Source organism: Strix uralensis, chromosome Z, assembly GCF_047716275.1.
Source record: "Strix uralensis isolate ZFMK-TIS-50842 chromosome Z, bStrUra1, whole genome shotgun sequence".
Taxonomy (NCBI): Eukaryota; Metazoa; Chordata; class Aves; order Strigiformes; family Strigidae; genus Strix; species Strix uralensis.
The window spans coordinates 62,116,258-62,260,436 of record NC_134012.1 but is presented as its reverse complement, the minus strand read 5'-3'; the positions used below and the strand labels follow the sequence as shown (position 1 = coordinate 62,260,436).

Sequence of the window (144,179 nt, the reverse complement as noted above, 5' to 3'; positions counted from 1 at the left end):
CCCTGCCCAAATACAGACCCTTTGAGCTTGCATAGAAAGTTAACAAACCCACTGTATCTTACTGACCAATAAGGGATGGTAGTGATAAGCAACAACCAATAATCGCTATAGAAAATATGTAATCACGTAGTTTGGAGTGTATAAATACTTTGAAGTTCTTTGGTGTGGTGACCTTGAGTTGTGAATGCTTTCCACCTAGCACCCTGCACAGAATAAAGCTATATCTCCTCTCTAAACTAATTTCTGGTTTCAAGAGTCTTTCTTTCAGGTAACAGAGATGGTCCAGAGGAGGGCCAGAAAGTTAAGCAAAGTACTGGGAAGCCTGACATATGAGAAAAGGCTAACAGAATTGTGTTTGTTCAGCCTTGAGAAGAGAAGGCTTAGGGGAGATGTTATCAGCGTGTTCCAGTATTTAAAGGGTGGCTACAAAGAAGATGGAGACTCCCTTTTAACAAGGAGTCACATGGAAAAGACGAGGGGTAATGGGTACAAGTTACTTCCAGGGAGAATTCAATTGAACACAAAAAGAAAATTTTTCACAATGAGGACAATCAGCCACTGGAATAATCTCCCCAGGGAAGTGGTGGATTTCCCAACATTGGACACTTTTAAGATTCAGCTGGACAGGGTGCTGGGCTACCTTGTCTAGACTGTGTGTTGAGCCACCTTAATCTTAGCAGCTTGATCCACCTGTTGGTTGTTCTGACGTTCTTCACTGACCTGGCTCTTGGGTACATGAGCGTCTACATGGCATACTTTCACAACAAGGTTCTCTACCCAAGCAGCAATATCTTGCCATAATTCATCAGCCTAGACGGGTTTGCCTCTGCACTGCCAGTTGCTCCATTTCCACTGCTGTAACCACCCCCAGAACGCATTTGCCACCATCCATGAGTCAGTATAGAGGTAGAGCACTGGCCACTTTTCTCGCTCAGTGATATTCAAGGCCAGCTGGACGGCTTTCACCTCTGCGAACTGACTTGATTCACCTTCTCCTTCAGCAGCTTCATCAACCCATCGTGTGGGGCTCCACACAGCTGCTTTCCACCTTCTATGTTTCCCCACAATACAACAGGACCCGTCGGTAAACAGGGCATATCCCTTCTCATTATCTGGTAGCTCAGTATATGGTGGGGCCTCTTCAGCACGTGCTACCTCTTCCTCTGGCATCATTCCAAAATCTTTGCTTTCTGGCCAATTTGTGATCACTTCCAATATTTCTGGATGGCTGGGGCTTCCTATTCGAGCCCGCTGTGTGATTAATGCAACCCATTTACTCCATGTGGCATCAGTTGCATGGTGTGTAGAGGGGACTCTCCCTTTGAACATCCAGCCCAGCACTGGCAATCGGGGAGCCAGGAGGAGCTGTGCTTCAGTCCCAATCACCTCTGAAGTAGCTTGGACCTCTTCATATGCTGTCAATATCTCCTTTTCAGTTGGAGTATAGTGGTCTACAGATCGTCTGTATCCCCGACTCCAAAACCCCAGGGGTCGACCCCGAGTCTCCCCAGGAGCTCTCTGCTGGAGACTCCAGGTAGGGCCATTCTTCCCGGCTGCAGTGTAGAGCACATTTTTAACATCTTGCCCTGTCCGAACTGGTCTGAGGGCTACTGCATGAACTATTTCCTTTTTAATTTGTTCAAAAACCTGTTGCTGCTTCAGGCCCCATATAAAATAATTATTTTTCCGGGTCAATTGGTAGAGAGTATAATCTGACTGTAACTTGGAATATGCAGTCTCCAGAAACCCACAACACCCAAGAAAGCTTGCATTTCCTTTCTGTTAGTCAGTGGGGACATAGCTGTTATTTTATTAATCACCTCCATTGGAATCTGACGATGTCCATCTTGCAATTTTACTCCTAAAAACTGGATCTCTTGTGCAGGTCCCTTGACTTTACCACACTTTATGGCAAAACCAGCTCTCAGAAGGATTTGGATTATTTTCCCCCCTTTCTCAAAAACTTCTTCTGCTCTATTACCCCATATGATGATGTCATCCATGCACTGTAAGTGTTCTGGGGCTTCACCCTGTTCCAGTGGAGTCTGGATCAGTCCATGGCAAATGGTGGGGCTGTGTTTCCACCCCTGGGGCAGTCAATTCCGGGTGTATTGGGCACTCCTCCAGGTAAAACCAAACTGTGGCCTGCATTCTGCTGCCAGAGAGAAGGATGGAGAAAAATGCATTGGCAGTATCAATCATGGGATACCACTTGGCTGCCTTTGACTCTAGTTCATACTGAAGTTCTAACATGTCTGGCACGGCACTCCGCAGTGGCGTCACTTCATTCAGGCCACGATAGTCCACTGTCAATCTCCACTCTCCATTAGACTTTTGCACTGGCCATACGGGGCTGTTAAAGGGAGAGCACGTCTTGCTGATGACTCCTTGGCTCTCTAGTTGACGAATCAGTTTATGGATAGGGATTACAGAGTCTCGATTGGTGTGGTATTGCCATCAGTGCACTGTTGTAGCAGCAATTGGCACCCATTGATCTTCGACCCTCAGCAATCCCACAACAGAAAGATCCTCTGATAGACCAGGTAACACAGACAGCTGTTTAATTCCTTCTGTTTCCAAGGCAGCTATACCAAAAGCTCATTGATACACTTTTGGATCCTTAAAACACACTCTCCTGAGGTAATCTATACCAAGAATACATGGAGCATCTGGGCCAGTCACAATGGGGTGTTTTTCCCACTCTTTTCCACTTAGGGTCACCTCTGCCTCCAATACAGTCAGCTGTTGAGACTCTCCTGTCACTCCTGAAATACAAACGGGTTCTGCCCCTTTAAAATTTGATGGCATTAGGGTGCATTGAGCACCAGTGTTCACTACAGCCTTATACTGCTGGGGGTCAGATGTGCCAGGCCATCGAATCCACAAGGTCCAGTAAACTCGGTTGTCCCTGTCCTCTGCCCGGCTGGAGGCAGGGCCCCTCTAATGTTGGTCATAATACCCGTTAACGACAACTGGTTAGTGTGGTGTGCACGGGTTTCAGTCTCATCTTGACCACTCACTTCTTGTGAATACAAGTCAGAAGTTCTTCTCATAGGATCGTGAGCAAAGTTGACATTTCTGCTCTGTTTGGGCACTTGATTACTGGAAAACGGAGGAGCATTTTTCCTAAAAGAACCCTGTTTTGTACTTGTTCTTCCTTCCAGTTCACATAGCCATCTTCTAGGCAGTAGGTAGGTTTTCCATCCCATTTCTTCATGTCTTCTCCATAGTCACACAGACAATGCCACAGATTACCCTGTGGTGTGTACTGGTTCTCTCAATCTTCCTAATAGCGAGATTCTGGTCTGTGCAGGTGGGGTGTAGGCCATGTCCTCCTTAAATTGCTGGAATTCTTGAGATAATTTCTTCACAGCCATGATGTGAGGGGAAGAGAGACTTTCTTCATATTGTCATAGTCGGCAAGCCAATTCATCAACTGCTGGTCCCTCTTTGTCTCTCCAGTCCATTATTGCTAATTCATTGGCATATGATGAGGGTGTGCTCCATACAAACTTCCTTCACATAGGCCGGGTGCATTGGACTTCATCTGGATCTGTGGGTAGCCGTGCATTATCCGGGTCATAGTAAACTGTCTCCTGCATGGCTAGTTCCCTCAAGTATTGAATTCCTCTCTCCATAGTGGTCCACTTACTTGGATGACATACTAAATCTTCCTTGAAGGGATACCTCTCCCTCACACTTGTCAGAAGTCACCTCCAGAGACTGAGATTTTGTGTCTTCTTTCCAATGACTTTGTCAATGCCCCTTCCCTAGACAGGCATCCTAGCTGCCTGGCCTTCCTACCCTCTAATCCCACACTGCTGGCTCTGCTATCCCAGCATCTGAGCAGTCCCAGAACCCTTCTTTTCCTCTTGAGGGTGCTGAACAATGTTTAATAGCACTAGGTAAACGTGGGCTATGCCCCAGCATGTTGCGGTGAGCTGTGCCTCTCTGGAATTACCCGGGTGACAACATGGTTTTTCCACATATTTTATTAGTTCTTCAGGATTCTGCACCTGTGTAGGAGTGAAGTTCCAATACACCTGAGATGCCCACTCTTCTAGATGTTTGCACATGGTACTCCACACCCGCAGCCACTCATAATTCTCCAACCTCGGAGTAGATTTCCAGATGATACTCTTAAATAATTGCTTAACCCTGAACAAAACCTGAACCACATGCAGAAACACACTAGCTCCTAGCAGTAAGATGACCATGCTAATGTCAACATTCCAAGGATATTTGAAATTCCTGAAGTTCTCAAACACAATTGTAAAGATCCTCAGGGCTGATGACTGCACCCTATCATAGATAAGCATCACATAGTACAGCAAAAACAAAATCTTAACCCAACTCTCACTCTCACGGACTGTGAACAACAGCATGGGAAATACATATTGCAAATGAGGTGATAAAATCTTAAGGAGCCAAGCAATAAACATTATTTCCCGTTCTGTCCTTATCTCAAACCTCAGGCCCCACATTGAGCCCCAAGAACTGTTCCGGTTTGAACTCGGCTGGTAGGCAATTGCCATGTGGCCAGCTGTTTACTTAACCCCCCCACCCCCCCCCCCACCCCCACCTGGTGAAATAAGGGAGGGACAAAAGAAGAAATCTGTAGGTTGAAAAAAAAAAAAAAATTTAGTAATAGTAAGAAAAAGAACAGTAACAATAGAAAGTCCAAAATGGGTAAAAATGCAGCAGTGGCTTACTGAGCATAGCAACAAGTATGTAGCCCACCCCCAGCCACAGCAGCAATCCAACTACACAAGAAAATCCTGCCACACTGATCTGGAAACAGAAATGGGGTGTCAAAAAGCACATGTGCACCCATATACTGAGCATGATGTCACATGATATGAAATATTCCAATGATCGATCTGAACCCGGCGCTCTAGCAGTGCTCCATCTCAGCCCAAGGAAAGTTAACTCTATCCTGACTGGAACCAGGACACTGTGATTTTGCCAAAAATTTTGGACTAGATGATCCTTGAGGTCCCTTCTTACCTAGTATTTTATGATTCTATGAATAGGATGTTTTTGTATGCTTTTTGAATAAACTTTGTAGTCTGCAAAAGGGCCAAGACTTTTTACAGGTTTGCTGATTTACCAGAGAATAATAAGTCATATTCAAAATACTGACTGGGGTTATAGGTTAAACTGTAGGTCTTTCCAACAGGCAAAATTTGCAGCCTTGAGAAGAAAGTTCTGGGGAAAGTGGCAAATTGAGCAGGGTACCTTGGAGTGTCTCACTTTCAGCTGCTGCCTGAAAAGGTGAGGTAAATGCTGGTGACAGAAAAAGTCAGAGGAAGTGTTCAATATACCTTGATTCCCCTGTTACCAGCAAGAACAAAACAGTAATAGGGTTAAAGGCAAACTGTGAGACCATGGTAGTTTATTGCTTTCCTACAGCCTACTTCCCTAGTTAGGGTCTAGGTCCAAGTCTGACCAGATGCTGGTTCCAACACAGGAAAGGGACTTCAGTTACTCTAGTCTGCATTTGTATAGTTCACTGATTGCTCTTTAAGTTTGCTCAATTGCCTGTCTGCCTGCTTTCAAGAAGCTGGAAGCTCTTTGTTGGCATGAACATATACATGCATTCATACATTTTATATGCATATGCAGGCTATCATGATTAAAATGTTACCTAAAATAAAAGCTCAAAACCAAGATTAGTTTAGAGAGGAGATATTGCTTTATTCTGCACAGGGTGCTAGGTGGAAAACATCTGCAAGTCAGCACCCCCTAAAAAAGAACTTCAAAGTATTTATACACCCCAAACTACATGATTACATATTTACTATAATGATTATTGGTTACTTACTTATCACCTCTATCCCTCATTGGTTAGTAACATGCTCACTCCAATTTAAAGTTACAGTGGGTTTTTAATTTTCTGCACAATCTCAAAGGGTGAGGGTCTTTATTCCGGCAGGGATCTTCAAAGCAGTGGGTGTGATTTTTACTATTATAATGCAGATAGTTCTTCCAAAGGACACTTTAACATCTAATTAAACTGATTTATGTTAAACAATTTTAACAAGCTTCCATGTCACAGGATGTTTCACTTCTTCAAGAACGGTAAGTCCTGATTAGAAATTCCTTATTAATTATTGCTGACAGTGTGAAGAACAGACTGACCTAGTTGATGCATCTAATCTATCCTTGTATTTGATGAGAAACATTTGCATTATGTACTATGTGTCCTTGTGTGTGATAAGAAACATTTGTGCGGCCTACAGTTCCCCAGTAAACAATACGTTCTTTCTCATGGATAGTAAGCACATAAAATTTAAGCAACTCCGAACAAGGCCTCTTGTTCAGGGTAACAAAAAGGCCAACATTTTGTTTTGTTCTGGGATGATCTTTTTAATGTCTAAATATGGGATTGTGAGAAACGCTCAGTTGTCAATTATCAATGGCTCAGACAGGATGCGGTGTGAAGCACTCTTTATTACGTTCTTGCAAGACCGGGCGCCCCATCAAGTGGACGCACCTAACAGCCGTCGTGCAATAGTTTATAACCCTTTCTCCCAACCGCCAGTTCCCTCCCCTGATTCCTCATTGGCTGAGTACTACAGGGTGTACAGACTTCCCGAACTGCCTACCGATACGCCCCTTCATGTATGTGTTCATACATCGCATGTTCATGGAAATGAACCCTGGTTTTCTCCAGGGCAGAGAAGTTAATATGCATGAGCTCATCACGCAAGCGTACTAAGATGGAAAAGTTCGAAATTCAGGTTCCCCAAGTCTTTCTGTATCTGCATCCATCTAAAGCCAGTTCCAAGTACTGGGTCATTACGGTTGACAAAATGACCACTTGTCTTCTAGTCCTAGGCCAGGGATTTCAATGGTTATGAATTGCTCTTGTTGATTGCTTTGGTGAATTGCTCATGCCATTCCCATCAGGCTTAATATGCGAAAACATCATTCTTTCCCTTAAAGGATCTTCCTTCTTGGGACACCGGGATATCTGGAAATCCAAGACAGCTGGATACAATATCCCTCTGGCCCTAGGCCATAACTAGGTTGAGAGTGATGCTGTAAGGGATCTGGGTGAACATGTTTTAACAGGTAGACATGAACAACAGTATTAATCTTGGGAGCATAAAGAAGCTGCAGATCAGACATGACCTTACTCACCCAGACCATGATTTTCTGTGAGCCCAAGTAGTTGTAGTCCAACTTAGAAGATGGGTTGTCCCAATCCAATGTCAGGGGAGGTTTCTATATGATCCCAAGAGCAAGATTAAGACACAAATGAGGTCAAATGCCGTATACCCAAAACAGGTTTTTATTATTAAAAAAGTGAAGAGGGGTAGTGATAGGACAGAATGGAAGGAAAAGATAGAAATAAAGCAAGGATGTGGGATAGGACTGCAAGAATAGTCACCACCATGGATCCAGCGGCATCCCGTTGGTCCTCAGTCTTCAGTTCTTCGGTGGTGGGTGCACAGAGATCTTGTTACCAAAAAAGCCGGCTGGAGAGAACTCTTTAAAACTCAAAAGTCAGAGTGTTAGAAAGCAGGCATTCTTTATTATGGCGCCGGGTGCACGGGGGATCTCTCCACCAAACATGCCCACCTAGGCCAGCAAATTCAGGACTTAAATGCAGGTGGCTTATACATATTCATGAGGTCTTACAATACAAAGATACATATTCACAACAAAATGTAATTAGTCCTAAAGTCCTTGTGTCAACAGTTCTTTCCGCCTTATCTTGAAACATGATGCTATCCCTGAAATAGTAGTCATCCGTTAAGTCATAAATGTATCAATATTGTCGTGCTTTCTCCCATCTTATTGGAAACATGATGGGATGTGTATCCTTGAGTGGAGCCATCTTTCCTAGTTCTTGCATTTGATGTGTGATGCACATCCTCTTGGTAATTGGTCCCCAAGTTTGATATGTGGTGCGAAACCTTGAATGGGGAGTCATCCTCTTGAATTTACAGTTCACAGATGTCCTTCATCTCTGGGGGTACACACAGATGTCCTCCATCTTCAGGGGTACAGATGTCCACTATCTTTGGGTACACACAGATGTTCTTCATCTCCGCGTGTCAGAGGCCCCAGTCTCACTTCACTGAGTCATAAAATGCCCGTATATCTCTTGTCACCCTAATGCTACATTCTACCACATCCTCTGTCCTTGGGGCCCCTATCTTTATTTACGTATGCTTGTGTTCTTTGTTTTCACAGTTCCGAAATGCCTTGCTCTTACAGCTCAGAAAGGATTTTTAGTTTAAATGAACAGCTTGTTTAATATGGATAACTATTCTATAGTTATATTTGATTTTCTCTATATTCCTATATCAATCTGGCTTCAATGGTAGATGCACACTGAGCAAAATTTTCTGCTGCCTTTTTAAGTTCATAGTATCTGGTGATTAGCATATCTGCCCACCTTCAGGTTTTTTCCTCTCTGGTCCCACAGGTTTTGTTGCATCTGGCTTCAGGGCAGGAACATTTGCCTCTTCACAGTTCATTAGCAATGCATGCATGGGGTCTGACCTACACAATAGAGCCACAAGTGACTACAGGATGGGGCCAACTCAGCACACCTCTGCCCCTTTGAGGCTTGTCTAAAGAGTCCGGACAATGCAACTGCAAAGAGGTGGGGGGGTGAATCCTTCAATACACTCCTGCTTCTCTGAGCGACATCCCCCAGACGAATTCACAGGCCACAGCTGCTTCTCTTGGAGGTTTGCACAGACCCAAGCAAGCTTTGAGACAGTCATATGACATTTCAGTCTCTCATGTGGCTGCACTGACTGAACACGTTTACTGGACAAGCAGCATCTTCTTTTCACAGCTGATCTTGCATAAACAAATGTACGTGCAACAACCACTCAAGGAATTCCACAGGGGAAAATCCTCCAGACAAAAGCTGGAGTAGCTGGGTGGTCATGGAAGTTAAATCCACACTATACATTCCAAAGGGTCTGCTGCATTGACTTGCGGAAAACAGACTCTACAACTCAGAGAGAGTTATAAAGCAGGTATGTTTACTCTGGCCCTGGGGTGCAAGGGGATTTCTCCACAAAGCTTGCACACCCACCGCACATTTTACCAAAAACTTATAGAGTCTGGATACACATATTCATTGGATTACATAACACAAACATACATACGCATGAGTAAGGCTGGGTTAGTTCAAAAGGCTGGTGTCAGCAGTTTGATATCTTTGCACCTGCGCATTGCCTCCTGGTGGCATCTTTGGGGGTCTTTGGGAGGAAGACTCGTAGTCTTTCTCACCTTGTTTTTTCCCAGAGCATGCGCAGATTCTCTTGGCCAATTTCTTGAACAACAAGAGTGTTTTTCAGCCGGTTTACTCATTCTATTCTATCTTATCTAAAAGTACACGTGGAACTTCTACCATCCATATATGGCTATCTTTACTCATTACCAAGACCCAACTAGTTAGAGCACATCTGTTTCCCAAGGAAAAAAACATGATATTTTGCTGAACACTGCATTTGTTGGTAGATTTTCACAGTAAACTGCTTTGTTTTGATGAACACAGTAGTCCTTGGTAACATTCCACAGAGCAGTCTGGGCAAGCAGGATTCTTAGCAATATTCAAAAATACTATAAGTAATACCATAAATTGCTATAAGTAAATAAGTTGCTAAGCAGTTTGCTATAAGTAAATAAGTAAATAAGTCTCAAAACAAGTAATCATTTCTCTGTATCAGCATGAAAGAGTGGACACTACTGTTGCAGGCAAATTTTGCCAGCAGGAAGAGATTCCCAGTCATTCTGATGGTAACTAATACAACAATAGAGATACTGCTTCAGGATCTCATTCATCCACTCTGATCATCAGACGGGGATGCTATAGGGTGGAAATGCAAAGTTGCACCTCTAGAGTTGGGCAGAAAACTGGTGCCCTCGATTCATAACCATGCTGTCATGCAGGCCATGGCAATGACACACGTGCTGCAGCAATAAATGTGCTTTCTGAGGAGCTGTGTCCTGCTTCTTCAATGGAATAAAAACAGCCACCTTTTGTAAACACCAGCATCACCAGCACTGCTGTGAGGAGGGCCACACCCCCATGTAACCCACAGTAAGGCATCCCGGATTGAGCTGGGCTAACTAAGGCATGCCCGAGAGGACTGGATAAAGGGCAGAAAAAGAAATTAACTCCCCACACCCAGGTCGATGAGGAGCTGTGGAAGCAGTATCTGCTCATCCAGAGGACCCTGACAGGTGTCCACTCAATGGCAAATATACGACAAGATACAGATCATCTCTACATTGGCACAGGAGTCTTCTTCTACAAACTTTGTGTGGAGTCTTTTGCAGTCTCTGGCATAGCTGAGCAGGGGGCAAAAAGGAGTGGTTGAAGCCTGAGATCCCTCCAAAACACTTCCATCCTCACAAGTGAGGAGGTGTGGTCATCCCAAAACCCATATCCTCCAGTGCTTTGGGGACTGAACCTGCTCAAAGGACTTGACCTCTAATGGGACAAAAGAAAACTGACTTTCATGTGACCACTGGGAGAAGAACTACCCAAGCCCTCCAAGAAAACTTCCATAAAAGATGCAGAAAGAGAGTATGCCCAGTAAATCAGGGAGAATGGAGAGGACGAGCAGTGTGGGACCTTGCTGGACTCTGCACTATACAAGAGCTGCTCTTCCATGGCTTGAGTCTTTTCCCATGTCTCACAAAACTCTTTGTAGTGGTTTAGACCCTGCTGGGGTCTGAGACCATGGGGCCGCTGCCCCTCCCCCACAAAGGGAGTGAAATACAAACCCCAGGGCTGAGATAAGGAGAGGTTTAATACAACAGTGCAACAGCAACCAACCAAACAGCAACAATAATAATAAGAATAACAGTAATAACAATGAACAGAGCAAGATATCTACCAATACAGCAGTGAGAGCAGAGGAATCGCATAACACATGCGATAACCGACTGTCCTGCGCTGCCACGCTTTGGCGCCAGGATGTGACGTCAGCATGGTATTGAATAACCTGGCTAGAGCTTCCCCCCCACTGCTGGAGAAACTTAACCCTATCCTGGCTGAACCAGGACACTCTTGCAACTCGAGCTGCTCTGTGTGCATCCCTGCAGAGCTCTCAGAGCATCCTCTGTGGACACACCTGCAGGGGTGTGGGTACCAGACACCTTTGACCAAGGTTCCAAGGAGGCTAGTTGTCAGGGAAGGCCCAAAATGAGAGACAAGGATGTTAGGATACAAAGGCTGTAGCAGGCAAAGAGGCTGAGATCTGCCTGCTAGTCAGTTTTGTTAACTCTCCTGATAACACATGAAGGGCAGCCATTGGTATAATATTTACAAAACACTATCTCCTTTGAGCAAATTGCTGCATAACCCTGACAGAGATCATGGACAAAATGGGAAACAGGTTAAGGAAGTTCAGGAACAAGAAGTAATGCTTATGAGTCTGATAAGTACTGTGTTATTACAGATATAGACCTAACAGTGCTTTCAATTTATTCAAACTCTTGTCACAAACCTGGGTTCTTCACCTGGTGTACAAAACACTAGTCAACACATTGAGTTGAGATATTTGTCTTTTGCTGGGCAGAATAGGGTGCCAGGCATTTAATGCAGCCAGCACACACTCTGGGGTACAAATGGGGTCTTTTATACAAAATGACAACAATGGAAAATTTGCAGGGGAATACATAATTGTTTACTGGTGTTTATTTCTTCAGTGCATGCTCAAACATTCATTCATCTTATTGTACCAAGGTGTTCCTGTATTTACATGTAAGGTCCCCTCCTAGAGGTGTGCTTTTCAGTATTATAATTATCTAAGATAACTAGAGGTTATGCTTTCATCCTATCAGCTACGTTACTGTTTAATCTTATATCTTGCTGCAGTTCCCACTTGAACAGTAGCTAGCTTTAAGGAATGTACTTACAGAAATTAATTTTAAGAACTATCTATTCTCATCATCGTGATCTCAGAACAGGCACATCATGGTTGTCCAATTCTCCAAATTTTTAACTTTTTGACATCAAACTAACAGAAATGCAAGATAGTAAGCATTCAGAGAGATAACCCGAAACCTCAACAAGATGGATTTGGTGTCTTGTTGTTACAGGCTTCCTTTTGTGACCTTCAGCAAGTAATTTAAGGGTAGATTCACAATGGCACTAACTCCTGAAATGAGTTACTCAAAATTTTGCATTGGCAACTGCTTGCTTCTGTCAGGACTCAGTCTTTATACACTTACATTTTCACTTCAAAATACTCATATGGCTTAAAAAAAAAAAAAAAAAAAAAAAAAAAGTCAAGAGTATATTTACTTGTCCCTATTTATTCTCTTGATCGATACAAGGTTTACCTTCTATCAGATGTACATTTATTTGATGAGGGTGATGGGAGTTTGTACCTAACCACTCGACTACTATCTGTTGTAGAAGTCTTAGTCTTTTACTGGAGCTTGTTTGCTTTCAAAATGATTCTTTAGAATAGAGTGTTTAACCTGATTCTCCCATGTTTAAGCCTGAAATGTCCCTAGGTACTATGGAATCACTAATTTTTACAGTTTCTAAGTCTTTGTAGGAAAGAGTATTCAAACTGATTATCGAACTGATATTGCTAGAAATTAAAGGGGAAAGTGAAAATCTGTTAATTGTAACACCTATATTTAGTTCTTTTGCAGAATATATATCCCCTCTAGCTGAAGAATGTCCTGATAAATTATTTTATGCAATACAAAACAGTATCAACAAATAGATAGATAAACCCAGCTCATTTCATTAGCATTTGGTAGGAATTTGCATTTCTCAGTCCACATATTTCAGTCAGGATTTGTGAGCTCACTTGCTTTCCGCTATTGAGAGTGAATACAGTTCATCATAAAGCACATATTGAAATGAAGATGTACACTGCATGCTCTAAATCTTAGTCTTACTGCAGAGCACTTTATGTGAAAAGGGAATATGCTTACAGGGCATGTATCTTACAAATTAACATCAGCTCCCACTGTACTGCCGTCTGAATTCTAAGGATACTGATGGGCTATCTAAACTGTTGCTTGGATCATTGCATCACTAACAACACTTTGTGTTCCCAAAACCTCCAAACATCCACCCTGGAAACCAAATAAAGACCAAGACAAGAAATCAGATAGTTCAGCTACAAAGAGATTGTAAGTGATGGAAGTGTAGCAGCATTTTTATTGGACAAGTACACCGATTTTAACAGCCTCAGGAATACATAATTAGAATTCTAAAAAGTAATTCAATAAAGATGAAATAATTAATTTTTTAAATTATTAAAATGAACCATCAGTGTCACTAAAATAAGTTATTAACTGTGTAGATAACTTATATACATAATGGTAGATAACTCTTATTAACTCTCTGAAATGTTTTTCCTCCAGCTTGGCTGTCTTGCTTCACGAAAATCAAATTATTATGGGATGGCCAGAAACCAGAAATACTAATTAAAATAATTAATCAATATAAACTATGAAATCAGACATGATTCAGGACTATTTAGTTAGTCTGTTGATTTACACTTCAGTTGTACTACAGTATGGTATAATTTGGTGTTAAAAAGAACAATTGACAATAGAAGGCTTTATTACTCTCTGGTGTAATAGGGAGGTATTAATAGTTATAAAGCAACATTAGCAATCATGTGTAAGAACAAGAAGTTAAAAGTGCTTTCTTCATTTTATAAGAGGATATAGCCACAATCAGAACCTCCTCTTGACCAGCTTTGATTTTGGCATCCTTGTATTAAAAAAAAATAAATAAAATATGAGAGGACAGGAAAAAAGGTAGAGTACTTCAGTGTCTTTGGTATGATTCTCAGGGCTGTTTTGTTGTTGAATTTGATGGCAGAAGAACAAGGCTCAATGTGATTCAGCTCAGTGTGAACTACTGAATGCAGGAAGTCTAGCTATGAAATAATCATTCCAGAACCAAAGTTTCAGTTTTTCTGTAGAATGGCTAGACTGGTAAGAAGAGTGAAATGTAAGAACAGCACAATTTTCAACTCACAATGTGAAAAGTGACCTATGAGCATTCCCAGCTTTGTCAGAAAGATTAAATTTTTAGGCTTTTTTTGCACCGTTGTGGTAGTCCCTGTGGTAACTGTGAATATAGTGATAATAACCTATTTAAACATGACATATGGGTTAGAACTTTGCAAAAATTACATGATAATTTAAACAGCAAGACCATAGTGTTATATAATTTAAAACATGCCTTCCCTGAAAAAAAGAGAGTATTCAGTGATTTTCACAGAATCATAGAAATATAGAATGGTTTGGGTTGGAAGGGACTTTCAAGATCATCTAGTTCCAACGCCCCTGCCATGAGCAGGGACACCTTCCACTAGACCAGGTTGCTCACAGCCCCATCCAACCTGGCCTTGAACACTTCCGGGAAGGGGGCATTTACAACTTTGCTGGGCAATCTGTTACAGTGTCTCACCACCCTCACAGTAAAGAACTTCTTTATATATAATCATAATCTGTCCTCTTTCAGTTTAAAACTGTTACCCCTCATCTTCCCTGAGGAAGGCTCCTCAGGGAAGATCAGGATACTGCCTGAGAAAGAGTCCCTCCCCATCTTTCCTGTAGGCCCCATTTAAGTGTCCAAAGGCTGCTGTAAGGTCTCCCTGGAGCCTTCTCTTCTCTATGCTGAACAACCCCAACTCTCTCAGCCTGTCATCATAAGGGAGGTCCTCCAGCCCCTTGATCATCCTCATGGCCCTCCTGTGGACCCGCTCGAGCAGAGCCATGTCTGTCTTATATTGGGGGCCTCAGAGCTGAACACAGTACTCCATGTGTGGTTTCATGAGAGAGATGGAGAAGGGGAGAATCACCTCCCTTGACCTGCAAGCCACACTTCTCTTGATGCAGCCCAGGATATCGTTGGCCTTCTGGACTGAGAGTGCACATTGCTGGTTCATATTCAGTTTTCCATCCACTAATACCCGCAAGTCCTTCGCTGCAGGGCTGCTCTCAATCCACTCATCACCCAGCCTGTTCTTGGGATTGCCCCACCCCATGTACAGGACCTTGCACTTGGCCTTGTTGAAATTCATGATGTTTGCACAGGCCCACGTCTCAAGCCTGTCAAGGTCAGTCTGGATGGCATCCCTTCCCTCCAGTGCGTCAACTGCACCACACAGCTCAGTGTCATCAGCAAACTTTTGGCATTATTTTCAAAAGAATGACAAATATAATGGCTATATTATATTACATTAATTCTATTCTATTCTATTCTATTCTATTCTATTCTATTCTATTCTATTCTATTCTATTCTATTCTATTCTATTCTATTCTATTCTATTCTATTCTATTCTATTCTATTCCTATTCTATTCTATTCTATTCTATTCTATTCTTCATTATATATGAAAGGCAGATTAGAACTCCATGTGGAGCCTTTGAAAGCTGAAAATTCTGCTCCCAGTTGTACAATACTTTTTATTTTTATCAGACTCTTATAAGTAGGTGGAATATTTGGTCAAATAACGATTTTAGGACTGTCACCATATTGTTTATCAAAGGAGGATAGCAGATTAATGCATTAAAAAGCATATTCGTTTAATGAATGTCAGTGGGAATGTTTTCTAAAGTGGAATGTTTGCCGGTATGGCATTCTGCCCATATTTTGCAGCTATACAGCATGTGAAATGTGCCTCATAGCCCTGCTCAAATCATGGCACAAAATGTTTCAAATACTAAAAGTCAAGGGTGTACCTGCTCTGCTTTTTGTGAATTGCATTAATGTTGTTGAAATCAGGGTTGTTTCATTTAAGGATACATATCTATGTATCTTAAACCACTTTGTAATCTTGTAATATTTCTCAGTAGCAATCCAAACATAAACAAGACGTCACTTTGGTACATGTGCTCACTGACTTTCTCAAAAAAATTATAGCATAAAGCTTATAACATGAGAAATAGAAGTCACTCTATCAAGAATGACACTGTAATTACAGAGAATACCTTATTAAGAAGCCTCAATTAACTCCTATCTATTGGGTCCATTCTGTCCACAGTTTTATGATTTGTCAAACTGGCAGCTGTTACGTACCTTCATGGATTTTGAGATTCAGGCTGTGCTAAATGAATATAAGCCTGATGGCATTTTCAGTGAAAGCAGCAATGCAAGATTGCAGTCTGAGAAGTTTAATCTTTTGGGTACTGAGTTACCTGGCCCTTTGGTGGCAAAAGGTGCACAGTTAAGTCCTGTATAGATGCTTGATTCATGAAATGTTTGCCAGCAAAGAAAGCAGGTATTTTGATATATTTATCAAATATGGTGCACAAGACAGACTTTCCTGTGTAATAAATACATACTATAACTTTAAGAAGCAGACCACACATTATAATATCCCTGACTTCTAGCATTATCTCATCTGCGATTGGCCATGGGCTAGACATATGAAAAAAAGGAAGATTTTGGAGAAGTAAAACCAGCTGCTTGTATCATATATCAAGGGTATCTTAAAGAGCCAAGGAACTTGACAAAGAGACACTTTTTATTTTAAACATTTGTTATACTCCTAACATATATGGAAGCACTCTTGAGAGGGGAAGTAAAGAGAAAATCAGGCAGGCATGTTGGGAATATGGCAAACAAAGTAATAAGAGTAATAAAAACCATGGCTACATTTATGACCTGGATTGTGTAGAGCACGTGACTGTGCTTTCTGTTCCTACTCTACTGATTATCCATGCTGTATGAGTTCTGAACCACTAGCCCAACTGATTTAAGAGTCAGGGTTTGTTCCCGAAACTGAAGCACAAAGCCTGTGTAGTCACAAATGTTATTTGGCAAGGTTCATTTCTGAGACTTGATTAGATTGTAGTGCTTAACCTGCTGCAGATTGGTGATGCCGGATAAGCCACTTGGTTTCTCTCTTGTGGCAAGAGTATGTCTTTGTGAATATAAGTTCTAATATTATCTTTGCTTGGTTAGAAGTTCTAGGCATTATTGTGGTTTACATTTTATTAAGTACATGTTGGCCTGTTGTTCACTGTGGGAAAGACTAATGCAGATATTTGGCACACTTGACTTAAACATCTGATGTTTTCCTGGTGACTTGACACTAATAAGAATATGACACATTTTTTTCCTTTAAACAATGAGAAAGACCTTGCTCAATGAATGTGAAGTAAAATGCAGATAAAAAATGTACAACATGATTTCATGAAACAGCTATCTTTGCAAGGTGACTAAGTGCAAACTGCCCTTAATGGATTATACTGTAATACTCGTGCTGCACAGGCTTGAAAAAAAGCTTTTGCATGAAACATAAATGCTAAAGGAACTCTTCTCCATATTGGTCTGCAGTCTCAAGTAAGTGGCCATATGGATGAATGTGCATAAAAAGACTTGAAAAACTTATTCTTCTAAGATTTATTAATCAAACATGCAAGTTAATATATTCTGGTGAATTAGAAATCTTGTCTCCTGTGTGCTTTCAGAGGAAATAGTCACATTTTGTTTTGAGAAAAGAAATAGAACTGTAACCACTGCACCTCTGCATAGCCTAGGATCAGGTGCTTGGTAGAGTAAGCACTAGAGAGCTAGACCTCTGACTTCAACAGGGAACAGGTAAGCCCTCTTTCTCACTATGCAAGCAGAGTACAATAGGAGTAAGTTTAAAGATGCAGTCTGAAGATTAAAGCAATTCTGCTACAGCTGTGAGTGTTTTAGGTGGACTCCAGACTGCCCTGTGTTCTTGTGTTTTATAACTTATATGCTACAGAGATCAATACTGCAGGGAAACCTACACAGATAATTTTTATTTTAAAGTACACTGATGAACTTCCAGCTGAGGCCACCGTCTTTGACACTGAGAAGAGCACATTTACATTTAATAGCCCTAAGACATTTCATGCAGGTGCTGACACAAGTGTTGCGCTTCCTTGGAGCAACTCTTAATCTTCGCTAAACTGAAGGTTGAGCCATAATTTTCAGTCTATTCAATTTTACCAAGTTTAATTGTATATTCTATGCTGCTCCCCTGGGGCATAATATCACAGAATCACAGAATCACAGAATCATCAAGGTTGGAAAAGACCTTGAAGATCATCTAGTCCAACCATTGTTGCCAAGTTTATTGTGAGAATCTGGTGAAAAAACAAAGTCAAACATTTACCTAGGGTTCAAATGCGTTTGACAGCTTTTATGTTTTGGAAAATTTGCATTTGCATTCCATTCATGAATACACAACTACATGGGACTTCAAAGTACAGGTGTTTGATTTACTACGAACCAAAAACTTATCCTCTCTTCCATGAAACATCCTTAGTCCTTTCTTGTTGTGTATCACAGCATGAAGGTGTTTTACTGTGAAAAATCTGAGAGTTTGAAATGTGATTTATTAATTTAAGGCATCTGCTGGACTATATGGCAACTTGCTCTCAACATTCACTCTTCTCAGGAAAGAGTCTGGTTATGATATTAGAATTCTCAGACAGCTGCAAGTCTCTCCCTTACAAGGAATCCCTACATTGTTTAGACTCTGGCATCCATGTTTCCTAATTATACTCTCATCATGAGGAATCTCTGGGATGCTGTAACTAAGTGATCCCCAGATAACCTGCTCGAAAAATAATTATCTTTTTAAAAATACTTTTCTATAACTCAAGATTACAACACTTGCAAAAAATGAGTGAAAAATAAAAATTAGCATGGCTTCTCTTAATAGACTAAAAGTCATTGCTCACGAGGTGATGAACTTCTTTAACACTCACAGGAGTCAATGGAAATTCAGATAGTTACTAATTGCTAATTTGAAAGCAGTTGGGCTTCTGTAATTGAGCTTCAGTCTGAATTCTGTTTTTCGATTACTATAGACCTAAAAATAGAGAAAATATTGGACTTGAATGGAAAAAAAAAGTTTTTCTGATTTTTGTCTCTTTTTTTTATGGGTTGATTCAGTATATGTTGGGAGCAACCCAGCTGGAAAGAAACTTGTCAGAAAAGGACCTGGGTGTCCTGGTGGACACCAGGTTGAACATGAGCCAGCAATATGCCCTTGCGGTAAAGGCAGTGAATGGTATCCTTGTCTGCAGTAGACAAACCATTGCAAGCAGATGGAGGCAGGAGATCTTTTCCCTCTGCTCAGGACTGGTGAGGCCACACCTGGAGTACTGAGTCCAGTTCTGGGCTCTCTAGTGCAAAAGAGACATGAACATATTAGAGAGAGTTCAACAGAGAGCCACAAGGATGATTAAGGGACTGGAGCACCTCACATCTGAGGAAAGGCTGAGAGATCTGGGACTGTCCAGCCTGGAGAAGAGAAGGCTCAGGGGAGTCTTATCATTATATGTAAACACCTACAGGGAGGGTTTAGAGAGGATGGAGTCAGGCTCTTTTTAGTGGTGTCAACTGACAGGACCAGAGTCAATAGTCACAAACTGAAACACAGGAGCTTCGGTCTAAACACAAGAAAACACTTTTTCACTGTGAGGGTGACTGAGCAATGGGGCAGGTTGCCCAGGGAGATTGTAGAGTCTCCATCCTTGAAGATATTAAAAAACATCTAAACACTGTCCTGGGCAACAGACTTTATGTGGCTCTGCTTGAGCAAGGGGATTGGACAAGATGACCTCCAAGAGGTCCCTTCCCACCTCAACTATTCTGTGATTCTGTGATTAAAAAAGTGTAGGTCAGTATCAGTGTCATCAACTACACCATATTAATGCCCACCTCTGCTCATCATTATCAAAGTGACTTCTCTTTCCAGAATATGACATCATTCCAAGAGGAGAAAATCTGGTCATAAAAACTGCTGATATGCTTACATTAGCTATGGCTGAGTTGCAGTCAGTCATGGATGTGGACTGAATACTTTGGAGTCGATGACATATATGTTTACTTGATGTTGAATCACAAATCTTTTATATAAATACTTTATCTCATTGAATTCTGGCAAGATTCCACAGACAGTAAAATCCAAAATCAGATTGGACTGTTCTGTGCTATTAAACCATCATATTTTTATTTGGAAATTTTAAAAGTGTTAGGAAGGGAATTTAATGTTTCTGTGTGTAACTTCAGTGTCTGAGACATTTCACAGATGAGGTGTGGGGTACAGCTTCCTGAAATCTGCAAGATTTATCATTTGGTAGGTTTTTTTACTTTTTCACTGGAAAAGTGTCTGCTTATCCTTGCTTCTAAAACCTCTCTTCTAGAATCTGGCACACTGTTTGAAGTATAGTGAGGTACCAAATGCATTTAACTCCTGAATTCTTTTGGAGTATATCCTGGGAAGTTACACCAGCTCTGATACTTTTAGCTGACAAATTGCGTGAAATGATAACTATAATTTGTTTTTTTTTCAGAAATCCCCATTGTAGCTATATCCTGTTTTATAAGGATCTTAATGGAGTCTTATTTTTATCTGTTAGAGTATCTGCCCTGTGCCTGTCACCCCCTTTACCTTGGCATAACAGGTGAAAAAGGCAGAAACATATAATTCTTTTTGCTAAGGTAGCTAATGATATACATATATAGATATATATGATATATCTATATAAAGATATATAGAAATATATTCATATGTATCACTTCAATAAAATTAGAACAATATTTTAATCACTAATTGCTGGAGTTTTTTGATATTAAACATGAGAATAATAAGTTTTTATTTTTTGAGTGGTTTTGCAAAATTTAATTTCAGTATGCATGCGTGGTGCTCTCTTCTTAATGATTGGAGAATTCTTGAATAAGACTTATTTTGACATTATGTGTAAAGTAACCACTCAGGTCCATTAGTTTGGCAGAAAACATCACAGATCTTCAAAGATGGGATATTCAAGGCTTGGTAAGTTTTTCATTACCACGCAGTGCATTTGCATTTAATTATATTTTTTAATAACTTGTTTACTATTTGTTGTTTTGTAGTCTAGTGATATTTTATCCTGCCACTGCAAAAACATTAGCTGCTTTGCTAGTTGATATTGCCTGAGACAGCATTCAGGGCTTTTACTGCTTATCCAGGATTTACTGACTTCTGTTGACAATGTACCATACAGTAACTCCTAAAGTATTTTGTTGTCATATGGTGGTTCCGTTCTCAGAGGTTCTGCATCTTTCATTGTCCCATTTTGTCCAGAGCTTTGGAACAGTACATTTAAAAATGTTAAAATGCTTGTCCAGATGTTTTTTTATTAAAGCTGGAAATACTCTTGAAGTTCTGTGAACAGTCTTGAAAAACTGATTTTTGTTTTTGCGGTTTCTACTGAGCTTTTTACAAGATAATGTCCATTCTCTACATCATATTTAAGCACAAATGTTTTTTAAGGGTACTATGAGGAGGCAATCTCACCCTTCACATCATATCAAAGTGTAAGCTTGTTGACACAGAGTCACCTCAGATTCTGTCCTAATAACTCTAATACTTCAAGGACAGACTTTTTTTTGACCTACAGTCTAGGCATTTTCAGCGCCTAAGAATATTGAAGTTTACCTTCTGTTAGAAGTAATAGCTTCTTTGTAACAAAGCTATGAGATCCAAAGTAGTGCTGTCAGAAAAGTGGTCCCTTAATTTCCCCATGGCATACAGTAACACTGTGCTATCTAAACATGATAAAACACTTGGAAATTAAAAGAACAGCCCATAGGTTAGTTACTTTTATGAGATCAGCACACAGCTGGAGATACTGATTTTATATTTTTGTTGAACTTGAGAATGAATTGTGGTTAGGTGGCTTACTTTATTCAGACTATCCCACCCTATCAAAATGTTTTTTGCTGCTTTACAGTATTTTATAATTTTCGTATGACTTCTTGTTTTATCACGAAACCTCCTCTTTCAATTTTAGGTAGATATGTTTACTCAGACACTGTCTTTCTGGAATGTTTTCCTGCATGATACTAGGAAATAGATTTAACACTAAAAGATGGAAGGATTCTTGTTTGAAACCTACATACACATTTAATGGTACTCATATTTTGATGCCCCTAGCTATATAATTTACATTATATATTATTATATTAGATTTTATATTATATATATAATAATTATTATTTATCCAGTTATTTTCTGTTTTCCACAGTAAATGAACATAGCTCTGAAGGAATTCACATATGAATAGCACAGATATTACATGTGAAGGTAGAATCCTTTAAATGTTTACTGGTTACCATATGTTGGATATTTCTGCATCCAGTATTTCTTTTCTGCAGTAGGTAAAAATTCAGCCTTTAAACTGTGATATTTAGCTTTTCTTCCAGTGGATCTGCAGTATAGATTTTGAACTTTACTTTTAGAAGTTTGTCCTTTACCATCTACATGTGAAATTTTGACCACAATAAGTGTAATAAGTGATTGTGCCTTTGACTGCATTAAAAACCTTCACCAAGTTTTTCAGGAAAGTTTGCAATGTTTGACTGAAAGAAAAATTAAAGAAACTTCACATAACATTATGGAAATAATTTTTATGTCAGCTCAACCAAGAGAAACTTACAATGACTTTTCTAGTATGTACTTTATGTTATTTGTGGAATTAGAGACATTATCATAGCCTAATGAAATGATCAAGAGGTGGTTTGAGGTTATTTACAATTAGCGACAACACACATGCATAAGCTTATTTTTGAGTATGTGGATGACACCATGTATCCAGGAAACATTTGTCTGCCTACCTAAAATATTTTTTTATGTCTATCATGGTTTAACCCCAGCTGGCATGTCACCAAATGGGGTAAAAGAACTTATCGACACCAATGTGATGTAGATAAGCAGACACTCCTTTATTAACAGTCGGGTGCGTAGGGGAGTTGTATCACCAACAATGCATACCTAACTCGTGTAGCATGCTGATTATAAAGGATACAGTAATGTTTAATAAACAAGTTCTAATACTTAAACGTGATAATTCCTATAACTCATTTTCTTATTCTCACCTTTTTTTCGGTCATGCTCATTTGAGTCCTGAAATGAGTCGGGGGGCTGCTTTTGTGACCACCACAGACTACTGACTCAAAAGAAAGAGCCTCTAATGTCCTTGACTCAAGGACTTTGGCTCACATTACAATTTTGACATGCTTCAAAGCCTTTTCACAATGTATCTTTTAAAACACCTGGTGTATCCTTTTAGAACATCTGGTCTACAGGGCAATAAATCATCCTTACTGAACAGCCTAACAATAGTACCTGGTCATGAATCTTATTCTTTGAATAGAAATCTGGTTAATGATTATTACTGGCCTATGTGGCCTTAGCCTGGGACTTTACAAAGGACTTTGTAGCAGCATAACTGGTTGTATGGTTACTCTAAATAATTCCTTATTTAAATCCAAATCACCAAAAATCATTAAAATCATCTCAAATTAATAACAAATCAGTGACAGGCAACTAAGTACCACACAGCTACTTGCAAACTCCCCACCAGTGGGATGGAGGAAAGAATCTAAAAATAAGAAAACTTGTGGTTGAGATAAAGACAGTTTAATAGGTAAATCAAATCTCGCATGTGCAAGCAAAGGACTTAATTCACTACTTTCTGTTGGCAGGCAGGTGTTCAGACATCTCCAGGAAAGCAGGGCTCCATCACATTACCTGGGAAGACAAAATACCGTAACTCTGAACATCCTTCCTTCCTTCCTTCTTCCCCCAGCTTTATATACTGAACATGATGTCATATGGTATGGAATATCTCTTTGGTCAGTTGGGATCAGAAGTCCCGGCTGTGTCCCCTTCCAGCTTCTTGTGCACCCACAGCCTACTCACTGGTGGAGTGTGGTGAGAAGCAGAAAAGGCCTTACTCTGTGTAAGCACCACTCAGCAGTAACTAAAACATCTCTGAATTATCAACATTTTTTCCAGTGCAAATCCAAAACATAGCCCCATACTAATTACTATGAAATAAATTAACTCTACCTCAGCCAAAATCAGTACAATGTCTGCAACCAGAGTGTTCAGAGAAATATTTGTATATATTGAGAAGGTCAAACATGTGAGCAGGCTACAGACAAAGTACCTGCAAATCTAAGCAGCTGTTTTGGTGTTTTATCTGACAAATACAAGGTTAAAACATAGCACCCATATTATTAATTTCCATTTAGTTGACTTTGAGAGGAAAAAGTATTGAATCACTAACCTTAGGACAAAATTTCTTTTTCTTATTGTTTTATTTAGATTTTTGCCAAGATACATCTGTGGTCAGGGTTTTTGTTTGTTTTTGTTTGTTCTGGATGGTTTATAGAGCTTGAGAAAATCCCATAATCTTTGTAATGGGTTCCTTGGGCATGTATTTGACAGGTATAAGAAACTAGCAACCACTGAATATTCTCTACACTTCACATGGCAATCCTCTGAAACTTATCTTCTGAAATGCCATCTGCTACAGGAGACATGAAATGCAGTAATTTCTGATGGAATCTTAAATAAAGTCTTTAATAATGAAGCTTGACTTAGTTCAGTTGACTATTGCATCAGCTTTGATAAAACTTAATTTTGTAATTTAGTTATACTACTACAGGCAGCTGGTTTCCAAAAAAATATTTAGTGCTTATGGAGGTTTCTAACTGGACAGCCTGGCGTGCAAAAGGGCAACATCTGCCTGCTATAGCAGTGCCTGTCAAAGGTGATTCCATTGGCACTGACATGACCAAACTGCTTTTAACCATTGCCTTTTAATAGCCACAGTCCTTCCCTTGCATATTCCCTTGTGTGTGATTGGCACTCAAACACCTGAACATGTATATTAGCTCTTTATGAATGTGTTATTGTGAAGGTCCTCACATAAGGCTCTTTCCTAGAAATACATCTTACTTTTCACATTTTCAGCACTACCAGTGTGACAGCACAGGATATTGCACTCCCTGGTGTATTAATTTGACTTTGGAATGTGTTGAGTGGGGATGAAGTTACAATGTTTCTGAAGAACAAATGGGTGAAAAGCCAAGCCATGGAAGAACTGAGACAAGTACTAACCTGCTTGTCTTCCATAGGTAATGCCTGGTTCCTTCAAGGCAATGGTAAATGCAGGGTGGCACTCTGCCTTTTTGGGGATAGGACTACAGACTGAATTGGTCTTTCCCATTATCTTCTGAAGTCAAAGGAGAGGAAAGTATAAACTCAATGTATTTGTGCAAAGTGAGGGAATTTATTATGACCTAAATCTCCTATCTGTAATATTTTTAAGATTATATTGGCAGAAGGGTAGCAACTTGATGGGAGCCTGTATGTACTGTATATACAGGAAGAAAAGCTATTGATTAACAGCGTTATGTGATCCACTGTCTGAAGAATGCTACATCTGTGGCCTGGAGTGGCAGGCACTCTAGATTGAACCTGCACAGACTTTCATGACAGCTTGTCTTTTTTGTTTGGTGGAGCAGAGAAATCCTAATGGAAGAATAATATTTGTCAATTTAATAAATGTCATTAAAAACAGTCTGTAAAGCTAGATAAACTTTATGCTTTTAATAAGTAGACATATTTTGATTGTTGTTTTGTTCATCTATTTAATAAGTTTGCTGTTCTTTAACATCTTTAACATGTGAGACATCAAATCTCACTGAGTTAGTATTAGTATCTCATGTTATTAGACTGCTTTTTACTCTTATACAGACTCATATGACAGGGTTTTCACTTTTTAGTTGGAATGCACTGAATATTTGATTCTGTTGTTTTTTGGGGTTTTTTTTGGCTGAGTGGGCACAGAAGAATTTCTGAGTATAACAGTAACGTGTAAATTACTTGATGAAAATGGATGATAGTGATATTTCCTGCATCTTTATTTGGGCTTTTTCTTTTATTTTTTTTTTAAGTTTTTGTTGTAGCATTGATGACCACTATTGTAGGGAGTAACCCTACACTGGCAAAGTATGACCTATAACACTTGATGCTTAGGCTTTTTTTTTTTTTTTTTTAATTTCTAACTTGTAGGTCTATGTTAAACCTTGGAGACTGTCAACAGAAAATGATAGTGAAGTCATAAAATGGGTCAGTGACTTTGGTTTTAAAATGAACCTGTAACTTTTTGGAAGAGGCAGTGCACAATATTGAGGATATGACTCAATGCTATCACTGATCTGAAAGGGGACTTGCTTCCTCTTCTCTTTCTTCTCTTGGATTTCATGCTGCTTTCCCCACACCTGTGATGTTTGTTGGACTGTTTGATGTGCCATTTAAGCTTGCGAGTTCAGTATTTTTATATTGGGTCAGCAAGCTGAATTAGTTCAGCTATAGTTCTGGTAAGCATCAGAGAAAATAGGATGGAGGGAGAGAATATTCTCCTCCCAGCAGCAGCAAGCAAATAGGTCAGCACCCAGTTATTTCATTACACTGTACGTGAGATAATCTATCAATGACCCAAGGGTGTGGTTCACATTTTATGGCACACATATTGTATTATGATCCATGGGTTAGAACCTGGGATGTAAGCAATGCCATAATCTTCAAACTAGCAAGGTTCAGTCTCCAGCAATCTTGATCCAGGTGTTTTGAACACAGTACTTTCCTAGAACATTGTAGTGCACTCTCACAATTGGAAAAGACCAGCCTTAGATTTGTCTGCTTCAAGTACATAAGTTCTCAGGTCCCTGTATGCTGATTTTCCTGTGAACACTTCCTACTATTTAGAAACAGGCTTTAAGTAGTTCCTCTGCTGGTTTACTCTGGAAGGGCACCTGATTCTTAAGCATGGCATTAGTCATCTCTCACTATGCCAACCATCTCAAGCACCTTAAAAGGACTTTATAGGGTTTTAAGTTATATGTTAGCAAGTAGTTGAAAATTAGATATTGCTGTATGTTTGAAACTGTTTGAAAACACAAAATAAATCAAACAATGTAAACTAGTAAAAGTGGCTGGCTAAAGAGTTTTGAGAGCTGCCTTTTTCCTGGTATACAGTACCAGGAAATCCCACCCACTCTCTTAATTAACTGATTAACTGTTTGCTAACTTTAATCAGCTGCAGAACAACCAATAACACATTCAGTTTCTTTCTTAATGGCGTTTTTCTGTATGTAAGTGCAAATTCCTAGCAACAGTACAATAAAACATGCCCATCGTTTCTCTGTTTTAGTGTGGAAAGCTAGGTGATAAACGCAGTTTGAATGCAGCTATCTCAATCTCCTAATTATGTGTCAGAGTTCATGGGTCTGGAGTTAACAGTCTGAAGTATTTTAGATAGCCCAAGTGGACTCTTTTTTGGGGTTTTTTAGTTTTGTTTTTGTTTTTGGCTGGAATGTGGTCATAGCTGAGGTAGCTAAGATTACAGAAAAGTTTATTTTCTTTTATTATTTAGTTGAAATGCTTTTCAAACAACAACTGCATTAAGGTCAGTTACAAAAATTAAAGAACCAATCCTTCTGGCTAGTGGTATCGAAGTAAAATGGTCACAAATTGTATCTTGGACATTAGGACAAAAATTCACTAGAGGAAAAGCTCTGCTTATGATTAAACCTTCACATGCCTTTTGCTTGATCTCTGTTGAAATTTATATGGGTGATCTTTTTTTTTAGTAAATCTTAAACCTAAATATCTGAAAACTAATACTTTTAATATACCAAGACAACATTCCTTGGCTGAAATCTGTGGTTAAAATATTTACCTATATTGTGTCAGATAGGTATTTTTCAAAGTATAAAGTAGTTTCAATAATTAATAGATTCATAAATTATTCTCCTCATCATTCATTCCTTCTCTTCTCCCAAACATTGCATCTTGCAAGTGGGAAAGAATAGACTAGTGTTGACTTCATCCTACATAAAATTCAGATAGATCTAGGTGCTTTGCCTTCATTCCAAGGATTGTTGTTTCTTCTTTATATACATTGTATGGGTCTAAGGTCACTAATTAGTTCATTTTATCACTAAAGATATGTCTACCCTTTTTAATTTTGAATGATATAATAAATATGTGTATCCCAATGTTACCTGAAATAAAGACTCTTGAAACCAGAAATTAGTTTAGAGAGGAGATGTAGCTTTATTCTGCGCAGGGTGCTAGGTGGAAAGCATTCACAACTCAAGGTCACCACACCAAAGAACTTCAAAGTATTTATATACTCCAAACTATGTGATTACATATCTTCTATAGTGATTATTGCTTATCACTTCTATCCCTTATTGGTCAGTAAGATACAGCAGGTTTGTTAACTTTCTATGCAAGCTCAAACGGTCTGTATTTGGGCAGGGATCTTAATCTGATTTATGTAAAGCAATTTTAACAAGCTTCCATGTCCCAGATGTTTCTCTTCTTCAAGGACTGTAGCTCCTGATTAGAAGTTCCTTACTAATTATTGTTGACAGTTTGAAGAACACGCTGACCTATCTGGTGCAGCCAATTTGCCCTTGTATTTGATGAGAAACACTTCACAGAATCAAAGAATCATCTAGGTAGGGAAAGACCTTGAAGATCACCCAGTCCAACCATTAACCTAACACTGACAGTTCCCAACTACAACATATCCCTAAGCGCTATGTCAACGCAACTCTTAAACACCTCCAGGGATGGGGCCTCCACCACTGCCCTGGGCAGCCCATTCCAATGCCTAACAACCTGTTCTGTAAAGAAATGCTTCCTAACATCCAGTCTAAACCTCCCTGGCGCAACTTGAGGCCATTGCCTCTTGTCCTATCACTTGTTACTTCGTTAAAGAGACTCATCCCCAGCTCTCTGCAACTTTCTTTCAGGAAGTTGTGGAGGGCAATGAGGTTTCCCCTCAGCCTTCTCTTCTCTAGACTAAACAACCCCGGTTCTCTCAGCCACTCCTCATAAGACCTGTCCTCCAGACCCTTCACCAGTTTCGTTGCCCTTCTTTGGACATGAGTAATTCAATGTCTTTTTGGTAGTAGGGGCCCAAAACCGAACACAGTCATCGAGGTGCGGCCTCACCAGTGCCAAGTACAGGGGTAAGATCACTTCCCTGTCCCTGCTGGCCACGCTATTTCTCATGCAAGCCAGGATACCATTGGCCTTCTTGGCCACCTGGGCACACTGCTGGCTCATGTTCAGCCGGCTGTCAATCAACACCCCCAGGTCCCTCTCTGACTGGCAGCTCTCCAGCCACTCCTCCCCAAGCCAGTAAGGCTGCTGGGGGTTGTTGTGGTCAAAGTGAGGCACCTGGCATTTGGCCTTATTGAAACTCATACAGTTGGCCTTAGCCCATCGCTCCAGCCTGTCCAACAGGTCTCTCTGCAGAGTCTCCCTACCCTCGAGCAGATCAACACTCCCACCCAACTTGGTGTCATCTGCAAACTTACTGAGGGTGCACTTGATCCCCTCATCTAGGTCATCAATAAAGATGTTAAACAGGAGTGGCCCCAAAACCGAGCCCTGGGGGACACCACTCGTGACCGGCCACCAACTGGATTTAACTCCATTCACCACCACTCTTTGGGCCCAGCCATCCAGCCAGTTTTTTACCCAGCGAAACATATGCACATCCAAGCCATGAGCAGCCAGTTTTGCCAGGAGAATGCTGTGGGAAACGGTGTCAAAGGCCTTCCCAAAGTCCACATAGACAACATCCACAGATTTTCCCTCATCCAATAAGCAGGTCACCCTGTCGTAGAAGGAGATCAGGTTTGTCAAGCAAGACCTGCCTTTCATAAACCCATGCTGACTGGGCCTGATCATCTGGTTGTCCCACATGTATTGTATGATGGTACTCAGGATGAGCTGCTCCATCAGCTTCCTGGGCACCAAAGTCAAGCTGACAGGCCTGTAATTTCCTGGATCATCCTTCAGACCCTTCTTATGTACAGGTGTCACATTGGCAAATTTCCAATCTGTTGGGACCTCCCCGGTCAGCCAGGACTGCTGGTAAATGATGGAAAGTGGTTTCGCGAGCACCTCAGCCAGTTCGTTCAGCACCCTCAGGTGTATCCCATCTGGTCCTATAGACTTGTGTGTGTCTATGTGATGCAGCAGGTCACTGAGTGTCTCCTCTGGAATGCAGGAGGGTCGTTCTCCCAGTCTGTCTTCTGGCTGAGGAGGCTGGATTCCCTCAGTACAACTAGTCTTGTTATTAAAGACTGAGGCAAAGAAGGCGTTAAGGACCTCAGCCTTTTCCTCATCACTTGTTACCACGTTTCCTCCTGCATCTAGCAGGGGATGGAGGCTCTCCCTGGTCTTTCTTTTGCTGTTAATGTTCTTACAGAAACATTTCTTGTTATCCTTGATTGTTGAAGCCAGATTAATTTCCAGCTGGGCTTTAGACCTCCTGATTTCCACCCTGCATAGCCTCACAGCATCTTTGTAATCACTGTGAGTGGCTAGCCCCTTCTTCCAAAGGCCGTAAACTCTCCTTTTTCCCCTGAGTTGCTGCCAAAGCTTCCTGTTTAGCCAGGTCTTCTCTGTCACCTGTTTCTCTTACAGCACCTGGGGACAGCTGCCTTCTGTGCCATAAAGAATTTATTCTTAAAGAGTGCCCAGCCTTCCTGGACCCCTATATCCTTCAGGATCATCTCCCAAGGGATCCTGCCAAGCAGTTGCCTAAACAAGTAAATGTCAGCCCTTTGGAAGTCCAGGATGTCAGTTCTGCTGCCCCCCTCCTGGCCTTTCTAAGAATAGAGAACTCTACTATTTCATAAGCACTGTGCCCTAGTTGGTCTCCAACCACCACATCACCCACCAGTCCTTCTCTGTTCACAAAGAGGAGGTCCAGCAGGACACCTTCTCTGGTTGGTTCTCTCACTAGCTGTGTCAGGAAGTTATCTGCCACACATTCCAGGAATCTCCAGGACTGGTCCCGCTCTGCTGTGTTGTATTTCCAGCAGATGTCTGGGAAGTTAAGGTCTCCCACAAGAACAAGGGCAAGCGATCGTGAGATTTCTCCTAAATGCCTATAGAATATTTCATCCACTTCTCTGTCCTGGGTGGGTGGCTTATAGTAGACTCCTACTACAACATCTGCCCTGTTTGCCTTCCCCCTGATTCTAACGCAAAGACACTCCACCCTGTCTTCATTATACTTGCTCTCAAAGCAATCATAACAGTCCCTAACATACAGCCCCACCGCACCACCTCTCCTTCCTTGTCTATCCCTCCTAAAGAGCTTGTAGCCATCAGTTGGCACACTCCAGTCATGGAAGACATCCCACCATGTTTCTTTAATAGCCATGACATCATAATTTTCCTGTTTCATCATGGCTTCAAGCTCCTCCTGTTTGTTACCCATGTTGTGTGCATTGGTATACATGCACTTCAAATGGGCTGATGTTTTGCCCCCTTCCCCCTTCATATCTAGTTTAAAGCTCCGTCAACGAGCCCAGTTAACTCCTGCCCCACTATCCTTTTCCCCCTCTGGGACAGTGCATCCTATCTGATGTCAACAGTTCTGGCGTCCTGTGTACTAACTCGTGACTGAAAAATCCGAATCTGTAATGGTAACACCAGTCTTGGAGCCACAAGTTCATCTGCTGAGTTCTCCTGTATTCTTCTTCATCCATCCCCACAACTGAAGGGATTGAAGAGAACACAATTTGTGCACCCAACCCCTTAACCAATTTCCCCAAGGCCCTGAAATCTCTCTTCATTGCTTTAGGACTTCTCCTGGTAATGTCAACGCTACCCACCTGAAAAACCAAGAGAGGGTAGTAGTCCTTGGGTCTCACTAGAGTGGGGATTTTTGCCATGAGGTCCTTCACCTGGGCCCCAGGAAGGCAGCAGACTTCCCTATGAAGCAGGTCAGGTCTGCATATTGGGCCTTCGACACCTCTCAGAATGGAGTCACCCACTACAATGACTCTTCTGGGGTTCTTTTTAGAACTGGTTTTAATACCTGGTCTAGAGTGACACAGCCTTGGTGGATCTTAGTCTTCCTCCTTGTTTGACTCATTTTTGTCTCCTTCTCTACTTCATTCAAAAGTTCCATGGCCCCAAATCTATTGTGAAGGGACACCATGGAGGGTGAGGGAGGTCGAGAGGGGATTTTCCTACCTCCCTGAGCAGGGACCTGTTTCCAGCCTCCCCATCTCTTAGGTCCTCTCCTTCTGCCTGGTAGCAAGAGGGTGAGGGATCACCTGCTGTTGCGGGAGGATATCGGACCTGCACAACTCTATGAGAGTTACAACAAGCAAAGCCGTTTATTTTTCCAATAGTACATACTTATGCTCTGGCCAAAGCCCTTACTTCATAATTAGCAAATCAGCAATTAGACAGCTATCAACCTTTTCTCCTGTCAGCATAAGACCACTTTAACACGCACTGTGCAGACCAATCAACTTCTTGTTCATGCGCTGTTCACACGGCAGTAACTTCTCACAGCTCAGTACTTTTCCACAGTTCAGTGTTGCAGCTGTTCCGTTGTTTTCCTCTGCCACCTTGACACAACTCAGCAGTTTCTTATCTTTCTCCCAAGGCTTGTTTCTCATCAAAGCCTAGCTGCTGATTCAGAGGCTGTGCAAGGCTGACAGGCTGATGCCTCCCACAACCTGCCTCTTTTGGAACCTCCATTTGCTCCTGTTGCTTCATGGGTGCCAAGGTGCTACTCCACCAATCAATTTCCCTTTTGCACTCCCTAATACTTCTTAATCTTTCAACCTCTTCTTTGAGTTCCTCCACCAGGCTGAGCAGCTCATCCAGCTGATCACAGCTCACACAGGTGCTGTCACTGCTGCCCACTGGCAGGACTGACAGGCTCAGGCACTCCCTGCAGTCTGGGACCTGGACCGCTGCATGTTTGTGTGGCAGCTCCATCTGGGTCACCACATTCTTTCTGGTGGTGGTTTTGACACGAGTGGAGACCATGGTTCAGTCTACTTGTGGAGGATGATAAGATGACAACTAGCTCAGATAAGGTCTAGACCCAGGAGAGGGACTATGTCCTGTCCACTTGCCCTGCCTCTGCGAACTGCCATGCAAATTGAGGCGCCACGCCCTTCTGAAGTGCCATGCCCTGTTTGCCGGTCCTGTTCACTGCGCTTCTGGTCGCTTATGCTCCCTGGGGGCTGGTCTTGTATGTGAGGGGCATGGGGCGTCATCACTCCAGGCTTCGCCCACTCTGAGTCCCCGCTGCCCTCGTTTGCAGCTCACTCTTCCCGCTCAGGAGGGAGGTGACTTTAGGCACTCCGTCTTCCCTGGGCTTCTACCTTCTCGGCTTGTGGTTTTGCTATGGGTTTTTGATGCTTTCAGAAGGGTTCCCTGCCGCGATCCTCCTCTTTGGAGCCCCTCTCCTCAACTTGTATGGATAACAATACATACTATGTGGCCTTGGGTGCCATGAGAAACATTTGTGGGGAGAAGCAATGTGCGCTGAGAAATGGTTTTGCAGCCTCCCATTCCCAGTAAACAATGCATTCTCTCCCATGGCTAGCAAGCACATACAGTTTAAACAAGTCTGAACAAGGTCTCTTGTCCAGGGTAACACCAAGTTTGACAAGATGTATTTCAGTAGTGATGCACAGAAACAAATATCAGTAGCTACTTTGTCAAAGCAGTTGAATGTCCTGCTAAGCCAAATTTTTCTATTTAATACTGCTGTTATAATTAGATCCTTTAAATACTTTTATGTTGATGGGAGTATTTTGCCAATATAATGAAATTAGAGATGTGGTTATGTTATCGATTTACCAATAAGTAGAAGAAATTGTGTTTGATTTAATAGAAATATAAAATCATAAGAAATATTTAGTAAAATTTTTATTTGTTGTGGTTTGTATTAGCAACCGATTGCTGCTTTAGAGTCACCTATACAGTCCCATACCAAGGCCGAAGAGATTGGTCATAATCATTTAGTAGAAATGTTTGGAACCTAGGTAACCAAATACAAACTGATCTGTAAGTTGATTTATAATATATAGATAGGACCAGGAGAATACAAGGAGTTGTCAAAGTCTAGGATTAATAGAAACTTGGGGAAACAACCGTAACAGCTTACAAGTACTTGCCAAGGAAACTGTGTTTGTGTATGAAGCTGTGTCCTTGGGAATTGTGTTTGTGTATGAAACTGTGTCCTTGGGAATTGTGTTTGTGTATGAGACTGTGTCCTTGGAAATTGTATATGAAAAAGTTCTATATTAGATGTGTGATTTTAGTGCTTGGCGCGCGTTGTTGGTGAGAATACTCCCTTGCGTGCCCGGCCGTCAATAAAGAAGTGTCTGCTTATCTGCATCAAATTGGTGTTGATAAGTTCTTTATTCCGGATTTTCGGTAACAGTTTCTGGCGACCCAGATGGGACCTCGCTGAGAGAGACCGGAGGAATCGGGGACCTGATCGGTTCCAGCCGGCACCGAGGATTTCTCGGGGATACCCATCAATCCCCGATCCGTAAGGCTCTTCGCGACATTCCCTGGATTTTGGTAAGACACTTCTTTTTGTATTAGGAGTGGGTTAGAGTCCCACTTAGGAGTGGGTTAGAGTCCCACCCTTGGAAAGTGGGTTAGAGTCCCACTTAGGAGTGGGTTAGAGTCCCACTGTATAAGCCTGCCTGTCAGACGCGGCGAAAGCTGCGCAGGGTTGGGCTAGAGGATCCTCGTGTATTGGAAGCCTAGGCGTCTGCCTGTAAGACATAAGCGAAAGCTATTGCAGGGTTGGACAATTGTGGATTGGGAAACAAGAGAACCTATATGCTATAGTATTCTCAAAGGAAGTGTCTCTAACAAGAAGTTAGAAGTTTTACATGTGTTATATTGTAAAATTGTTTATTTTTTTTTTGGAGAGTATTGTATAAGAATTTAGGAATTGTATAATATTGCGTTATATACCTTTGTATATAGTAACAGTTGTGGAAAGGTGTCAGTGTGAGTGTGTTTGTAAGTGTGAGACGTGCAATTGAGCACGAAGCGAGTGCAGAGTTCGGATCCGCGTTTCTGTTACTCCGCGAGGGGTGCAGCCAGAGAAGAACAAAGCGACAGATTTGAGTGATAGATTGTATATTGTACTGTAAAGTGATTTATTATGGCATCTAAGTTGACTCATTTGTTTAAAAGTAAAAGTATGGGTAATCTGGCTGCAAATGACAAAGTTCCGAAAACTTCTCCATTAGGATGTTTGTTAGCACATTGGGGAGATTTGCATGATGATTTGCGAAAGAGTCAGATGACTGAATATTGCAATCAGTGGTGGCCTCTGTATATTTTGGAAGATCAGGAAAAATGGCCTGTGAATGGGACACTGAATTATAACACCATTCTGCAGTTAATGCTGTTCTGTAGGAGAGAAGGGAAATGGAGTGAAGTGCCATATGTTGATTTATTTTTCTATTTAAGACAGAGGAAATATTGGCAGAAAGAATGTAAGTTGATTAGTAGGGATAATTTAGTAATGGCTATGACTTCTGACGATAAAAAGGTGAAAAAGTGTTGTTCAACATGTGAGTTGGGAAAAGATTGTTTAAAGAAAAGAATTGCTTCTGTTGAAAAGGATGAAGGGCCAGAATTAGTTATATCCCCTCCGTGGAGAGAAAGACATCGGGGTCAAGAATATAGGGAACAGGTAGAGGAACCAGAGAGTAGTGGAATAGAGGATGTGGAGGAAGGGCCGTCTGAGATTGTAATTCATACTCCTGTCTCCCGAAGAACTCAGCAGCAGGTGCAAACAATAGCTCCTCTACAGCAGGGCGTTGGTAATGATGGGCCAGTGTATGTAAAAGTGCCTTTTTCAGTTACGGATTTGATGGCTTGGAAGCAGGCAGCAGGTATATATAGAGAAGATCCTGAAAGAGTAGGCAGAGTGGTAGATACTATAATCAGAACACAGAATCCGGACTGGAGTGATTTACAGGTGATCTTGGATAATTTACTGGATGATACAGAAAAGCAGATGGTATTAAAGGCTGGCAAAGCACAGGTAGAAGTGGCTGTATTGAGTGGGACAACAGGTGGAACAGTAGAGCAGAATTTTCTCCATCTGGGGATCCGCAGTGGGATCCAAATAATGTAGAGCACAGAGAAAGACTGCATCGATACCAGAAATGGATTTTGCATGGAGTTAAACATGCCATGCCTAAGTCTCTGAATTGGTCTAAATTATATGAGGTGAGACAAGATAAGAATGAATCTCCCTCAGCGTTTCTGGAGAGATTGAAGGAAGCAGCCCGAAAATATACTGACTTAAGAGTAGAAACAGAGGCGGCTCAGATACAATTGGCTTTGATTTTTATGGGACAATTGGCACCAGATATAAGAAAGAAACTCCAGAAACTTGAAGGAGAGGATTCAAGGAGAATAAAATGCTAGAAGCAGGATGGAAAGTATATAACAACAGGGAAATAGAGGAAAAGAAGACCAGAGAAAGTAGATTGTTGGCTGTAATGACAGGGACAGCAGGCAGAGGAAGGGGCAGAGGAAGAGGACGAGGAATTGGTGGAAGGGGAGGATTTATGAACTATAGTAATCAAAACTTTAATACCCCCTTAGGAGTGAATCAGTGTGCCTTTTGTAAACAAGAAGGGCATTGGAAGAGAGACTGCCCAAGAAACGGGAGTGCTCAGCAAGAAATAGCCAAATTGATGGTTTTAGATGACTGAAGGGGACCGGAGGGGAACCCAGCTGAGCCTCTGGTTGTAATTAAGCTGGGAGATAAAGAAGTTAAATTTTTAGTGGATATGGGAGCAACATTTTCGGTATTGAATACTTGTAAAGGAAAAATTGGAACAAAACCAGCAAACATAATAGAAGCAACAGGGAAGGAGGAAAATAGGCCATTCCTGCAACCCCTGGATTTAAAATTTGGAAATAAAATAATTACACATGAATTTTTGTATGTACCAGAGTGTCCGATACCCTTGTTAGGAAGGGATTTGTTATCCAAATTAAATGCACAGATTGTTTTTGAAGAAGGAGAACTTTTCTTGAAAATACCTGAATCAAAAACAGGAGAAATCCTGATGATACAGGAAAAAGTGAAAGAGCAAGAAATTCCGCCAGAGGTGGATTCTCCAGTGATTCCTACAGTATGGGAAACAGATATTCCTGGCAAATCAAAATTGGCAGAGCCTGTGAAAATAGATTTAAAAGAAGGTGCAGGGACAGTAAAAATTAAGCAATATCCAATCAAACCATAAGTTAGACAGGGGCTGAAGAAATTAATTGATAAATTTTTGGAGTACAAAATTTTAGAAGAATGTGAATCTGAGTATAATACTCCTATTCTACCAGTTAGAAAACCCTCAGGTGAATATAGATTGGTGCAAGACTTGAGAGCAGTAAATCAAATAGTCAAGGACATGTATCCTGTGGTGGCAAATCCTTATACATTGTTAACAGCGTTAAAGGAGACTCATCAGTCGTTTACAGTGCTTGATTTAAAAGATGCTTTCTTTTGTATACCTTTGGAGAAAGAAAGCAGAAAATTGTTTGCTCAAACAGGACGAAAAATGCAGTTGACATGGACAAGACTACCCCAAGGATTTAAAAATAGCCCAACGATTTTTGGAAATCAGCTGGCAAAAGAGCTTGAAATCTGGAAACGGGATAAACCAAAGCTTGGACATTTACTTTTACAATATGTGGATGACATACTGATTGCCACAGAAGAAAGATTTACCTGCATACAGGTAACAATAGACCTTTTAAATTTTCTGGGACTGAATGGGTACAAGGTATCTCGGAAGAAAGCCCAAATAGCCTGCCAGACTGTGATTTATCTGGGCTTTGAAATTTCAAAAGGGCAGCGACAATTAGGAAAAGATCGCAAAGAAACTATTTGTAGTATACCTGAGCCGAAAAATATTCATGAACTCAGAGCGTTTTTGGGAATGGCAGGGTGGTGTCGCCTTTGGATCATGAACTATGGTCTGATAGCTAAACCATTGTATGAGGCCCAGAAAAACTTTCCTTTTGTATGGGGCCCACAACAGCAAAAGGCTTTTATGGAATTAAAACGCACCTTAATGTCTGCACCTGCTTTAGGACTTCCGGATTTAACCAAAGATTTTCAGTTGTTTGTCCATGAGAAACAGCGTCTGGCATTGGGTGTGCTGACTCAGCGGATAGGAAGCTGGAAACGACCGGTCGGATACTTTTCCAAACAACTGGACACAGTGAGTAAAGGGTGGCCGAACTGCCTTCGAGCAGTGGCTGCAACAGTGATGTTCATACAAGAAGCTCGGAAATTGACTTTGGGAAGAACAATAACAGTCTATGTCCCACACATGGTGATAACTGTTTTAGAACAAAAGGGGAGACATTGGCTGTCTCCGAGCCGAATGATGAAGTACCAGGTAATACTGACTGAACAAGATGATGTGATTCTAAAAACAACTAATCTGGTAAATCCTGCAGTGTTTTTAAGTTCTATACAGGAAGAAGGACAACTGGAACATGACTGCTTGGCTACCATTGAGTATGTTTATTCCAGTCGAGACGATTTGAAGGACATACCATTGGAGCGACCAGACTGGGAACTGTATACAGATGGTAGCAGCTTTATGGAGCAAGGGGTCCGATACGCTGGATATGCGGTAACAACAGACACCACAGTTATAGAAGCAAAGGCATTGACGGGTACCACATCAGCTCAGAAAGCAGAACTTATTGCTTTAATTCGAGCCTTAGAACTAAGTGAAAGGAAGAAAGTAAATATTTGGACAGACTCAAAGTATGCTTTTGGGGTAGTACATGTCCATGGAGCTTTGTGGAAAGAAAGAGGATTATTGTCCTCCCAGGGATCAAATATTAAGCATCAAAATGAAATTTTACAATTATTACAAGCAGTTCAAAAACCAGATTAAGTAACAATCATGCACTGTAAAGCACATCAAATTGGGAACACAAAAGAAATTGTTGGAAATAATTTGGCTGACTGAATGGCAAAGAAAATAGCAAAGGAATGAGCATTCCAAATGGCATTAATTCCCTCCAAGACAGTAACCCTTCCTAGAGAAAAGCCAAAATACTCGGTGGAAGATGAGAAACTAGGTCAATTTCTGAATGCCAAGAAAAAATTAGCTGGATGGTGGATAACTCCTCATGGACGAGTAGTAGTTCCACCTTTATTAATGAGAGAAATAATGCAAACCAAACATCAAGAATGTCATTGGGGAACAGAAGCTCTAGTAACATCTTTACAAAAACAAGTTATATCAGTGACGATGATGGACATGGCTAAATTAATAACTGCAAAATGCGAAGTATGTTTGAAAAATAATCCAGTGATCAAGAAAAGAGTTCAAATGGGTAGGTTAAAATCTGGTACGGAACCCGGCGATTATTGGCAAGTAGATTTTTTAGAATTACCTAAACAAAATGGGTATCGATACATCCTGGTGGGGGTTGATACTTTTACAGGATGGCCAGAAGCTTTTCCCTGTCGCACCACACAAGCAAAAGAAGTAGTAAAGTGGTTACTACGAGAAATAATTCCAAGATTTGGAGTTCCTATTGGAATTTCCTCTGACAGAGGTCCACACTTTGTTGCAGAAGTAGTCCAAAATATTAGCAAAATTTTGGGCATCACTTGGGACTTACATACTTCATGGAGGCCACAATCCAGTGGAAAAGTAGAAAGAATGAATCAAACCTTAAAGAGACAAATAAGCAAAATCTGTCGAGAAACTAATTTAAAATGGCCTCAAGCGCTTCCATTGGCATTGTTACGAATTAGAGTACAACCAAAGAGTGGAACCTCAGTCAGTCCTTATGAATTATTGTATGGGAAACCTTATGAATCCCCAGAACCAAATCCAAACATGCATGTGAAAGGGAAACAAGATGTGTATAACTATTTACTTTCTTTAGGAAAAACTTTGACTGCAATTCAGAGCGCAATACTGTGGAACAGACCATTATCCCTTGAAAATCCTGTGCATGACTTTCAACCAGAAGACTATGTCTATGTGAATACGTGGACTTCCGAACCTCTGCAAGAACGCTGGAAGGGACCTTTCCAGATACTGTTAACCACCTTTACGGCTATCAAGATTGCAGAATCAGATGCTTGGATACACTATACCCGGGTGAAGAAGGCGCCCACTCCATGGAAGATTACTAGCCGTGACCCAAAGACTTTAAAACTGACTCTGAAACATGTCTAATTTCTCATATCAGTTTGTGATTATTCTCCTTGTGTTAGCTAAGCAGGTGATACTGGTGTGGACTGATTCGGTGGTGAGAAACAAAAGACAACAAGACACAGAACAATTGATCAACATTCCCAAAGAAATGTCTGAGGAAAACGTGATGTTAGGATTGATTAAGGGATTTGCCAACTTGCAGAATGTTACACAGATTACTGCTTGTTTGCCAATACCAAGAGCAGTAGGTGAATCTATTCCTTGGGGAATTTTAACTATGAATTTGACCAACCTGGAACATAAAAATGAATCCACTTATTGTGAGCAAAGGCCAGTGACTCAATGGAAAGAACAGGTGAAAGTTATCAGAAAACAATGGAAATCGGTGGGCAGAGAGGCAGATTGTCTAAAACTATTGAATCATCAGTTTACACCAATGACTCATCTAGGTTTAGGGCTAGAAGCAGGTCCAGAACAGGGATTGTTAGGGTGGTGTTCATACGATGACCAGATTAAAAACAATGTGAGTAGAAACATTATGGAATGGCAATGTAACAAAACTGGTCAAAGTACACAAACACAAGCAGAGTGGAATTCTGTATGGTCGATGTCCATATTTTCTCAGTTTCAGTACATGGCTAAAACTCCCTGGTGTTTTACTTGGGACGGTACTTGGATTAAAGGTGTACTTGCAATTCTTCCTTCAGTAGTAGATAAAGGTACTACACGAATAGAAAAGGAACATGTAGTACCATGGTGGAAGTGTGAAAAGGTATATGATTGCAGCAATGCAGACTCAATAATTCAGAGAATTCCTCCCTTAGCAGCTGCTCTGAAGTTTGGTTGTTACTTTCGAGGTTTTCATAATAACCTCACTTTGACAAGCATATTTACGCCCAGGAGAGGATACTTTTTCAGTTGTAAGAAATTTACCATTCAAAGTCCAGGACATCTGGTTTGGGCATTCAGTGATGGAACCTGGACAACTCACTTGCCAGTAGATGGTAAGGTGAAACAAGTTACTTTAGGCATGCCGACATTGTGTCCAATTTGGAAGAAATCGCCATTCAAAGGACCTTTAGAAGATTTAAGATTAAAACGAACCAAGAGGTCTGAAACAGATGATGACACATGGAATGAACCATCAACAGGAGTGAAAATTGGCTGGGCTTTAGAGTCCCTTTTGAACCCAATAGCTTCATATAGAAACAGAGAATGGCTCTATCAGTTAACAGGACAAGTAGAAAAATTGGCCAACGTCACAAGGAAAGGATTTAAAGAATTAAACATTCAATTACAGGCAACTTCCCGAATGACACTTCAGAATAGGATGGCATTGGACATGCTTCTGCTAAAGGAGCATGGAGTGTGTGGATATCTCAAGGATAGCCCAGATCATTGCTGCATTCATATTCCTAATGTGACTCAGGATGTAGAACACGATCTGGATCTCTTAGGCAAAATTGAAAAAGAAACAGAAACTATTCAAGAAGATATGTCCGAAGATTGGTTGGGAAAGATTTTTAGTGGATTAGGACGGAACCTGAGCTCTTGGCTGAAATCCCTAATCAAGACCTTGTTTTTGCTGTTAATTGTCTTTGTGATGATCATGTTAATTTATGCCTGTCTTAAAAGACAGTTTATTAATAGACTTGCAGCACACCGAAGGATTATGAGAGAAGTACCACATATGCCACCTGGATAGAGTCCACCACCAAAAATATGGTGAAACAAATACTAACTTTGAAAATTAAAATGAATAAAATGTGAAAGTATTGAAATAATATTCAACACTTTCAAAGGGGGGAAATGTTATCGATTTACCAATAAGTAGAAGAAATTGTGTTTGATTTAATAGAAATATAAAATCATAAGAAATATTTAGTAAAATTTTTATTTGTTGTGGTTTGTATTAGCAACCGATTGCTGCTTTAGAGTCACCTATACAGTCCCATACCAAGGCCGAAGAGATTGGTCATAATCATTTAGTAGAAACGTTTGGAACCTAGGTAACAAAATACAAACTGATCTGTAAGTTGATTTATAATATATAGATAGGACCAGGAGAATACAAGTAGTTGTCAAAGTCTAGGATTAATAGAAACTTGGGGAAACAACCGTAACAGCTTACAAGTACTTGCCAAGGAAACTGTGTTTGTGTATGAAGCTGTGTCCTTGGGAATTGTGTTTGTGTATGAAACTGTGTCCTTGGAAATTGTATATGAAAAGTTCTATATAAGATGAGTGATTTTAGTGCTTGGCGCGCGTTGTTGGTGAGAATACTCCCCTGCGCGCCCGGCCGTCAATAAAGAAGTGTCTGCTTATCTGCATCAAATTGGTGTTGATAAGTTCTTTATTCCAGATTTTCGGTAACAGTTACACTGTTCAAATCCAATTAAATTTTTAATTTAATTTGAGCGCATGCAAGGGACGTAGCAAAGTGACAAAGCCTCTGTCCTGATCCAATCTCAGGGGAGTTTTTGATATGATCCCAAGAGAAAGATTAGTCACAAATGAGGTCAAATGATGTACAACCAGAACAGTTTTTTATTATTACAAAGTGAAGAGTGGTAGTGATTGGACAGAATGGAAGAAAAAGACAGAAATAAAGCAGGAATAGTCAGCACCATGGATCCAACTGTGTCCCGTTGGTCCTCAGTCTTCAGTTCTTCGGTGGTGGGTGCACACGGATCTGGCTTCGATTGTGGATGCACACTGAGCAGTTTTCTGTTGCCTTTTTAAGTTAATTCTATCTGCTGATTAGCATATCTGCCCACCTTTAGTTTTTTCCTCCGGTCCTAAAGGTTTTTGCTGCATCCAGCTTCTGGGGCAGAAACGCTTGCCTCTTATCAGTTCATTAGCAATGCATGCATGGTGTCTGGCTTACAATAGAGCCACAAATGGCTACAGGATGGGGCCAGCTCAGTACACCTCTACCCCTTTAAGGCTTATCTAAGGAGTTTGACAATGGAACTGCAAAGGAATGGGCAGGTGCATCCTTCAACACATTCCCGCTTCCCTGGGTGACATTCTCCAGACCAATTCACAGGCTGCAGCAGCTTGTCCTTGAGGTTTGCACAGACACAAGCGAGCTTTGAGACAGAACTATGACATTTCAGTCTCTCACAGCCTCTTGGTCCCAACCAAAATACTCTAACCACAGGATAATAACAAGAAAACAAATCGTGTTGGTAACATTCACACAAGAGATAAGTGAAATGCCTGTTTTACAGAGAAGGAAGTTTCTAAAAACCAAACTGTCACAATTTTTGTGGGAAGCCTTACACTTGAATTGTACTTAGACATGTTGCATGTATAGTTTCTTTCAAACAATAATCATATTAATGCCTTACCTCTGAGGGGTCACAGTGTAAATTTCCTGAATCAGTTCTATGCTTATATTACACACTATCTTTGCTGCAAGATATGGTTATCAAAACCAACTTCTACTAATTTTATGTATTGATTTCATTGCAACAGCTCTTGCATCATGGCTGAGTTAACTTCATTGTTATAAGAAAGTCAAGCTGGTAGTAAAAGCTTTATGTTCATTTGTCCAAAACTTTCTTGTATTCTCTGATAGTGTTTTAGAAGAAATAGCTGTTGACAACATATTAATGTTTTTCTCTGGCAAAAGAGGCAAGTTTAAAGAAAATATGTCATTCAGTATTCTGGCAGCAGTGCAGTTATCTCAGAAAATCTATTTAGTGTCATCTGTTTATTTCTCTATCCTATACTTAAAAGAAAACCAAGTTTATTTAAAGGAAATACAATCTGTGCATCTACTGAAAGAAAGAATGACCTGAGTAACCATCATGTTTAAGAAATATGGCAAATGCAAAAGTGTTATAGGAAGGCTCAGAATCCCTATCAAGATTTGAATTGACAGCAACTCAGTTGATAGCTTCATGATATAAAGTTACAAGAAGTTACTAGGTTAATTGCTTCATACAAAATGACATTCTGGGTTGAGAACTGCTTACATTATGTTTGCATTCATTTTCCTGTAATAGCAATGTGTAGGAATGCTTTCTCTTACAAAATCTATTGTATTGTTTCTAAGGATTTTTAAATTCCAGAAAGAACAATTTTGATAGTTTAAAAAGCAAGAGGTAAGTGCAAAGTCAACTCGTCTGCTATAAGTAGCCTGAAGTTGTAATTATATAAAGTTAAGAAGTGGTGCTGTCTGTTCAGAAGAACATAGAAAACTATTTCCTTTTTTACGTAGTTTTAGTAGATGTGTATAAACACAAATCAGGAGAGGTTCTGCATTCAAATGCAGAAGACAAAAAATAAAATCTGGAAATGCAAGAATGATTTATCTGACTACCAATCATATAAACTCACTAAGTATGCATAAGTACATAACACTTCTACTGTGCTGTCAGTGTTGTTTTCTGTTGTATTCATGTCTGTACTGGACAAAGGTGTACAGCCTCTGTGCTCTTATATATAAAGAACAAAACTGAAATAGGTTCTTCTGGGTTCTGTTAATATCCGTTGCCTCTGAACACTTAGTTTCACAAGGTCTGATGCACTAACAGCATCCATGGATGTATATATTTGAATAGCTTCTTGTTGGACTACACAGAGACAACATATTTAAACAGAAATACATACTTTGTGGGTTTAAAAAATGGTAGAAACATTTTATAGATAATATTCTCCAGTGCGCATCTTGAGCTACTGTTTCTTGATCTATAGGAAAGAGAATATTCTACAAACATGTTTTTAAAGAACATGCGTGTTGCAATGATACTTTTTTCGACAATATGGTGGCTTTTCTGCCATTTCTTAATACTAAAATTAATCATTTCATTTTAGGCCATAATACTTCATGATTTAAGAACTCAAGTCATAGCTGGTGCTTAAAGAAAATATTGAAGGAAAGAAGAACATGAATAACTTTGTATGCAGCATCACTGTATTCATTTCAAATTTTCATATTAAATCTTGTAATAGTTCCTTAAAAGAAACACCATATGGCTGTCAAAATGCCTCTGAAGGAGCAATAAATCATTAGGTAAAAAAGCACTTGAGCACATTTAATCTTGATGGTTACATATATCTTGTAGTATTTTTAACTACAGACTCCATTAACATTTCAGGCCACCAATATAATACTGACTGCAAAAGAAACTCTAAAAGCCACATTAATTGAATAACAATTTATAAATGTCTGTCACTTGATATTTAGAAAATAGGTATATTTATGGGTGGCATTTAATAGCTCTGGTATTTTGTTGATTGCATACTGGAGAGGAAAAAGCATTGTAGAAATTGAAAACATTTTAAAAGCTTGAGGCTGGTATTTTCCTCAGTGATTTTTTTGACGCAAAAGTTTCCACAAGGTTTTGATAGCTGCTGAGTTAAAGAAAAAGCAAACAAGCACCAAGCAGCCACAAAACCTCCTCCCAGCAATACAGGAATAAGCAACAGCAACAACCAGATTCCTGTGGAAAACACTGAAATAAAATTGGCATCGAAAATGTCTTTAAGTAAAAACTCCAGCTGAAGAATGGGAGAGAACTTCCATTTGAGTTCAATGCTTTTGTGGGGATAGCTATACAATTTGCTCCTTAAAGAAATACCTCAGCATTTATTTTAATACAAGGGATTGTCATTATACAGAACAATTGTTCTTTGTTTCATCTAGTGAACAGTCATACCTATTTGAATCTTTTTGAACCAGTCTTCAAAAAGTCTTCAAAATCTAATTGGTTCTCAGAGCAACACAACATAACAAACACACACAATACAAGTCAACACAGGAAGAGTTGTACAAAGGTGTTGTCCCAAAAAATTGGGGTTCACCACTCAGTGTACAGATGCCCAATTCACACAGGATGGAGGTATTTTTTCTTTATTACGTGAATGCGCATACATGGGTGCATGTTCCCAGACGGCACACTGTGCTCCCAAAAACTATGACTATTTATACACACAATTTTTGCATATTCAATACATTGATACATATGTATTAATATTCTATTAAGTGGTTAGTCATAATCTCTATGCTTAGCATGTAAATTAGCATGCATGCCTAGTTTGCCCTCTCCTTCACCTTGTTTTGAGTCTGGGATGTAATTAGAGTCAGCGGTCCATGGATCGGTGGTCGCAATCTCCCCCTGCCACAATTACCTTTTACATATCTCCTCCTAATTTGGCAGACATGGGCAGGTTGGGGCAGCTCCCTGTCTCTATTTCCCATCAATCCTACCTAGGTTTCTGCTTTCTGTCATGCACATACAATGGTGAATAGTTTTAAGGTTAATCATTTGTTTCTACCGTTATCCTAATAACTAATCACTTGGTTCTACAGTGTTCCTAACAAAGCTGAACTTTTAACATTCCTCATAACAATCCGACATCAAAAGGACACCTTTATTTTTACAGAATTGAGGTACACTGTTGACAGATTTTGTACAAAACATGGTACTAGTTGAGGAGAAAACCAAAAGAAAAGCAGAATAGATAGGAATGGAAACCTTAAGTAAGCGGTCAGATGGCAAATAATAGGGTGGCTTGCATGCACATTTCTGGAGTATGTTAAGAGTGTCATTTTACCATTCCTATGACTCCCTTCTCAGGAAGTTTTGCCCTCCTGACAAGCTGTTTAGAGGAGATCCTTCCAAACAGTGTACTGCAGCCAGTACTGACACTCACTGTTGAGGTCTTTGAATGAACAATATGTGTCAATTTAACATTGACTATGTCTGAAAAATTAAGACGAAAATTTCAGTCTTTGATTACCAAAATGTTAAAGGTTGAAAATTTCAGAATATTTGTCACTGCAAACTTATCTTTAAGGAAAGGTGGCTCACTACTATGAAAGGTTTTTTTAGAAAGCTTTTTTCAATTTCAGTGGCTGGAGATTCAGCCTTCATTCTTGCTAGGTTAATGAGATAGCCAAACAACAGGTGAGCATTATCTAATATTACTAGTCAATATATTTGTTGCTCTCTTTATTTTGAATTTTATTTATATCCATTTATAAAAATTGGATTATATTCTTATAGACTTTTATTTGGGTTTATGTTTTGATTAAATTGCTTTCATTTCTATCAGAGGAAAGTATTACTTTTACAGATCAGGGACAGAGGCAAAGACCTCAAGACTAGAAGCTCCTAGTAATTTAAGGTGCCATTTGCAAGACAATTAAAACCTGATTTTTCAGATTATGTAGTATTGCATAATGCTTCATATGTTCAAAGCCCAAGGAACTGTAAATTAATTATTAAAAATGGAAAATGAAATATGGTATTTTAAAATGAAAAACAGTTCTACCCAGACAGGCTTTGAAACCTATAATTTTCTTTCACACTGAAAATAAAAAATTAACAAGGTCTAAAAATGGAGATTTCTAAACTGCTTTTTTTGGTGAGACAATGATATCATTTTGGCATAAGCTTTCTAAATTGATGTTAATCTGATGTCTGAATGATAAGTGTTGCTGTGGGTCTTTTTACCTGGTTGTTTTGTACAAATTTTGTCTGAACTTTCAGTAAGAAGTATTGTCATCTGCTGCCTCACCAGCCATGTCAGCTTTTAAAAGCAATTTCCTAGGGTAGTCTTTTAATGCATTTTTAAAGAAGAGTAGAGAAGGAATAAACTACTTCTGATATCAAGATAACAGTATGGTCCTAGGTTATGCTATGGATAACAGATGAAAATTTGTCGCTTCAAACCCATTTTATGTATATGCTTAGGTATCTGTGTACTTCAGAACCACATAAATTCAATCTTATGTAGTACTTGAACATCTCTTCTTCAAGATCTGAGACTTGCAGGAAAGATCTATTAGTCTTAAAACTGACTCCAAGATATAAGTCTGATGTGAGCTGAGCACAATAATTTATTTGACACATGCAGTGAAAGCTAGGTGAGAATAGATTACTTATACTTTAAAATTGAAGTATGGGTCCAATGTTTTCCTTAGTCCTCCTCTTGCTATTAACATATTTTAAAAAGTCTTTCAAGAGACTTTCAAAATGGGGTGCAAATGTTGGGGAAAGGAGGGAGCTGACTATTTGCTTGTTCTGTTTTCTTTCAAAAGAGGTTTCTGCAGTTAAAAAATCCATGTTTTGGGGGACTGCTTGAATCTGACGGAGAAAAATGGTAAAAACCACAAAAAGCCATTCAGGTTAAATTCTGCCATCATTTGGTAGTGGACTGGTGTTAACTTGATTTTTCCCACAAAACTGAGAAGAAAACTGGGGAAATTATTTCACCAGAGTGAAATAAAAGGGGAGAAAAACTCCTCAAAAAAAAGTAATTGATTTGCATTAAACTGCTGTAGCAGATTGCATGAGAGCAAATATGAATTCTTCAAGAACCTGAGAAGTGTGGTAAAACCCTGTGAGAACCCCCTTGAAGGCAGCTGCTGTCATGCATTATGTGGTGTCCAGAGACATCCCATGTCCTGTGGCTGGGTTCTTCACCCAGGGCAGACCTCTGGCCCACTGTACAGTCCCAGAGTGGTGGAGCCTGCCCTGCTCTCACTGCTTTCTGCCTGCCTGCCCAAAGAGCCTCACCCTGCACTGCTTCCCCCCAGGTTCCTGCTGTGTGCCTGAGGCATGCAAGACCACCTGTGGGCGTGGCATTGTGACCTGAGTCTTAAACCCATGAAGTTCAACAAGGCCAAGAACAAAGTCCTGAACCTGGGTTGAGGCAATTCCAAGAACAAATACAGGCTGGGCAATGGACATGGACTTGCTCAAGTGAGCCCAGAAGAGGCCATGAAGATGATCAGGGGGCTGGAGCACCTCCCTTATGAGGACAGGATGAGAGAGTTGGGGTTGTTCAGCCTGGAGAAGAGAAGGCTCTGGGGAGACCTTATTTCAGCCTTCCAGTACTTAAATGGGGCCTACAGGAAGATGGGGAGAGACTTCTTCTCAGGGAGTGTAGTGATAGGATGAGAGGTAACAGTTTTAAACAGAAAGAGGGTAGATTTAGATTAGATATAAGGAAGAAATTCTTTATTGTGAGGGTCATGAGACACTGAAACAGGTTGCCCAGAGAAGCTGTGGATACCCCCTCCTTGGAAATGTTCAAGTCTAGATTTGATGGGGCTTTGAGCAAGCTGGGCTGGTGGAATGTGTCCCTGCCAATGTCAGCGGAGTTAGAACTCTGTGACTGAGATAGAAGAGAATCATTTTCTTTCTATGTATCAATCTTTTGTTAGGGTAATAGGCCTAGACAAAAAAAAAAAAAAAAAAAAAAAGTAGGTGTTGGGAAGATATTATTTATCAACTGTTTTGATATGACCAAACTCTCACTTCTTTCACCTATCTACTTTAGTGGGTGTATAAAGTACATAACCTTCTCACCAAGTTCTGTAAATAAAGATTATAAAGCTCATTAAGGAAGAATATGTTTCACTAGCTAGAAAACAGACTCTAATTGCAAGGCCACAGTTATTGGCGTACTTCCATTCTTTCTCTTCTACATTGCATTCATTATTATTTAGTTACTTCAGCCTTATTGAAAAATGTGCCATAGCACCAAGGAAAAGTAAATCTCATGTTTTCTGTCAACACCTGTTTGCTTTCAGAAAAAATGGCAGCAAAATGAAGCTCTTTGTTGTAGCAAATACTTACAAGCATTCTCCAAGTCACAGACAGTTTTCTTTCACAAAATCTCTTGAAATAAGACTCTTAACACATCTGATATAATTAAAAAAATGGTAATACTTGTTCTGTTCATTAAAATATATTTAAATGGGCAAATTTCACCTCAAGTGTGCTCTGACAGTTCACTCTTTTTCAAAGACAATGGGAGTATCAGTCACAGTGAAAAGGTAGCTGAAACTTAAAGCCATCATATTTTTAGATGACTGGTTTTACCATCAGTATGCCTTCCAATGAGAAAAAAAGCATGCATATTTGAGTATTTTAATCCTAAAGGACCCCATTTTTGCAGCAAACTTCCCTGAATAACAGGACACTGTTGCAAGTTGTAGGGTCAGAACAAGGAATTGTCAATACACTTGTATCACAATATTGACACTTGTCAGTACAATTGAAGACAGTATCTGCTCTCAATAGATATTTTCCAAGGGATATTTTCCCTATCCCTTAAATGGTTCTTGAACAATATCAGGGAAGTCTGAATCATCCACCAGAGGTTCAGCTCTAGATGAGACAAGACTCCATGCTCAGCAAATCTTCGGCATCCTTGTTGCAACCATCCGGTGTACAGTGGAGAACATTTATTTCACTTTGTGCCATAATTCATTTCATGTCCGTGAAATACCAGTCCTGAAGGTCTGTGCAAAAAATAAAAACAATGGGATCCTATGTGTCCAGAAGCCCTCTCTCAACAGCAGCAACAAGTCCTGCCAGACCAGAACTTCAAATCTCAGGACTATCTTCTGGTAGCTACTCCTGAGGTATGCATGCTACAAACCCTGAGCTCTTCAGAGATCAGTCCCTAATAATCCCCAGGAAGGCTGTGAAAACACCTACTGATGAAAGGGACATGATACAGGGCAAAACTCAAGCCACCAAGTGGTCCGGGATTCATCAGAGCTTCCTCCCAGAGAGGAGAATATATCCCCTTTTCCAGCATATATCACAATATTGCTTGATATTCGAAGGCACTTTATCCAAACAAAAACCACTCTGTAAAACATACAAATTTCAATGAATCATCATGATTGTGTGGAAAAATTTGTTATCCAGGTTCTCCCATGATTTCCCCTCAAGTAGTGCAAATCCTGGTAACAGAATGTGTGTGTGTTTGGTAGGGGGAAGGCTTGTTTCACTTTTTCTTAACTTCTAGCACTGATCTGATGATTCTCTGATATATGCTGCTGCAGGAGGAAAAGACATAGCAGAAGTATAAAGTATGCCAGTGGTCTTGATTGGTACTACATAGGAGCTGACACAGAGCTAATAGAATCAATTTTCTTATACATAAGGGAGAACCTCAGCTGCTCTGCTAACCTGCAGATCTTGGCTCCTTAGTCATTACAAAGACAGTGAAAATACATCACCACTTCTTCCCAAAACCCTTCAGGAAGTTTATGTTGAATGAGGCTGAGAATCTGGTGCATGAATTCCACCATGCAATCCATTACTTAATCATAAGAAGAAGTTATTGTGGCTCTGCTACTGTTTTAGAAAAAAGCCCTATACTCACAGCTTTGACCTGCCAGCCATAACATCTGTAACCTATAGACTTCTAACCTGAATGATGAAATAATTCATTTTTAGATGCCAGTGGGGTCTTTAAAATCCATATAATGCAATTATTGTGATACAGCCTACTTATATATTATTGGACATACATTATAGCCAACTGCTCTTAAAATGTGGTAAGTACTTATGCTATAAAGAAGTCTATAGAGGAGTTCAGTAAAGCTGTTAGCAGAAGCACAATAATGACTGTATATTGAGACAGCCCAAATGGACTGCTTGGAGCAAAGGCAGCTGCCAGCAGTCTATCTTTCAGTGCTATCTATTAGAGTTGCCTTCATCACTGCTTTTCTGTTTTACTGCCACAATAGAGAATACAAAGTAATTTACAGATCCATACCTTCGTTCAATTATCTGTGCTGTCTAGCTTCACTAGAGATTCTCCTGTGCTTTAAACTAATGCATCAGACTGTTATGATTAGCTGCTTAAAAATTTACTTGGCATGTTCATAAATCCTGCCCACTATCATCTGCTTATCAAAAAATATATAATCATTAAGACCAAGGTTCTGTATTAATATTTCTCCCAACACATACTTTCTTATTTTAATTACAAAGTCTTTGGCTCATTTCAAGTTGATAAATGAAACCACTACTAACAAAAGATTGTTTAGACTCTGCTTAAACTCTCTTATTTACTTAGCAGATGTTTCAGGACCAATTCATCTCAAGGGCAGTTCAGTACTTCTTTTTTATATGATCCCAGGTTTATGTGATCCCTGGATATAACTGACATGTCAGCTTTTTAGGTTTTGCAGTGCATTCAGGAGTCACTGCAAATTACTGTAAGATCAGTATCATCTTCATACACCTACTATTTCAGTAGGAGGTATTTCAACATACACTGTTGGTTGTGAACCTCAACATTTTTAGAAGATCCTACTAGAAGACAGGAGCAGATGGCTAGCCACCAGTTGGTAAGAAGTATAGGAATCTACCTCCCTCTAAATATAAAAACAACTGTTCATAGCACTTCATTATTTATTTAAAATTTAATACATGCAAAGAGATAACCTTGTATGTCCCACCCAGACATTAGACACTTCTGACATTTATAGCTAAATAAAGCATTGTGATAGTAGTATAAACTCTGTTTCTGGAAAGTTTACACACTTACAAATGTACAAACCATATCTTTCATCAATACATCATTAACTTTTTTTAACAAATTTACTTATGTGGATTTGTATAAGAAGATCTTATAAGAAGATATCCATTCAGATAATCATAGTTTCTCTAAAAAGTCACTCTCTCCATAATCTCTGTGAAAACTATTTCAGCATGTCAATTATGGACAAGCCATTAACTGTAAATATTCACTCTTTATTGGTTTTGACTGAGCATGAAAATTTCATTATAATATTTTCCTTATTAAAAGATTCAAAACAAATGTAGCACAGCTATTCTGCCCACAACAGATATTTAGTGGCTGCTTCTACTATTGACTGAAGAGTGGAAGTTCAGGCTGCTTTGCAAATCTTTTCCTAAATACAAAATACTAAAGACTTAGTTCTAATTATTTAGGAGTTAATAAGGGAGTATTATCTCCACTTTCTATGGTAGACTTTGAGCTAGTAGTCCTACCATTACATTAATATTACTGGAGATATCACTGGGTTACTAATAGCAGCTGAATATCTGAAGTATCATAACACTGGCAGGATAAAGTGTTTTCTTACTAAAACCAAAGACAGATGACCAAAGTAAAAAAAATGCTGATACTTGACCTCTACTTTGCAGCAAGTGAGAAACTGTAGCTTGTGCAGGATAACTCTCAGCAGAACTAATTTTCTCTAAAATGCATTTTTTCCAGTGAGTGGACACTAGCTAAAAATTGGAGTTTTAAATTGCCAAAGAAACAAAGAAGCAAACAAAAGTTCCAAGGACAAAAAGTTAGTTTACTTCAATTACTGCAAGAGTTTGAAAATACCATTTAAAATCCACTTTAAAAATACATTAATTTACTGATATTGGCACCTAAGGTAACAGCCCAATTCTCTCCAGAACAGCAACACAACATGGGGAAATGAACAGATTTTTGTCAAAAGTTTGCTTTATAATTTTAATTATACTTTAATATAATGTAATGATAATAAGATAAGCTATGACTTTCCATAACACAGAAGTCAATGGGCAGGGAAACCTTTGGATTTGCAAGTCAAAAATAAAGTGGTAGTAACACCTTCTAAAGCTCTGCCCCATAGCTTGTGCTAACCACAGGGAATCCTAATATCATGCTCCATCTAGCAGCTGAAATTCTGAAAATCATCAAGGAGACAATGTATTCAGACAATAAACATACCATACCATCAAGAATTGCTTTGCAAGATATATTTATATATATTAACACCTATATATACACGGACAGAAGGTGCATTAGAAACTGTGCATGAAGTAATAACATTCTACATTATTAACTTCTCCTTAAAATATTATTACTTTTTAATACAACATATCAGCTGTCCTTGATGCACTCTATTCTCAGCAAGTCAGGCCCAGCATTCCGTGCTGTAGTCATCAACTACTCAACAAAATGCAAATGAAAGCAGATCAAAATTTCCCTATCAAATCAGTTTTTCACTGATTATTTTATTCCAAAATCTTGGAAATTTTTCCTTAAAATGTCATTGATAACAAAAAATGCATGTTGGGAGAAGGGTAAAGTTTATATTTCTAAGCGCACAGTCCTGTACAAAATGTATCTATTAACTTAATGCACAAAGTGTAAAAAAGTCAAGCTCCAAGCACATATCCAGATGTATTTGAACTTTATAAGTAGTCACATTGCAGAAAATAAAAAATGTTTTTCAGCACAACTCAGGGTATCACAGCCTGAACTTATATAAAGTACGCAACTGCCATCTTTTACAGAAGTATCTCTGGCAATACCATTTTAGTGCTTACTTGTTAAATTTCATGCTATGCAACAAAATTAAGCACCAGGTCTGTTGGATAAACTGTGCTGTATTACTTAGCTAAAGTGGTTTTGGAGAACTAACTGTCATTGCTGCATTTTGCATTGTGGTTTTAGTGTCTTATCTCTATGAGTCTTGCATATTCAGCATGAACATGAAACCAGTCAAGTTTACAAAATGTGCAAATTATTAAACATAATATATTCATTTTATCTCCAAAAATAGATAAAAATAAATCTAAACAGGTAACACTAACACTAAAATTGAGGTCAAGCAATCTGACAAGCAATAATTTTATACGCCTTAAAGTACTGTTCATAATATTACTCTCTGCAGTTTGGCAAGAAGCAATGCCTAGTTAATAAAACATACAGTAATCTGTCAGTTACACAGCAATAACTCCAAAAAGCTAAAGTATATGAGCAGATTTCACATGCAAAAACAGTCACTTTTAATAGAAATCTCAGTAGCTACCCATAGCCAAATGATCAATTATTCATCTTCAAACAAGCTTAATCTTTAAAATGATGGATTAAATGAAACCTGTCTGTATTTACCAACTGTATTTTTATCATTCTCAGTGGAATAGAAATACAGACTTTATATGAGTACATTCAGTAACATTGAAGTGTCTCAACAGTAGTAAGTACCTATCCCAAATAAGCTTTAATTCTTGCATTTGTATAATATCGCTGCATTGCCATGGACAACTGAGAGAGAATACCTGTTCAGTCCACAGAGGATGGTCAAAAAAGCAAACACTTTGAAATATGTATATACACACACACATCTGGTGGCTTGGGTTGATAGCAATTAGAACAGGGGTCGACAGTGTGCCCTGGCAGCCAAAAGGGCCAACCATGTCTTGAAGTGCATCAAGCACAGCATAGCTAGCCGATCACGGGAGGTGGTTATCCTTCTCTACACTGCACTGGTGCGGCCCCACCTCAAGTACTGTGTACAGTTTTGGGCATCTTAATATCAGAAGGACATCAAATTATTAGAGTGTGTCCAGAGGAGGGAGACCAAGATGGTGAAAGGTCTTGAGGGCACAACCTCTGAGGAGCAGTTGAGGTCACTTGGTTTGTTTAATTTGGATAAGGCTGAGGGGTCACCTCAACACAGTCTGTAACTTCCTCAAGGGGGGCAGACGAGGGGGAGATGCTTATCTCCTCTCTCTGGTAATCAGTGACAGGATACGATTAAATGGTTTGAAGCTGTATCAGGAGAGGTTCAAATTGCACATTAGGAGAAGGTTCTTCACTGAGAGGGTGGTCAGTCACTGGAACAGGCTCCCCAGGGAAGTGATCATGGCATGGTCAGAGTTGAAGGACCATCTGGATGATGTCCTTAGTAATATGGTTTAGTTTTAGATAGTCCTGTGAGGAGCAGGGAGTTGGACTCAATGATCCTTATGGGTCCCTTCCAATGTGTGATATTCTATGACTCTCTCTACATAGCCTAATGTTGAAAATATTTTATATAAATCAATAACAAAACTCATATTAAGTCCATGACAGTAAAACCATTTGAGATGGTACACAGTAAAAGTAACAACAGACACAAAAAAAATTCCTTGTGAAGAGAGATGAAATGTCACAACTAGACTGAAGAAAAAGGTATTTAGAGACATATGTGAAATAATGAATTTAAAAAAAAAAAAAAAGAGAGGGTGAGCTGAAGCATACAGTTGGGTCTGTCATAACATGAGAAGAAAGCAACATTCTCTGAAACTGAAAAGTGATAACTGAAGAATTCATTGCAACAATGCAGAGGAACCAGCTTAGTGAGATTCAAAATAAACAAGGTACTGATACAGTTAACAAGAACAACTCTATTACATTAGAGAAGATAAAAAACAGTCTATAAACTCCCATGCTGTAGAGTCAAAGGTTAGGAATGTCAAGGTTTCAGAAGCTGCATCAACTTGGTTATTTTCAGAATTACACATTACAGAGATCCTAATGCCTCTTCTCTCAAAGTACAGCCAGGTGATGCTAGTTGCTACTTGCAAAGGCCAAGGGATTAGAAAGCCAAGCTGACAGGATGAGCAGAAGGCAGATGCAGAAGGTGGCTGGGCAATGTGTAGGAGTATTGTGGTGTGCTCAGAACACTCAGAATTTCCACTATCACTTTGACAACACTATCAAAGATAAGATACCAGAGCAAATGCAAAACAAGGTTCACCAAGTATATTGCTCTCATTTATTCATCTTTTTTTGATTGTAAGAAAAGGTGGTAATGCCAACTCTTCTGTGGAATTTGTGAATCCAAGGAAAATTTGAAAAGCTACATCCTTGCTATGTGATAATTTATACATAGACACAGTGGACAAATTTCATTTTAAACAATCTCAGAAGTTTTTAGTTTTGATCATCTTTAAGCCCACTCACATAAAATTTGCCCTTTTTCCTGCAAGGCGCTCTGCCATAATCTACTTTAACACAGGATGTCATGGATGCAGAAGCTTTCAAAAAGTTAAGGGAAGAATGGACAAGTTCATGGAAAACCCATCTGCTAATAAACTCAGAGTGCAGACAGAGAAACCACTCACAAAATCCCTGAGTCAGAAAATTGCCAGAGCCTGGAATAGTCCGTAGGAAGGATTATTGTTTGCTGTACTTTTTCCATTTCTGTTTCTTCTCTCTAGATGTCCACTTCTGAACCATAATAAAAGAAAGCAGAGAGAACACAGCTGGACCCAGAACATTTGCCTTATATAACATTTTAGTTTTCTGTGAGATGCAGATAGAATAAGGAAACCAATGATATGACATGATCACAGCAATGAAATAAATGTCTTTGAAAAAAGTTGCAAGCCCTATGTTTTCTTGATAAATTCTTTACTCTTTCATTCAAACAGCACAGTATGATACATTATGATACAATGGGATGAAATATGATCAAATGGGGACCAGGGTACAACAGCATTCTGGTCAGTTCCTAGATGTCCCATTCCAACCTTACAGGTCCATTTTGTGACCTTCCTGCTTTCTTTTCTTCTGAATGCTTTCTATTTAATTGAAGTCACCAGAGTCTTGTGGACTCTGGTGACTGTCTAGATTTCTGCCTTTATATCTATGGCAGCAGAACAGTGCATTGACTCACTTCACTTTTCCAGTGCTATCCTTCAGCAAGGATGTGCCTTCCTTCATGAATATTTTGCTTAGTAGCCCAACTAATTGTGACATTCCAGCAGAAAAAACAAGTTCCCATTTCTTTCTTTCTAGATTTTGCTTTATGACTTGAACACTGCATAGCCCAGGCATATTGTGTTCAGCTTCAACCCCAAATAGCAAGGTATTTTTTCATAAGCTAAGTTTGGAGATCAGCTATAAAGCAAAAGGAGACCAGACTGAACAGGCCTTCTCTAATTTGAAGCAGCTCTCTTGTTCAGTTTGTTAGATGTTATAATAAAAGAAAAGCAATTACTTTTCTATACCTCCCTCCCAGCTAGGACAGAAGTGTTTAAAAACATCTTTCTTTTACATATCAAGCTCAGCATAGAACTTCCACTACAAAGTAGTCTTTTATTGTATTTTGTTTGTCAAAAAACATAATTTGGTTGGGTCTCCTGTGAAAATTAAAACAATGAGAAGGATGTCAGGGGACTACATTTTGCCATATCATTTTCAAAATTTATATGGGAAATCTGAAATATGGAAGCTGTTTCATTATGAATTCTGCTATGAGTAGACATACTGCAATTATGGTGTAGAAATACTACCTCTTATACTAATAGAAAGAAAAGCATCTAAGATTTTAAAATTGTAATACAGGGGGGGGAGGAAAAAACGTAGGTAATTTCTAGAGCTTTTGTAATTTCCAGGGCCAGTAGATTGAAATATTAGTTATATTAAAGATACTTGCTTTATGTGGAAATTTTCCAGAATAAACTCACTAATAAACCTAAGTCTTTCCCCCCACTTCCATCATTTCTGACATTAGGGACATCAATTGATTTGAGATAGTACAAAGATTTCATGATCATTCATCTCAAACTTATTTGTACATCTGTTTAGAATAAATAATAAAAGATGAATGTAAAGAAAAAAACTATAACACATTGAGTGCATTTATGTGCAGTGTGCATATTCCAAAGATTTATCATAGATACTGCACAATCTCAATATGAAACAAACCCAACACTGTGCAAATTATGTTTATCCTTTTCCTCATGCTATTCCCAAACACACTGTGAAGGACAAAAATAGTCTAGGTTTTATACAGTGTTTCCTCCTTGCTTAAGTGGATTAAGAAATAATGGATTTTGATTCCCATAATAGAACATACTACTGAGTATTGACTTCTTCAATGTTTAAACTGGAAGGAACTTTCATTTTAGTGTTTTCTTTGTTGACAATTTAACTGGTATCAGATAAATAGTTAAGTCTGGGCAATGACATCACATACACAAAACAAGTTCAGGGAAAAAACCCAGAAGCATTTCAGAAGACATTAAAATACATTTAGCTTGTAATAGTAAAATTCTTAACAGCAGGCACTTACTAAGAAATAATCCCCTCAGTGCTTAATGGTCCAAGATGCAGCTGAGGACCATTAACTCCTCCCAAATGGTCATTAACTGGCAAAAGAACAAGAATCCACCTGTGATTAAGAATCATTCATTTAGCTCTTTGGATATTAAGTCACCTTCTTCACACCCAAACATTAAAACACAAAAAATTTAGCTTTTCTGTTTCTTCAATTAAAGTTTAAAGAAAGGAGAATCACCAACCACAAAGAATCAATATTTGCAGCTCACCAAAGTAAATTTCCTGCCTGATATATCCAGGGCACATATGCCTGCTCCAAAATATCCAACCAGGAACTATCAAAGAGGAGTAAAGGGGGGGGGGAAATATTTCTAATGGTTAGGTTCAGATCATTTAGTAAAGAAAAATTGATAGACTGCATACAAACTACCTCCCACTGAATTGTAAGACATGGTTTCTCTAGAAGATTAGAGGAAAAAACTGCCAAATTTAATAACAACCTTAATAAATAATCTTGGAGAGGTCACTTACAGTATTATTAGAGGGTCATAGGCTTGAAATTACTTCTGGAGGTCAGTCCAACTTCCTAGTTCAAAAACTAGACCAACTTGCTCAGGCCTTTGTCCAGTCAACTTTTTAAAACCTTCAAGGGTTCACAGTCTCTCTTGAATACCTGTTCAGCATCATTGCCTCCTCTCATTATAAAGCTTTCTTTATTCCTTAGAATGTGCATTTCAGTTGCTCCATTATAGAACAACAGAAAAACCACTTTCGTACACTTTTATTCCTGTTTCAATAGAAGGTTTTTTAAACATAAATGAACAGTCACAAATTGAATAAGATTAAGCATTGTTAAATGATAGATGAACAAGTTTATATCTTGACTCAGTCAGATACAGAACTAATGCTCACCACACTTCCCACCTTCCATGACAGGGTGGGTATCACTCCACTGATGTGTAATGAACTTGCACTAACTCCATCAAATACCATCAGAAGGTCATCCCTTCATCCTTCTCCTCACTCACCTCCACTCCCACCCCCAATCCCTACCTTTCTTTGTCCCTGCAACAACCACTCCTTTTTGTCAGCATAAAGTTTTGGTCAAGAAATCAAGTCAGAGAAGTGACCAGGTTAAAACTATTTATCTGAGAGACAGGTAAACTTTTGGGAAATGTAATGATTGCAGCTTGAAGTAACTGCAAAACTGCAGCCCTGCCCTATATGTCCTTCAATACTGGATTGAACATCTTTGCATACAAAATGTGCTCTATCCTGATTCATGGTTTCTCTGTACTTTTCTGCCTGCTAAGATACAACTGTTTTCTTCAGTGTCCAAATCAAGTTTATGGTAATGTATACTGCCAATGTCTTAGAGCCAAAATAACCAAGGACAAGAAAGCTGTTTCATTTGCAAAATGCATCAACAGGATTGCCAATGAAATCCTGACTCTGGACTGTTTATGTTAGTGATGATGTAGGAAGTGGAACGAACACAGTTTGAATTTCAAATAAATCACTGGGCATGCTGTGTGGTTTGTTAGAAAAATTTTGCTTTGACTTATTAACTGAGCACATCTGATTTGGAAGCTTCAACGGAAAATAAATATGGAGCACCAAGACATCATTTTCACAGAAATAGAATTAGTGTAAAATCAATTAATGAGACTTACCCAAAGGTGCATCTCTGAGCATCTGGAGAAGCTTGCAGACAGAAACTGAGGTGCCTCTAGACTTTATGCATTTCCTGAGATAGACAGCAACCACTCACAAATTTCAAGAATCTGAAATTTTGGGACTTTTGTTCCAAACATAACTTTCGTTTTGCAGGTTGTACCTCTGGCTCAGTGTTACCAGCCTTGCACAGACATTGCGTTCCTCTCATACTGAATGAGTGTGACTGCCGGCATGTGCTGAATGGCTTTCTGAAATGGGCAAAGGTTTTTCTGAATTACACCAATGACTAAAGCCATTGTGACAATACAAAAACTGCTCTCATGTTTTTATTGTTTTTCCTAAACTAAAGAGGAAGTGAATATTTCCATCAGCGAGTTTTCTTGTAGATGTGATATACACAATTGGCATGAAAGCATCACATTTAAAACCTATACATCACTGTGACCCAAGACAAAGACTGACCCATGGCTGCCCCAGTGGTACTGAAAGTTCAGATAGTAACTCCGCAAGTGGAGCATGAGATGACTGGGCAAGTTGCACTAAAGAATGAAGGAAAGAATCTCTCTCTGTGATGTGGAAGCACAGTGTTGTCTACTGTAAAACGCAGATACTATGAACTGGTCTGCATTCAAAGATACAAAGTTATCCCTCATGGGATGGCTTAAATCACTCATGAATGAAGATAGCCATTAATGAACTTGGTTAGAAAAAACACATTACAACCAAGACCATATCCTAGCTCATTTCTGTAACCCAGATCTGTAATCACGTTGTTTCACAGTAAAGCCCAACACCAAACAAAAATACTTCCATAGTACCCAAAGGTTGTTCTAGACAGTCCACTAATCTGATCACATTTGCAGTATCCTGAAGATATAATCAGGAGATTATAAAGATACAAGAGGGAGGAACTAAGGGGCAAAAAACCCAACCTATGCACATAAAGGATGGAGTGGCTCAACTCACTGTTTTGAGCACGGCAGAAACACCTACCTACTTTCTTGTCACCTTACAGCCTATTATTGCAATCTCAACAATCATTTTAATGGGATGCAGCTCTGAATACAAAAAGGTATAGTACCCTATAAAAGGTGTTTGTAGCCTGTCACCAGCAGATTTATTTTAATGTTTAGCATATATTTCCAGTGCTCAAAGTCACATTTTTTAAGAGCTACAATTTAAGAAAAGGTAAGTTTTCTGTTGTCCCAAGAGCTTAAATAGGCTAAGTAAGTACCTGACATTCTGAAAGATTTGCTGTTTTCTCTAAAATTAACTTCAATATTATGTAAAAAATACAGTAGTAAAATAGTAAATATAGAACTTGTGAAGGAATATACAGTTCCTTCTAGCAATGTTCATGTTAAAATATGTAATATGCTGGCCTCCTAATTATGTTCTCTTACCACCTACAATTGATGTTATGAGTATGCTAAAAGGACATTATTGTTCAGGCAAATACTAATAAACCTAATCAGCACATCTTTTTAACGGTTTTGCATCTTTACATCAAAAAGTTACGGATGCTCCTCATTTCTAATTCCATATAGAATGTGTGAGATATTGCTACTTTTAAATCAAATTTTAAAATGGAAATAAAAGGAAAATATTTTGTCTGCCACAAATAATGTGAATAAAGCAGAAGGTGATGGTTACTAGTTTTACCTTCTGCTTTATTCATTTCAATATGAAAGTGAAGGACAACAAAATGTATAATGAATGTACCAAGCAATCCATGCAAACCATTACAGAGTTCACAGGCAAAAGAAATGCCACTTGAAGTAAGTCTGAATCTATTCAAAGAATACAGTCTTATAAATGAGATACTATAGCCTATTCACTGTGTGCATAAAAAGATTTAACACTTTCTCCACAGAGCACATAGTGACAGCATTGAGCACTATCGAGCCCAGGTCAGCTGATTTTGATGATAATTTAAAAACGACAGTATTTGCAGAGACTGTCTATATATAAACAAACTACACAAACCAAAAAATGGAAGAATTCTTTAGATTATTGCTGTCAGTCTAGTTTAGTTTGTTAAAAGACAAACCTAATCACTGTGCCCATACCAACTTTAATATTGCCAATTATGTACACAAGAGATATTATGTTGAATGGAACTTATTGTCATCATAAGACAATGCACAAAATGCAAAGCTCCCCCAAACAATGAAATTGAAAAGTAAGTTCCAAAAGGCACTTTAATATGCAATTATATGTATGCAAGGCACTACATAGAATGTCCACTCAAACTATTGCACAATTTTTTTCCAGATTTATGCCTGCAGCAATTCCACCTCTTCTTTCTAACATTTCTCCTGAAATTGACTTCATGGGACAATAATCTTTGTTAACAAATAGCATGTAATAGTATATTCTAGCTGAGCAGGAAACACCACTAGCACAAAGCTAGTTAAATATAAAAACACCTAACTGAAATGTGAATAGATCTTTTTCCCTGTTTATTAAATTAGATTATTCTGGGAATATACCTCTTAATTGGTTCATATTCTATTCTTGAACAACTTTTATTTTCATGGACTAAGCAATAATGTCCTAAACCTTACCTATGTGTTTCCAGCTCTCCATTATTTATGTAGCTTTTGTACGTATCTAACACAAATAAGTCTTACTTCTAACTTTCAGGACAGATGTTCTCCTGATTCTCTCAAATTCTATCCAGTCCACACTGATTTCCATCACATTTTATTGTCAACAAACTGTTGCTCTGTAGCTTATGGGCTTCCAACTTGCACATCAAACCTCTCCATTATGTGATAAATTTTCTGGCCCAGCAGTGGTATCTCCATAAATATTTCATGCAGTGATGATAGCAGCTGCTCATTATGATTTTTGAGTTTCACAGAAATTTTAATTAGAAGTACCCATGCTGTCCCAAGCAGTTTAATGTTTGTTACTTTAATTAAAAGGGGAGGGAAAAAAAGCAAAGTTTTTTTCTCAATTAATGCATGCAGCCTCCAGTAATAACCATCTTACCTGCTACAAGCACTACTGCACAAAAAAAAGAATAAAAATCCAAAAAACAAAAAACCTAAACCAGAAAAATAACACCACACAACAGTGCACAGCAAAGAATACAAAGGAATGCAAAGCTCAATCAGGTTAGTACGTGGAATTGTTATTTAACAACATTGTTCATTCCACACATCTGTATCATCCCAAATGCGTCCTTTATAGCAATTAATTTTGAACAGCATGATTCTGAATTGACTTACAAAAGCTTTAAAATTACTTTAAATCAAGTACATCTTTAGCACATCATGAAAACTGTACAAATTCAAAGGGAAAAAAAGAAAATCAAAATACTTACAATCTAGTACTGATTGCCTAAATTCTTGCCCACCTTACCTGCTTAGTATTCCAGTTCTTGACTGTTGGACTCTGAAGTTTTTTTACACAGCATGTTTGGATAGCATTTTTTTCTCCAGTAGACCACTTAACACTGAGTTGTTTGACTGTAATGCAGGAAACCCCAGAAAACATATACTGTTTGCTTTTCACACATAATCTCAACTTTTTTTTTGCAGTTTGCATGCCTTGAAACAAACAAACAAAAAAATGCACTGATACATAACACAGGAAAACTTTCATTGCATTAGTCAATATCTCTCCAGTTAGTTTGAGGACTGATCACTGGCAACTGTTTAAAGCACTTCAAAGTTTGCATGGGAGACCAAGTAACAACATACAAAAATCTCTTGAGTAGGTTCTTAGACTTACTGGGCTAAGACACTTAGTTGACTTCAATGCCTTAATGCCTGATTCTCACTATTAAAAAGGAGGAAAATTTCATTAGACTTGGGTAATTTTTAAACTTAGCAAACGTGAGGCACTTACTAGTTCTCCTCACATATATAGCCTCAAATTTTTGAAAAATACAGAAAAAGCTAAAAAAAATCTATTTAACTATTCCCTGGACTGTAGCTTCAGTATTCAAAAAATGTCCAATATACTTCAGCTTATTATTGAAGGAGGCAAGAAAACAGGAATGTTTTATGTAATATACCAATAAAAAAATTCTAACTGCAAAAAAGACTCTGAAGTAGATTTCCCATAACAGCTCAAGTATTTGAGAAAACAGAAATACCCCCAAAAAGTTGCAAAAGGGAAACTGACAAGAATAAGTCACATTTGTCTTGTTTTCTTTGGTGAAGTTAAAGAGATTCCTCACTGCAGTGTTGTTTCAAATGATGGGGCACACAAAGAAAAGCAGAGCCACATTCAAGAGAATGTTGATAAAAATCAAACCCAGCTAGCTGGAAAGGAAAGATTGCTATATAACCGGTAAGCAAAAATCACAAAAAGTAGACTAGCATGTGCATATGAAAGACACAGCCTTACAATAGGGTAAATTATTTTTACAGCATCCGAATGTTAAACTTCTTTAAATTGCATATAATGTATCTTTTTTCTTCTAGCTATCCTACCACATATTGTAATGTGCATACAGTACCAGATTTGTTTACAGGGATGTTTCCTGGAGGTTATGTCCCTGTGCAATCAACCACTGCATATCCTTGTGCTCCCATAGGCACAAATAACTGATTACAAAGCATTTCACATGAAGATTGTTCACATTGACTAGAATGAAATACAATGGCAATGTGATCTTCTTCATCTCCTGTATGAATTTCCTTCCATGCATCACATTTTCAGACCTCATTTCATTTCATTTCATGTCTCCTGTTATAGCTGGTTTAGTATGTTTATTTGCCAATATCTTGCTGGAACTGCTTCAGTTCACTTATTGCAGGTAATTACTTCAGTGTTTTGGAGCCTCCATTATCTATAGCCTGACAGTTTGCCATTTGAAGGAATGGCAACAGATGCCTGAGAAAAGCAAAGTGCAAAGGTGGAGTTGCAGATTTGCATTAATCAGCAAGCTTTTTCTAATCTATGAAACCAACCTCTATATCTAGCCAATTAAAACATGACAACTGAGACATTTTCAAAAGATGACTAGGTAGGAAAAAAACTTCTGAAAAGCAGCAATTTTCTCTCTACAGCTTGCATTTCTGTCATAGCTGAGTCATTTCTTACAAGGTTTATACGTTACCAAATCCTTTCAATTTTGTGACACCACCTTCCTCCAGCTGGATAGAAGGTAAATACATCAAATATTAAACAGTTGCCTTGCAATTTGTCTAAGCACCCTGATTCCCTTTAAATAAATAGCAAAACCTTCACTATCTTCAAACCAACTGACCCTACTTTATGATTTTGTTTTTATTTCCAAACAAGTTAAATATTTCCTCACGTTTTCTTTTAAAGACAATCTCAGAGCAAAATACTGGGGGCAAAACAGGTCTCAAGTTATCTCCGTCATTATCAGAACTTCCTGAATGATTTGGAGGGAATGACAATCTCCACACGCAGCTGGGATTTTATTTTCCTGGTTTATATTTCGCTTCTGTTCAAGAGCTCCAATTCATGCTAAAAATTCACATATTCAATATGAATGCTGAAATAATGGTCTGAGAAAACACTGTATGTGCTCCTGGGACTTCCATTTTGTGCATTTATTAAGGTATTCTGTAGACTGGAGAGGACTGGGTGTTTTATAGCCAGTTACCAGCACTCACATTAAACAGATTTTGAAATGCACACACAGGAGTAGGCAGGCCAAATTCATAAGACTCCTCTGTATAGCAGACTCACTCTTCTGGGTATACTTGCCATGGGAGCAGCACACAAATAATGTATTCCAGCTTTTTTGCATCATTTATTGCTGAGATATTAGATTAATTGTCTCCCTCCATATTTTTGCAAAACTTCTCTAATCTAACATTGACCTTTGTTGCCTGGGGATTTGTCTGGGGAAAAAGAAACACAAGAACCCATACAAAAACAGAGTTGCATAGAGTGCTGCATAAACACATCATAAAAAGAAATATTAAACAGGCATATCCATGTATTTACCAGAAAGTCACTGCCACTGCAAAAACTGAGATCAAGCAGACAAAAGACACTAGTCACACTTCCATTATCAAAATATTTTTGTAAAAGCTGCGTATTTTCTACTCTGTATTCTAAAGATCAACAATGTTCCAACCAAAAAAAAAAAAAAAAAATCTGACTTTTGTTAGCAGAAACAGAGCCTCTGCTGGCAAAAAAACAAACAACAAAAACAAAAAACTCACCAACCCCCCCAGTCATAAATTACAACTGTATGTTCTGCTACTATAACAAAAGATTACAGAAGTATTTCACACTCATTCATTCCCAAACTGAAATACTACTCAACCCACAACCGTTTTGAAGACTTTCAGACCTGAAAGATGCTTTTCCAGTAATTTTCTTGCACTTGTTTACACCTGATCTACTTTTAACGTAAAGTTTAGGCCAGGAAGCAGTGCAAGGCCCCCTGTCACCACCTCAGTAATGGTCAGCAACTGAACTTCAAATATGTAAAAACAGCTAGCAAGCTGCAGCATTCCCGTTTCCCATGTTTCTGTCCATAACATATCAGTAGACATACTTCAGTCTACTCTGTTTATAACCAAAACATTTCAGGTCATTTTGTTTAGATACCTCTAATCAAGTGCAAAGAGACTCTGCAAGCAAGGTATGTATACAAAATACCTTACATTTTTAAGTAATGATGTGTATGGTAGCCACATGTAAACTAAAATTCAGATTTTCCTCTTTCTCATTATTCATGAAGACAGGAAGAATGTTCTTTTGCCATTGCAGTAAATTTTGGTGTTAAGCTATTCACTTTGGAGAAGTGCTCAAATACAAATAAAGCTTATTCTAACAGGGGCTCCAGCTCCCACTCTCTAAACAAGGCTTGAGATTACCTTATCATCATCCTTCCTCTGCAGAACTGAGAGAAATGAATTTCTTGATTTTAAGATAAAAAAACACACAAGAACAAAGCAAGTTTCGATCAGAGGTTTAGTCTCAAATGTAACAGCTAATTACTGTCACTCCCTTGTAACATTCCTGGAATCCTACAGATCTGACGATCAGACGCTCCATCAAATTTTTGGAAAATTTATTTGCGCTAGCCATGCAGGGCAATATATTTAGCTTTCTCCTGATTCGCAGGTGAATTAAAACTTTTGCTCAATTACAATGTTTAGTTGGACAGCTGTTTTGCTGAGCAGGGATATCAATTAAACTCAGACACCAGAGTGAAAAGAGCAGGCGTATTTTACTAGAAATAACTAAATAATATAACAGAATAATACAGAAAACATACAGTAAGAAAAGACAGAATAGTGCACTTAAACAAACAGGAAAATACAGGGTAATGCATCAAATCATTACTACCTGAGAGAGAGAACAGTGATTAAGAAAGATACATCACCACTTGCATACTTTACCATCATCCAGATCCACAGTCGCTGGGCAGCCCTGGTTACAGCGAGGATTTGGAGAGCCTGTCCCGGCAAGTGGGAAACCCTACGCGGTGCGTCCACCCGGAGGTGAGGCATCCAAAGTCACTGTGAGCGGGCCCAGCCTTATATACCTGAAATCAGTAAGCCAGAATAGCTGGTACCTTTTGTTTTAAGCGGAAATATGTGGAGTCAGTCTCACGTTAGATTTTCCCAGAGCCTGGCCGGGGCTCAGGGAAAAAACTAAGGGAGTTTTCCCAGCTTATCTAGGTGATTTATGAGCAAGGTCACACACCAGGTCACAGGGCTAGACAATTGTCTTTGTGGCCCTGTTATTGAGGCCTTGTTACCTTGCTTACACACACAAAGAAGGATACATGTTCTATGATGTTTAAGTTACATTTTCTATACATATTTCACTAATGACTACATACGGAGTTAGCAATTTCGGTTCAAGACCTATTGTTCAGGTTTAAATATTCCCACCTTTTACCTCCGAACAGGTGGTTTGTTATAATTTTAGTACAATACCTATTGATACAATGCTTGTCAATTATAAAACATACAGGATTCATCTATAGGTCAACTCTGGCTTGGGCTTATTGTCCAAGCCTTAGCACTTCAACAGCCTCATATGCACTAGGGTTTCGTGCTAGTTAGAAGATGCAAATTTCAAAAAGTTTTAAGCTATATTTATTTCGGACAGTACTTGAGATTCTTCTTAAACACCAAATCTGTGGTAGTTAATACCACCTCAAAGATATGAGTCCATGAATTTAGCAGTCTAAGCACTCTAAACACTCTAAATTCCAACCTTTCCTGGCAAAAGCATGGTCTAGACAAGATGTCCCAGCACCCTGTCCAGCTGAATCTTAAAGTGTCCAATGTTGGGGAATCCACCACTTCCCTGGGCAGATTATTCCGGTCATTGATTGTTCTCATTGTGAAAAATTTTCCTCTTGACTCAATTCAGAGTCTCCCCAGGAGTAACTTGTACCCACTACCCCTTGTCTTTTCCGTTATAAAAAGGGAGTCTCCATCTTCTTTGTAGCCACCCTTTAAGTACTAGAACATGGTGATAAGGTCTCCCCCAAGCCTTCTTAAGGCTGAACAAACCCAGTTCTCTCGGCCTTTCCTCATATGTCAGGCTTTGATCATCTTTGTGGCCCTCCTCTGGAACCTCTCCAACTTGTCCACATCTTTTTTGTATAGCGGCAACCAAACCTGAACACAGTATTCTAGGTGTGGCCTGAGAAGTGCTGAGTGGGATAATGACTTCTTTATCTCTGCTAGAGATGCCCTTGTTGATGTGACCCAGCATTCTGGTGGCTTTCTTTGCAGTTGCAGCACACTGTTCGCTCATATGTCCATCTGGATTGCCAGGTCCCTTTCCACAGAGCTGGTCTCCAGCCAGGTAGATCCCCATCTATGCTGCACTACTGGATTATGTTTTCCCAGGTCCCAGGCCTTGCACTTGTCCTTGTTGAACTTCATAACTGTGGTGGTTTAGTCCCTGCCAGGGTCTGACTCCACGCGGCCGCTGCCCCTCCCCCACAAAGGGAGTGAAATACAAAGCCCCAGGGCTGAGATAAGAAGAGGTTTAATACAACAGTGCAACAGCAACACAACAAACAACAACAATAACAATAACAGTAACAGTAATAACAATGAACAGAGCAAGATATCTACCGATACAGCAGTGAGAGCAGAGAGATCGCATAACACACGCGTTCACGGACTCTCCCGCCCTCCAGCACTTGGGCGCCAGGAGGTGATGTCAGCATGGTATTGAATAACCCGGCTAGAGCTTCCCCCCCACTGCTGGGGAAACTTAACCTTATCCTAGCTGAACCAGGACATAATCCACCCCTTTATTCTATACCATGTGCGTCACGTCCAGCTGCCATTTAACAATTAGCAATAACAAAGAAAAATTAACAAAAGCACAGTATAACTCACGGTGTGTTTTCACCCACAATCAAGTCCCCTTGTGGTACGCATCAGACCTCTCCATCCTTCTGCATCACCCACCAGGTGCACCCAGGTCCTTGAGCAAAAGCAATCCCGTGGATGGGTTTGCCTTTGTCCAGCACAGGACTAACCCAGACCATTTTTCCCAGGAGGTCCCTCATGCGCACTGTGAAGAATATGGTGGTGATTCGTGTTAAAAATACAGTGACTTTACTGGTATTTGCCATGTACATAAGTTGAAGGAGATTTATCATGGTTTTATGGTTAGAAGGGTTTGGAGGTTTTTTTTCCCTCAGTGACTGTTGTTATGCAAGTGGAAAATTACTGGCGGGACCCCTGTCAGAAGACCCCAGGAACACCGGATTGCGCAGGTGAAAAATGATTGGAGGAACCCCTGTCAAGAGCCCTGGCAACACCAGAAAGCCCGGGAAAGTTCGGGAGACTCTACTGCACAACTGCGGACAGGGGAAGGTTCGAGAAACTCTATTGCGCTTGCGCAACCAGGAGGTGGGAACTTTTTGGGGAGAATTACGCCCATTTGTGAATATGCATGAGGGTAGACTATAAGGGGAGTGACGCAGCACCACCTGGTGTGTGTTGGTGCGGAGCAGAAAGACCCCCTGCTCCCCGGCGTACCAAGCCCTTTTGTTTTACTTGTTCTTATTGCAAATAAATTTATAAAAGATATTTTCGGCTCTGCTTCTGCATTTATAACATGCACCACTTTATCCCCGTCTACAACACGTGGAAGTTTTGACTGAGCCAGGACAGCTCGATTGGCAGATCCTCTTGTGTTGACTAACCAAGTGGCCTTTGTCAGATGTGTGTCCCAATGTTTGAAGGTTCCACCCCCCATTGCTCTCAATGGAGTTTTTAACAGTCCATTGTAGCGCTTGATCTTCCCAGAGGCTGGTGCGTGGTAGGGGATGTGGTAGACCCACTCGATGCCGTGTTCTTCTACCCAGGCATCTATGAGGGTATTTCAGAAGTGAGTCCCATTGTCTGACTCAATTCTCTCTGGGTTGCCGTCTCACCACAGGACTTGGTCTTCAAGGCCCAGAATGGTGTTCTGGGTGGTGGCGTGGGACACTGGATAAGTTTCGAGCCATTCAGTGGTTGCTTCCACCATTGTGAGCACGTGGCGCTTGCCTTGGCGGGTCTGTGGCAGCGTGATGTAGTTGATCTGCCAGGCCTCTCCATACTTATATTTCATCCATCGATCTTCATTCCACTGGGGCTTCACCCGTTTGGCTTGTTTGATTGTAGCACACGTCTCACATCCGTGGATGATCTCTGGGATGGTGTCAATGGTGAGGTCCACCCCTCGATCTTGAGCCCACCTGTATGTTGCATCTCTGCCTTGGTGGCCCGAGGTCTCATGGGCCCACCGGGCTATGAACAGTTCACCTTTACGCTGCCAGTCCAAGTCCACCTGAGCCACTTCAATCTTAGCAGCCTGGTCCGCCTGCTGGTTGTGTTGATGTTCATCAGTGGCCCGACTCTTGGGTATATGGGCGTCCACATGGCGCACCTTCACAACGAGGTTCTCCACCCGGGCTGCAATGTCCTGCCATACTTCAGTGGCCCAGATGGGTCTGCCCTTGCGTTGTCAGTTGCTCTGTTTCCATTGCTGCAACCACATCCACAGGGCACTTGCCATCACCCATGAGTCAGTGTAGAGATAGAGCCTCGGCCACTTTTCTCGCTCAGCAATCTCCAAAGCCAATTGGGTGGCTTTCACCTCTGTGAACTGGCTCAATTCACCTTGTCCCTCAACAGCTTCAGTGGTTCGTCGTGAGGGATGCCACACTGCAGCCTTCCATGGTCGATGTTTCCCCACAATGTGACAAGACCCATCAGTGAACAGGGCATATCGCTTCTCCTCCTCTGGCAACTCGTTATATGGTGGGGCCTCTCAGCACGTTTCGCCTCCTGTTCTGGTGACATCCCAGAATCGTTGCTCTCTGGCCAGTTTATGATCACTTCCACTAATCCTGGGGGGTCGAGGTTCCCTATTTGAGCCCATTGTGTTATCAACGCAACCCATTTACTCCATGTGGCATCTGTTGCATGATGTGTGGAGGGAGCCTTTCCTTTGAACATCCATCCCAGCACCAGCAGTTGAGGTGCCAGGAGGAGCTGTGTCTCAGTGCCGACCATTTCTGAGGCAGCTCGAACTCCTTTGTACGCTGCCACTATCTCCTCAGTCAGGGTATAGTTAGCTTCAGAGCCTTTGTATCCCCGGTTCCAAAAGCCTAGAGGTCGGCCTCGGGATTCCCCATCTGCTCTCTGCCGAAGGCTCCAGGAAGGGCCATTCTCCCCGGCTGCGGTGTAGAGCATGTTCTTAATCTCCTGCCCTGTCCGGACTGGCCCGAGGGCTACTGCCTGAGTAATCTCCCGCTTAATATGTTCAAAGATTTGTTGTTGTTCAGGGCCGCATTCAAAATCCTTCTTCCTGTGGGTTATGTGGTAGAGAGGACTCACAATCAGGCTGTAGTTTGGGATGTGCATCCTCCAGAACCCCACAGCGCCCAGGAAGGACTGAGTCTCCTTTTTAGTAGTTGGTGGGGCCATGGCTGTTATCTCGTTTATCACCTCCATTGGGATGTGGTGACGCCCATCTTGCCATTTTATTCCTAGGAACTGAATCTCCCTTCCAGGCCCCTTAACTTTCTGTCACTTGATGGCAAAACCAGCCTTCAGGAAGATTTCAATTATCTTCTTTCCTTTCTCCAAGACTTCCTCAGCTGTGTCCCCCCATACAATGATATCGTCAATGAACTGCAGGTGTTCTGGAGCCCCACCTTTCTCCAGTGCAGTATGGACCAGTCTATGGCAAATGGTGGAGCTGTGTTTCCACCCCTGGGGCAATCGATTCCAGGTGTACTGGATACCCCTCCAAGTGAATGCAAACTGTGGCCTGCACTCTGGTGCTATTGGGATGGAGAAGAAGGCGTTAGCGATGTCAATCGTGGCGTACCACTTGGCTGCCTTCGACTCCAGCTCATACTGGAGCTCTAGCATGTCCGGCACTGCAGCACTCATTGCTGGCGTAAATTCATTCAGGCCACGGTAGTCCACGGTTAGTCTCCATTTGCCATTAGGTTTTCTCACTGGCCATATAGGGCTGTTGAAAGGTGAGTGAGTCTTGCTGATCACCTTCTGGCTTTCTAGTCGACGGATCAGCTGATGCATGGGGACCAGGGAATCTCAGTTAGTACGGTACTGCCGCCAGTGCACCGTCTTGGTGGCAATTGGCACTCGCTGCTCTTCAACCTTAAGCAACCCCACCACCGAGGGGTCCTCTGAGAGGCCGGGTAAAGTGGACAATTGTTCAACCTCCTCCAGGGCAGCTATACCAAAGGCCCACCGGTACCCTTTTGGGTCTTTAAAGTACCCTCTCCTGAGTTAGTCTATACCTAGGATGCACGGGGCATCTGGGCCAGTCACAATGGGGTGCTTATGCCAGTCCTTCCCAGTTAGGCTTACTTTAGCCTCTAATAGGGTCAGCTGTTGGGATCCCCCTGTCACTCCGGAGATGCAGATGGATTCGACCCCACTGTGGCTTGATGGCATCAGGGTGCACTGTGCGCCAGTGTCTACCAAGGCCTTATATTCTTGTGGGTCTGATGTGCCAGGCCATCGGATCCACACCTTCCAGTAAATCCGATTATCCCTTTCCTCCACCTGGCTGGAGGCAGGGCCCCTCTAATCCTGCTCACCATCACTCACTTGTCCTAAGAGTGACTCCTGCAAGAATGACTTACTGGTCTCCTCAAGAGGGTCAAGCATACTGTTGGCCATTCTATTCTGTCTGGGGCATTTCCGACTGGACACTGGAGCTGCGTCTCTCTTGGAAGACTCCCCTTTCATGGTGGTCTTCCCTTTCAGTTGCTGTACTCGTGCAGCTAGGGTGGGAGTGGGCTGTCCATGCCACCTCCTCATGTTTTCCCCATGGTCACGGAGGAAGAACCACAGGGTGCCCCGTGGTGTGTGTCTTCCACTGCCCTTCTCTTGGGTGGGAAGCGCCTGCTTCTAATGGCTGAGACATCGGCCCGTGCAGGTGGAATATAGGACATGTCCTATTCCACTTTCTGGAGCCTCTGAGACAGTTCCTCTACAGCTGAAACCAAAGCATGTTGGGAGGAAGGGAGACGTCCCTCATATTGCCGGAGCTGGATAATCACTTCGTCCACTGTTTGAGTCTGGGTGTCTCGCCACCAGGATGCTACTGCTAATGCTTTGGAATGTGCCTCTGGTCCACTTTGCAGGAACTTCCGCCACATCAGCTGTGTGCAAGGGGCCTGATATGGATCTACTGGTGATCACTCATCATTCAGATCACCATAAACCATTTCAAACACAGCCAATTCCCTGAGGTTTTGAATGCCTTTCTCCATGTCAGTCCACTTGCCTAACCGACATAGAGCATCATCCTTGTAGGGGTTCCTCTCCCTCACACCAAGCAGGAGTCGCCTCCAGAGGCTGAGGGTTTGAGCCTGTTTCCCTATTGCCTTGTCAATACCAGCCTGCTTGGCTAAAGATCCCAGCTGCTTGGCCTCTCTCCCCTCCAATTCAAAACCAGCAGCTCCACTATCCCAGCATCAGAGCAGTCAGGTGCAAATTTGCTCGCCTGGAATGTGGCTAAAATCCTTCCGCATATCTCGCAACTCACTCAGGTATAGAGATCGGATGGTTACATCCGGCTCTTCCTCCTGCTCTCCTGATAGGCCTGGCTCATCATTACCCTGTACACTGCGAGGGGATTTTTTGGTATATTTGGTTTTCCATATCAGGGCAACTGATACTGGCACTGCCTGTCCCCCTGGCCCAGCTGCTGTACCAGTAGGTTCACTTTCAGATCCTGCAGCCCTTTCTCCCCCTTGAGGGCAGTGAACAGTGTTAAAGATGACACGGTAGGCATGGGCAAGCCCCCAGCACATCGCAACGAGTTGTGTCTCCCAGGGCTTGTCAGATTGGCAGCACACCTTTTCCAAACACTCCATCAGTTTATCAGGACTCTCCATTTGTTCAGGAGTGAAATCCCAAAGCATTGGGGGTGACCACTGACTCAGGCACTTGCCCATCTTTTCCCACACACCCTGCCATTTATAGCTATCTGCCCTCGGGGCAGGTTTCCAGGTGGTGCCATTATTGGAGAAGTACCGCATGGCCCAAAACAAGATCAGGCAGACTTTCAGAAAGCACAGTGCCACAAGCACACTGGCTTGGATGCTCCAGGGATAGCTGAAACTCTCAAAAACCGAGAGAATCTCTTCCCCTGGCTCACCCATAGAGGGGGTGAGACCCCTAACAAAAGCCCAGGCAGCAAACAGGTACCGGTTCACCACCACAAGCAGTGATGCAAGCACATTATAAGCAGTCTGCAGCCAGTACAGCAAAACAACACCCTTGACACATTTTCCACAGACAACAAACATCAGCACTGGGAACACACAGTGGATATAAGGACTAATCCAGCCCCACCACGCAAGCAAATTGGCCAGCTTTGCAAACATTTTTTAGCAAGCAATACAAATAAGAACAGAAAAATTACACCTAACACACCTTCTCCTTTTGTCCTTATTTCAGCCTTCTCGCGGCCCCACGTTGGGCGCCAAAAGTTGTGGTGGTTTAGGTCCTGCCGGGGTCGGTCTGACTCCACGCAGCCGCTGCCCCTCCCCCACAAAGGGAGTGAAATACAAAGCCCCGGGGCTGAGATAAGAAGAGGTTTAATACAACAGTGCAACAGCAACACAACAAACAACAACAATAACAATAACAGTAACAGTAATAATAATGAACAGAGCAAGATATCTACCGATACAGCAGTGAGAGCAGAGAGATCCGCATAACACACGCATTCACCGACTCTCCCGCGCTGCCACACTTGGGCGCCAGGAGGTGACGTCAGCATGGTATTGAATAACCCGGCTAGAGCTTCCCCCCAACTCTGGGGAAACTTAACCCTATCCTAGCTGAACCAGGACGATAAGGTTCTTATTAGCCCACTCTTCCAGCCTATCCAGGTCTGGATACCTCTGGATACCTGCAGGGTGGCTCTCCTTTCTGAAATGTCCACTTTCCCACTCAGTTTGGTATCATCACCAAACTTCATCAGGGTACACTTGATCCCATCATCTAGATCACTTATAAAGATATTAAACAGCATTGGGCCCAATGGGTTCTTGAAGGACCCCACTTGTGACAGGTTGGCAGTTTGCAAAAGAGCTATTTACCACCATCCTCTGGTAATTCATCAGTCTCTCTAGAAGGAGTCTGTGGGAAACCATATCAAAAGACTTGGAATACTCCAGATAGTCAATGTCCACTACTTGCCCCACATCAACTGAGCAGGCTACTTTGTCATATAAGGCTATCAGGTTTGTCAAGAGTGATTTGCCCTTGGTGAATCCGTGCTGGCTTTTCCCAATCACATACTTCATTTGACTTGTGATGGCCCCCTGGAGGATTCATTCCATAACTTTCCCAGACTTTGAAGTAAGACTGATGGACCTGTAACTTCCTGGACCTTCTTTTAAGTCGTTCTTATAGGCGGGGGTGACATTAGCCTTCTTCCAGTCTTCTGGGACGTCCCCTGATCTCCACAACTTCTCAAAGATTATGGAGAGCGGTCTTGCAATGACATCAGCAAGCTTTCTTAACACCCTTGAGTGGACAATAACAGAGCCCATCAATTTGTAGGGGTCAAGCTCCTGTAATAGTTCACATACCAACTCTTCCTTCACTGATGGTGGGTCTGTGTTTGCATCGACCTGGATTTTTGCTGCCAAGGCCTGGGGCCCAACAGTGCTGGTAAAGACAGAGGGAAAGTGTTGAAAACCTCTGCCTTTTCAGTACTGTTATCAGCGTTATATCACCCAGTGAGACATACACACAGTATTAGCAGCTAAATGTTGTTCAATGTGAGATAGAAGCTGATATTAAAAACAAACAAACAAACCAAAATAAAACAAACAAACAAAAAAAACCACCAACAAAACCCAGAAAAAGAAACCAAAGGACACTGCACAAGAACAGATAGGTCTTCCATTGCAAGAATCCATATAGAAGTTACACATCATATGGTGAATGGGACAAAGGCCACACTGAGGAGCATCTCACAGAAAAACAGATCCATTTAGGTTGGAATGGACTGCTTGAGATCATGCAGTCCAACCCCTCTGCTCAAGAAAGTTCAGCCAGAATATTCAGGATTGTGTCCAGTCAAGTTTTAAACATCTCCAAGAATGGTGACTCCATAACTTCTCAGGCAATCTGTTCCAACATTTGATCACTTTCACAGTTAAAGAAAAAAATTTCTTGTGTTCAGAGAGAATTTTATGTGTTTCAGTTTGTGCCCATTGCCTCTTGTCCAGACAGTTGGGCATTACTAAGAACAGTCTGTCTTCCCTCTCTTCAAGGCTCAGATCCCTGAGCCTTCTCTTCTCCTAGCTGAAGAGAGCTTCCCCATCTCTCTCAGTATGAAAGATACTCCAGTCTCTTAATCATCTTTGTAGCCCTGTACCAAAGCCCCTCCAGTAAGTCTGTAACACTTTTGTTCTGGAGAGCCCAGAACTGGACACAGAACTAATGTCCTCACCAGTGCTGAGTACAGGGGAGGGATGAACTTCCTCAACTTACTGGCAGTGTTTTGCCCTAATGCAGTCCAGGATGCTATCAGCTCTTTTTGCAGAAAGGATGTATTGCTGCCAATGGCCCTTGGGTTCATGGTGGACAACAAGGGTTGTTCTTCTCTGAAGACCTGATTTCCAGCTTGGTGGTCCCCTGTATGTTACTGGTGCATTATTTGTCCCTGGGTGCAGGTCTTTGCACTTCCCCTTGAACTTCATGAGGTTCCTGTTTGCTCATTTCTCCATTTTGTTAAGGTCCCTCTGGATGGCAGCACAACCATGTGGTCTATCAGCCACTCCTTCAGAGCACAATCTATCCCATCATTCCCCATCATATCCCATCATGAATGAAGACATTGAACTAGATTGGCCCCAGTATTTGTCTGTGGGGTGCAGCACTAGTTACTTGACTCGAACTGGACTTTGTGCTTTGACCCTCTGGGCACAGTCCTTTGGGCAGTTTTTAATTCACCTTCCCAGTCCAAATACCTAACACACACTTGTTCAGCTTGTCTGGGATGTTTACCTTTACTTAGTAAAGCCTTTGACACGGTGTCTACTGCCCTCAGCTATCTATTGCTCTTTTAACATCACTATGATGCAAGGTAAATGGGTAAATTTACAAGTTCTAAATATTTGGTCTCTCTTCTCATCATTGTGCTGCCCCTCTGTGATGGTTTTGGATGGGACAGAGTTAGTTTTCTTCACAGTAGCTAGTACAGGGCTATATTTGGGATCTGTGCTGAAGGCAGTGATGTTTTCATTACTGCTGTGCAGTGCTTACATAGAGTCAAGGCCTTTTCTTCTTCTCACACCACCCCACCAGCAAGTAGGCTGGGGGTGCACAAGCAGTTGGGAGGGGACACAGCTGGGACAGCTGACCCCAACTGACCAAAGGGGTATTTCATACCGTATGACATCATGCTCATCATAAAAAGCTGGAGGAAGAAGGGGGGACGTTTGGAGTTACGGCTTTTTGTCTTCCCAAGTAACCATTAGGCCTGATGGAGATGGGAAGTTGTGAATTAATTCCTTGGTTTGCTTTGCTTGCACACACAGCTCCTGCTTTACCTATTAAACTGTCTTTATCTCAACCCATAAGTTTTCTCATTACTACCCTTTCAATTCTCTCCCCTATCCTGCCATGGGGGCACTAAGCCAGTGGCTGTGTGCTGCTTAGTTGCCAGCTGTGGTTAAACCACAACACCTTCCTAAACTAGCAAGGGTAACCTTTAACAAGTCATTGGCTAGACTATAAATTGCAACAGCCTTTAGCATTAACAGTAATTTTACACCATGGCAATACTTCCTTCCTTCTCTTTCTCCACCCAAATAACCACTCCAGTGAAACTAAGAGTGCTGATAACTTCTTCAGAAAAGGAACCTCCTGTTGCTCTGCCCCACAAGTTTTGTAATCTGCGCAATCACATTAAGCAGCAGAAACTGTAAACTATAATCTCACAGCCTAAGTCAGAACAAGAGAAGCAAGCTTACGAGTGTGGTGGTTTGACTTTGGCTAAATGCCAGGTACCCACCAAGTCGCTCTATCACTCCCCCCCCCCCCCTTCCCCTTTTTTTCTCAACAGGGCAAAGAGGAGAAAGAAAATAAGATAGGAAAAAAAAACCCAACCCTTGTGGGTAAAACAACAGTAGTTTTAATATAAGCAAAGCGAAGCAAAGGTCCACGTGCAGAAGCAAAAAAAAGAAAACAGATTTATCCTCTACTTCCCATTAACAGGCAATGTTGGGCCTTCTCAGGAAGCAGGGCTCCAACACGTGTAGTGGTTGCCTCGGAGGACCAAGGGTGACCCCCCCCCCCCCCCCTTCCTCCTTTCTCCCAGCTTTATACTCGAGCAGATGCCATATGGTCTGGAATATCCCTTTGGTCAGTTCGGGTCAGCTGTCCTGGTTGTGTCCCCTCCCAAGATCTTGCCCACCCCGTCCCACTGTGTGTGGGGGGAAATGTCAGAAAGAGCCTTGGTGCTGTGTAAGCACTACTCAGCAGTAGCCACAACACCAGTGTGCTATCAACACCCTGCCAGCTCCCAACATAAAACACAGCACCATGAGGGCTGCTACAGGGGAAAACCAATTCTGGCTCAGCCAGACCCGGTACAACGAGTTTAGCTACCATACTGCATGTCTTTACTATGATTAAGTGATTTACTGTACCCGACACAAATTATGTCAGCGTTGGAAACTGAATTCAGAGTTTTAGACCATATTCCCAAACTTCATAGAAGATTTAGCTCTTTCAAGGAAAGTTACTCATCTTGCTATAAGCCCATTTATCAGGAAACTATGTTATCAGGAGACATTCAACTAAATTCAGTTTTTGTATTCTGCCCCTTTCCTCCTCTACCTCAAGAGCCATGTTGTGTTTTCAGGAGGTGTAGTCTATTTTGCTTTATTTCCTGAATAGTTCTTTCTAAACAGTTATGGAGGGTCCTCTTCCTGAGTTGTATACTTAACATCTACCTAGTTTAACAGCTGCATTTAAAGAATTAGATGAAACATGACCCATATGCCATAATCCTTTGCTCCTGCACTTGTTTAAAATCTTACTAGTCAATGAGTACAGTCCATGTAACCAGATGAAAGGGCACACACTGCTACATAAGTGACATGCATAGCCGGTGCAACAGAAAGGAAGTTTACATTAATAAAGTAAAGCAAGTGCAGAGGATAACTTGCTCATTAAAAATTTCCAGACAATATTGAGTGACATTTCAGTAGCAGGCAATATAATTTAATATCTGATTGAGTGGCTAATTTGTATAGCACATCTGGTTTTGCTATATAAATACAATTTTAATAGCATGCAGTGTTTAAGTCAAAAGGAACAACTAAAGCTGTATTTTCCTACTTTTAATGCTTCCATACGTATTCTTTGCTAGCTTTCAGCATTGTGTTTCTTGGAGAAGTCGAGAACTCAGTCACTTAGAAATTACATGGCATACACAGAAGTAACAAGAAAATAGGTTTTATTTTCAAATTTTATAGAAAAATGTTGACAATACTTAAAGAAAGCAGCTGGACAGCAACTTTCTGTATATATTCCAGATAGAAACTCAGGCACTTAACAAATATTTTGCTGTTACAAACTCAGCTATCCTATAACAGCTATATACATTTTTCTACAAATAGTAAAAAGTGATCTTATGCCAAAATATTTTTAAAACACACCCATATTTGCATATTCCCAAGTGTATCTACAGTCAAAATCCCCAACTAAGGCACTAGCCAGATTATGTGCACAATAAAGTAAGTCCATTTTAAACATCCACAGTTCCCTTTAATATACCAAGTTACTTGCTTCCTCCCATTAGTCTCACTTAGGTATTACTTTATAAGCAGGGGGAAATGGGGCACAGTCAGCCCAGTTCAGCTCATGTTTCCTGGATTTTGATTGGCGAATTCCACCTTGTTTCACTTAAGTTATAAATTAGACTGCAAATATAAATTTCATTTTTTTGGATATACATAATGGAATACTAAAAAGTATGTTTAGCAAGTTAGAGAACACTACACACATTCACAAATATTTTAAGTTGTTCAAGAACTGAATATGATATTTTATATTTAGGTAATGGTGTACAAGAACTTTTGTACAAGTGTTGTAACAGGGCTTATTCTTAGTGGCTTCTTTCAAAAGCCCCTATTATGCTCATGATTTATGTGTGCATAGCAGATACCATTTCTGAATCCTTTTGTGACAGGGCTGCAGTTGTTGGTGGAGGCTTATACAAACATACTGCCATGACCACAAAGATGATTGTGATGATTTTGCAAGCAGCACCTGAATGCAAAGAATAGAAAAGTCCTTGTTGCAGTCACCTTCAATAGTAGACAAAATCATTTATAGCTTCACAGGGTGATACACCGTAAGACTTTTAAATGGATGCTGTGAATTTCAATGCATTTTACATGAACTGCAAAGGGCAGATGAAGGCAGTCTTCAGGTGACTTCAGACCCCTCACCTGCTTGCCAGTTCTTGCTTGCAGCAGCTATTGCCATTACTTCAGTTCTGTATTTGTTCACCCCATTCTAGTCTGAAGTGCAAGTTTTCCTCATTTCTTGTTTCAGTACTGTTCTTCATCACATCAATATTCTCTCTGCCTCTCAAACTCCCCACATACAAACCTGTTAAGTATTCTCTCCTCAGCTACCTTAAAGAGTTGTTCCATTTACTCATCACTGGTACACAGTGGTGTTTGTGCAATTTGGGAGGGAAAGGACAGGGGGGAAAAGAGGAGGGATTGTATTGTATCACAAATATGCCTATGAGATACTGAAAGCTGAAGTTGTGACTCATGCGTTTTGACTTTCAAGATTAGATGTTAGCAGTTCAGTTTATGCACTGAAAGTATCACAGTTGCCAGAAGACAGGACAACAGCAGTTATCACAGCTGCAAGCTTAGCCTGCCTTCCCTTCCCCAGACATGCATACCTCACGCTTGAAGGGAAGAGATTTTTAAAAAAGTTGGGAACATTTTTTGACTAGTGTTCAGAGACATTTTCAAGACCTTGATATTAATTTAGAGAAAAGAACTGAAACATGACAAGAGGAAGAAAGCTCCTCAGACCTTAAGCTGCCAACAGACCAAGCCAGGTAAGACTGAAATGTGCGCCAATCCATTAAAATTTAGTAAAGTGTGACAATGAAGAAAGACTGAAGAGCAAACCTGTTTTGTATTATTAAAAAAAGTTTTCTAGGTCATTTTTAAGAGCCACTTAATGTGGCCGTGGTCCTTCCATGATATTTTGCTTTTTATGATTTACACAAAAAATATTTTTTTAAAAAAAAACCACTGCTGCTAAAAAATAGAAGTTTAAGGGTCTATTTTAAAATAATTCCCATCTAGCAATCAAGGTCAATATATCTATTACCTTGTACATGTACTTAATATGAAGAAGTCACTTACTTATGCCCATCAGCAGATAAGCCATTCTTTCATTGTCATAAACCCAACAGGCTCCTTCAGTTTTACATTCATTAATATCCCACAGAGTACAACTGTTGTCTATAGCAACACCAAACAAAATTGGTCCAGGAATAGTACCTAAAAACCACAGTAACATGTTAGAACATTTGAGTTATTTGGAAAAGTCTTACCTAGTCTTAATGCAGACAGTGAAATGCCAAGCTGGTGGGGAAGGTAAAATAGGAGAGCCACACACTAAAAATTTTAATCTAAGTCCCATATTACATAGCAAGTGTACCTCTTCCATTGCTCTCAATTAATAGGTAGAATGCATAGAGTATCAGTTAATTCTCTATACAGCTCTCACTTTATCAAGCAAGAAGTTTGTTCAAAGACTTAAGCTTCTCGTAACTTCCTCAGTTTTCATTGGAAAAGAAAAATGTGATTAAAATAAGGGGGAAAAACAGCTAATCAAGGAAGCAGGATTTTAACCAAAGTAAAAGAAGTCCCCATCCTCATATCACATATACTAACCTGTTCCAAATGCAGAGAACTAAAATATTATTATGTTAATATATTCAATTATACATTTTATTCCATCCCTCAGATGTAGCCAAGCTTCTAGGAAAAATTTCACATAAAATGAGTAGTGTTTAAAGTTATTCCTGCATAGAATTTATTAGATTGGTGTGATTTTTGTTACAACACTGCTTTATAAAGCACAAGTATTTTGGATCCAGGTATAGTTAAATCTATAATAAATACTTCAGGTACACCACTGCCTGTCTAACTAACCTACTCAAGGCCTAAACTGTTCTTGAGCTAACAAGCAGCCATGTCACCACTACAGCTCTTCTGACTAGGAACCATGTATGATTCCTCAAGTCTACAGTATAAATATCTTGTTGGTAGTAACGCTGTTACTTGCTGCCTTCTTCATCCACAGTCAGTACAAGCAGTGCAAAAAGTTATCCTACCCTCTGCTCCACAGTGGTCAAGAGTTAAGACTCTGCCATACATAACTTTGTGTAAAATGAAACAGAGGAGCCGTTATGTAACACTTAACACTACCTCCCAACTAATTTCTACCTGTCAGGATATTTACTCTTCTTATACTTTATGGTAGAATGACTTACATTAATTGGAGTTTCAATAGGTACAGCAAAGCAGAACTCACACTACTAGATACTTGATCTCAAATGGCAGGGAATGGCTGCAGTACTAAGTAGTGACACAAAAGTCTAATCAGTAACTGAGCCTTGACCCAGTCTTGAATTACATATGCCATTTAAAAAGTGTCTAACACTAAAACAAGATTTAAAATATGCCTGAGAAAATTCAAATGAGTGGTCCAGATACCCACAATTAGCTTTAAGTTTTATTTAAGGTAATTTACTTGTCTTACTGAGACCCTGAAGATGCTTAGATTTAGAATTTCATCACTAGATTTCCTACATAAAAACTCAGCAAACGTCTGCAACGTCAATAAAGGCTAAAATCAGTCAAAGGAATTGAGAGGGAAGGGAGAAGAGGGAAGACTCTACCTATCCATTTTAAAATATACTGGCACAGCCAATAAGGATAAAACTGTATGAGACAGTGTCACTTTTTTTTAACTTCTGGAACTTGAGATGTTAACTACATGAAGCTGTTTTCCATTACATCACTTTTTCTTATCTCAACTTTCTGATTAGGCTTCCCTCTAAGGGAAGTGACAGCAGGTGCCTTTTGCTGAAAGAATGACTGTTACCTGTATTTTGTTCATGCCAATAACAAGAAAAGCTAAAATGAGCACACACGCCCTACTTAAAGAGGATTTGAGTCCAGACAGCACCTGCCTTATAACAAGTGTAATCTATAAACCAAAGACAGGCTGCTTCAAGTTCCTCTGAAAGCCTCTTAAGTCTAGAAAAACATCAAATAAGTGGACTATTCAGATGCAAGTGTTTCAACAAGAAAGTCATACCCAGTAGTCGTAGAAACACTGACTGTACTCCAAGAGCAAATGAGCGCTGTTTATCTGGCACACACCTGTAGAGAAGATTTGCAGTTTAAGACTCAGTAAACAAGTTTTAACTGTTTCATTTCTCTGCTTTGTCTTTGTATAGTCTTTTAAGCTGTTAATTGCAGAGGGTTTTAGAAATCCAGTGTGCAGAACAAGTACCCAAATAACTTCAAGAGGTGTTTTGACAAGATAGAAGCAACTCCCAATAGCTCTAAGAATTTTAGATTGAACTAGTTTAATAAAATAGTATCAGTAAAAAGCTAGTTTACCAGCAACACCCTGATATAGTGTTGAATATACTATTGAACATTTTTTCCACAGAACAACCAAGGTTTTAAGGACTGTGCTAGGATGCAATTCTGAGCTGCTATTCCTAAAGCAGCAATACATGAATTGAAACTAGGCTTCAGCACAGCACAAGGTATTGTATTTCCCATAACCTTTACACATAGTCACCTGACCTTACAATTAATCAGTTCTGGCCTATGCTATATAAATTGATATATTAATTTAATAACTAGCAAGAATTTACCTCCTTACCTTTCAGATATTTCTCCAGCAAAAAACATTCTATCCTGACAGTGTCTTAAAGATACTACCATAAAGATTAAATACAACCTAACATTTAATTTATACAATTTAGTTTCAGCACTGTTTTCTTTAATAAACTGTATCACTGAAGCACTGTCAGTGCTAAAAAAAGTATTTAAACATTCAGGAGTTACTCCCTCATTCTGGAGTATATATGAGGATTAGCCAAAGAAAAACATCCATGATGAGCACTTATCAGCAGTAACTGTTAGGATCCCCCTACCCATAAAAGCAAGTAGAGGAAGGAGAATGAGTTTTGCATAGCATGGGTGGTTATTTCTAGCACTAAAACACTGTCACAAACACATGGATTTACACTTGAAGTTGCACAGAAGAGGCCCACTTAAAAGATATCAGAATATACCATGGTAACTTACCTCATATTTAGCTATTTAAATTAGTTTTTGCACATTTAAACTGCTCTACAGTCCTGTCTTCCATAAAAACTGTTTCACCATTTCATTTGAAGGGTACAAGGATTCAAAATTCCAAATGTTATTGCTTAGAATTATCTAAATAAACTATGTCAGCTCAGTTTTGAAGATAATGCAACACTTCATATTATTCTGCCTCCACGCTGATCTGACAAGCTGTTAATTCCAGATTTACACCAACCCTGAACAGGAGGCTACTGCAAAGCACTGTTGCAATGTATCATTCCCTCCCCCAATCCACTGCCTAGAAAATTAGAAAAGGCGGAGCATCTAACCACACCTTCCCAAAGCATCATGTGAATAGTGCATGTATGCCTATGCATCACAAACATTTTCTCTCTAGAAGTATTAGAGGTACAAGAGTATTAGATTTCAACATAAAGTTAAACAGGTCTACCTTCATGACAACCATGTTTTAAAACAAAAAATTTATCTAGTTTTCATGCATATGAGTTTCAGCAATTTGAAAGACAGTCAAACCACTGATTAACAGCCACATATATGCTGTCATGTTTTATATTAATGACTACCATACATACATCAATAAATACATACAACATCAATATCATATGAAAGGCAGTCTACAATTTTGCAAGACAGAACTCTGAACTGAGAGAGGAATTTATATACAATTCCTGATTGCTATTTTGTTCTTTTCTTGATACAATTTGAAATCATGGCATTACTGTTACACAAGCTAGCTGAGTCTTTTCTTCATACAAGCACATGGCACATTTATTCCTTCTTGCTTTGACTAAAACAGTCAGGAGTGCTCTCATAAAATATGGATTTTGCTACAAGTAGAAAGATGATTTTTTTTAATAGATTCAAACCATCTACTAGCCAAATGTAATTACAGAGACAGTGAACAGAGGTATGACTACCCTTTGCTTCAAGTACTGCCTGCTTACTACACAAAGTGCTACCACAGCAAATCCCTTGCACATTGGTTTAAGTCCACATTCCAAAGCAAAACAAATTAGAGTATCTCACTGACCTGAGTTTTCACAAGAATGCTACCTACTTCTCAGCCCAAAAAACATACCTGAGAATGGCCACAGTTGTTGGAGTAACAGCCATAAATGTAAAAACAACAGCAAAAAAGAAGAAGGTCAGGAATAAAGGTAAAAATTTGCATTGTGTTGGACACTTCCCAGGGACAGCTTCATAAAGAAAATCTTCTGAACCATTTTCTCTTTCTGGTTTCCCAATACAGGAACAGTTGTGGTAAGTCTACAAATAATTTATAAAACAAAGTTTAGCTCTAAGAATGACACTAAGTGACACTAATTGGGTCTGCATCACACCAAATATAAGAATAAACCCTGACTTTACAGTATGGGAAACAGTCCATTTCCTGACAATCACATGACACTGTAACCCTCATTTTTAAAACTGGTTCAGCAGAACTTGACCCTGCTTACCTGAGCAAAAGCTATTTTTGGTTTTGTGATCTAAAAAAGACAGTGATAGTCCCCATTTTGTGTGGAGCAAGTTTTCAGGTACAAGCATAAAAAACTTAAAACTAAAGAAGATTTTAGAGTTAGAGGCAAACCATGTGCAGTACATAATACCCAGAAATTCCAGAGTAAGCCTTGAAATGCTAACTTTTGCACTCAATCTTATTACAAATCAGTGAAGATAACACCAGTTACTGACACAATTAAGAAAGGGCAAGACACAGTGTTCAAAAGAAGATTTTTTCTATCAATATATAGATACCTGTTTAAAGTATGTTCAGGTTTAATGTATTTTCAACATTAAAAAGTTTAGTAGAAGTAACATTTGCAACATGACATTGCACAAGTGAGAAACATACTGTGACTGACTAAAACCCCTACCATGGAAGAAGGCTCGGAGGAGATGGGAAAGAGTGATGTGCCCATGAAGCTCAAAGAACAATGAAAGTTGTGAATTGTAATAAAACATATATAGTATTTGTTATTCAAATCTCAAAGGGAAAAAGAAGTTGTAGTCAGGATGTTGTGGCCGAACAGTTTTGTAATTCTCTTATGTAAATAAGAAATAAGATATATGTATATAGTTTCTATTGTTAAAATCAGTTGTTAGAAGGGAGCTAAAATGGCCCCCATCTTCAAGCCACTACAAAAACACCTGTGCTGAGTCATCCCCCCTTCTGTGACGGAAACCTGAGACAAGCCCGCGAAAACCTGAGAAAAGCCCGGGAAAACTTGTTTACACCTTTGCAGACCCCTCAGGGTACGCCCATCATGAATATGGATGAAGCCTGCACTATAAAGGGACTCGGTTCTGCCGGGTCAGGTGTGTGTCCTGGTAGAGCAGAGACTCCCGGCACACCCAGCGCTGTTTTGCTCACTCGCCGCTTGCTAATAAATTTATTATTGATCATTAAAAATTGAGAAGTGGTTATTTCCCGCTAAATTACTTTTAATCTATAACAAATTTGGTGCCGTGACTCGGATCCAGATCTTTTGGTGCGAAACCCCAGATAGGGGAGGCGCCCTATCTTCGGATAGCCCCAGTCTGAGGATCTCGTGGCCAAAACGCTGGATATCCGAACCCCTTTTAATTCGGACTCGGGAGTGAGCAAAAGAATCTGCAGAACCCCTTAAATTTTGTGCACGAAGACCGATCGAAGACTCCGGGGAGGAGTAAGTATTTGCGTTTGTGCAGTTATCCGTTCGGTTGGGGTTGGTAATCCCAGAGTGCGAATGAGTGAGAGGTCTCGAAGAGATCACCTGAGTGCGGACCCTTTAGTAGTGCAGTTCTCGTAGCCTGCGAAGGAGCGAGTCACGAATAAGGGGAGCGTGTGTGTGTGTGAAAGAAGGCACTCTGGAAGATGGGACAGAGGGAAAGCAAGCCCTCTGGATCCATGGGTGGGGGCAAGGAAGAATTGCCGGATATCCCACTAGGAGGTTGATAATCCCAGAGTGCGAGCGAGTGGCACTCTGGAAGATGGGACAGAGGGAAAGCAAGCCCTCTGGATCCATGGGAGGGGGCAGCTGAACTCCTCCCGCTGCTGGCTCCAGCTGGGACAGGGCTTGTTCCCGGGGCGCCACCGCCCGACCCGAACAGCGTGCCCAAGCCGAGCCCTGGAGCAGTGTCGCGGAGCCTGGCCCAGCGTGGGGGAGGGGGGGGGCAGAGCTGCCCACTCCCCAGCCGGGAGGGCCTGTCCCGAGCACCCAGCTGCCCCGGGGTGGGGGTTGGGGCTGGAGCAGGGGGCACCGAGCGGCCCCAAATTAGCGTTTAGGCTTCTGCTCAGAGACAGGCTGCAGTAAACTGTCTCGAGGGGGCTCTGTGCTGAGCACCCCCCCCCCCCCCCCCCCCCCCCCACCTTCTAGCCCGCTCATACTTGTAACCAATGATTCTGACCCTGAATCTCCCGGACCCCCTCAGCGGGTTACCCGAAGCAAAGTTAAGGAAGGGAGATTATACCCCCTTAGAGAAATGCTTGTGCCAGGAGTGGGGGCACAAGGGGAACCGGGAACGGGGTATGTCACTGTTCCCCTCAACACTGGAGATATTTTTAAAAAAAGAAATGGGGAACTTATTAGAGGACCTGCTTGGCGTAGCCAAACAGGTGGACCAATTTCTTGGCCCAGGCAGGTATAAGACTTTGGGACAAGCAACATCAAGTGGGTCCCACAGCAGATCAGAAGTGGCTGTTGGTAAAACCCAACTGGAATAATCAAGACCCAGGCCACCAAACCCACATGGCAGATTTAAGAATGATCATAATTCAAGGAATTAGAGAGTCAGTTCCCCGAGGGCAGAATATTAATAACAGTTGTACTCAGGAATAGATCCTGCCACCCCTGTGGGGCAGGCATTATTAAAGACTCAGTTTGTGGCTAAGTCTTGGGCAAATATTAGGAAGAAGCTAGAAAAGATAGAAGATTGGCAAGGGAGAGGAATTGCTGAGAGAAGCTCAGAAAGTTTAGGTGGATTCCTACTTGAAGTGGTGGTATTGTTCTCGTTATCAGTTTGGATACCCAGATAATGATCTATTTAAATGTTGTTTCACCTCTTCATAACTCGTTTATTATTCAGTATACCTTTGCCTGCTTGACTTGGTGATCAGAAGGTGACAGCTTAGAACTTTCTATCCTCTTGGTATTTTGAGGACTGTAGACAAGGATCAAAAGATACTGTGATAGATACAAGCCCTTGGCTAGCTTCAGCAGCTTTTTTTTCTTAACAGTGATGAATCAATTTAAATAAGAAAATTGGAGTAAAACATTATCAGAGTGAAAGCAATAGTCCAAGAGGGAAAAAAGTGAGCAGATCTGCAGCTTAATCTGGCTGCTTGTTCTTCAAGCAGGCAGCTCTCTTACATCATTGACAGGAGTTGGAAAAAAAAAAAAAAAATATCAGGGTTCTAGCATACAGGCAGGTATATGGGCTGGGGAGCCAAGTTCAAGCTAATTTGCCCCCAGACCACATTCTTTTGGAGCTGCTAATCTGGTTTGTACTTCTTAGCCAAAAGATGGGGAACTGACATAATTGTAGCACACTGACTAGACAGCTCATAAATGTTGTGTCTTTTCCAAAGAAGGAGGATGCTGCTGTGCCCTTTGCAGACTTTCTCCTCACAGGCCATGGCCTAGAGCTTACCAGTTTTGTAATTTGTGATGTGCTATGTAAACACCGTGCACTGCGTGTGTGGTATAGCTGCCCAGATGCTTTATTTGATTGCATCTGGAAGTACATGGGCAACAGTCTTGGTAGATTTAAACTGCCCTTGCTCTAAATGTCTAGACCCAGGAGTAGGAGTTTCAGGTTGAGAGGAGGCAATGCAGAGTGTGTAACAACTCAAACATGCAGCAAACTACATTATTTTAGCCTGAAAACTGTTCTGTGCATTCCCCAGTACCTGCATGTAATAAAGCTGTGCAGAACATGGATGTTTTATGTGATGACTACCTGGAGACTATGGTTTCTTTGGGATCAGAGATTTTCATTCATTGAATGGTTCTGCCTGCTTTAATATGAAGGAAGTGGAATGTTTTTATTGCAAAAGGAAGGGGCATGTTTGCATGCAAAAGGAAGGTTTGCTGGAGGAGAATCCAAGATGAGAAAATGTTTTCTGAAGATTAGTGGGGTCAGGAACTCTATGTGCTGGGAACCCAAAGAACAAAGAGCCCTTGATAAAACTTAAAGTGGGTCCTCAGCAACAAGAGGTAGAGTTCCTTGTGGACTCAGGAGCCGAAACATCTACCATTCAGGCTCTGCCTCCAGGCTGTAAAGTATCATCAGAAAAAATCAGTGTAATAGGGGCTAAAGGTGAACCGTTTGAGGGCCCGGTTCTTCATGATGTGATTGTTGAATCAAAATGCAAATATGTGATTAGAACATTTTTATTATTACCAGAAGCAGATTATAATTTATTTGGACGGGATCTGATTATAGAATTGAGAACTAATCTGGAAGTAGAAGAAAGAGAACTCAAAGTCAGATTATGCCCCCTCACAGTGGCGGATGAAGAAAAGATTAACCCAGAAGTATGGTATACCCCAGAGACAGTGGGTAGATTGGATATCACCCCCTTCGAAGTCACCATTAGGAACCCAGAGATCCCGACTAGAGTCAAACAGTATCCCTTACCGCAAGAAGGCAGGAGAGGCTTAAAGCCTGAAATAGAGAGACTCCTTAATCAGGGGCTATTAGAACCTTGTATGTCACCTTTTAATACTCCAATATTGCCCGTTAAGAAGGCAGATGGGAGTTATAGATTAGTGCATGACTTAAGAGAAATCAACAAAAGAACTGTAACCAGATTTCCTGTAGTAGCAAACCCCCATACTTTACTTAGTCAATTGAATCCTGAAAATCAGTGGTATAGCGTAATAGACTTGAAAGATACTTTTTGGGCATGTCCTCTAAAAGAGGAGTGTAGAAATTATTTTGCTTTTGAATGGGAAGACCCAGATACCTTTAGGAAACAACAGCTGAGGTGGACAGTTTTGCCTCAGGGTTTTACTGAGTCCCCTAACCTCTTTGGACAAGCCCTCGAACACATCTTAAAAGATTATAACTTGGGGGAAGGTGTTACTTTAGTACAATATGTAGATGACCTTCTGTTAGCAGGAGGCAACCCAGAGATGGTACGAAAGGAAAGCATGAAGTTGTTAAATTTCTTAAGCCTCCAAGGATTAAAAGTATCCAAATCTAAATTGCAATTTGTAGAAGAAGAGGTGAAGTATTTAGGTCACTGGATTAGTAAAGGGAGCAAGAAATTAGACCCAGAGAGGGTAAATGGAATTCTTTCTCTCCAGGCTCCCAAAAACAAACGACAGGTTAGGCAGCTCCTTGGACTACTGGGGTACTGTAGACAATGGATTGAAAATTATAGTACAAAAGTTAAATTTTTATACCAGAAATTAACAAAAGACGGGTTGCTTAAATGGATCCCAGACGATGAGGAAAAATTAGAAAAATTAAAAACTGACTTAGTCAACGCTCCAGTATTGAGTTTACCAGATATAAGAAGGCCCTTTTATTTATTTGCCAATACTGAAGACGGCACGGCATTTGGGGTATTAACCCAAGAATGGGCTGGGAAAAGGAAGCCTGTGGGATACATATCTAAATTGTTAGACCCCGTAAGTAGGGGATGGCCAACATGCCTCCAGGCGATAGTGGCAGTGGCCTTGTTAGTAGAAGAGGCTAATAAAATTACATTTGGGGGGAATCTGAAGGTGTTGACTCCTCATAACATTAGGGGAGTACTTCAACAAAAAGCGGACAAATGGATAACAGATGCCAGGCTCCTCAAATATGAAGGAATATTAATACACTCACCAAAGTTAGAGATTGAAGTAACTAGTCTTCAAAACCCAGCACAATTCCTATATGGGGAGCCAAGCGAAAGTTTAAACCATAATTGCCTCCATACCATTGAAGAACAGGCAAAAATCAGGCCAGACTTAGAAGAAACAGAATTAGAAGAAGGGGAAAAGCTGTTTGTGGATGGATCCTCTAGAGTGGTAGAAGGAAAAAGAAAATCAGGTTATGCAATTATTAGTGGAACCACCCTAGAGGTAGTAGAATCAGGACCACTGAGTCCTAGCTGGTCGGCTCAAGCTTGTGAACTATATGCAGTACTAAGAGCGTTACAGATTTTAAAGGAAAAAGAGGGAACCATTTATACAGACTCTAAGTACGCCTTTGGAGTAATTCACACTTTTGGAAAAAATTGGGAAGAAAGGGGACTCATTAATTCAGAAGGAAAAGGGCTAATACATGAGTCTCTAATTATCCAGACTCTCCAAACATTAAGAGGTCCTAAGAAAATAGCAGTAGTGCATATAAGAGGACACCAACAGGGAACCTCACTACAGATCAGGGGAAATATTCTAGCTGATCAAAAGGCAAAATGGGCTGCACTACTAGCATTGATAGTAACAGAATCAAACACAAACGAAAGAACAGACCCCACCAAATTAGGATTCATGTTTACTAACCAAAAGAAAGAAAAATTGAAACAAATGGGAATTAATGAAAAACAAGGGGAATGGGAATTACCTGATGGGAGGAAGGTTCTCCCGAAGGCAGTGGCTTGGAGAGTTATGAAGGGTTTCCATACTAAAACTCACTGGGGAGTACAAAGCACTGGTAGACCAGTTTACTATTAAATACATGTGCATAGGAATTTATGATGTTGCTAAGGGAATAATAAAAAGCTGTTTAACTTGCCAGAAAATTAATAAGTACCAATTAAGAGAAAAGATTCAAGGGGGACGGGATTTGGCATACAGACCATTTGGAAGACAGAACTACCAAAAGTAGGACGGTACAAATACCTCCTAGTATTGGTAGATCATCTCACTCATTATGTGGAGACCTTTCCCACTGCTCGAGCTACAGCAAGTAATTGATTCGGACAGGGGTCCCCACTTTGTGTCTAAAGTAATCAAAGAGACATTGACTTCCCTGGGGACCAAGTGGGAATTCCACACTCCCTGGCATCCACAAAGCTCAGGAAAGAATGAATGGAGAAATCAAGAAACAACTTACCAAATTAATGTCAGAAGTCTACCCCTAGCACTTCTGAATATCCGGACCCAGCCCCGAACTGATACTCACAACAGAGACTGCTGTCCGGACTGCTGAAAAGAGATGGACTCATGCTACCAGAGTGAAAGGACCCTTAACGCCTGATCACTGGGAAGTAGCTGAAACATCAGGAGATCTGAAACCAGTGTTGTGAAGGAAGAAGGACTAAATGAATTTTGTAAAACCCCTAACTGTGTTTGTTATCCTTTTGTGTGTTTTAAATGCACTACTTGTGAGGAAAGTTGGTGGGCGCACTGCGTCCACGGCTATTCCCCAAAGGAATACTGTGACCAGTGCTATAAAAGAGAAAGAAAATTAACCAGTCATCAACAGGAAAAATTGTGTGCATACCAATGAACCTAAGCCCCATAACGTGAATATAGTACAAACTCTTTGCAAATTCCAAATACTCCAAGTGCCCTGTACGATCCCACAAGTGAAAGCCTGGAACTGGGAGGCGTTAAGGTGTCGATAACAAGACCCTATCCCCACAGAATACGACTGCTGCCGAGAAGATGGAAAGCCCCGCTGCTCTAAGGAATGAATGGAGTAGGCGGAGGAGGCAGAGACGTATGGAGAGGGGAAAATAAGAAAGGCCTCGAAGCAACCAGTTCAGGTGATTGTTGTGGCAAGGAGAACTGGAAAGTATGGGGAAGGAAAAGATCTGAGCATGCAAATCCTGTCGCAAGACAGAAAGGGGACACGTTTGTACAATTAGCTAGTAATTGGAAGATGAACCCACCAACTCTCCTCACTATAGTGGTCATTTGGGCTATGGGAGGAATCGCAATTTTGATGTTAAACCTCCATTTTATGAAACCCCTAGTGTTATTATTAATTGGGTTAACTTTCGGACCATGTATATTTAACAAGTCTGTGATGTGTTAAGGAGATTTGAAAAACAAAATTAGTTAAAAGAAAAGGGGGGAATTGTAATAAAACATATATAGTATTTGTTATTCAAATCTCAAGGGGAAAAAGAAGTTGTAGTCAGGATGTTGTGGCCGAACAGTTTTGTAATTCTCTTATGTAAATAAGAAATAAGATATATGTATATAGTTTCTATTGTTAAAATCAGTTGTTAGAAGGGAGCTAAAATGGCCCCCATCTTCAAGCCACTACAAAAACACTTGTGCTGAGTCATCCCCCCTTCTGTGACGGAAACCTGAGACAAGCCCTCGAAAACCTGAGAAAAGCCCGGGAAAACTTGTTTACACCTTTGCAGACCCCTCAGGGTACGCCCATCATGAATATGGATGAAGCCTGCACTATAAAGGGACTCGGTTCTGCCGGGTCAGGTGTGTGTCCTGGTAGAGCAGAGACTCCCGGCACACCCAGCGCTGTTTTGCTCACTCGCCGCTTGCTAATAAATTTATTATTGATCATTAAAAATTGAGAAGTGGTTATTTCCTGCTAAATTACTTTTAATCTATAACAAATTGACCACAGCTGTTGCAAAGAAAGCTATGCAGAAAAAAAACCTGCTATGTCAGCTGAGTGGATCAACTGATGGTGTAAATATTTCTCCCTGAGTTCATTAAGAGAGTGTGAAAGACTCCCTAAGTTAGCCACACCAGCATGGGAGGGAGTGTGACTCAGGCCAACACAGAGTATAAAAAGCCAGACAACTAGCAGAATTTCAAAAAGAGCAATGGGCTTGAGCTTGCTGCAACCCATGTATGCCTTCCCAACAACTGGGGAAGTCCAGCATCATGATGGTCAGCATGTTATAGAAACCGGTAATGGGAATCACACTAGTGATTGTGTACTGCAATTGCTGTATTTTGCAAAGTGTAACATATTTGTATTGTGTTTTCAGTATATTTTATATTGCTGCTAAATCAGAAATCCTGTGTGACATAAATTGTCATCAGGTAAGTAAATCTGCCATTAAACAACACACCCTCCACAAGTGGAATATCTAAAAGCACCTGATCAGAGAGTATTGGACTCTGACACATACCAACATTCATCCTACTTAGACATTTGTTTCCAATCCACATCACTTTTTCTTGTAGTAACTATCAGATACAGAAATACTGCTATTTCCTGTCATACTAAGTGACGAACGTTTTTGATAGAGAATGCATTTTGCAGGAACAAGAACAGATCATGTCAGCATAAAATACCTTTTTCATGTTGTTGAAAAGATGTGATGCACATCCTGCGAAACAGGGAGAAAAGTACTGGACTTCATCTCTGCCGCAAACTGGGTAGTACATAGAGCGTGAACATCTACAGTTTGCATTGCATGGAGCTGTTAAGTTATATAGCGTGCCTGTTCTGAAAGGTAAGAGTTAATAGATAAAAGTAATAAAATTAATAAAGTAATTTAAAACCAGCAGATATATAAATAAGTAATGCAGCATTTATAGGAAAAAAGTCTCAAAATATTCAATTCAGGTGATTTATGCACTTAGCTGTTTAAAAATAAGCCCTGTTCCTAGTAGTTACAACTCTAGAAAATACTCCCATTTATTCTACACAGTTATTTTTGTGCTATTGTTTCTTTCATAGATTATTCCTCCAATTTCCATTCACAAAACAGGTGATGAAATTTTGTGTCTCAACCCAATTCTTATCTTAGATCATCTCCTCTCTCCCACACACTTACATATTTGAATTCGTTCAATTTACAGTTTTAAGAAAAAATGCAACAAGATGGTGTTGTTTATTCTACTGACCATATTCCAAGGTTTTTTTCCCCTGTTTTGGATTCAAGTACAGTTGCAAACCCACTGCATTTTTATTATTTTTAACACTGTTATGGAGACATGTACATTGTTCCAGCCAACTGGACATGTTGTCCAAGACAACTGCACATGTTAAATGCAAAGTGTCATGACATACAAATAAAACTAACTCTTGCTTACTACAACTACTCTCAATTTAAGCATTTACTTCCAGTATAGGCCATAGTATGATTGTATTTGAAGTAGTCCCACTATATTATCAGTAGAAAAATCAGTTTGGGATGTGGGGGGACCTTCTTAAGACATAACAGCAGAGAATAAAAACAGCCTTTGTTTTTTTCCTCTAATAGTAGTGCATTAATAAGTAAAAAAGCTTCACAGGCTGAGTTCAGTCACCTGAAATCAGGATACTGACACTACCAGTAGTTTAAATATCATACTGTAAACTGAAAGTTCCAGAGTCATTACCTGAAGGCTGGTTTCTTCAAGATAGTCACAAATACTAAGAGGAGAAATAATGTATCTAGGAATTAAGCTGATTACTTACATAGAATTCAAACCACACACAGAATATTAGGGACATCATAACTACCTATATACTTCATTTGTTTGTAGTACGGTTGAACCCTACTGTTACACTAGTTCTTACATAAAAGAATCAAAGTTAGTTTGCGCTGGCTTAAAGCACTACAGTGCACCATAAGCAAATCCACTAATCACAAGTTTGTTCATACAGTGCCTTGTTAGGCTATAAGACATGTCAAGCCTAGAAGTATTTAATGAGTTCAGTGGCAAGATTTGTCCTGTTTACACATGCAGACAATGTCTCTCACTTCCCTGACCTACAAAGAGGGACTGAACTTTAGTTATGCAGGGTCAGAGAAAAATACTAAAATACAGAAGAAATACAGTTTAGTGTACAGAGGTTCTTATGACATGGAACTTCTTGTTCTAACAACACTTTTCTAAAGGAGTCTAGCAGATGAGATCATTAAATGGTCTTTAAAAGCTCTATGAGTTGGGTATTCTTTCACAGCAAAACAAAACAAGGAGTCCCAGAGACTTGTGGGAATGAACAGAACTACAGAAATAGTGATAATTTCCGTTCCTTCAGGTTTTCAAGGAAATATTGGGCAAAAGAATTTGGCAAAAACAATTCTTTGAAGTGTTTACTAGATGAAGTAAACCACATTAGTTCTGCTTAAAGCCTAATTGAGTAATAAAGAGAGTTACTACAAACAATATAATTTGTTCATTAACATATGTATGAACTCAGAAGTAATCCTGTACTCATGCAGTTCTGGCACCAAGCTTACAGAAGCTTTCCCCACCACCCCACCTCCAAGCTATTTTTCAATAGCAAGAGAATGTTCACCATGAAGAATTTCTTCAAAGTCTCCACAAAAATGAATCTGCATCAACTTCAAGTCAATTCTCTGAGCACTCTCATAATTTATTCTTTCAGAAGCATTTGTTCAATAGCATAAGCAGCAGTCAGACATTTGGCTATTCTTCCACAAACATTAATTTGTTAAAGCTACTACTACATATTTCAGTTGCTTATTCCTTCATTTCTTCAGTTTCTGAACTGGCACTTAGTGCACTAACTACTCTGATGCAGGTCACATGTCCAACAAACTATAGCCCAACATGTAACAGTGAATTAGACAAAACTGAACCATTTTTATAATGGATACTGAATGGAGAGTTATTTCAGGACTGGTTAACTCCAAATTGCTGTAGGTAAGATGTCTTCAGCAACAGTTAAACTACATAACTGCTGAAGTTACACAAAGCTATTAAGTAAAAGTTAACTGTATTTAACTTAGGACAAAAATCAATTCAGCTGTACCTTTTGTCAGCTGCTTATTATCATAGGACCTGGCATAAAAATATGGATAGATTCACATACTATTTTCTGTATGAGCTCTTCAGTATTCAATTGCCACATACAGATTCTTTTGCTCAATACATGGCTATAAACTTTCAACAAGACTGCATTGTAGTTTTCACAGTTCTCAAGTGTCCACTTATGTAATCTTACAGCTAGCATTTTTTCAGACACTAAAGCAGAGCCATGTTTTAAGTGTTGAATATCAACACTGGCCTTTGAATATACTGTCAATTGATACAGCAAGTTGTAAAGATGGAATCAGAATGAGTGGTAACTTGGGCTTTAAGAATTATTTTTTTCCCCAGTCACCAGTGTACGAAATTTGGTTTATTCATTTTGTATGCCTTCTGGAAAAGGAAATACAAATGAACGGATAAAGTATCATGGCATTAAATTCCTACTCCATTAGAGAACTGGAAGCCTGACTTACTTTTATCACTACTGTCCTTAAGCCCTGTGAATTTCTGTCCTGTTAACCTAAGGTTATCTACTCTACTGTTTTCACATTTACTTAAATGAGAGACCTGACAAATATCTGGTTAGTCTTTCATGTCACTCTTTGCATTATGATTCCCTTAAAGGGCCTAGGAAAATTAGTAGCCTTCATATTCTGTGATATTTGTGCACTCAGTCGCCTCCATGAGTAAGATGTGATTTTCCTGCATACTTCTATTTGTTATATGTCCATTTTAAGTCATTCAAAAAGCATCATAAATATCAAGTGAAGAAACGATATAAACCTAACGGTTGATTAGATGTTTATAATTTTTTCCTAGAAGTATTACCAGCTTGCATGTGCATTAGGGGCTATAAATCCAATTTCTCTCCCAACCCATCTTCTGTATTTTCATGGTGCATTTTATGCTATTGTGTCAGTAGGTGCAAAGATTCTCTTTTCCATCCTATTTAGGATCAAATGCCTTCTTATGCATTGGAGCATAACTTACAGATTCTGCTTTCGTACAAGATAGTGGTACCTAACCCTTTTCTAAAATGGGCTATTTGGGAAAATGGCAGCTAGCAGTCCCTAGTTACCAGCCTACTAGTGTTATTTTGCACAGCAGCATCTGGCTCTTTGGCAGACCCTCAAACAGCTGGGGTTGCCTCTGGCTCTGTCAATTCATGACAGAGTAACCAACCACTTGAGAGCACAGTTTTGGCACAGCTAGCTGCCTTCCTCCTGCTTTTAAACACTGCTCATGCTACAGAAATATGTACTATTTAAAACAACAAGAATTGAAACATTATAATCTTACAGTTATTTCCTTAATAAGGGATACTTGGGCATTTTATACAACATAGTGCCTATGATGGCGATTTGATCACATACATTCAGTGTTGTCAGAGTTTTAAATCCATTCTCTAGAGAATCCTTATCCTTGCAGACATTTATTTTTAATCTTGCTTCATTTTTACTTCCATTTTTCTGACTTTCCCCACTGCCATACTGTTTCCAGACTACGCTTTGTTCACAGCAACAGGAAGAATTTTCATCCTAGAATTTATTATAGTTACTACAAATATCTAAAAATAAGTGATAGACTGCATTCTCAGTAGGAATGAGAACTATGTTGCTTAAGGGAAAGAAAAGTACATATTGTTTAGAGAAGTCTTTCCTAAATATTAGCCAAAAATATTTTGAATTATGTTTCAGTTAACCTTGTTACTCCACCCATTTTATTCTTCAATTTGGGTCACTGAGCTATGCTCTCTTTGTATTAAATTTCTACCTCTATCATCCATTCTACCAGGAAAAAAGAAAGCTTACTTTGTAAATGGAAGCTAGATGTGTTAGAACCTGATGCTACAATAATTACTTCATCTTTCTAGGGAAAATCTGCCATCAGTTTAAGTTGCAGTGCACCTCAGTGCTCTCTCATGAAATTGTTGCACATGGCAGACTCCCAGGAACAAACTACCAGTTTGTCAAGAGTTGGTTAATAAAACAAGATACAAAACACATGCTACTTCTACAGATATACAAAATTAGCTGTAGTCAATACCATGGCTACAGTTACAGAAGCTGGGATTTTTTTTGTCAATCAGGTTCAGTCTGCTCAGAACATTTTGCAGGCAATGTATTTTCTTAATCATCTGCTACATAAAGATTCCAAGAACAAGGTTTTAGAGTGCCATAAAACATTTCGGTTTCATACATCAAGGTGAAATATGACATTCTTAAATGTTTCGTATTCTGTGATGTAGCTTATTTATTTTAAACACTAACAGCAAATCCAAAAGTGCATTAAAATATATTTACCCATTATATGTTTCAGAGACACCTGCGAAAGCTTCATTCCCACATTTAGCAAATAAAAACACTGTGTTTAATAGTAGGGCCACTGAACAAGTGCCTATCATGAACTTGATTATGTTTTTGCAATCCATTTTGCACTTGGAAACCAAGATGCCACTTATGATTTGGCCTAGTGCTGCTGCTGGAATTAATACAAGCCCTAGAGGAAAACAAGACACCAGCAATTACACAAAAATGCAAGATATAATTAGTGAAGCAATTTAGAGTGAAATTTTATGTTAAGAATAAAATCACAACAGTTACCTGTATCTTCAGATGCAGTCCATGTGATGTCATTTTCAAACCATCCTACCAGAATCCATTGGCATGAGTAATTTATTATACCCTTACATTATCTTTAGCCTTTCCAGAAGTTCAACTTCTGGACAGCATAATTTAGAGTTGCCAAAACCCAAGTTCAACACAGCAAAACTAGATTACTTAGGTGTACTACATATTGGGCAGGAATCTCTGAACACCAGCAGGCCACTTCATGAAAATAGAAAATGTTCTTTCATTGCTCCAGTGTTTTTTTCACATGTTCGTGTTCTTTGTTATACATTTGTGTTATGAACTTTTTAATGAGAGAACATAAGCACTATTATACAAGAGACAGCACAAGATTCAATAAGGCATCTACAGAAAGATTTTTAAAGTCTAGATCAGTGGGTCAGTTTTGCTGTCATAGTCCATATAGTCCATAAAGATTTATCCTCTTTGCACTATTAGGACTCCAGATATACAACTAAGCATTTTTATATGGCTAATCTATAACATAACACAGAATTCAGCATAACTTGCACTGACCCAAGACAGCTAATTTTAAAGAAGTTCAGGTACAGTGGCAGAACTGCGCAGGCCGCAGATGCCCATAGTCAAAGGTAGTTTAGTTACCATGGTCATTAGTAACACTTAGACTAGCTAGCTCAACATTAGTTCAGGTACAGCTAGCTTTCAACATTAGTTGAGGCATTTCTTTAAAGCTGTACATTTGATTAACACTGTCAATATTTTCAATGCAAATTAAAAGAAATTCAGACAAGGTCCATAGACAAAAAAAAAAAAGAACATTCAGTTTTCCACTTCACTGCTGATTACTGTTTAACAATTGAGCACATATTCCAATGTATTTCTATGTCAAATTTGCAGATACTTTGTTTTGAAGCAATCATGTCTGAATAGTAATAGTACTATCTAGTATTATCCAGGGGAGTAAGTCATTCAAGAAGTCCCTCCCAAACATATTTCTGTTGGAGAAAGAGCACTTCAGCTAGCATATGCTTATATTGCAGCACTATACAGATGAAGCAATTTAGCAAGACATGTTCCAGAAATATTTTCTGACATATTGCAAGCATCTGTTGGCCTATCTGTCTTGATCTAGTTGCTGTTTTTCAGAAGTAATTGTGTCAGAGTTAATCATGTGACTCTACTTAGCACAGCTCTTCCATCAGATTTTTCTACTTGTTTCTCCAGTACTCAACTTTTCATAGCCTTTCCGAGTTCTACCTATTACTTCTGCATATCAGATAATAGAAATAAGTGTCAATAAGCCAGTCATAAAAGCAGTTACACGTTTTATAATATATCTTGAATATTCATTTTATTGTAAGATATCTCACTGCAACGTTATGGTGGAATTGAAGAAGGGAAAGGCCAAGTCAACCCCTTACTCACAGAAAGCACTGGTTTTTTTCCAGCTGCCCTTTACCTCGCTTCCTTTAGTAGGGACTAAGGTTTAATGCTCCTTCAGCTGACTTTAAATGAGGAAAATCAAATGTTTTTCACCAAGAATAAGAAGATTAAATTACAGTTTCAGCAGCACACAAAATTCTCATTCTACTTTGGAGTATGAGCATCAAGTCTTCTGAACCTACAGACAATGAGTAGATTTGCACCCTTGATGAATTAAGTACCAGGGTTTTCACAGAGCAGGCAAGAATAATATAAAAATACTGTTTCTGCTGTGAAACCTGCATTTCATATAAGTTTATTCACAAGTATCTCAAACACAAGATGCCTATATAAGCTCTCACCTATAATATTAATGAGGTGTTCAGCACAATATATTTAAGGTTTTAAAATGAAAAGCCACATTACCTCCAAGAGTTGCTGAAAAACTTGATGTCTTTCCAAACTGATTTTCTATAAACTTTGGTAGAAATGTGGCAAAGCCAGTGGCAACTAAGGCTTCGGAAGAACTGGCTATTATTAGACTCATAAGCACTGGATTCTTCAACAGTATCTATGGGGGGGAAATTAGCATAACACTGAGGAAATTGTTTCATTGTAGTACCATGGAAACTAGAAGTCACTATATTTTAAAGCAGATACTCTTGCGTGGAACTTCAGTAATATTCTTTTCTTGTTAACCATCTTAAGCATCAACAAAATGAATATGCATTACATTACATTATAAGCAGCACTGGAGACTTCCCTGTCACAACACAATAAAGAAGCAATTATCTTATAAGACCTTATAAGACCTGAAAAATAATTTCATTTCTCAGAATGTCTGTGTTTTAGTAAATTCAAGATTTCCTTACCAGGAGAGCCATGGGAAAGTCTTTAAAACTTTTTCCAATATTCTTGGTCTCAACAAATGCCTCACTTCCGTCATTATGAGTTTCAGAGATTTTTTCAGCCTGTATTTTTGCTGTTCCTATAAATGGGCATATTTATTGACAATGGAAACATTGAATACCTATGCTCTTAAAGTCAAAAAAAGCATAAAAATAAGTGTTTCCTTTCCTGGGGAAGACTAGCTCAGACATTGTAAGTCTTCTTGAATATTTTATTGATACAGATCCATAAAATGATCAATAATGTATTGCTGCAGAAAGAAGAATTTGGCTGAAAGCATCATGCTTCCATTAGGAAGGCCTTGGCTATAAGAAGATATTACCAGGGATATCCTAAGAATTTCAGATGATCCTGAAGCCCATTCAGGTTGGTTTGGGTTTTTTTAAATCATTCTCACATTCTCTCCAGTTCCCTACTTCATTGTTGCTTTTCCTCCATCATTTCTCTTTCCAGATAAGCATAGTAAATTCCTTTAGATGCTCTTTCAAGGAAATCCTACATAATATCCATCTGAACAGAAATTATATTAAAGTTATTCCTTTTAGAAGACTGTTCTGGGATACTTTGATTCATGCTTTATTATTCCATCTAAAACAATAAGTCAATAGAGTCAAAGACAACAATGATGAGTTAAATCAATGGAATTTCCTTATGATTCTTAGTGGGTGAGTGGTTTAGGTCCTGACGGGGTCTGAGACCACGCGGCTGCTGCCCCTCCCCCACAAAGGGAGTGAAATACAAAGCCCCGGGGCTGAGATAAGGAGAGGTTTAATACAACAGTGCAACAGCAACAAAACAAACAACAACAATAACAGTAACAGTAACAGTAATAATAATGAACAGAGCAAGATATCTACTGATACAGCAGTGAGAGCAGAGAGATTCGCATAACACACGCATTAACCGACTCTAGGTGATGTCAGCATGGTATTGAATAACCCGGCTAGAGCTTCCCCCCCACTGCTGGGGAAACTTAACCCTATCCTAGCTGAACCAGGACAGTGGGTAACACAGTAGCTTTAAATACAGTCCTGGGTGCTTAGCTGCAAGCATCTTCCAACACTTTGACCACCAGTTTCCATGCTCTACCTGTTTCCAGTCCTACCATACATCATTAGGTACACAAGATCCCCCCTTTAGCTCATTTGCATTGTCTTAAAGGCTTCATACTGGAAAAAAGGTATTTATCATCAGGTTTTAGCCAAAGACAGTTAACTGAGAAACAGAATCAAAGAGGAATCAATCACTCAGTCCAGCAGTCTATAATCTGCAAGTATAAACTAATCTGTCTTCCAAAGTAGCCTATTATTGTTAAATATTTACCTGGTAGGTGTTTTGGAAAGCATGAAAAAGGTATTATTAGAAGCCAAATTGCAAAAAAGCATGCAATAAAAGCTATCCACCATGCTCCAAGCCAACGTGGGTCATCTTGATCCATCTTTGTACTGGAAAAATAATTTGGAAAAATCAGGTTTACTATTCATGAATTCAAATCAACAATTTCAGATGTCAGTGAGCTGGATTTTAAAAAAAAATATTCAAAGGCTTTCTGTTAAATCAGTATTATAATTTTCTTGTTTTCTACATGATTAAATTCATTCACTTGTTTAAAGCACATTAATCATTTCTATTATAATAATAGTGCATTCTATCAAATACAGCTTTCAACTCCTTAGTCAAATTCATTCTGATTTAAAGGTCACTGCTTGGCCCCAGTTTCAAGATCCTGTAGCATTATTAAGATACTGAAAAAGCTGGTTTTAGAAAGAATCTTCATAATATGAGTTATGTGAAAGCCAATACAGAAGTTCAGAATGCCCTTGCATTGATCCAAAGTCCCTAAACCACAGGAAATAAAAGTGTAAATTAAGTTGTTGGTTTGGACAGCAGTACAATTTATAACATTATTTTTTAATAGTGGACTATTACTCAACTGGTAGATTTTCTAGCAAGCTCTTCCCCAGGACATAAGTAGCAGTATCCTACCCCTTATATCCCACCTCAGTGAAAACTTTTTGCACAAGCAATCAATAGTTGCAAACCAACCTTAAATAAGCAACTAATCAAAAGACAAAGTATTTTTTGTTAATCAGCTTTAAAATAACTAATATCTCAAAAAGCTAGAACTAAGTATTTGCACTACAAAAAAAACTTCCACACACAATGGAGTGACTACTGACTGTGGGAAGTAACTCCTTTGCTAGAAGCCCTTGTGAATGCAACTTGTTACCAAGTTAAAGAAGCTCTTGAAAATGCAGTATTTTCCAACAAAATCTCTTTCTCCTCCTCACATGGAGAAACATTGAAGATTTTAATGAGAATTATTAGGAAAAGAAAATAGAAAGCAAAAGACTAAGTTGTATCTTGCCTTTCTGGGATCTGGATATCAATATAAATATTAAGTAGCTGCCCTCCTAAGACATAGCCAATAGCAGGACCCAGCAGTGACATGGCATAGCCAATTCCTAGAAGAGAAAATACATCAAGTTCACCATACATTTTTAAAGATTTCTTTTAAAAAAATTCTTAAATCATCTTCAGACCAAATGGTTTCTGTAACACAACCTGCTCTTTCACTGTTGTTACTTCAACTATAGCATGTAGAAGACAAAATTTGTACTTGTCCCTCAACAAGAAAATTTGCAGGTCTCATTAAAAGCTGCAGCTCAGAGGTTCAGCAAAAGATACTTCACTGACAGCATCTTTATGCATTATTAGATTGCCTTTTGCACATCTTGTGCCTACAATCACAAGCTAACTTGTGAAAAAAATTTAAGTGAGGTTGTTACGAGCATCAGTCATTAATAGTACATGCCCACAATGTTTAAGAACCTACTTTTTTTTTTTTTGTATTTTGAGTCTTAGGTTGGTTTTTAGATCTCCCAAGACCAGAAGCCAGGGTTCCATTAAAACTTTTGACTGGAGTAATATCTGCCACTTGAGTTCATTGAGAACTCAATCATATGCACTTCAATTTATTGACATGAGCCTTAAAATAGAAAGCCAGGGCCCTTAACAGCTCCTGACAGTTCTAAAAATACAAAACCAAATAAAACAAAGTTGCAGATGTAACCATATCCTACTAAAGAGCACTCTTAGGTTATCCATTTTTTTCTGCCTTAGGACACGATTTTCTCGACATCATAATAGTTTCTCTGGCCTACCAGCCAGATTTCTGTGGCACTGTAGCACTGCTGGCAGGAGCACTGTCTCTGCAGATAAAGGCTTGCAACTAATAGTAACTAAATTTGTCTAAATAATTGGTAAGACATGCATCCTTACTGCTGATATTCTATGCTTTTCCCCAGGTTAAAGAATCTGGATTTCCCATTTGTTTCCAGAGTGCCTGGATCCTGAGTATTTAGTATTATTTCACTCTCTTTAGACAGCAAGAAGGAATGATGGGGGCGGGGGGAAGGGGTGCAAGAGGAGGAAAGGACACAGAAGGGGACACTCAAGTATCACTAAGTCAAAATAAATATTGACATCTTCCAGGTTTTCCTGTATTTTGGAAATAATAGCTCATAGGAACTTTGAGTTAAGTTTCCATTCATCAGACAGAACTTCAAACCTAGCTTAGAAGGTGCCTATTTCCTCAATAGAGCATTCAGTTTAAATTACTATTTGGAATTGCTTAACTTTTCATTGGCTTCGGATGTAGATGCCTCGGTTCAGCAAGAGAACAGTTCTCATGAAAAGGCACCCAGTTTCAAAAGAGACAGAAACTACCAACTTATGTGTTGCAAGCTTACAGTCTAAGATGATAGCAGCTATTTACAGACACTAGCAGAAAGTGTTAGGGGTTTTTTCTGCTGCCTTGCACAAGCCTTCATGCATTAGGCAAAGCAACACCATATATTTTAAATCCTCAATACATTGCATAAAGGCAAGAAAAAGAATCAAGGCTTAATGTAGCTACCTTTCCACTAACTTGCATTCTACTATTGTTATACTAGGCAGAATACATTGTTCTTCTGAACTCAGCAGCTGTATGAAGATTGCATAAGCATTAATTTATTGTATTGGTCTGTTTATAAGTATGAACACTGACACCACTCTCCTGAGTTTTCAGGCCACTTCTTGAACCCCTACTCATGCAGACAGTCCTAATTCTGCTCTATTTCACTGGCCTCAGAAAAACTCTAATAATCTCCTCTCTCAATATAAAGAAACAGCAAAAATAAAAGCTTTGTTATTCAAGATTTAACATATTCTACTATTCTATTTGTTGGCATCAAATGAAGTGGCTTGCCTGGAACAATTAAGCAAGAATTGCATGCAAATAGATGATGATTTCAATTTTGCCACCTAAAACATTGATTTAGTCTGGAAAAAGTCTAGGAATCTAAGATGCTTTGATTCCTCCTGCAAGTTACCAGTATAGCTAACATACTTTTATCATTTTACATCTAAAATAGGGAAAATAGCAAGTATCTTCATCCCACAGAAAACACACTTAAGACTGCATGAACTTCGCAGTTAAAATGCACACAACCTAGAGAATGCTGACTGGAAAGATTAAAAACCACTGCTAAGAATCAGTATTCCTTAGCTCGCGAACAGCCCCACAGTAAGACAAACACATTCTCCATGTTTCCCTTTACTTTCAATTAAGGAAAGATACTTCCAATATTTCCTCCTCAAGTGCCAAATTTGTATGTGGCTAGAGAACTGCGTTGATCACATGATGCACAGGAGTGTCCCTGCACTGAGGGGACAGCCTAGGATTAGAAGGTAAACAAATAAAACTGTTATAGGATACAGTAAGGTCTGTCTACTGACTTGATATACAGCAGTTTTCAACACCTGTGACACTAAAAAGCAAATTTTTGCTACAACTTATTCTGTTGTTAGCAAGCAGGCTACATTAACCACTTAATCACCTTCAGTTACTGACATGAAAAAACCAGCAGGAGAGGTGCACAAAGTAGCTCTACCATGCTCTGCAAAATAACTATTGAAAAGACTTGATAACTTATACCAGACTAATACCTAACTTGCACAGTAACTGATATAGAAACACTTTGTGCATGTAAGTAAACAATTACAAGATTGATTTAATTAAACGAATTCATAAAAGCATTTGGAAGACATTGCAGTCTATAATCTACCCAAACAATGTGTTATAAACAGTTTTAAAAGTTACCTATATAAAGGGAAGACTTGTGTTTTGGGACACTATCATCAATAAAAGCTGTCCCCAAAGTATACAGTGGAGTTCCTCCAACTCCCAGCAGCAGCTGTCCCAGGATAAAGACATACAGATAGTTGGGAAGCGAAGACTTTGTGCTGGCACTGCAAGTGAAGTTAGCAGAGCTTGTTCCTGGAATTTGACATGTGTCTGAAAGACAGAGACAGCAAGACTTTACAATTCTGTTACCCAGCTCATCACAGCCCAGCTGAAGAAAAACCTGTACTGAAAGCTAAATTACGTAAGTGCTGTTAGTGCCAGGTTCCCATTTTAATTTTCAGGCCTATTAATATATTCCTATATGACAGGGCCCTTACCTTCTATGATATCACATCCCCCAAAAGAAATACTATCCTGGCTTGGTTTTTGTTTCCTTCATAGAAACAAAAGATGGATGAAAGAGCCTTATTAAACATTTTGGCTTTTTGAAATCATTATTGACCAAATGTATGCAAAAAAACAAACTGTCAAATGGTCATTCAACAGGTTAGCAAATAGTCCTAGGTAACAGACACTTAATTTTGTTCTTGTACCTTATAATGATTCTAAGGAGCATTAACAACAATTTCCACTCTTAAGTGACAGAGGAGCCTGAACAACCCAATGGAAGCTGAACTGCTGGAGAGGAAAATGCAGTCACCAGTCACAAGCAAAGCCAATCCTCCCTTCTCATACAATGTTTTGAGAAGTGTTTCCTTAAAAGAAAAAAAATCTCAAAAATCCACATCACTATCTCTCATAGGTACACACTGCTGTATCTCCAGAATGAGAAGTTAATGTAAAGCCTCTGTACTTGTCCATGCACACACACACCCACACAGAGGAAGCAGAGGCAGAACAGCTTAATGTTTGGCGCTGTGAGGAGGGAAAAGAGGAAGTGAAGCCAGGGAGTATGTTTTTTCTTCTCCTTTCTCTTGATATCATTTCACTTTTATTAGCAGACAGTCCCAAGTGACAAGATCAAAAAGAGGAGCATGGTTCTTTCCAGATTTTTCCACAGAAGAGCACAGAACTCTAAGGAAGAGGATAAACCCATCAGTTTGATGGAAATAAGCCATACTGGGCAAATATATGAAAACAGATCAGATGAGTAGACTGATTAATTCTCAATACTTTGCTACAAAATTATTATATAATTTTTCTCAGGTCCTTTTACATTTGAGACCCCTTTTTACTTAAGGAAACAAAGGGCAAGCTCGTCCATGCTTTGGGCTTACAGGACATAAAACACAAGGAAGCACCTGCCACACAGCAGATGTTTAAAGAAAACTGTCTACACTAATGTTATAAATGCATCCATGGGCTTTATCACACCTTCCTCCAGAAGGAACAGTACCACAGTGGTGGTGGAATCATGTAGCACACAACAGGTGATTGCAGAGATATTGGTCAATGTGGAGTGATGAGAAAACCTCATTTCAAGAGGAGTCATTAAAATTTTCCTTCCTTTCCACTAAGGAACAATCCTCATTTTAATGTTATAGTGCAACCACATGGGGAACATTTTGTTATGAATCACTCTGAAAATTACAAGTTTTTAGAGTATATTTTCCATTTATTGTCAAGCTGCTTTCTTTAGCAATATTCCTCTTTTCTGCAGAAAATCAGGTTAATTTTGTACTATTTGCATGCACAGCATCTAAAACTGACTATAGAAGGACACCGTGTCCTACAGTATTTTGTTAATATACATATATTAATGTACAGCACATATATAGAATATACCTGCAGTTATAAGTTAGCCTCTAATACCCATTAGACAAGTCTAACACAGCATTTAGCTATTCTACTGTAGTACACAAATAATAGTACCTTGTTAAAATATACAGATCAATGAACAAGTAATGAAGAGCAAGAAAATGCCATGAACAATGTTGAATGACAAGAGTGTATCCTAATTTGAGATCTAGAAATAGCTTCATGAAATAATCAGATTACATATGGTAATGGCAATCAAACTCTGACAGACTGTGGTTCTTCATGAATCCCCATCCCAATGTCTCAGTTCACGTCAATCTAAAAGCCTGTGTCATTGTGTAACTGATTGATTATAGCTTCTTCAGTTTTCTAGCTCTTCAATTAATATGCCCTAGGAAATTTATCCTGACATTGAGATGAAAGAAGTTTATCACACTAGTTTGTTTTCAGAACCACGTGATCATGCCTAACTACAAAATTAAAAGAATCATCAATACACACTTTAATACAATTATAATGGTTTTATTTGCATCAGCCATTGGACCTTTCCTTTTTTTCTTTAAAGTCAGCAAGTACACGTGAATTTGCGGAGTGAAGTCATAGACCATATTCCATGTTTCCAAGAAACATTTTAAAAACAAAGATGATTTACCACAAAACTATGAGATTAGTTTAAACCAGCATAAGTCAAAGCTGCCATGAAACAACAGTTTACTCTCTCTACCTCAGCCATTCCTGTCATGCCCATCTTTTACCAACCCAAGGTTTAAACAGATTGGTAAAGTGACACAGGTTAAATCTAACCTGGATTAGAGTCACAAACCTGTTTGCTGCTGTCAGAAGAATGGTAGAGGGAAAAGAGACTAGCTTTTACACAATCAAGAAAGTCTAACCTGAGGTAAACCAAGCACTGGGAGAAGTTTAAGATCGCTGGCTGACCATTTTTAACTACCTCTTCTCATTAAACTTGTTTTCCCTTCTATAAATCAGGGGATTAGACCTGCATTTTGAAGAGCAGACTGCATTAAACACCATCCAACAGAATGAGTCATTGTAAATTTTCTTGCATGCTTTAATCTAATACATCTATCTGAACCCAAGTTATGGAAAGGACAAAATATTCCCAAATATCTAATGCAACATACTAGCCAAGAAGGCAGAACCAAGTGTGAGACACTTTAGCAATTACACTCATTAGAAGTAAAACTGGTCAAGACTAGTCACATCTTAAACTGCAGCCAGTAGGTGTGGGGGTTTTTTTGTCCTTTGTGGGGCAGAAAATAGTTTAAAGAGAGTTGTGAGGAGTGAGAAATAAAGAACGGCTTGGTTTCTATTTCTTTTTAAACTTATAAATCTGTCTCCCTTTAAGCACTGTATTGCAAAGTCACTCAAAGCTTCAATGAACATGCTCGATGAAGACCAAGTTCTTAGATTCTAAAGGCAGATTTACCGTATTACAGAACATCTAAGAGGTGTAGATAAATAGACCAAGCAGTGTAGAGAACAGCAGCATTACCCATTATTTGGACTAATCAGATAGTTTTGTTCTCTGAAGAGACTAACAGATAAACCACAGAAATACTGATGGTGCAAGACAAAACAGTCAAATTAGAGGCTGGTATCACACATATTCTGTCACCATTAGTACCCAAATGCCAGTCTTGTTCTCTCTTTAATTGTCCTTGGCATGTTCTGGGAAGGAAGATCAATTAATGCCCTTCTGAAAAGATTCACTAGCTCTCAGACCCTAAATGACTTATCCACCATATGAGTTTCCAGTAGAATAGAGAACTGAAGAAAGGTGTTCAAGTCATTTTCCCTCTTCTCAAATCACACCACACACATTTCAACTCAAATGATAAGACTTATTAACAAAGATATTTCTTTTTTCCAAAGACACATCCAGTTACTGAAGAGACTCATGGAATAATTCAGGTTGGCAGAGGCCATCAGGGTGTCATGTAGTCCAACTTCCTAATCCAAACAGTGTCAAAACTGCGTGCAGACCATGTTGCTCAGGACTTTACTCAGCAGAGTCTTGAAACCCCCCAGAGGTATAAACTTCACGGTCTTTCTGGGTAATCTGTCCCAGTGCTCAACTGTCTTCACAATGAAGTTATCTTCCTCGTGTCAAGTGAGGATCTACATTTCACACTTGCTGTGACAGACATCTTTTACAAATTCAAACATGTTTCAATAAGATCTGAGACAGAAGTTTAAAAGTACATTGCTTATAGCATCTGCAGTTTTTACAGTCCTCTGTACTGTCTACAAGTAATCAGAGAATGGCTTCATTACAGTCAAACCACTAGATGGAGCTTCTGACTACAAATATCAGAGCCAGCTGAGACACTGACGATCCTTAAAAAATTACCAAAAAATTACCAGACCCTTAAAAAGTTAACAGAACAAACAGCAATTACCTCAAGGTTACAAATTTGAGTCTGAAGTCTTTCTGGAGATTAGACAAGACATGTTTTCTGTGCTTAAAAATTTTTGCAAATAGGTAGACCATTGGTTATCTACTCTTTCAATATGAAATGGATTAAACTATTTCTGAAGAGTGTTATTATGCTAAGTATTTCCAACTGAATAGTTTTGTAGAGTAGGATACATACAAGAGTAAGTTCCAGGAAGTCTGTAAGCTTTATACTGGAGGCTAGATGTATTTTGTATTCCAGACTAGATCTATTAATTAACATGGCAGCCATATTAAATATTGCACTGAACTATAATTTGAAGTTGTTCTGCAGGTAAAACTCACTGTACTTACATGTAATGCAAATAATCAAGTAACCAACTAGGAACTGTTAAAAAATAAATTAGGTGGTAGATTTTAATACAAAGCATCAAATAAAAGATTTTACTCCCAGTACTCCCAATATGTTACAATCTTTGTAAACTACTCATCCAAACAAATAAGCAATAAGGAAGGTTTTTGGGGTGCGGTGCTATAAAATTCTGCAACTAAATGTAGTTAAGATGCTTCATCAACATCAGAACTAGTTAAACCAGACATTCTACAAAATCATGTACTGTGGTTTACTTAACTGTCAAAGGATGCTGTTGCAAAGCACCTGCAGATTTACATCTAGTCTGTCATGTGCAGATATTCCCTGCTCTCTGTAGTCATTTATCTTTGATACCATTTTGTTTAAATCAGCTTAAGTCCTTAAATCTGCTCAACACAGTCGCAGCATAGGTACCTGCATTACAGCAGTCAAAACAGCATGAACACAGTCAGTTTACAGTGCCAGGGGGAAGAAAGCACATGTTCCATTTAAAATTGTCCTTACAGCTTTTAAATTTCAAAAATCCATGTAAAACATGATCCCCAATAAGGTATCAACACCTACAGCATCTTTAGCAGCAGATGAAGGGGCAGCAGTTTGATGAAACAGTAACAGATTCTTTGAGATTTCAACCAAAATTGGTAGCAGGGGAAGAGATCAATTCCAGTAGTTAGCCACGTCCCTTCACACTCCCATCCTGTCAGTATCTTGTTTCAATTAAAAAACTACAATCAGGTTGCAACTGGTTTTTGGTATTAAATTCAGCTTCCCTTCCATACTAGTGAAGTAGAGAGGGTAATACTGAAACTGAAATTGTAGAGAAATGGACCTGTAATAGGGCCAGGAGCAAGTAAGCTGCTGCCCCTCTACTAAGGGGTAACAAGTAACCACCTGCTTATAACCCCCAAACACTGAAGTTTTTTCTTTTGGCCTTGTTCAGTTCAATTAACTTCTGCCTCAGATCCTCATTTATTAGATGGGGAACAATAGCTTATCAAAGTTATTTAACTAATGGTCTATGTCTGGACAGCTCATGGAAGTGTGTGACATGATTAACACTTAAAATTAATTTGAGAATCAACAACCAGAAGACTGAGAACCTTCCATCAGATTGCTTAATAGCTACTGATCTTTTTAGTGAGCACTCTAACATGCTTAGTCATTGAAGGCATAAATCTCATTAAACACAGCAATAACAATTAAGGCAATCCTAAAAGATTACATCATCCTGCTTTGGACGTATCTTGATATCTTCATTAGTTACAGGTGTGCCATTTTGAGATGCAAATAGTTGGCATTCACACTGCACTTAAAAGTCTTGTTCTATGAGAAAAGATGTGTAAGATCAGAGAGCTGGCTCCTCTCATGATTTCAGTACCGTTTTGTTCAGTATAGTTCCGTACGGTTTGTTCCCTCTTTATTTCAAAGAAACCCACAAGTTTTAATCAACAATTTAGAAGAACGTAGTGAAACTTGTGAATGAATTACTCAAGATGCATTTGATAGATCAAAACCCAAAAGAACTGCAACATGTAGTCACCTTTCAACAGACAGTGTAACAGCTCTCCTTTAACATTTATTCTACATTGCTGACCTAACCTGCATTCCTATTTACAAAGAAATGTCAGATCATTTTTTTATGATGAATTTTAATTCCATCCATCAATGCAAGTCAAAAAAGCATTTTATTCAAATGTTGCTTATGAACAAGAACTGATATTGACACTCAGATCTCTTCTGAAAAAGAAAGTTCACTGTGCAGAGAGAAAGCTCTTGAACTTACAGACTTCACAGAATCATTTTATTTTCAGTTTTAGAGATACTACCCTAGTTTTAGGACTTTGACAAAGATTAACTATGTTGTACCAAATTAACAGTTGCACCAAATTCCTACAGAGATTTTTCTTTTTTAAACAATTTTCAGAACATAAGGATAAGCTTACCTTCGAATTTAGCTCCATAGTGGTATTTTCCACTACTGAAGTGTGGTAAGGAAAATACAAGTGAGCCCAATCCTAGCATAAATGCTGAGAAAGCAAGCCATCGTGGTTTGTGCCCTCTTTCTCCAAAGAAAGATACAAACAGTGACAATATACAAAAAGCAATGTCATAGCTTGCAGAGATTAAGCCAGTGAGGGAACTGTTCAACAGATAACGCTTCTCAATTGTTGAGATACTAATATTAATCAGGCCATTTACCACAATACCTAAAAAAAAAAAAAAAAGGAGATAATTAGTCAAAGATACTTTGATAGAGCTGCAAGGGTAAACCTACCATTGTAATGGAAGGGTTAAAATTAATATATTTACAAAGATACATTTTAAGGTATTTATTAGCTTTAAAATCCAGGTATATAGTGGATTGATACAGTGTGAATTTAAGCCAGCCAAATGCACAGGACCACAGGCTGAACTTCAACAGATCTGCCTAGAGTGCTCTACATATTAGAAAAAAATACTCCAAATTTGTGACCAATTTTGGTCTCTCCTGTGGGCATTAAGGATTCAACACTCAAGTATTAAGCCAGCGAAATACTATGCCTCAAACTCTGTTAATGTATTAAGGTTCCAAATTCAGTTTGAAGCATAGATAGTTTTAAAACAGAATGCATTACAGTGTCATAAGATACTGTACAAGTTAAACAGAAATCAGTCAAGGTTATGACTTGCATTAGAATACAAGTTATGACTGAAGCAAGCTCAGGACATAGCTTTCAAATAATGATTGCCAAACAAACATCACTTCCTCCCTGCCCCCACAAAGGCAAGATACAAGAAGGCTTTTGAACAGACATCCTTTCCTATAATATAAAAGAGCGTAAAGCCATTTAAAAATATTTTGCAACTGTTTCAGAGCAACTGGGGTGATTTACTTTAACTGAGAAAAAAAGTTTGCCCTCTGAATCTTGAGGTTCTCCAAAGTATAAGTACCAGACAACCTGGAGAAAAGGCCTTGCACAAGCTGCCCTATTTAGGCACAGGCGAACTCCAAAAAAATGATCCTAAAAGTAGAACTAAGCTGCAATTGCCAGTGCATGCTTATACACACTGGCCATTTTTACAAAGTGTTGTTTGTAGTTACTAACTTCAAACTCCCATCCTGCCTCACATCCTGTCTGTATATGAAACACCAAATGATTAAACTTAGAAGAGTTTACTTTTAACAGTCCCAAGACAGGATTCTGTTATCAGTGAGATGAATAGCTGTACTTCGTAACAGTGTCAGATAACAATGGTAGTTAAACTGTGCCTGTAATAAAATATATACCCCGGGAAAAAGTTAAGTAGACTTGGGAGTCACAGTTGCAAATAAGATTAAGAGTTCTGTAACCTCACAGATTACTCATGAGCATCTCTTATGACACAGGCTCTACAGTCATCCTTCTTTCTAAAATTCAAACACGATTCTCTGCTGTCATTCCAAGAACAGAAGGACAGATGACTGGGGACAGCAATAGATTTGAGTTAGTTTTCAGTAAGCATTGCACCATCCAGAAGTGCAACTCCACAGGCTGAACTTTAACAGATCTGCCTAGAGTGCTCTACATATTAGAAAAAAATACTCCAAATCTGTGACCAACCAGCTGTTTTCTTATCAGTGCAATCCCCACCATAACTAAACACTTCAGCTTTCTATAAGGAGGCAGCTCTTGGCACAGTCTTGATTTTCTAATACCCTACTACAGCCTCTTTATAAAGGATGTCAACTTCACCTGTCAGTCTTATCACCACACTTAAATTCATAAGGGATTAACTGAAGTATTCAGGTGTTCCTCCACTGCCATTATTTATACATTTGGCAGCTTTCTTCTTAAGGAGCATTTACCAAAGAACAATACTAGCATGAAGGAATGAACAAACAAGTTTTTCCCATTTGCCAGCACTTCAAACATTTACCAAGGCCTTACATTTTCACATGAAGTAGGTGTGCTACGTAGCAAGTTGATTACAGAACTAGAAAACATTGCCTTTTACCTGTAGCTTAAGTTGCCACCTTTAACTTGCATTTTAAAGACCTAAAACCTTGCAGTTAATTTTATCGGAAAGTTATATTTCACCTCTAAAAACATAGATGTGATGAATGGCAGCCTAACTTCTCTAATGCCATCATCTAATGATCAATCACTAAAGTCTCTTCAGAAAAGATAGAACATGGCTGATACTAACTTGATCTGAAAAACAAATCCTACAAGGACAGCTCAACACTTAAATAGCAGTATAGAAATTATTTTTTAACTATTCTCATGTAAAACCTTGTTGTCCTGCCACATCTGTTAGAAGTTTAGGTACAGTGTGTACTGACCCACAAAATCCAGATTAACCATAAACCAACTTCATTTGCTCTAACGACAAACAGAAGTATTTTTTCTTCATCCATTTAACAAAAGAAGGTGCTTTACAGTTGTATAAGTATGGTGGTTTGCAGACACGCAATAAAGTTGTTATAAGCAGTATTTTGCAGACACTCAATTAACAAAAAAACCCCAAAAATATTTAAAAAGTCATTCCAGTAACAAATCCAATCAGGGTATAAAATATTCGTGCTGCTATCCAAAGTTTTCAGACACATTAGACTGGACCAGTCTCAAACAGTGGTTCTGTTGTTTTGTTTAATAAAATTATTACTGAATAAGGAAATTATTACTAAATAAGGAATGATTACTGAATGAAGGAATAAACAGTCCTTCTTGTACTTCAAATAGTGAAATAACTTCTACCTTGTTTTCTACTACAGCTATGAACTGCAGCATATCTGGTTATTGTACTACAAGATACAATCATACATTTATGCAACTCTCAGTGCCATACAGAAAGCAGGTATTAGTCATGTAATCATGTTATACGCAAAGATGTGGTTTTTATTCTTGAAATACAGGTTTAACATGTACTTGAAACAGAAACAGCTGGAAATGAAGAGTTAAGTTTCACCTAGAATCTTCTGAGAAGCTGAAATATAGCATATCAGGTGCTAATAATAACCTCTTTTCTAGGACAGCTAGACAATAACCTAATAAACACATGCCTTCAGTTAGACACACACATACAAAAATCTACCCACATGTATCAGGTCACTGCAGATAACTACCTACTATGTTCACTTATTGTATAAAAAGTCTAGTGTAACAACTTATATACATCAAAAATGTGTTAAGGATTACTTTGTTATTCTTCAATATATTAGGAAATACACTTTCCTAGAGGTACAATTTTTACACATATATTTTATTTTCATCACTGATGATTTCTGTAATTTGGAGGGTAAATCAAATAATTAGACCCAAAGATAGAGGACAATAGTAGTTCACATAAAGTTTTGTGTGCTTTCATCTAAACTCTGACATTGCAAGACCTGAATATTTTCCATAAATTTTCACATGCAGCAGTGAATTTCTTGTCTGAAAATTATTCTTGTTTTGTCTCCTTCTCAAAGAGTTGCAACCTGATTCTTCAGTGCCCAATTTCCTTTCTGTGATCTAGCCAAAGGAAAGGTACTTGTTCAGAAAATCTAGGTAACACATCATTAAGAATGCCACAAGGTCTTTAACAGCCATGCTTACATGAGCTTTCAAAACAAGCATCAGAAATTTCCTTTTTTTAAACCCCTAAATCTGAACTAGATTAGATAGGTACCTCTCTGAGGTCTGGCATATATCTACAGTTAGATAACAGGACCAAGACCTGGATAAGAGGCATAACTAACACCCATAGCATCCTAAGGGGACAAAGATTCTTATGATAGAAGAACCTTTTTATGACCAGGAACCTATCCACATTACTACTAAGAGATAAAATTTAAATGATACTGAACTCATTATTCAGCTGAGTAGGCAATCAGATCAGCACAGCAAACTGCATTTTAAGAAATATTGCTACAGCAAATTTAGAAGTGCTAGGAATATTCAAGACCCTTTGACTAGTGTAATATAATCCGAAATCTTTCAGTGTCACATTCAGGGCATTTTTGGTTGCCTATCTGTATTCTTAATCCACAAAAATATACACACATCATCTAAAAGTCTTCTACTACTCAGCTCCCATTGAAATCTGCCATGTAAGAAGTTCTTCCATCCCTCCCTTTCTTTTTACTATGTTAGAGAAAATAAGTTTCAGCTAAGAGCAGGACAACTGCAACAGTAATCACCTCCTGGTTCTACCAGCTGTAGCATGGCCTTTCAAATACAAGCAAGGATCAACAGGCTCTGCCCAAAACTCTCTAGATACTTCTTTTCTAATGCAACATGTGTATGCTACGAAAAGATCAGATTCTAAACAGGTGGAAAACAGAGTTCACAGAAACACATACTGACAGACACTGCTTGTTCTAAGGATTTTCCAAGCAACACAAGCAGCAGTCAGATCCTTCTAGGTTTTAAGCAGAACCTCCTGCTCCTTTCTCCTCAGACCATCCCAGTTACCTCAGTGTGGTTCCATGCAGAAACCCTGACGTCCATATCCCACATATCTTTGGCATAGGCTGCCTGCTCTTCTAGCACTGCATCTTTTCTTCTACATCTCCCCCCATCACTCTACAGAGGTCTTATTCTTCATAAGCAACATGGATGAGCTTTAAAGCCTCATAATTTTTCAGGAAACAGTTTTCTTTTCTAGCTAGTCCAAAAAAGTTGAAGGGTTCTAAACATTAATCTAATAGCGCCATTTGAAGGGCATACATCTAAGGTTTACAAACCTCAAGATTGTGCATTTGATACTCTAATGCTTCCCCTCCCCCTCAGCCATTATTACTACCTTCTAAACCTAAGGCATGCCAAGGTCCTAACAAATCTTGTTACAGAAACCCAAAAATATGGACAAGAATATTTGCAGCTGAACAACAGAAATTAAGAGCAAGCTAAAGTTCAGGACCCCCCAAGGTTAAGTTAAACCACTAGTTGTTAGAAAGATGGCTACACTGGGATCAACAGAACAAAACCAGATTTTTTTAAAGCCATCTTAGTTACCTAAAGTCCTGCCCAATCATGCCAAGGTACCTTTTCAATTGGCAGGCAGGTAACAAAATACATGCTAGGGGACTACAATTTTGTCTATTGATTTATATTGTGCATTTTATTCCCTGGCTCACATCTCAACCTGTGAAGCACATATGGAGCCCTATTTCCCTGTGAGCAACGGGGACACAGTATAGATGAGAGCGCGACCCACAGAGCTGACAGAACGACAGACTCAGCAGCGGTCAAAAAGTTAGGTGGGAAATAAAGAAAAGGAGAAACAGCATGAAGTACAGAGTAATATTGTATGAGCAACTTCCCTACCCAGGGCACTAGAGTACCTTCTTCCCCTAGTGAAGCCACTACTGTCACTTTTCAGCAACAGCACCAGACTGGCAGCTGGAGAAACCCTGCTTCCCCATACCCCCCCGTCAAATCACCACCACTCTTCCCCTGTCTTCCTCAGCCCAGGCTCCCGACTGCCTTTCCCCACGGCTCCAGGGCAGAGAGTGAAATACGCCCAGGGCAGCAGAAGGCCTGCAGGGTTCAGGTCCCACAGGGAAAGCGGAGAGGAGGGTAGCAGGCCTGCGGCTCTGGACAAAACGTCAGGGACGGGTTACCTTGGAAGATAGCCAGGAGGCTGTAGGCAGCCAGGTAGCCCTCAGGATTGTTGCAGAGCTGCAGAGCCTTAGGGGCGCAGCGGCCCCACCCGCAGGGCCCCTCCTCAGCCACCGCCGCAGGGACGCCGGCATCTGTCCCGGCGGGGCTCGCCTGGCGCTGACGACCTAGGTCGGGGCTGGGTGGCTCAAACACTGGGTTCTCGATACCGCCACCGTTCATGGTGCTAGAGGCCGCTGTCCGGCACCGACTGCAAGCGACACCCGGCCGCAACGCTCCTCTAAATAATACCACAAGGGAGGGCCGGACCCGCGGGGGCAGGTGGTGGCACTTTTCCTCTCCTTCCGAGGAAGGCAGCCCAGCCCGGCCCCGCCCGGGCCGCTGTGGGCGGTGTCTCGTGGTTCCCGCCGCCCGGCGAGACCCCTGCCTTGGTGGTGTCGCCTTCGACCCCGCGCCGGGGAGGGGGCTGCAGTGGCCGCTGCTGGTGCCTCTCTGCCTGCCCGCCGCACTGGCCCCTCAGCTTCTCGGTGAAACGGCTTCCAGCCCCGACAGGCCGTGGCCCGGGTCTGTGTGCCGGCCGGGACTGTGCACATCGGCGCCACGGTCTCCCTGAGTGAAAGTCCCCCGCACCGGGAACAACGTGACATTAAATAGCAGTGATTAATGTCGGGCGGATCAGCCCGGGGTGAGGTGAGGGCAGCGTTGTGTTTTGTTTCACGTTCAGAAGTCCAGATCAAGTTCTGCTTTAAACTTCCAGCTAACAACTGGTGGAAGCGTGGTGTGGCGCCCACCGCCCGCAAGGCAGAAGCACCCACGGCAGGCGTGGGGAGGTAGCACAGTGGAGGTCAGTGGATGCGAGTGGCGCATACCCAGCAGCGGCAGCAAAAACGGCACATCGATTTTTTCTAGCAACATTCGCTCTGCAAATAATCAAGCACCCGAAACAAGTCCTCATGAATGTTTCTTCCGAGAAACCAAAAAATTCAACATGTTCTTTATAAGTGTTGGAAAAAGTGAAAGAGATGTTTTTCCACATACGGTACTTTCCCACTTTAGGCAAGTGAGTTGGCACATGAACCACTTGAGTGTGGAAACCCATCTCCAACCAAAAAAAACCCACTAGACATTTGCAAATGTCATCATTCGGAAATATTATTCCCCTACTGTACCACAGAAATTTTCCACCTGCAGGAGCTTCCAGTCATTGAACAAGATAATTTGCTTGCAGACATCAACCATGAGAATTTTTGAAGTGTACAAGGAAGTACCAAGTTTGTTTGCATATAGTGGGAATTATTTTACTGATCTGTGGCAAGAACAACTGGGAAGGGGTCCAGGGATCTGTTAGCTGTCACCACTGGTGCTAATCTCTGGGCAGTATAGGTTTGTCCTGAAGTGTCCTTCCCTTTTCAAGAGCCCAAACATTTTAGAGACAAGTGAAATAAGACTGAAACAGGAGATACCATCAGTGACTTTGGTTTCACAGTGAAAGCCAGGGCACCCTCCTGAGTTCCTAGCCATCCTCTCTTCCCCTGGTGTCACAGCTCTTCAGAGAGAAGCACACATTTTCAAGTATTCATTAGCAGCACAGAAACTACATGGAGATGACCTCCTGCAAAGAGAAAACCAGTATAGAGTAGAGAATATGTGTCTATGTATTTGCATAGATAAATTGCAAATGAGAAATCGACTACTGCTGCTGCTGCTGCTGCAGCTTGCAGAGGCAGTGGGTGATGGCTGGAGCTGGAGGGCCATGGACTTCCCTGGCAGTTGGGCCTTCCCTACCCTCCACCTTAGCCACCTTGGGTCCCTTCCAGGTGCTGCCCCAGCCCCACAGCCAGCAGTGACCTTCCCAAGCCTCCAGGAGCTCAGATAGATGCTCCCCAGTGTAGTGTTCCTCTGCTGGTCACTGATAGCTCCCAAACCTTGAAATTGACTTTTTATCATTTCAGTTTGTGGTTCAGCCCAAGAGCCCCTTTATTAGTATTCTTTTGTCTGTGTTTCTTTGCGTTTTATTGATTTTGTTCTCCCTAATTAAAATATAAGTAGGACATGTCATTTGAAAAAATATTGTGATCTTCACTCGAGTGCCTACATGCTAGACTAGTAAGAATAATCCATGGAACTGCTAAATTATTATACTGCTAATGAGACATAAAAACCTCCCTTGATCTGCCAGGTCAGCTAGGTTTTTTATTATGCACATCCAGTTGTCACCCTCCCAACTAATGGTTTTGGTTTTATCATCACAGGAAGGTGACAGAAGGGAAGGGAAAAAGAGAAGTGAGTTCAGTTTGCTATGAAAAATAGTGTGTTCAGCTGAAAACAACATTCTTAAAACTGGGGAGTGTAGCATTGTGGTGTCCAGTCTAGACACAGTCTGGGAATTAAATAGGGAATTGAATAAGCCAGGGAATTAAATAGGAGTGAACTTTCAAGAGTTTATACTGTGCTAGTAGAATACAGATTTTAGGAGAAAGCCATAGGGATAGGGAGAAAGAGAGGAAATAAAATATTATGTATTTTTGGACTGATTACGTTGCCTGAGTGATACTGTTGTTCCCAACAAGCAATCTACAGTGAAATGCAATGGATTCAACCAGCCTTTATAAACTGCTTTAAAATGAGACATTAATTAAAGCTGTTAAAGAAGTTTAAATTCCTGACATTCAAGGCTGGATACACAACCTACCTGACAAAATGCAACTGGTTTCCAGGAAAGTATCTAGGGTACTCAGACAAAAATGGTAATTGAATGTGAGGTGAATAATCTGTTGGACTAGATGAAGGTTGCTCATGGAAAAGGCAAATATAACCTACATTTTATGTGTGTATTGATATCAGAGCTAATGGGGAACTGCTAAAGTTGTTCTACAAGCTGCTATCCAGCATACTGTGTACCACTCGGATATTCAACTTCCCAGAAATCACTTTTAGAGGAGAAAATGTGCAGAAAGATTACTAGAGAAGTTTATCTTCCAACAAATAATTGAAAGGAACAAGGTTGTTCAGTCTAGCAATGTGAAGTGCTCCATGTAATAATAAGCAACCATAAGGAGAAGGACAAAAGGCAACAGAAAATTTTAAAACAAAGGAGCAAAATAACTAATTTAGAATTTTAATCTTCAGTAGAGGATAGTTGTGGAACAAACTTCTAATGGATTTAGTGAATTCTAAAACTTTAGATGGAGCTTGATCAAATTGTGACAAGGATGAGGACATGAGAACTGTTTAACTAGGAGGTCTTTTTCTGACCCAAAGTTCCTGTGAAGTGGGAGTGGGAAACTATATTCTAGGAAAAAATTGATGGTTAACTCAGAAGAATATCAAAATTCATACTGGAATACCTTGCAGAAAGACAAACAGATATTTAAAGAAAAAAGTGCTAAATTTGTGGAAGGATTATTAAATGTAGCCTTTTTCTAGCTTCATGATATTGTATTTGATCAGCTACAGCTTCTGTAGTCTCACAAGTCATAGGAGTTCTCCTGTTGCATGGTATCATGGTGTGTCGTATTTTTGATCAGACATAAACCCACCATAGGAATGCTAGATAAGACATGTGAATTTGTTTAAGAAATAGAGTTGCATTTTTAAAAGTCTGAGAACTGCCATTTTCTGACTTGCAAAACCGAATAAGTTTTTGCCATCAGATAAGGCAGATAAGGCAAAAAATGCATATTTAAAACATGTTTTTTTCAAGCATCTCAAAGCCATCCCCTCTCATTTAAATGCCAAGTAGTGCACAGACCCACTCTCACCTTGTAAGATTATCTCCCAGAAACATGGCACAACATTTTGTCAGTACAATACTCTCTTGACGCTACCAGCTATAAAATAAGATGCAAATTAGATTACCTGGGATCCTTACAACACATTTTCCAGGCAGCTTTTCAGTGTTTGCTGAATGTTTCAGTTGTTAAATTTTTCCACAACTTTATTTCTGATACTTGGCACTCTGAATAAAATCCTTCTCCTCTGTGGATTATTTTATCTCTTCTGTGGTATCTCACTCCACATAATTTTCTCTCATTTGGCCTAGGTCAGAATTCACTCAAAGGAAGTTGGGAAAAACCAGTACTACCTTTTTTAATGAAGAATTTTCCTTCGTGTCTGCTTTTTTTTCCAGTGAGGAAAAGCCTTGGGTATTGAATTTTTATCTACTTTGTGGTATTTAAAGATGTAATTAACACTTCTACCAAGTATATTTCCCTGTTTTGAAGAGGCCTGTGGATTAGGATATGTTAGCACCCAGAGTCACAACAGAGTAGAAATTAGCCTGCCTGCTTGGCTTGCAGGACCAGGAATTTAATTTGTTATCTTTTCTCTTTACTATCCTCATTGTTTCGCATTTCTAGTAAAATCTTAATTCCATGTAAGTCCTGACAGGGCTGACATAGCACTTAGGGATATGGTGTAGTTGAGAACAGTCAGTGTTAGGTTAATGGTTGGGCTAGGTGATCATCAAGGTCTTTTCCAACCTAGATGTTTCTGTGATTCTGTGATTCTGTGATGACACATTTGTTTTGGAAACAATGTAAAATCAGCATTTTGATTGTCCATGTGTAGTTTTCTAGTTATTTATGCAAAAATGGTCTGGTCTTGTTTCTTTTTGAACACTTTTTTTTTTTGAAAGTGAACAAAGCAAACCTACAGGTGTGTAGTCTTCTGCTGTAGGATCTGAACTAGCTCAAGATATCTCTAAATTACATTCTGCCTTAGGGCAGTCATGTGCTTTTGCCAGTACAGCATTAACATCTCTGCCTGTTTAGAGTCTTGTATCTATGTTAATTAGGTCATGTAACTCTTAATCTGCCCTGTGTCTAATTCTGCCACCAATATAGGCCCAAAGAAGCAACATCAACTTTTCCCTGTTTTGAATATATGGCAAAGAAGACATTTTCTTGAATTATTATCTTTATTAAGACATTAGTAGTGGATCTTCTCTTCTTACTTTTGTGCCATTTTCACCCTTGGGAAATCCAACCAGTTTACACTGCTGAGAAATACATTGAAGTGTATGCAGGTTTGTTTACTTGGTTAGTGATAGTAAAGGGGTTAAACTGGTATCCTACAATTAATTCTTATAGTTATTCCCATCATTTGTTAAACTGATTGAGGAATATGCCTGAATGTGAAAACTCAAATCACCTCCTGTTTTTATCTCAACACCATAAAATTTTACTTCTAACCAAACCTTGCCAGTTTTCTGTAAACTTCATGCTCTTTGACCTGTAAACATATTGAGAGCTAATGTGACAAATCCCTTACAACGATCATTCATTTTTCACATAGTAAATTCTGTGGATTGTTTTCTACCCTTGGATCTAATGAATAGATAAATAGAGAAGAACTAATTATTTAATTTCTTTTCAGAAACACTAGTTTCAGTATTTTCTAGACCTGGACAGTCTCTTCTGTTTTCTTTCTGCCTGGTTCGAAGTGTGAACAAAAACAAATGAAATTTGATCTGCCTCATAGTTTGTTTCATCAGCAAATACATGGCCTGTAGTGGCAGGCAGTTAGTAATGATTTATGATGTAAAGTAAATTCTGCATATACCGAGCAGGAATGAGTAAATCTGCAAAATTTCTCTCTTAAATGCTGGTCTTACCGTGATGGCAACTCCCTTTTTTAATCAGTGAATTTAATCTATTTATACCATTCATATGGCAGGTGGAAATGGACACTCCCTCTGTGTTCATACTGCTTCACTGTCCTCATCCTCAGATCACTTCTACTCAGCACTGGTGAGGCCACACTTGGAGTAGTGTGTCCAGTTCTCCCCAGAACAAGAGAGAAATTGAGCTAATGGAGCATTCAGCAAATGGCCTCTACAATGGTGAAGGGACTGAGTATCTTTCCTATGAGGACAGGCTAAGAGAGCTGGGACTTGTTCCGCTTGGAGACGAACAGGCTCGGGGGGGATCTCATCAATGTCTATAAATACCTGAAGGAAAGATGCAGAGATGACAGAGCCAGGCTCTTTTCAGTGGTGCCTAGCAACAGGACCACAGTTAATAAGCACAAACTGAAACACAAGAGGTACTGTCAGAACATCAGGAAATACTTTTTCACTGTGAGGGTGACCGAGCACTGGGCCAGGTTACCCAGAGAGGTTGTGAAGTCTCCATCCTTGGACATATTCAAAAGCCATATGGATATCATTTGGGGCATCCGGCTGTAGGTGGTGCTTAAGTACACAGTAAGACCAGATGTCTTCCAGAGGTCCCTGTCAACCTCAACTACTGTGATTCTGTGATCTGTCATCAAAAAAAAAGATTTCAGCAGCATAAAAAAGTGCTTTTTGAGGCGAGATGGTATAATTCTTTTGTGACACAGTTTTAGTTACTACTGACTTTGCCTCTTTACTGACAGAGAACACTGCTGTGAATGTGCATCTAGAAAGAGAATGTATCAAGTCTCTCTATTTGGGCTTTTAAAAAAATCCCTGAAAGAAATGTGTACAGAAATAAACTTGCTAGTATGTTAGAGACACCACTACAAAAGAAGTCAAATCAATATTAAAGCTGTACAGTCTGTATAGACAAAGTTTCAAAAATAGGTGACAAAATCATATGATTGTTAGGTTTGGGAAGTGTTATTGCAATACTTGATGCCTCCTGTCTTAAAAACTGACAGAAGACACACCTGAATTTTTTCAGGAATCTCAGATTTTTCTGAGAAAAAGATATTTTCAATTTCAGAAAATCCATTCTGTTTTAAAGGATGGATCAATTGGTATGACATTCTTTGCAATTCAAGGGATCAGTATTATATGGGTTTTGTAGCATTTTTGCAAATTATAGCCCCACAGTGCATGAACAAGGCTTCTTACCAGCTAGATACTTCTGTCTGGATGTTGGGCATATATTCAGATAAATATATAAATCCTGCATTTGTTGCTTTGATTTTCAGAAGTGTCTTAATGTCAAATATTTCAAACTGTTCTAGCCTTTTACCGGAAATTTTCACCATTAAGTGTAATAAAGCTGAAATTACACAATTCTGTTCCATGTTTTTATTGATGCAGCATAAACTTGCCCAGGGTTTTTCAAGGATTTTCCCTTTTCTAAATATATAAAGCTTCTGTTTGTTTAAGAGACTTAAATCTGATTTCATTCACTAACTATTATCCTCCTGGCCAAAAATAATGTTTCTATGAGTGATTCTTGGGCAGGTTCTTTTTTAACTGATGATTAAAATAATCATCATGATGATTATATATGTGAACTATAAAATCTGGAAAGTATTAATATGTATTACAAAATAGAAAATTTGTGCATGAAAATTGTTAATTCATGAAGTCCCTGGAATACCTCTATCAAAAAAATAATCTAGTAGTAGATTGAGCTTTAAAAAACTGCCTTGCACAGACAAAACTCTAAAAATGAAGATTTCCAGTTGATGGTTGCCCGTTATATTTCTCCTAAACTAGAAAAATAACAAAATACTGATAGTAACTTTAAAAAGCAAATATAAAAATTTAAAGTTGTAATTGAAAAAAAAAAAAAAAAAAGAAATTGAAAAGTCAAAGTCAGTTGTACTGGCGTTTAGAGACTTTTAGCTGCAAATTTTGCAATTTTCCTGTTCAGCTGTTCACTGAATATCAGGTTGATCAAGTAGATTTTTTTCACAGGATATATAAAAATAGACGTAAGGAAAAAAATCCCAAACCCTTTGTATGTTAGCTCTTACCAAATGCAGTAGCCAAATTATGAAGTTAAGCCATAACAGGATTTTTTTTTTACAAAGATTCTCTAGTGATTAAGTGATTTATTTGACTGTAAATGTTGATCTTTATTAAACTGTTTATTTTTAAGGAGAAGTTATAGAGAAAATTATCATTTTAGGGGTCTGTAGCACAGTAATTTAAATTATATTTTCATTTATACACAGAATCATAAAATAGTTGTTCAGGAAAAACGTTAATAATACATTTCTTAATTTCTGATTGAGGGATTGTATCTACCAGTTTTTAAAAGTTACTTCATACTCAGTTTAGTTTTGTACTAGATCTTTGTTTGGACACTTATAATGTGTAATGTAATGGAACAAGAAGATTTCTGTTTTGGGGCATGTAACTAAAATACCCTGGTCATCATTACCTGTTTTGCTAAAGGAGACTTGGTAGGGAAGCTGAAGCTCTGAGAAAACATAACTAAGCCAAACTGACGTCCTTCCATCAACTAAATCACACTCATATTTTTACATCATACGCTAGGTTACTAAAGTAGGTGATGTTAAAGAAGCCTTGCAGAAAGAAAGGGCTGCATTCAGCATAAGACTGAACCCCCACACCTTATACTACAAGAGCCAATCCAGAGTGACAGAAGAACAATAGGGTGAAAAAGGATGAGAGGATTTCCAGCCATTATTAAATCACTAAATAGAACAGGAGAGTTATAGCATACCCATCAGAAGTGGCAGGAGACATATCACCAACAGCAATGCCTGGGAAGATTTTGACAGATCTAAGGGCACTTCATGCTGTCACCAGTTTGTGGGATCCAAGTTAGAGTAGCTTGCTTGAATTCCCAATAGTCTGCTAAACTCAATCTTGTTCTGGGCAATATAAACACACTGTTTTAGCAGTCTAATCAATGAATTATTGTTAGTCCAATTACCATGGTTTTAACATTTATTGTTCAAGTTGTATACAGTTAAAATTACATGCACAAACTTCTAGTGTCCACCTTTTTCTTTGGTGTTATATTCACACTTCCACAGACCCTCTGGATCTCAAGGTTGATGGCTTCAGTTTGGATTGTGGGGAAGAGTGTAGCAAGCCATCCTGAGTCTTCAGGCAGCTCAAGTGAAGTCCATATTAAAGTCCTGAGGCCTGTCTCATCAGCTAGACACAAAGCCTGTGTCTTGTTATAAGCAGTGACAGCCATATTTACTTGGGCTAGAAGGCTGCTGTGCTCTTTTCACCTATGCAGCTCAGAAAATGATATTGTAAAGGGAGGCCCAGGAGAACAAGACAGCTATGAACCTATCTACTGATAGTTAGCACCTCTCAAGAGGTGAGGATCAGCTGAGGAATGAGCTATCAGTCTGTTTCTGTCCAACTTCCCCATAAAAAGTCTGAATTCTCCATGTGGAGACATCAGCACTGACACACTCAGGAGGCCTGAGGGATGAAAAATCATGTCCAGACCAGCAGAATGTCTTGAAGGAATCAATGGCACTAGATACAACTGTTAAGGGGTAACAATTGTTTGAGATGCCAGGTAGCATAACTCTTAACCTTAGATCAGGAAGCAGCAAGGGCCAGTGGCTGCATAAGTGACAGGGAGCCAGGAACAAATGCCAACAACATGGCCAACAGGGCAGGGGCCTCATCAGCCCTGGCAGCCTCCCTCTGCATCCTCTTCTGGAGCCCCAGGCCCATGGGCAGGGTATGTGGGTGGGGACCCCATATGAGGCAGGTCAGGGCCTCTTAGTGCTCTGATGGTCCTCAGACCTGAGATGCCTTAAAATGCATCAGCAGGAGAAAGTCAAACTCTCAGGATTAACTGTGGATGTCTTAAAACTGAGAGAACATACCTAGTGCTTTCTGTTTGACATCAGAAACACAGGATAGAGTTTTGTAGCCTGGCTGAGGGACTATGATAAGAAAAAGAAGAGGGAAGGTAACAGAAGCTGTAATAGAAAGCAAGAAAGTGAGCAGTGGCTGAGGCTTGCAGACAATACAGATACATCACTGTTAGACTTGTGAACATGATGGAAGTACATTTGTGACTGGTCTTGTCAGGGAGCAGCAGCACTTATTGCTGTACAAGGGCTGGGGAGCTGGGCACTGAGGGCAGCAGCAAAGCAGTCAGGTGGACCTGAGCTTGATGCAGCTCCCAGAGGAAGCAGGGGCAGCCCCACTGTGAGGCTTATCCCAGCTCCTGCTCACACAGCTCTGCTTCCAGAGGCCTGATCCAGGGCAGCACGTCTGCACCATGTCAGAACTGTCATAAGCACAGGTGGGCAAACCCAGTGAAGAGATGGACAGGAGGAAAGAGAGTGCACTGGAGACCCTGCCTGATCTGATTAAGAAATAACTCATAAGTATTTGTTCAAATTTTCTTGGACTATGTTATATTAAATATCACCAGATGTGCATCTCTCCCGCCTGTTATTTCTTTAGTTAATATTATATGCACTTTTCTTTTGTTTCACACCACTGCATACATGGAAATGACAAACAGATGGGGGGGACGCAATTTTTTAACTGTGTCTGTTTCAAGGTCCTATTATGCCTCCAACTATAAGCTATTAGTAATCTTAACCAAACCTTAGATAGTCTTTCAGTTGTTCCAAGCATGCATTTCACACCCATGCAGATGCAGAAGCTTTAAGTAGTTGTTAAAATTCATTCTGACTGTAAAAATATTTCAGAGTACTAGATTACTACCAAGGAGAAAATTATAACCTGACTCCACTTAGAGTTTATTCTCTTTGGAAGAGTGCTAGTTATCTGAGGGAAACTTTGAGGAGGAATTAAACAGAGTGGGAAGCATTCTAAATAAATTAAGACTGGCAAGTAATGTAAGAGATAGCTGTCACAACCTGGGTGGAAGAAAAAGAACACAAAGTGAGTTTGTTTAAATATAGCAGCTCAAACTACTTTATAGAGACAACACATCAGGAATTTTCTGGCAAATCTGGTGCCATCTTAACTTGTCCTTACTGTGATTCCATTATTTTTGCTACTAACGTTAGCTGTCACAAGTTATGCTAACACATGCCCCAGCTGACATTTGGAACTGGTGTGACACCAAATATTTTTCACTAAATAATTATCTAACTCTTCACAAGCAAAGAATTTTAAATCAAATCCTGCTGAGAGATGTGTTCCCTTGGGGAACTATGCATATAGCTTAATGCACCAGTTTCTGGGAAGAGCATTTAAAAGCATATAAAAAGCAGAGTATAACTGTGATATAACTGTGTATTTGAAATAATGTTTAAATGTGAAAATCTCAAAAGAGAAGTTTAAATTTTCCAGAAGGGAAAAGGAAATTTTCAAGAAGGTTTTTAGGATAGAGTTACAAATGCTGATTCTCAATTGAAGTATGCAAGAAGTAGGTATCCCATTGAGTGGAGTTATTTTAAAAGCCTGATGTAAGACTATCAGAATGAAAACCTGACACTACTGAAGCTGAAGGTTATCCTGACATTTACATCGTTAGCAAGGATTTTTTTCCTTTGACTATAACCATTTCATACCCTTTATCCACTCTAATAATCACCTTTGTGTCAATGAGACACCTGTGTGAGACCTGTGTGAACACTACAATTTGTATTCACCATCAAGAATATATGAACTCTCAATGACTGAAATATTCTTCCATAAATGTAGGTGAAACTGCTTAGAAAATACTTTTCAGAAGTTTCAAAGGAACAATATCCATTGATATTAATATCTGTGTGCCTCTAGTAGGACATGATGTGAGTGAAGAATAAATTCATTATGTGGAAACAGGAAAGTAAAGTAGTCCTAAAAATGTGGTAATTCTCAGGATTTGTTAGTTTAAGCCAGGTAAAATACATTAAAATGTTATATAATAAATAAAATATCAGTATAACATATTACAAAATATACAAATATTAAAAATTAATATTAAATCACTTACCTTTACTTTAATCATCCAAATGTTTTTATGGGATGAATCAAAAAAATGCTGGGTATTTTTATGGAACTCATTATGGCATTTATTTTTCAGAGGCAACATTACTGTAAGCTGTGTTACCCACTATGAAATATTTTAAAATTTAGTTCATAAATACAGTATGCCCAGTTAATAAATTATGTGGCAATATGTAAATTGTAATCTTAAATCAGATTTAATTGATTTAGCCATAAACATTAAGCTACATCTGCAGCACTACACCCAGCAATGCAGTGAATGTTTCAAATGTTCATGAGAAAGTAAAAATTAAATACATTAGCAGTTATGAAAAATAAACTTCTACCCAATCAGTCACCCCATGGGTTTACAACTAATACCTAGTCTGAATGAAATTTAAAGGCAGTATTCACCCATTCATCACCCTGTATGCCAATGTTATCTCACGGAGACTCAGGTTCTCTTTCAGAACCAGATTAAACATTCCAGAATTCTGGGTCTGACCCTCAGAAACAGTCTGACCACTCAAATCTGTAGGATGCCTGCCAGCTGCAAATATGTGGAAAGAATGAGGAAGAAGAAGGGAAGAGAAAATAAAGCCGTTTTAAAGGAAGGCATTATTCATATCCCATCCTGTACTTGGACTACTGTTAACTTTCTCAATACATTCTTTAAGTCGAGATGCTTGTGAAGACAGGTCCAGTCACCTTTACCTGTTAAATTTTTTTTTTATAAATATATGTTATTGGCTTAATTCACATAACATTTTCCTGTGTAATATTTCAAACTCACTTTAATTCACCTTTATTTAATTTGTCCTTTAAGAAAGGAAAAATCATAAAAGCAGCTTTATTTTAAATCTACACATCTGAATGAGAACTTTTAAAAAAAATTCTGTAAATTTGGACTCCATGTTACATTAAGTTCAATTCAAAGCTGAAGCAATAAACTTTTATATTTAATTAAATACAGGACTATCACTTCACAATTCTGATATTTAAAAATCATTTGGAAGTGTGAGAAAGCAGTCTACTATTTTCCCATAATCCCATTTTTGTTCAAAAAATAAAATTACAAGTAGATTCATGTTAAGAGTATAACATTTTAGGAAACATAATAGCATGTCTCAAGCTGCCAATTTTCTATCTTTCTGAGATAGATAATAGCTGGAGAATTTTCTAAATTCATTTTTCAAGTAATACAACTGTTGTATGTCTGGCTATTTGAGATAGAACAGCTAGTATGACTCCCATGAAGTAAAAGAAATAAAGAGACACACTGATTCTAAGAGGCAACAGTGGCCGCATGAGGTCTCAAGTGTACAAAGTTAACTGGAATTTCACTTGGCATTCCTGGTGCTTGGAAGTTCAAGGAGAGGGCTCTAAACTGGACTGCTAAAATGAGAAAAAGAAAAAAACCCCAAACTTTTGTATGGGTTACAGGATGTGTGCAGGGATGTAATAGGATGAATCCAGATTTTGAAATAATTGGTTTATTTCACTGCTACTTTGTTTAGCTTTGTATTCACAGACATTGTTATACTCTGGAAATACCTAACTTGCTGCTACTGCTTTGGTCTTCATCTGCTTGCAGCCTAGCACTTGATTAGCCAGTTTAGTTGATTTAGACCACAAAATTTTTCTTAATAATGTATTTAGGAAAATGTTCATTTATTTCATGAAACAAATACTAGCATCTATGTTTCTGTTTTTCCCATCTTGTTTATTTGACAGTATTTGTTTTGAATAACAAAATTGAAAGTGCAAGTTTGTCTTACAAAAAGGAGAAAGGAGTTCAATGCATAAAATATTTTCTGTTATCTGTTATGTGAATTTAATTTCTAGCTTTTAAAGGCCTAAGAACAGCTTATGGCTAAAGGTTAATAATGCACTCAGTTATAGCAGTGGTCATTGCCCTGTGATTTCAACATAAATTGAAGGTCTAGTCTTCGCTATGAGTCAGCAGGGCTTAGATCAGTATCTGTGTTTCAGCCAGCTGCAAAGCTACTGCCCTGTTGAACTTGAAGCAATGTGTTAAGAATTTGCCTGTGAGCCAGAAATCCAGGTATGTGATCAACAGAAGAAACTGGCCTTTTCAGTGCATATCTCTAGAGAAGACAACTTCATCACAACGTAATAAAACTTGCAGAATGAGAAGGGATAGCAAGCAAGTGTAGGTTGTCTAGCACCTGCCAGTGACAGGGCAGTCTGGAAGGTTCAGTTCTAAGGTACAGGCCAAAGAGAAGCTTGAGCTTATCATTGTATCAAATCACTGGGGGAGGACAAAGAGTTTGGTTACTTGCTTATTAGTCAGTCAGGATTTTGGTATTGGAACTTAGGTTAAAAAAACTCAAAAAATTGCAGTTAATAGTATTAGAACATCCATTTAGTCCTTGATAAAGAAAAGAAATAACAACACATGTGAGCAAATTTATATATCTGTGGTCAGATAAGTAAAGAGAGAACTGCATTTTGTGTTCTCATACACGTAACAAATTAATTTTGTTTGGACATAAAGGTATGAAATTTATTCTTTCTCATCTTTGACATCTATGTTTTTAGAATAATTAAATATTGTTGAGAAATGGGTGAACTGCCAAAATGCCGAAAATTTAAAGCAATCTGCACTATGACTACAAGTTCCAACAACGTTCATGGCTCCAGATTCAGCAAGTATTGGAGCTCTCCTTTGGAACATGAGAGTCTGCTGGATACTGTGACAGTCTGTATTATGCTAATTGCTGTATTATATGTTTCACACTTGGTGCCTACAACAAAATCAGTAATATATTTTGCTGTCCTAATGGTATCTTAATGATTAATGCTAAAAGGGCTTAACTCTTAATGCTAAAAGTTAAGGGTTTGGCAGGTGGGGGGGTGGGGGTGGGGATGGGGACAGGGAGAAGAAGGTTTAATTTCAGCTGTCTGTAAGAACACCACTTTTAAAGATATTATTTCTGGAATTATGTTGCACTGGGAAATTGAGAGTGTGACTGAAACATCTTGCATAACAGAATACGTGTAAAATTCCTATATTCATATTGTTCAACAGAAACTAGCAGGTACCTAGTCCTCAGCTGCAGTTTGTGAGAACACAGAGGAACACAGCAAGAAACACAAAGAAATTCGTTATCAGGAATGTTTTTCTTCCAATGATGACTTTCTAGCATTGTCTCTTTCTGGCGACATTCATTCTTAGGGCTTACTGTGCCTCTATGACAGGACTCATGCTGGAACAAAAAGGAGGCATCTAGTCCCAGTGGTGGTTCTAAAAGAGGGCAGTTTCCTATCTCTTACTGGAAACGCTGAGAAGAAGCTGCAAGACTGAGTCACCCCTGCTTCAGTTTATTTTACAATCAATTATACATACTAAACTAGCCCACTTGTTTGCCCAGGCATGGGCTGTTACCACAAATAATCTATTGCACTGACTGTATGAGTACTGCATGAATTTTTCAAAGGCTGTGGTTGTGCTAGCAGGTATGGAAAAGCAGAGACCAGTTCTTTAGCTGTCATTGCATGCCACTCTAAGAGAAGCTTAGACCAGTGATAAATTAGCCAGGGACAGCTGGGGAGGTAGGCTGTTGGGAAAGTTACTTATACTTCATCCATTTCTCTCTAGCCATTCCTACCTCCCATTTCTTTTTCCAGAGTTTGTCAGAATCTTTATCTCTGAAAATACGATAAACATACAAAGCTTTCTATATTAACTGATAAAATCATAGTTGCAGGAAAAGAAGTGTTAACCATGACTATTTTATCAATGCAAAGCCTTCAAAAGACAGGGTAGCTGCAGTTCTTTCTGCCAAGATTGCAGATGAGGTACCAGGGATGGCAACTACTGCAGGAGCAACAAATCTTCCCACCATCAGCAGACATGCCATCATGTCCCCTGACTTCCTAGTGGCCTGACTCTTCAAGGCTTTCCAGTTTCCTGGCTCTGTACTCTTCAGATTTTTCTGCAGGAAAGTTTTGAGCTGGATCTTGTTAATGTTTGCTAACACTAACAGAAACATTGATTGTATTGTTTTTATTGGATTCTCTTTTTAAGTGTGTACAAGCAATGAAGTTAGTAATACATTGTAGACAATGTGCATGCTGTTGTTACATGAATAAAAATTACTTTTTTATACCAATATTAAAATCAAGTCATTACACATTCTATGAAATCTTTAACAGTAGTTTTAAAATGCTACTCATGCTATTCATGTCAGTGTCTTTGAACTCAGATTACAAATAGTGCTGCATTTAACTTTCTTCCCTTATACCAGAATTGGCTCAGCCAAATTTTTTAGTCACAAGGAAGTAATTTTCTTCTGTTTCAACATTCCGTGCCTGTTCTCAGAAATCTCTTTGGGTTTCAGTTGGCTTCAAACTGGAGGTAAGGCTGAGTAGTTTTGTTCCAACTTAGCCAGTGCAATTTCACAAGAGCTACTTAGGTAGCAGCCGGAAGTGGAGAATGTAAATACAAAAAGTTCAATACCACTGCTTAGAACACTGGTTTAGGAGTAAGTTAGCATGTTAGTGTCCAGTTAAAACAATTACCTGAAGATGTAAAGGCAGTAAACCATAGCAAAGCTAGGGTAAATAGAGTATCTCAATAGCCCTATCTTCATTTGTGTCCTCTGACACTGTGGCCAATGGCATTGTCAAGACAGACAATAAACTGACTCAAATGCAAGACAGAGGAAACTTAGTATAAGTGTATGTCCTGGTTTCGGCCAGGATAGAGTTAACTGTCCTTGAGCTGAGAGGGAGCACAGCTAGAGGGTCGGGCCCAGATCGATCCTTGGAGTATTCCATATCATGTGATGTCATCCTCAGTATATAAGGGAGCGTGTTCTCTCAGTTTTGGTTTCCACGTTCGTTGGCACAACAGGATGTCTGATGTGGTCAGGATTGCTGCTGGGGGCAGGCTGCATACCTGTCACTGGTCGGTGAGCAACTACTGTATATTACCTGCTTGGACTTACTATTGTTACTGTTGTTTTGTTACTATGACTAAACTTCTTTTTTATTCATATGAATTTCAGGTTTTTTTGTCCCTCCCCTATTTCATCGGGGAAGGGGGAGGGGGGGGAGGGGCGGGGAAGTAAACCACTGTCCACATGGTGATTGGCTACCAGCCAAGTTCAAACCATGACAGTGTATAATTTATATATGGAATATATTACTTTACAATGAAATGGTGTTCCTGGACTGGATGCTAGTTATTTCTTAGTGAGTTTACATTACTAATACTCTGAGTTCAAAAAACTCAGGCAAACTTTTTTTTGTATTACCAAGAATTCATCATTATCAAAGATAAGGTTCTAAAGAAACACACATGGAATTCTGAGTTTGGCTAAGTTTCTGAAATAATTTCTTCTCAGATCCTAAAACACAAGCAATTAGAGCTCATGTGCTGGTTTCCCAGTGTGCTTTAGGCATTACGTTTATTTAATAAAATCTAACAGAAATGCCATCTTTGGGGAAGATTCCTGTTCAGTTTGGAAGTTCCCAGGTGTTACAGTGAGACCAGCAATAATTTTCTCCTCAGTTCCTAGGCAACACATTTATTGAAATACATGCCTTTGTGCCACTGCATGCAAAGGAAAATCATAGAAGGTTTTGTTTAGGAGTTTGATATAAACTGTACAGCCATAACAAATATTTTACATTTATTATTGCCATTGTTTTATTTGACATTTTGTTTCATTTGACATTTCACATTTATTATTGTCATTGTTTCAGTTGACAGGTTCTACTTTGCTACTATTGTATATTTTGCAAGGGTACTCAAAAAGTGATTAATTAATTGGCAGTTTCTAATAAGGTTGGTTTTTAAAAACCGTGAAGAACAACTGTTCAACATGTAATAATGCCATAATTAAAAGTAAACAAAAGGGCTCAAGAACTTTGGACGTGACCCCAGATTTGTTTATTAAAAAAAAGCATAGCAGCCCAACAAAACCATTTTTTCTTCTCTTTCTTTCTGCTGCTTTTTTCCTTTCCTGCTGCTGCTTGACTTTGAAATTAATTTCCCAATGGAAACCCTTCAAGGGAGAGAATGAGGCAGTGTGGGACAGGTGCAATGGCTATGGGAAGAAAAGATCCTGCAAGGCTCTGCCAGCAGCAGAGGGTAACTCATCCACAGCATCTGAACTCACCTGCAGCTTCTTTCTCCTTCTTCCTCCTACAATTCTTCCTCTATGCCAGGGCCTAGTGAGGGCCAGTGGTTCCCATGGGACAGAAGTTGAGGATAATACCAAGCAGGGCCTGGCAGCAAAGGCCCTTCCCACCACCCCACTCAAGAGCAGAGGGCACCATGAGCAGCCTCAGGCCTGATCATCGGGCACCTCCCTAGGGATGGGGACATATGTGGTAGGTAGGACCTGGCTTGACAGGGACTATGGATAGGCAGGGCAGTGCTGTGGGGACCTCAAGAAGGTCCCTGCTGTGGCACCACTGGGGCAGGGGCTGATGGCCTCAGGGGACTGAGATGGGGTCCTGGAGCATGGGCAGGTGAGGGACCCCCAGGGAGGCCAGGCAGGGACAGTCAGGGCTGGTAGTGCCCTCAGGACACTGGCAACTGGAATAAAGAGTAATCATACATAGCTCTTTTCAAGAGAAGTCTCTTATAATTACTTAAGGTCATTGTTAAGGGCAAGTAAAAATTTAAGTGCTGTATCTGCTCCATCTTTGTTGTGCCTGTCTTGGATTTTTACTGATCTGTGGAAGCTTCTCCACTGAACTGAATTGGTGTTAAATTCAGGTTTATATATCGGCCTCTATTTTCTGTTTTCAGGAATTAGTAATTGCACAAGAACTAGAACATTAAAATAGCAGTTAGACCAGATGCCTGATTTCAGATGGCCTAGTAGCAAGGGAAACCTTACTTTTTATGTTGGCATTTGCATGGATGGAAACTCATTTTGTGAGTATAATGGAGTTTCCATTCACAAACAAAATTTCTATCCTCAATGATTGCAGTAGCAACTGAGGAAAAAGATGAAAATGGAGAAACTAAATACTAGATGTTATAAAAGTTTCCCAAATTTCACAATCTGAAGTCTTCCACCCAGCTGCTACTTTTTCTTACCAATCTTTTAGAAAATAACATATCAATGTTTTGTTAAGCAATGATTCACTGAGGAAGCTTTATTGACATCATAAACTGCTATCAGGGTTAGAATTGAAGCAGTTTAGTTTACTGTAGGACGAGTTACTTTTAGGATAAAAGGAAATTGTAAAAGATGTATTGTTAAATTGGTTGCACTTAAAAGAGGATTTCACTCCAGAACTAAGAAACTATATTCCTGCACTTCATTTTGCCTCTCTAACACTACCTCCTGTATGTCTGCATAGCATGGGCAAAAGCAAATTCCCCATCTTTTCTCTAAAATCCTCTCTGTTCCCATTCCAAGTTACACTGTCATTCTCACTTTCATCCAAAACTGCGAGGAAAAGGTTATTAATTCACCTCCTATCCTTTCTCACGTTCACAGGTCCATTGACTGTAGTCCTTAATAAATGTTGTTGACAAGGTCATTTTCTTGCCTGTCAGTTAGACTGTTTATCTGAATAGCTCTACCTGATTCTTCTCTTCCCCAGCAAACTGGAGGTCTGCTTTTATATTTTTCTTTCCTGTTTATCTGTTCTGATCTATATTGTACCCCAGTCCTTCTTTGTGTCCTTATACTTCAAAGCAATGTATAAATTTAATTAAGAATATATAGCACTTTTCTTCTACAAAAAAGGGGTTGCTTGGTGTATCCTCAATTTTTTTGCATGTTGATTTGAACAAATAGCTATATTAATGCGGAAGTCACATTCTTGGCCTTGGCTTTTTTTCTGGGAACCTAACTGCTGCAAAATGCAAAGAACATACTTGTTTGTTGTGGGTTTTTTTACAATTTATATTCTTTAAGTAGCTACATTGGATATATTGCTTCTAATTTCAGAAAAGTAGGACATGAGTAAATTTTGTAATTAGTATGTGTTGATTGTAAGACAATCCCTGTGCATTTTTCTCAGTCCTCACATGACTATGTACATAGAATTTGGTAACATGCTGAAAACAAAATGCTGGAATAGTCTGTTTAAAGAGAGAGGGATAATTCTGCTTGTGTCCCATACCTCTGTATTTGAGATTGCAGAAGTTAGCAAATATCGCAGTTTAAATATTGCTAAGCCGATATAAAAATGTACCGAGGAAAACACACTGTAAATACTAGGTTTATATTTAAGAGATTTTTTTCTGATTCTTAGAAAACAATTAAAATTACATTGCTAGGAACACTAATTGTTGCATGAATAAAGGAATGTCTGTTGTTGATGGCTTTTGTCATTTTATAACTGAAGTGAGAAATACAGAATACTATATATTTACGTATACACTCAGATTAATTCTGCTCTTATTTTTATATGAATTAACTCCTGCAAATAGAAGCAGAAGGAGAGGAGTGTCCCACAGATAACACTGGTTTACCATTTGTTATCTGATAGTCTGAACCTAAAACAGGATCATGTTTAAAAGAATACTAAGGTGAACATTTCAGAATACATGCTTTTCAATGTTGTAAAGAAAGCTAACCTCATCTTGATGACTCCCAAAGAAATAACTATTTTTTTCTTTTACATTTAAATAGCAATTTTTCAAACTTTAAGATACTGTTAGAGAGAGCAGTGAATCATCAAGTACAAAATAACGAGCGTGCTACTGAACAGGCTGCTGAGGATGCTGTAGGAAATCAGTTCTTAGAGTAACTCAGTAACTGCAAGCACTCATTTATTCAGAACTTGATTGTGTTACAAAGAGATAGCCATTAATGCTTGAAGTAAATTCTAAGTTGTGTTTAGACAATGCAAATATTCTAATATTGGCAAAGTCTGTGTACGTTGCAGTTTGACCTTCTGCAAAGGTAGGGAACTGACATTCTGCCTTGTAAAGGTCACTGTGTGGCAGCAGTGCTATCACAAACAGAGAAACTATTTCTTGTTCTAAATACCTTTCCCAGCTGCCTATCTACTTCAATCCTTCCACTTTATTTATATGAGGAAAATATGATGAATTCAAGCTAGAGATCTCTAAGTCTCATGTATACTCTAGTTGACTGGTTTCCTGCCTGGGTACTGTGATCTGGGTAGGGAATTGGTCTCGTATCACACTCATGTATATCTATTTATTGACTAATTAGTAGTGATCATGAGATTTTAGTCCCTTAGCTAATCCTGTAAGAATATGCTCCTTTTCTGAGAACACTGACAGAGTATTAGTAGGTAGTTACACCTTCAGGATTTTACAAGGCTCCATCTTGTCATTCTTATTAAATGCACACATTAATTTGTTAAAGGTCTGATAAGGGCACTTGGACAGATATTTTGATACTCTTGGGTGATAATGTTGCTCAGCTCTACAACTCTATGTATCAGTTATTTCTCCACAGCATTGTCTAGCAAAGACTAGTGCTTGGAGACCTCAATCCAGTGATAAGCAACAAGTAGTTGAATCATCAGTAGAAGCAACACCCTCTTTACTGAGAAAGAATACCCACAAGTTGTTTTTCATGTTTGTATACGGGTCTTGTGCATAGAAAACTTATTTGCAGGTAGCTGCTACAGACAGGAATACCTTGTGAAAAAAGATGCCTTTCTCTTTCCTTTAAAAACAAAGAAGATTGCTGCAGCTGTCAGTGTCATCTTTATCTAAGGTATAAATTACAGACCCGTACGATACATGCAACATTTTGAAATATGTTATTATGAAGAATCTACTTGTCCTTTTACTATATGATTAATCATACCAAGTGTTTTGGATTTGTGGTTAAAGCAGAGTTGGTAATACACTAATGTTTTGTCTGTTTCTGAACAGTGCTTTTACACTGTCAAGGATTTCTCTTTTTCCCACTCTGCACTCCCTCTACCCCCACCCCCAGTGAGCAAGCTGGAGGTGAGCAAGAGACTGTGAGAGGACACAGCCAGGAGAGCTGATGCCAGCTGGCCAAAGAGATATTCCATACCCTGTTATGTCAGGCTCAGCAATGAAAGCTGGAGGTAGAAGAAGGAAGGGGTAGGGTTTGGCTTCCAAGATGTCCATCACTCAGAGACTGGCTAAGCATTGGTCTGCTTGTGAGAGGTGGTGAGTGATTGCCTTTCCATCACTTCTTTTCTTCTTCTTTCTCTTTCCTTCACCTATTATATTGTCTTTATCTTGGTCCATGAGTTCTTCCTATTCCCTCCCGTGTCCCACTGGACAAGAGGAGGAGTGAGCAAGTAGCTGCGTGGGTGCTTGGCTTCTGGATGAGGTTAAGCCACCACATCAAGAAAAGATATAAAAGTTTTCCATAGGCTCCATGACTGCAGTTGGGTCTTGGATGAAATTTATGGTGAGCGTGATGATCTGGATAGCACCCAGTTGTTTTGAATCTTACTACTTTAGGCGGAAGCTCACTACATGGTTCTTGCAAAGTCATAACTAATACAAGTGATCAAGGTAACAGTCTGCACACTGAGAAAGAGAACTGGCTGTTAGTCATCTCGTGAAAAGTTTCATCAGATCTTTGCAGAGATTTTTACAGCCGCTGTAAAACTATCTCTGTGAAGATACCTTATTATCCATATATGAAATTTATTTTGATTACAGTGACTCTGTAGCAAAATCAGCAGTGTGAAGAGAAAAAAAAATTCTGTTTCTTTAAAAAGAGTCAATCTTTTGGGCAAAATGGTACATTTCTGTCTGAGATAATTAATGAATTTGTGTATTTTTTCCCAGACAAAAGATTTGCAATAAGCTGGAGTAATTACTTGAAGCTGTTTAAGGAACAGAGGTAAATCTGTCAAGAAGAAAATATCTTCAAGTTTTGGGGGTTATTTTTTGTGAATTAAAAGGAACGTTGCAGTTTTGGAACTGATTTTAGCAGTTAATCTTTCCTCTTTGCTTTAGCTGGGGTGAAATTAACTTATAAACCTAGACTTCTATGTATGTAGAATACTTAGGCAAATATTTTTTTCAGATTTTACTGAAGAAAAAAGAAAAATCCCTAATGGAAAATTGCTTTTTAGGCCAATATTTATTTAAAGATACCTTAGCAAAAATTAGTATTTATTGCAACAAAAAATTATCTAATTACAACTTCATATTTCTGTTAGAACAGGTGTGGTAAAAGAACTTTACTAGTCCTGAATTCATTACTGACTTTAATGGGAAATCTTCTCTCTTCAGAATTGTTTATTTTTCCCTTTGATACTACTAATGTGGAGTCTGTATGCTTCAAAATGGAAAAATGAAAACGTGAGGTTAAATGGTAATGTAAATAGCAAAAGCTTTTCATTTGACTGACTTTTTGTAGTGAAATGATCAATTTCAGTGCATAATCCATGTCAACTTTGTGTCTTGTTGTTTATGCTATAGATTATATTATATATGAGTTCATAATACTTAACAAAAACACAGTCTTAGCATTTGATAATAATCACATTCTTCATAACTAGCAAGAAAGTTTGTGTCAACCACCTTCCTACCTTCCAGTTGCCTGATCTTTTCACACAAGGCACTGTGTGAACCAAGACATGAAAGGCATCACTGATGAATTTTACCTACTGTTTTTATTGAGTATATGTCCTGGTTTAGCCAGGATAGGGTTAAGTTTTCCCCAGTGGGGGGTAAGCTCTAGCCGGGTTATTCATATATCATGCTGACGTCATTTCCTGGCGCCGAAGCAGGACAGTCGGTTACCGCGTGTACTGTGGGATTGGCTCTGTTCTCACTGCTGTATTGGTAGAGATTTTGCTCTGTTCATTGGTATTACTGTTATTGTTATTGTTGCTGTTTGTTGTGTTGCTATTGCACTGCTGTATTAAACCTCTCCTTATCTCAGCCTCGGGGCTTTGTATTTCACTCCCTTTGTGGGGGAGGGACAGAGGCCGCGTGGTCTCAGACCCCGGCAGGGGCTAAACCATCACAGTATAGACTATGTTTGCAAAGTTAGAACAACGAAAAGGAACACAGTTGTAAAATTTCTAGGATGATTTCCTGTTGAAATACTATTTCAGGTTATCAGTAGCAGGAGAATGAAGTGAATGAATTTGTTTCTGTTTTGTGGTGTTGAATCTCCTGTCATTGTCTTTCTCTTAAAAAAAAAAAAAAAAAAAAAAGAGAGAGAAATTGTAGAATAAAATATCCCTATGTGACAGAGTGAGGTCCGAAACCACTAATCATTTTTAGGGTTATGAACTCTTTGAGGAGTGTTTCAGTGAGGTGTGTTTTTTCTTGAACTCTTTCATCTGTATTTCATAAGACAATACACAAATCTCTTTCCATTTAAAAATACAGATGGGAACCACAAAAGAAAACAGCTTTTCAGGTAGATAATTCCATTTTCCATTTCAGATTTCCCTCTTTTTATCCTGTGTTACAAGACAAAAAAGAGATTCAAGCTTTAACTCATTTTATATACAATGAAACATTGTATATTATGTATGTTGTGAAAATCGTTAAGCAATTGTTGAGTATGCCATGAAACATTTCTTTACAAGGGCATGCTTTTTACTGGTCTTTCTTTGAAAGATCTATCATCAAACATACATTGTTTGCAGAAAACCTTGGTATGATGATTCGTACTGCAAGGATAAGTAGATGTTTTCACAGGCCACCTGCTATTCTCTACCTAGCAATAATGTTTATATATAGAAATGAAATTCTACTTATTCAGCTTCTGACTGAGTATTTCACAACTGGA

General features: G+C 39.5%; 1 protein-coding gene across 1 annotated transcript; it reads right to left on the bottom strand.

Moving 5' to 3' along the window:
- Window positions 1-80,127: 80,127 nt before the first annotated feature.
- On the bottom strand, window positions 80,128-120,063 carry SLCO4C1 (solute carrier organic anion transporter family member 4C1). Its single transcript, XM_074856338.1, has 13 exons — window positions 119,843-120,063; window positions 114,219-114,482; window positions 107,741-107,935; window positions 104,963-105,059; window positions 103,918-104,039; window positions 102,558-102,673; window positions 102,112-102,256; window positions 99,976-100,171; window positions 95,258-95,411; window positions 86,137-86,324; window positions 84,028-84,092; window positions 82,062-82,199; window positions 80,128-80,934 (listed from the first exon to the last, which is right to left on the bottom strand). Exons 1-13 carry the CDS (start codon window positions 120,060-120,062, stop codon window positions 80,810-80,812), a joined length of 2,025 nt encoding a protein of 674 aa, XP_074712439.1. The 5' UTR covers window position 120,063; the 3' UTR covers window positions 80,128-80,809.
- Between the last annotated feature and the right edge of the window lie 24,116 nt (window positions 120,064-144,179).

Excerpts from the sequence above, each read along its gene's own strand:
- SLCO4C1 (XM_074856338.1), bottom strand. The coding sequence starts at position 120,062 with ATGAACGGTGGCGGTATCGAGAACCCAGTGTTTGAGCCACCCAGCCCC. Across the intron at positions 114,483-119,842 it reads CCTCCTGGCTATCTTCCAAG|GTATTGTGGTAAATGGCCTG; the intron begins GTAACCCGTCCC and ends TTTTTTTTTTAG. Across the intron at positions 107,936-114,218 it reads CTATGGAGCTAAATTCGAAG|ACACATGTCAAATTCCAGGA; the intron begins GTAAGCTTATCC and ends TCTGTCTTTCAG.